The sequence below is a fragment of the Mus musculus genome, chromosome 13, assembly GCF_000001635.26.
Source record: "Mus musculus strain C57BL/6J chromosome 13, GRCm38.p6 C57BL/6J".
NCBI classification, from domain to species: Eukaryota; Metazoa; Chordata; class Mammalia; order Rodentia; family Muridae; genus Mus; species Mus musculus.
In genome coordinates, this window is record NC_000079.6 from 5,908,630 (window position 1) to 6,052,808 (window position 144,179).

Here is a 144,179-nt window from a genome sequence, read left to right on the forward strand (position 1 = left end):
CCCACACACCTATGGTCACTTGATATTCGACAAGGGAGCTAAAACCATCCAGTGGAAGAAAGACAGCATTTTCAACAAATGGTGCTGGCACAACTGGTTGTTATCATGTAGAAGAATGCGAATGGATCCATTCCTATCTCCTTGTACTAAGGTCAAATCTAAGTGGATCAAGGAACTTCACATAAAACCAGAGACACTGAAACTTATAGATGAGAAAGTGGGGAAAAGCCTCGAAGATATGGGAATGGGAAAAATTCCTGAATAGAACAGCAATGGCTTGTGCTGTAAGATCAAGGATTGACAAATGGGACCTCATGAAACTGCAAAGCTTCTGCAAGGCAAATGACACCGTAAATAAGACAAAAAGGCCACCAACAGATTGGGAAAGGATCTTTACCTATCTTAAATCAGATTGGGGACTAATATCCAATATATATAAAGAACTCAAGAGGGTGGACTCCAGAAAATCAAATAACCCACTTAAAAGATGGGGCTCAGAGCTAAACAGAGAATTCTCACCCGAGGAATACTGAATGGCTGAGAAGCACCTGAAGAAATGTTCAACATCCTTAATCATCAGAGAAATGCAAATCAAAACAACCCTGAGATTCCATCTCACACCAGGCAGAAAGGCTTAGATCAAAAATTCAGGTGACAGCAGATGCTGGCAAGGATGTGGAGAAAGAGGGACACTCCTCCATTGTTGGTGGGATTCCAAGCTTGTACAACCACTCTGGATATCAGTCTGGCCGTTCCTCAGAAAATTGGACATAGCACTACCGGAGGATCCTGCAATACCTCTCCTGGGCATATATCCAGAAGATGTCCAACGGGTAAGAAGGACACATGCTCCACTATGTTCATAGCAGCCTTATTTATAAAAGTCAGAAGCTGGAAAGAACCCAGATGCTCCTCAACAGAGGAATGGATACAAAAAATGTGGTATATTTATACAATGGAGTACTACTCAGCTATTAAAAAGAATGAATTTTTGAAAATCCTAGGCAAATGGTTGGACCTGGAGGGCATCATCCTGAGTGAGGTAACACAATCACAAAAGAACTCAAATGATATGTACTCACTGATAAGTGGATATTAGCCCAGAAACTTAGTATAGCGGGATGTAAGGTACAATTTGCAAAACACATGAAACTGAAGAAGAACGAAGACCAAAGTGTGGACACTTTGCCCCTTCTTAGAATTGGAAACAATCACCCATGGAAGGAGTTACAGAGACAAAGTTTGGAGCTGAGAGAAAAGGATGGACCATCTAGAGACTGCCATATCCAGGGAACCATCCCATAATTAGCCTCAAAACCTTGACACCATTGCATACACTAGCAAGCGTTTGTTGCAAGGACCATGATATACCTGTCTCTTGTGAGACTAGGCCGGGGCCTAGCGAACACAGAAGTGGATGCTCACAGTCGACTATTAGATGGATCACAGGGCCCCCCAATGGAGGAGCTAGAGAAAGTATCCAAGGAGCTAAAGAGATCTACAACCTTGTAGGTGCAACATTATGAACTAACCAGTACCCCGGAGCTCTTGTCTCTAGCTGCATATGTATCAAAAGATGGCCTAGTCGGTCATCACTGGAAAGAGAGGCCCATTGGACAGGCAAACTTTATTATGCCCCAGTACAGGGGAACGCCAGGGCCAAAAAATGGGAGTGGGTGGGTAGGGGAGTGGGGGGGGGGTGGGAGACTTTTGGGATAGCCTTGGAAATGTAATTGAGGAAAATACATAATTAAAAAAAAGTTCAATCCTTTTAAAATATCCAATATCTTTTAAAATCCAAAGCCTTTTTACAATTAAAAGTCTCTTAACTGTGGGATCCACTAAAATATTTTCTTCCTTCAAGAGGCAAAAATATCAGGGCACAGTCACAATCAAAAACAAACATTAAACTCCAACTGTCCAATGTCTGGGATTCAACTCACAATCTTCTGGGCTCCTCCAAGGGCTTGGGTCACTTCTCCAGCCATGCCCTTTGTAGCACCCACCTTGTCTTCTAAGCTCCAGCTGCCTGTACTCCTCTGCTGCTGCTGTTCTTGGTGGTCATCTCATGGTACTGGCATCTCCAAAACGCTGCTGTCTTCCACTGTAACTAGGCTTCATCAATAGCCTCTCGTAGGCTCTCTTCATGGTGCCAAGCCTCAAATCCTTTGCATGACCCCTTCAGTCCTGGGCCCTCAATTGCAACTGAGGCTGCACCTTCACCAATGGCTTTCCATGGTCCCTCACAGTACCAAGCTTCAGCTGCTCTGTGTGACCCTTTCATGCCTTCAAAACCAGTGCCACCTGGGTAACTCCTACACATTACCAAGTCCAGCCACAGCACAAGGTACAACCTTGGCTATCTCTGGAACACAGCCTCTGTGATCTCAGAAAACACTTACCAGAAGATTTCACCTCAGTGATGCTGGTCTCTTCTTAATCACTGCTAATTTCTTAGCTCCAGCTAACCAGCATCAATAGTCCCAGTAATGCAAAGTTTTTGCTTTAGTAGTTCTGGTATCTTGTTAATCACAGCTGATTCTCAGCCTCAGCTAATGAGAACCACAGAATTGTCACAATCCAAAATAGCAATGGCCCTGAAAAGAGTCTTTAATTTTTCCTCTGAAATTTCACAAGCCAGGCCTCCATTTTCTGCACTGTTCTCAACGTTATCTTTCAAGCTCCTACACAACATCTCACAGAGTTCTTAACACTGAATAAATCTTCTAGCCCAAAGTTCCAAAGTCCTTCCACAGTCCTCCCCAAAACATGGTCAGGTTGTCACAGGAATACCCCCACTATGCTGGTACCAATTTGTCTTAGTCAGGATTTCTATTCCTGCACAAACATCAGGACCAAGAAGCAAGTTGGGGAGGAAAGGGGTTATTCGGCTTATACTTCCATACTGCTGTTCATCACCAAGGAAGTCAGGACTGGAACTCAAGCAGGTCAGAAAGCAGGAGCTGATGCAGAGGCCGTGGAGGGATGTTCCCCTTGATCACTAATTGAAAAAATACCCCACAGCTGGATCTCATGGATTCACTTCCCCAACTGAAGTTCCTTTCTCTGTGATAACCCCAGCCTGTGTCAAGTTGACACACAGAACCAGCCAATACACCATGTTAGAGAAAATACCTCTGCTTTAATATAATACCCTATTAATTCTTTAACAATTTCATACATGTATTTTACCATATTCACCCCTCCTTAAAACTCTTCTCAGAGAAGAGAGGATATTCTCAGGAAGAACTTGAAGGATCAGGGCTTAAACTGATGGTGTTTAAGCAAGCTGAGAAGGGGAGATTTCTACTGCAATTGAAGTAACGTTTATATTTCTTAAACCACCCCTCTATCTATCTATCTATCTATCTATCTATCTATCTGCCTGTCTATGAATTTATAAATTTATAAATATATGCTTATACTACCATATATATCAAAGCTATATATTATACATATATGTATACAATTTTTATACATGTTTAAATTATAACCTATAAATTATGTGTGTGTGTGTGTGTAGTGTGGTTTCTCTTTTATAAACACTTTCTAAAACACATCAAGGAATGCTAGTTTACCAACTAGCTGGTCATCTATCAACCCAGTCAAAACATGAAATTAGCCATAACTTAGATTTTTGTTAATAATTCAACTAGAAAATATTCTGTTTCAATCAAGGAAAATTGCTTGCATCACAAAACATCCTTCTTCCAGGCATGGTATAACATGCCTATAATTCCAGTTCTTAGAAAACTATGGCAAAAAGTTCATGAGTTTAATGATAGCCTCAACTACACAATGTCACCCTGCCATAATGAATTAATTAAAAAAATACAATGTGCTAGTATGGATATTTTCATGAAGATTTATAGATTATTCAATGGGTTTTAATCTGTTTCTATTAATTTATATTTTTTTCTGTGAACACACACACACACACACACACACAGAGAGAGAGAGAGAGAGAGAGAGAGAAAGTGATAGGGACAGACAAAGACAGAAAGACAGAGACAGAGAGAGAGACAGATACAGAGCATATATGCCCATGTATGTATGTAGAGGACATGGAAGGATATCAAGCATCCTTCCCTATTACTCTCCTTTTTTCTCTTGAGACAATGTCTCCCACTCTATCTGGAGTAAGACTAACAACCAAAACCACAAAACTCCAGAGACCCTTCTGTCTCTGCTTCTTACAACAGTGGCCTATAGGCCAGTCAGCACTCAGCCACAACAAGCATTCAATGGGATTTCTGACTATGAATTCAGAGACTCATTCTGGCACAGGAAGAGCTCTTATCTCCTGAGCCTTCTTCCCAGATCACTGTCAAAACTTTTAGTAACTATAATGACTTTTCCTATGTATTGGTAATAGAATAAGAACTATCTAAATAAAGATTACTGAAGTATGAGCTGGTAAAAGGCAGGGCTTACCAATTTTTAACAGCTTATCTAAAGCACCAGACGGACATCCTTGCTTCAGTCTACATAGTGGCCAACTATCCATAAATAGATGGGTTGACTAGCTTAGTTGAGCTATGACTAAACTATTCTACAGTCTTCATAACTTCCCTCTGAAACAAAAGACGTCCTGTGTTTAGGTTGATAGGGATGAAGGAGCATTAAGGCCTCTCATAGTTAGTCTGAGATTGTCTACTTAATGAGTGATAAACCCAGGATGTGAACCTTACTCTAATGTCTTCTTTTATGACCCATCTGAGACACAGCTGCAGACGTTCACACCTATTGGGCATGAACACCTTGGTCCCTAGTACAAGTCATCATTTCCTGTGGGTTCTTACTGTTGGTATGATTCAGCTTTTATGGACTCCTCTCCATTTGGCCTCTTTTGAAGTGTTACATAATAGATCCTTCTCTTTTACAAAGGTGTGTAATGTCTGTATCATTTCAAATCTTTTAAAAGGAAATACAATTTCAAAAGGACAGTGTATTAGAAGGAAACGAGGTGGAAGTGATTTTGAGAAATGCCATGAGTCAGCTTCCAGTTCAGCTGGGGTCCCTCTATTACCAACTGAGTTGTTATGGGTGGAACAAAAATTTTGCTTTGATACCCCACCTCTGTGGATGGCAAACAAACCCTGATCTTTATTTTATCACAGACATGACTATGCTCATATTTATACAGGGAGTCACCCTTAAAAGAAAATGTTTGTCAAGTATATCACTGGGACAAAATATATTGACCTTCATGCTCCAACAAGACCAGTGATAAATTTAATAACATTTTCTACAGAATGTTCAGGATATAATAAGTGTACTGATTATTCTAGTACCATGGAGCCTCTGATGAAGCATATCAGCCATAAATGTAAACTAGAATTTCTAATTCCTTTCTGTTATTATGTTTACTCATTATAAAATAACAAGGTCCATTGTAATATAGCTGAGAAACATCGAAGGGTACAACAAGAACAACAGCAGCTGCAACAACGACAAAAAGTCAACAAAAAAGTATGACAACTTCCCATCTATCTATGACTTTGATGAATTCTTTCTCTGTGCCCATTACTATTAGACACATTTTAGGTGGTGAGTCTTTTTCCTGTTAACCATGAGATAACAGATATGGAGTAATTTAATTCCATCATTTTTTTTAGAAATCTATGTACTATAGTTATAAAATGTTAGGAACTATGTATGAGTCATTCTCTCTTAAGACTTTATTACTTAATAGAGAAATATTCTTTTTTGTGCCTCAATTCCTTTATGTGATCATCATCATCATCATGACCATAGTCATCATCCCCATTAGCACAATGGCAACAGTAACTCAAAGATTTGTTAAGAAGTTCAGATGAAGTCTTGCATGTTAAAACACCTGACAAATGACTGGCTTGAATTAATACTTAAGAGTAGCTTTCTAAAACACATAAAATAATTTTATCTATTACACATAGCCTACCATATGGGGAATTTTTTTTGTATAGCCATTTTTTTCTTCTTCAACATTTTTTCCCAAATCCACCAGTTCTAGAAGAATAAGAACATCTTGGATTACCCTGGTTATATCTTTAGAATGGGTCAACAGTGATGGAAACATAGAAATACAGTCATCATTTAAAGATATTAATTTCAAAATGACCTTCCAGAAACACTCTAGACAATCATAGTTGCATCAGGATATCTCCTGGTTCACTGCAACCACAAGGTATCAATTAAAATCTGTTTTGATAGAGAGCAATCATCACGCTTACACGGAAATTAGATAGTGAAGATAAGACTCAGAAGAAAATAAATATCTCCCATGATCCTTAATTACACATGAGACATATTATGTTTTGTTTCTGTGATTCTGATGATTTCCATGTACATATGAGCATTTTCTCTTTAAAGTAATCGTTTTATTATGAGTCAACATATCATGAATACTTTTCTATTCCAAATTGTGCTCACTGATTTCTCTTAAAAGTACTTATTTTTTTATTTTATATTATCTAGCTCTGTGTGTGTGTGTGCTTGTGTGTGAGTGTGTGTGTGTTTGTGTTAGAGTTCATGCATGGCACAGTGTCTCTGGAAGTCAGTTGGTTCTCTTTGTCCACTATGTGGCTTCTGGGGTTCAGACTCAAGTAATCAGGCTTGGTACAAGCACCTTTATCAACTGAGGCATCTTTCTGCCTGCTATTTATTTTAATAACAAGGGAATAATAACTACATTTTACACTCAGTAAAATTTTAATAGCCAAAACTACAAAAAAACTAATGAAAACACAGTTAATTTAGGATACACAGGAGGGAAAAATTCAAGTAATATAAAAATTCTACCACAGTGACTTCGGTGTGACCTCTTTGCACACTTTAGGAAAATAAAAGGCATTTCTATAGAAAATGTAGTTTGCTTTTTAAATAAAAATTTAGTTTTAGTCAGCAAAGTACTTTGTCTTTCAAACAGGAGGACCTAAGTTAGATTTCCTTAACCTACAGGTGTTTTGGTTTAGTTTTGTTTTATTTTTTTTACGTCAATAGGCAGGTGTGGTAGGTCACACCTCTAACCCTAGCACTCAGCAATAGAGGGAAACAGATCTTTGAGTTCAAGGTCAGCCTGGATTACATGGGGAGAGTCAGACCAGCCAGGACTACATAATCATCTCAAACCAAAACCCAAAACATCACAAAGGGCCAATGTGATGACACTGTAGTCACGACATTCCCCTCATGTAGTCCCAGAAATGGGAAGCAGATTCATGGTACTGACTTGCCAGCCAGTCTACAGTACTTGGTGAGTTTTGCTCTCAAACTAATACGGTAGGAGACTCCTGAAGAATGACAGCCAAAAGATGCCTCCTAGTAGTCACATACATGTGCACATTCAGATACACAGAGAGGCGGCAGTGGGGGTGGGGGTTGGGGGTTGGGGGGGAATCTAAATGGCAAAGTTAATCTGAAACCCTTTAGATATTTTTTTCCCCTTGATTGTCTAATTGAGTGGATTCTGGTTCTAATAGAATGTGGACTTAGTAGAGCTTCCCAGTTATAGATAATGAATATTTCCCACAATGTAAAATGCTTTCTATTTTAGTGAAAATATCTAGATAGCTTTTAGATATTCACTTTCCTGAAAGGCTCACTCCTTCATTCAGTCTAGGTGCAAAAGGGAAAAGAACCAACGCCCTTTAGTCGTGAAAAGTTAAGATAAATGGAACTCCCTTGCTTTCGAGGGCAGTGTCTTTTGTGCTCTAATTTCTGTTAAGAGGACTCTCTTCAGTCACTTTTCTGTAGTTATTCTCTCCAAAGGAATTTAAGATACACAATATCCCTAGGAGATCCTTGTTCATTTTACTGCTGAATTTTTAGTTTCAAATAAAATTTTACTAGGCAGTTATCTTATCTCATCTAGTAATTATCATGTTTTGTTTATTGATTGTGTTATGATAATGTCTGGTCTGTGAAATTTATAAGACCTTCTGCCATAACGTCTGTTAGATAATGGGACAATCCCGGATGCATGGAATGAATATTCCTTTAGTAATGATTCCAGCATTTGAAAAAAAAAACCTGCATGGAACAATAATATTGCCTCATGATGTAGGAGAGGTACAGAATACAAAACACTCACTTCACACTCCAAGACTGTGTCTATGATTATTTATAACTTAACCAAAGTAAGCAAGCTACATGGAGGATATGCAGATCCAGAGGGCTTTTCCAGCAATCATGAGGTGGGAAACAAATAGCCCTATTAAGAGTAATTATGATAAAGACACAATTGTCTTTGGTATTAGTCGCAAGTGTGATACAATTATACTCAAAATTGAAAGGGAATTCTCCTGAAATATTCATAATTGTTTTTAAAAATATACATTAGAAAGAAATGGGTCAGAGAACCTACATGAATCTTGGAAATAAAGATAGTAATGAAGAGTAATTTAACCCATTAGGGTAGCAGAATGTGCATGTGAATTCAGGGGTGGGGCACACATATGGTGAATGTTTTCTTATAAGACTATTTAAGCAAAAGTAAATGATGAATTCATACAACATTGTAACCTATATTAACATAACACATGGTTCCAGTAAGGCCTGGTCTACGGCCAAATCTAAGTTCTTTGTTCCCTAAAAGTGTTTTTTAAAACTATCGTATCCAAATCTCTGTTTTCTAGAAGTAGGTCTCATATTGATCAAGTCTACTTGGATACTAACATCTGAAAATCCAATTGTACAGTAGGATTTGGCATAAGAGCTCACAGGTTTCTCTTGCTTGAGTAATTAGAACTGTCTAAACATCATCTTTAGAAGCTGAGCTTAGCAATAGAGTGCTTTAAAAACCACCACTAACCTTCCCCATATTACCATGAATCAGTGAGCAGAGTTTGCTCTTTTTGCCAAGTTGATAAATTAGGTAACTAACTTTGTAATAGATAACAAGGCATATTTGTAATCTTCTTGACCTTTAAACTCTGGTTTCCTTAGAATTGTTGGAGTGTACACATACATAGTAATCATGATATGCAGCTATAATAAAATCATTACTCACATGTATCCACTTATTTTGATGTATGAAGTCATTTGCTACATTTTTCCTTTTCCCTCCCTCCCTCCCTCCCTCCCTCCCTCCCTCCCTCCCTCCCTCCCTCCCTCCCTTCCTTCCTTCCTTCCTTCCTTTCTTACCTAACTCTCTAGAGCACAAATCCCGGGAAGGCTGAGCTTGTTTGGAAATATATTTTAATGTCACATTAGGCCATTTCAAGATATTAAAAGAAGATATTAGAAGGTGCAGAGACTAAGGCAGAAATCCACTAATTGGCTACCCTGATGCTCCGAGAGCACATCCCAAAGAGTTTAATGTACTTTTGGAGAGGGATTTGAAAACAGACAATATCTGCTTCATTATCTGTGGCAGCTAGCTCAAGTAATTTGGGAAACCTTTATTTTATTATTCAAAGGGGGTAATGCTTTCTAAATACTACATTAAGAACAGTGTAGATAGGACTTCTAAATCCAGGACAATTTTACAATTAATACACAAACACACACACACAGACATGCATGCATGTACACGCATGGGGAGGGGAAACAGAAAGAATAATAAAGAGTATAATGATAACTCAACTGTATCAACAATTGAAGGTATACTCATTCATTTGTTCAACTGTAACTTCTAAAATTCAACTATATTTGTGTTTTCCTGTATTTATAAATATATTTACTTATAACTATATCTGCTGTAATAGTCTATCTATTATTTATTTCTATATGTATGTGTTCTAAAAGAGCTGAGAATCTAGAGGTAAATAATATTTGCTTTTTCATGGTGCTTACTGCCTAGAAATGAACAAAACAATTACAAAAATTGATAGGCCAGCTAAAGTAGCTGGGAGTGACTAGGTGTGGAGTGACTGAGGAGAAAACTTCCCAAGGAAGATGATGTCAGAGTTGGGAATATGTTGGGCATCAAATTGTTCCTGTGAAGTGGGTGGGAATTCACAGCAGGGCGCTGAGAGTGTAGAACCTACCCTGTGACCTGTGCCTGTCCCATCCTATATTCCCTGTCACTCACTGCCTTTGTTCTACTTGGGCCAACCCCATCCATCTTCTCAATACAGTGTACATGTTCATCTTCTGTAGAGTCTTCCAGTGGCTTTGCTGAAGTAGTATTTTTTTCTGATAAAAATATCAAAGTAGACAGAGGAGCAATAATGTATTGTGTTTCTCTTTACAAATCTAACATCCAGACTAAAATATGCTGTTTTAATGGCCATCATAAAAAATAAATCAAATACCTGCTAGCTAGGGGTTCAACATTCTCTGAAAATGAAGTATAAATAAAAATGGTGTCATAAAAATATAAACAAATTAAAGGAAGTAGTTGCTGCTAAATCTTTACCGTGAGCAATGCTGAACGAAGTAGTACAACCCGAAGAATATCATGGCAGAAAGTATCTTGGATCTGCAGGAATAAACAAAAAGCATCAAAACAAAACAAAAAGTTGGAGAAATTAGGGACAAGTGAAAGGGATTTTCTAAATCACTTGACTATTTAAAATAAATATATACTTGATTTTATGTAACTGGTGGAGGCAACTTTGTGTGTGTGTGTGTGTGTGTGTGTGTGTGTGTGTGTGTGTGTGTGTGTTGAGGGAGGTTGTGCATACATTTTTCTGAGGGTGAATGCATGTGTGGGAGTTAGAGGTAGATGTCATGTGTCTCTCTTAATTGCCCTGCATCTTGAATGATTAATATAGGGGTCTCTCACTATATTGGAAACTTCCTGATGCTGGCAAGCTGATAGACCAAGAGCTTAAGGGATCCATCTGCCTCCATCACCCCAAACACTAAATTTACAGGCAGAAGCTACAATAGCTAGAGGTTAGGTGGGTGCTGATAATAATCTGAACTCAGGTCACTTTTACTGACAGATCCATCCTTCAGCCCTGGAGGTGATTTTTAAATGATTTGTGTTTTTGTCATGTCTTTGGTTGGTTTGTTTTAGGACAGGGTCTCATTTAGACCAGGCTGTTCCTAAGCTTGTTAGGTAGTCAATGATCACCTTTAACTCTGGATCTTCTTCTAGCTCTCAAGTGCTACAATTACAGGCTTGCACAGGTTTGCACTACCAGTCCCAGCCTACAACATAGAAATAAAATATTAGACTGAACCCAAATATATCTACAGTTACATTAAATGTCATGAAAAAAATCAAATCTCTACTTGAAAAGCACAGATATCTGAATGGTAAAAAGCAGGAAACCCAACCATTTAATATTCATAATTGGCAATATACTGTAGGGATATTCAATAGCTTGAGAGTAAAAGAACAGGTGAAAATGTACTATCTAAATGGTCAACATAAAAATGATTGCAGTTCCCATGTTAAAAGCAAATATAGATAAAGCTGTTATCAAAGAATCCACACTGGAGAGTCAATTCGTCAGAAACGTATGATAAAAGATTTTAGGCAGCTAGAAGCAAAGCCTTAAGTTCTATTGGGGAGATGGGAGGTGGTATCGTAAAAAGAGTATAGGACTGGGCAGAGGGCTCAGCGGTTGAGAGCACTTGTTGCTCTTGCAGTGGGTCTGGGGTTAACTCATAGCACTCATATCAGGTGGCTAGCAGCTGCTTATAATTCAAGCTCATTTGAGGGTATCTACATCCACAGCACAATCCTGCTCCATGTACACATAATTAAAAATAAAACAATAAACCTTTTAAAAAGAGAAATACACAGTCCTGTAAACAAGAATGAGGGACATATTTTTTTTCTTTTAGCAACATATAGAAAAACTAGAAAACAACAATTAGTAATGTGTAGAGTATGCAAATAACTCTATTATCTCTCTTGATCCAGAGTTGGCAAGGAATAGGAACTAGAAAGTGGTTCCCTTCGATTGCCGGTTGGGCATGTTCTTGTGTTCTTGATTCAGACAGGTGGTCCTGTGTTACACAAGAAAGCAGGCAGAAGCAGTCCAGAGAACAAGCGAGCAGTGGCTCTGCTTGAGTTTCTTCTTTCAGATTTCTGCTTGAGTTTCTGTTTTGATTTCTCTCAGTGATGGAGTTTGACCTTCAATAAACCCTTTCTCCTCACAGCAATAAAAACATAATTAAGACAGTAGTGATAGGACAGTATGATTCTAAAATACATAATGCATGTTTCCTTGTGATATGTTTATCAAAACAAATTATATATTACATGTAACATTACACAGTATATTTAAAATATTTGAAACCAAGAGTTTCCAACCATAATGGGATTAAAGTAGAATTAATGGTGATAAATCATCTTTAAACCTCTAAAATATTTGGAAAATATCCCACTTCTAAATGATCCTTAAGTTAAAGTGGAAACCACAGAGGAAACTATTTGCCTGAGTGATAAGAAAAATAAAACACAACAGCATTTGTGAAATGTTACGTAGCAGCATTAAAGCATTTTATAGTTTGAAGTTTTTATTAGAATAAATGAAAACCCTGAAATTATTGATGCAGGATCTACCACAAGGTAACAAGAAACCAGAGGTCAGGCATGCTCAGTGACTCAGTCCTCACATTACATGCACAATGTCCCTAGTTCAGTTCCCAGCAAAACACACACACACACACACACACACACACACACACACACACACCAATCATGAAAAAGAATATCACTACTCTGAGGGAAATTGAGACATAATGTTATACCATTCTAACCTTAATAAACCTTTTCCCGGACAACCCAGAGTGTGTACAAATGTATATAGCTACATTACTCGTAATAAAAAAGGGAAAGGCCAAGTGCATTTAACCTACTGGCCTAAATAATCTTTGGCTTACTTAGCTGTTAACTATATAAGTAGTAAAACTGCTTAAAAACAAATGTATCAAGACGGACGAGTCTCAGAAGCATAATATCAAATGAAAAAAAAATGCGTAGAATTCAATATTTACTATTCTCAGTGTAGTCCTGAGTAAAATAACATATTGTTTAGGGATATACAGTATGCATAATAAAACAGTATATATTCGAGTACTGGAATGAGAAACACAGATTTAGTTGTGTATGGATATGAAATATGTGATTCAAAAATATTTGGCACTTCTGGGCATGGTGGACACACACATTTAACCTCAGCATTCAGGAGGTAGAAACAGGCAGATTTCCATGAGTTCAAGGCCAGCCTGCTTTACATAGTGAGCTCCAAGACAGTCAGGACAATATAAAGAAACACTGTCTTAAAAACAAAAACAACAACAACAAACAGAGCAAATAAAGAAAAGGGCACTGTTTTCTTTGAGACTTTGGATGGTGCAGCCCTGCAAATTCTTTTGTACTTAGTATTTAAATCAGACATATATGATGTACGATAGGTGATCTTTTGTTTTAATTTGTGGAAAACCACACATTAGGTGTCATATACCATAGAATAAATGAAATAAAACAGTTGTACTATGTTCAACAATGACAAACTATGAAAATGTATGATACCTGGAAATGAGTGGAGAGATTAACACTTATTTTAATATAGTTATGTATTTAGAATACTCCAGAGAAGCAGAACTCATAAGGTATTTTTGAATTTGAAATTCTATATAGCTGTATCGCTAGTAAAAATTATCCTTATGATAGATCCATTTAGGTAAATTTAATAAAAATTGGTTTACAAATTTGATGGGACACAAATGTTAATCAGTATGCTATTTATTGTTAGTATACTAGGAATATTTACAAATGTTAAAAATTATACTGAGATGCATGAAGACACATTTCATAACATGGAAAAGTTAGAAAAGTACCAACTTTAGGTGAACTGATATTAAATTCAAAGCAACTTTAAAAGACAAGAGAAAACCAATATTCTGGAAGAATGAATTGGAAGACTATAACTGTAGCCTAAAATCTAGAAAACTGCAGTTTATAAAAGTATACACGCACACACACACACACACATACACACACACATACCATATACATAAACATTCAAATCCCTACAGTTTTTCTGTGTGTCTTAATATAATTAATGGAGAAAAGTTCCTGAAGAAGACAAATTCACTGTAAGTACAACTAAATTAGAACTTACTAACAAAGGAAACTTAAAAGCAATTTTTGTCTAAAGAGTAGATTCTATCACACTACCTTAAACAACTTTTGGAAAATCATACTAAAATTTGAAAGACAAGGATCATATTTCATAGTAAAATATCTAACAGGAATAAAGCAAAACGAAATTGGAAAGTTACAAACTGAGCTGTCTTTAAGTACAGAGTATTTCCCAAAGCAAGGAAAGCGAAAAGCATTAGAGTCAAATCAAACGGAAGGAAAGGAAGTAAAAGCAGAAGTCAATACAAGGAAGAGCCCAGTAGCTGCTGTCATAGTAACACCTAGCTGACACTCAAACCAGAATGATGCAAAATTCCCAAAGCCAAGACTCTGGAACCATTAGTAAAAATTTCATTTGCAGTAAGACTGATAAACCACGTGTTGGGAGAGAGGGAGAGAAGCTGGAAAATGGGGAGGATGGAAGGAGGAAGAGGAGGGAGGAGAAGCCTAGAGTAATAAAAATGAAATTATAGTCACAAAAGTTTAGTCTAGAGGCTAGGAAACTTCTCAGTGGGTAAAGTATGTGCCAAGTAAATGTAAGGGCATGAGTTACACTCTTTAGTATCTGTATAAAGACTCATGCACAGTGGTGTTCACCTGTCTCTACTTCCAGAGCTATGGAAGACATAACCTTCAGCCCTCCACCTCCACACTATTATATCCTTGCATCCACAAATACAAGTACACACACACACACACACACACACACACACACACACAAACACTGCAAAGAAATTGAATTTCTTGTCTCACTATATGCTGAAAGCCACCACATCTCCATAGATGAAACTGTACATAAACTCAAAACTTTATAAATACAAAACATCCTTAGAACACTAGTGGAGAATACTCTGAATTCACCCACTTAATGTTTCCAAATTTCTCCTACATCCCAGAAGTCATTATGCTGAAACAGAGCTTTAGATTTAATTCATTTTCTTTTCGTGTCACGCGGATGTTCTCATAGAGAGACATAACCTTCCCAGGGAACACGACTTATCTATTCAAAACAATTTATTTAAGCAGCTTATGAATGGCAAATTACATCACTGTTTTTCCCAACCCAGAAGTTTCCAGCATCTCTACACATTATAATTTCACGTTTTCTGCCATTGTGAGCCTCAGCAAATATTAGCATATGCATTGAATGTTATTTTTCAAGAGTTAAATCAAGACCCAGGTTATCAAGCTATAGCATGAATGCCAGGCCATTGGAAGTGAACGTGTGTTGGTTTTGATTGTCTGTATGGGTGCACGTGTCCACCCTGAAATATCCAAAATCTGCTTTAAGTTTGATCTTTGTCTTCCTTGAGGAAGGACACAGGAGACATTCCCAGATGGTTCTCTATATCTCCTGGATTTATAAGTAGCTCAAATCTAAATGTGTGTGTGCACATGAACATGTGGGCACTCATGGGTGTTCATATGTATGTGTATGTGCATATGTGTGTGTGTATGTGTGTTTTAAGTGCTAAATAAAATCAAGAGGAAGCTAAACAGATGGTCATACCCACCCCCTTCTCATCTGAACTAGTCTGCCTGACTAAAATGGTCATTTTTCCAAAACTTCATGTCTTATACAAATGTATCAAATATTTCTCCAAACCATATGTTCTATATTGTAACTTGAACATGAGTGAATTTATCAAAACTTAATATTGACATTCAACTTAATAATGTACTATTAAAGGTTTCAGATGAATTTTGATGGGGTGTTTTGTTTTGACACATACCAATCACATGTAGAGAATTCGATGCAAACATTTAAATCAGTCGACTACAAAAACAGAAGTAAATCTACTACTTAGAGTAGGTGTCTTAGGGTGACTATTGCTGGGATGAAATACCATGACCAATGCAAGCTGAGGAGAAAAGGGTTTATTCTGCTTAGAGTGTCACGTCATAGTTCATCATCAAAAGCAGTGAGGCAGGGACTCATGAAGTACAGGAAGCAGGAGGCAGGATCTGATACCTAGGCCATGGAGGAATGCTGCTTACTGTCTTGCTTCTCATGATTTGTTTAGTCTGCTTTCTTAGAACCTAGCAATACCAGTCCAGGCTTTCTTAGAACCCAGCAGTACCAGTCCAGGGATGGCAGCACCCGCAATGGGTTTAGCAATCCCACAATGAAAACTAAGTAAGAAAATGACTTTTGCAGGCAAATGGATAGAGCTAAAAAGTACCATTCTGAGAATTGAAGACCAAATGAACCCACACACCTTAATCTTTGACAAAGTAGCTAAAACCATCCAGTGGAAAAAGATAGCATTTTCAACAAATGATGCTGGTTCAATTGGCAGTCAGCATGGAGAAGAATGTGAATTGATCCATTCTTATCTGCTTGTACAAAGCTCAAGTACAAGTCCATCAAGGACATCCACATAAAACCAGATATACTAAAACTAATAGAAGAGAAAGTGGGGAGGAGCCTCAAACACATGGGCACAGGGGAAAAGTTCCTGAACAGAATACCTATGGCTTAAGCTCAAAGATCAAGAGTTGACAAATGGGTCCTCATAAAATTGCCAAGTTTCTGTAAGGCAAAGGACACTGGCAATAGAACAAAATGGCAACCAACAGATTGGGAAAAGATCTTTATCAATCCTACATCCAATAGAGGGCTAATGTCCAATATATACAAAGAAGAACTCAAGAAATTAGACTCCATACAATCAAATAACCCTATTAAAATTATGGTACAGAGCTAAATAAAGAATTCTCAACTGAGGAAACTCAAATGTTTGAGAAGCACCTAAAGAAATGTTCAACATCCTTACTCATCAGAGAAATGCAAATCAAAACAACACTGAGATTCTATCTCACACCAGTCAGAATGGCTAAGATCAAAAACTCAGGTGACAGCAGATGCTGGCGAGGATGTGGAGAAAGAGGTACATTCCTCCATTGTTGGCTGGATTGCAAGCTGGTAAAACCACTCTGGAAATCAGTTTGGTGGGTCTTCAGAAAATTAGACATAATATTACCTGAGGACCCAGCTACACCACTCTTGGGCATATACCCAGAAGATGCTCCAATATGTAATAAGGACACATGCTCTACTATGTTCATAGCAGTCTTATTTATAATAGCCAGAAGCTGGAAAGAACCCAGATGTCCTTCAACAGAGGAATGGATACAGAAAATGTGGTACATTTACACAATGGAGTACTACTTAGCAATTAAAAATGATGAATCCATGAAATTCTTAGGCAAATGGATGGATCTAGAGGATATCATCCTGAGTGAGGTAACCCAATCACAAAAGAACACACATGGTATGCACTCACTAATAAGTGGATATTAGTCCAAAATCACCAAATACCCAAGATAAAATTAACAGACCCCATGAAGCTCAAGAAGAACGGCGACCAAAGTGTGGATGCTTCAGACTTTCTTAGAAGGGGGAACAAATACTCACAGGAGGAAATACGGAGACAAAGTGTGGAGCAGAGACTGAAGGAAAGGCCATCCAGGGACTACCCCACCTGGGAATCCATCCCAAATACAGTCACCAAAGCCAGACACTATTGTGGATGCCAAGAAGTGCTTGCTGACAGGAGCCTGATATAGCTGTCTCCTGAGAGGCTCTGCCAGAACCTGAAATATACAGAGGCGGATGCTTGCAGCCAACCATTAAACTGATGGCTGGGTCTCCAATGGAGGAGTTAGAGCAAGGTCTGAAGAAGCTGAAGGGGTTTGCCACCCCATAGGAAGAACAATATCAACCACAAGAGCTCCCAGGGTCTAAACCACCAACCGAAGAGTACACATGGAGGGACCCATGGCTCCAGCTGCATAAGTAGCAGAGGACAGCCTTTTGGGGGCATCAATGGGAGAAGAGGCCCTGTGAAGCCTCGATGTCCCAGTGTAGGGGAATGCCAGGGCAGGGAGGTGCAGTGGGTGGGTGGGTAGGGGAGGGAGTAGGGGGATGGAATAGGAGGTTTCTGAGGGGAGGGAATTCTGGAAAGGGGATAATATTTGAAATGTAAATTAATAAAATATCCAATAAAAAATACCATTCTGAGTGAGGTTACTCAGACCCCAAAGCACATGCATAGTATCCACTCACTAAGTGGATATTAGTCATAAAGTACAGGATATCCCTGATACACGTCACAGACCCAAAGAAGCTAAACAAGAAGGAAGACACAAGTCTTCTTTCTGGGTGGGAGAGGGAATGGGAATGGGAATGGGAATGGGAATGGGAATGGGAATGGGAATGGGAATGGGAATGGGAATGGGAATGGGAATGGGAATGGGAATGGGAGGGTTAAGGGTCAAATGTACAGAGAGACAGTAAAGGGTTCCAGAGAGCCAGAGTGTTAAGAGAATGGGGGTGGTGTGGGATGGAACGAATCTCTAAGAAGTCCCAGAGACCTGGGATGGAGGAGGCTCCTTGGAATCAATGCCGGTGACCTTAGCGGAGACACCTAAGAGTGTGGACATGGTACCTGAAGAAGCCACCACCTATAGCCAGGTAGGACCCCTAGTGGATGGATAAGGACACCAACCCACAAACAAACCTTTTGACCAAAAATTTGTTCTGTCTAAAAGACATGCAGGGGCAAACATGGAGCAGAGATTTAAGGAACTGCAAACCGATCATGGGCCTAATTTGACACCCATCTCATGAGTAAGCACTAATCCCTGACACTATTAATGATACTCTGTTATGCTTGCAGACAGGAGCCTAGCATAAACTGCCCTCTGAGAGGCTCTACCCAGCAGCTGACTGAAACAGATGCAGATACCCACCACCAAGCATTGGATGGAGGTCAGGACTCATATGGAAGAGCTGGGGCAAGAATTGTACTCCACAGGAAGACCAACAGAGTCAACTAACCTAGACTTCTGGGAGCTCTCAGAGACTGAGTCACCAACAAAAGAGTATATGCAGGCTGGAATGAAGCCCTCTCCCCCCCCCCAGTACATATGTAACTCAGTCTACATCTGGGTCCCCTAATAGCTGGAGTGGGGGCTGTCCCTAAGTTGTAGGCTGACTGTGGAATCTGATTCCCAACACTGTTGCCTTCTCTGGACTCAGTGTGAGAGGATGCATCTAATTTGAAGAGACTTGATCAGTCTTGCAGTAGTATACCCAAGGGGTCCCGATCCAGAGTAGAAGGGGACCTGGGTATGGGACTCTGATGGTTGGGGAAAACAGGATGGGGGACAGCATTTGGCATGTAAATATATAAATAAGAAACTGCCATTAGGTCTGGTCTTATGGAGGTGGTTTCTTAATCTAAGTTCCCTCCTCTTGATGATTCTTGTTTGTGTCAAGTTGACATAAAGTTAGGGAGTACAGTAGGCAATTGTAGAATTGACAAAAATTATATATTTATGCTTCCTATGACAGAATAGTAGCATCATGGTCATAAAATATAAATAATAATAAAAAAGAATTCACAACATAAAAATATTATATTCTTTTCTTTTGTTCAATATGAATTTAATTAAACCCCACTTTTCCCCTGGAAATATTTCAGACCAGAATATTTAGGGTTTTGAGTTGGCAGATTAAATTTTCTGTCTTGATGGCTAGAGTGCTTTAAGTGAATTGAACTGACCAGTTTTACTAGTCTTGTATAGGTAAGATTATCAAGATGTGAGGGCTATTGAAGTTGCTTCTCCCAGATATATTTTCTTATGTGATTAATATGCACATACAATTAAAAGAATACTACCACCAGACTCCTGGTTTAATCAGTTTACTTTACATCATTTAAAATATACAGTGTGGTAATTTGAATGATTATGCCATCATAGGCTCATATATATAAATACCTGGTTCCCAGTAAGTAACTAGTTCGGGGAGATTTAGAAGGTATGGCCTTATTGGAAGAGACCTGTCACTGTGTATAGGCCTTGAGATTTCACTTGAGCCATCTCCAGTGTTCCACTCACTGCCTACAGTTTGTGGATGAATATGTAAGCTCTCAACTTATGCTTCACCATCATAGATTCGAAGCCTCTTAAACCATAATCCCCAAATTAAACGCTTTCTCTGATAACTTGCCTTGGTTTTGGTGTTTTATCACAGCAGTAAAAAAATAATTAAGACAAAGAATGCCAAGAGAACAATGAGAGCTCTGGATGGGGTTGTGTTTAGTGATAGGAACAGAAATTCATTCAGTAGATATGGTTAGAGTTTAAGCTATCTTTGCTAGAAAAAATTCTAATCTTTTCCTGGGTAAATATATCTCTTGGTATGGCATGAAGTTTAAATGAATATATAAATGAATAAGTTATTGTTTGCTCCTTCTATATTATATCAAAGAGAACCTGATTGCTACATCTAAATTGTAGGTAGGCAGTGGACAGTCTTCAGGAATCTGAAACATATCTATCACTTACTTAATTCTGTTTCTTTCTCTTTTTCTAGTTGTCTATATCTACTATCTATCTATTATCTTGCAATTATTTATCTCATGTATCACTATCATCAAGTTCTGTATATATATCTATATCTATATATATCTATATCATCTGTCTCTCTCTTTCTCTCTCATCTATCTATCTATCTATCTATCTATCTATCTATCTATCTATCTATCATCTATCTATCATCTATCTAATTCTATCTATATATTGTTTATTGATCTGTGTGAATGTATCTATCATCTTTATACCTATCTCAACTATTCTTTATCTTTCATCTATATATTCATCTCTAATCTGTATCAGCTATTTTCTATCTCTACCATATCTCATCAATATTATGTATTATGTATTTATCTTTCTATATATCCCCATCATCTATCTACCCAACTCATATATTCATTTTTACTGATCTGGCAACTGATTTTGAAGGGGATCTTGGCAATCGTAGATATTTTACAATCCATAATATATCAGAAAGACAAGTTGTAAGAAAATTCATCCATTTCCTGCTTGGGATACCTGTACATGAATCATGTTTGCTCTCACTAAATTCTCTTGGGACAGTTTCCTTACAGGAAGTCCTAGGAGACTGAAGAACTTCCACCTTGTGGATCATTGTCCTGAGGATAATCAGCCTGAAAAATTACTGGCAGAGGCCAGAAAAGAGTGTCAGAACCTCTGAATCTGGAGCTGCAGATGGCTATGAAAGGCTATGAGGGAGCTGGGAATGCTGGGAACCAAGCCCAGGTTCCAAGAGAAGTCAGTACCTATGAGCTCCCGTTCCAGTCCTCTTGAGTTTACCAGAAGAATTTAGAGTCATCTGTAAAGAGAGTCTCAGTGAGGGACTATCTATACCAGGGTGCTCAATATATGCGTGTGTGTGTGTGTGTGTGTGTGTGTGTGTGTGTGTGTGTGTGTGTGTGTGTGTCCTGGAGTGATATTGTTTTGATTGTGTTAACTGATGTGAAAAGACCCATCCAAGGTGGCTGTCACTGCTCCTTGAATTGTCTACAGCAAGAAGAAACAGCAGAGTGCTGGCATGCATGCATCTTTTCTCTCCTAAACTTGACTGAGGATGTGATCAGCTTTTTCAAGCTTCTGCCACCTTTACTTTCCCACAGAGATGGACTCTAGCCTGGAGCTGAGTGCTAAGCAAATCCTTTCTTTCTTAAAGGTGCTCCCATCTAAATATTTTATCACAGCAGAAGGAAATAAAACTAAGACATGAATTAAATTTTATAATAGACTTTTCTTGGAGGGCTGAACCATCTCACTCAAATTAGACACACATCACCCTGTTGCAGAAGCATATCATAGACTTAGCTTATTGTTTCTTGAGATTTCTTCCAGAGGTGGAATATCTTTGAAACCACAGTGGTCAGATATGTTATCAATTGTCCCCTTACACAGTTCACTATTAATAAAGATGGACAATTTTTTTGCCACTGAAATTGGACTACTATCCAGACATCCATACTCATTAAAGAATAAGCATAAATTTAAAATATTCTCAAACAACGATAAATTGAATATTGAAGGGATGAATTTTTCTGATATACAAATTGCCCATTAGGGATTCCAGAATCTGACTGTCTTGTACATAGTGTCAATGAGCTACCAGAATGAAAGCATTTTACTATAGTGACTTCTTTTTACTCTACAGGAAGATAGAGGTTCTCATTAGGTATGCTCATAATAATTAATCTCATCCTTACTTTGTCTGATTTGTGTCTAATAGAGGCTTATGGTTTTGTTCGCTATTGTCTTTTGTGTGTATGTATGTGTGCATTTACATGAGCCAGAGGCCAACGTTGGGTGCTCATTGAACATGAAGTTTACCAACTAACAAGACTTACCAACTTACCAAGGAGAGAATGAGCCCCAGAAATCCTCCCTTTCTCACTTCCCAGCTGCGTGATATGCACAAAGGCATAAGCACCAGGTTGTGTTTTGTTTTCGTTTTTTGTTTTTTGTTTTTTTTTTTTTTTTGTTTTTCTTTTTCTTTTTAACTTGGATGCTGGGGATTTAAACCCATTTTCTCACACTTGCACCACAGGAATTTTAGCCACAGAGCCACATCCCTAGCCTACTGTTTATTCCTCTTTTTAATAAATTATGGCATCTTTAGTATACAAACGATTGACACACATTTCAGATACCACATAACTTTTCTTTCCCTGCCCCGTGATATGATTTCCTATGAGGTCTGTTATCATTACAGTATGCTCTTGATTCAATCATAGAGTGATCCCAAGTCTTATCATGTGATAAAAGAGCTCCTTCCCTCCCTCCCTCCCTTCCTCCTTCCCTCCCTCCCTCCTTCCCAGCTCAGTCCCAACCCCAAAAATAACTGCTTCCCATAGTTGCCTATCTTGGAGGATTCTAGAAGCCATCATTGAATGGGACACACACAGTATTTGTACTCATGATGGGATTTAAGCCAACCTCTCTAAATCCATAAGGACATCCATATGTCTTTGCGGCTTTCATGTGAACTATTTAGAAAGCCCTGGGTATGAAAGCTGAAAAGGCCAACTATATATTTGGACTGCTCACACTGGCAAGTGTTTGTCTTATGAAACTTTTCCTGCTTCCTGTAATAGAACCCAGTGTGTCTTCCAGAACTCATGCAGAATGACTTACGTAAGTAATAGGCATTTGGAGAGTTGGCCTCTGACATTTTTTAACTTGCCTGTGGTGTGACTGTGTGGTAGTATGATTAAAATATTTTGCAAGCTAGTAATGTCTGATGATAAGTCATATTAACAATGTCTATTAGCATTCTGTATCTTATGACTGAATCAAATACACTCCTTGAGTAAGAAACAATCCCAAGGAAGTTGACTACAATAGCAGATTATTGTGAAATAAACACATAAATAAATGCAGTTTCTAAGGAGATTTAGGTGGGATAGAGATCTGCCATTTCTAACAGTGCTTAGAAAGTAGTCTAAACCCAGTAGATCTCTTTCAAGAGACTCACTTTTTAATTGTGTTCACTATCCTGGACCAGTTAGAAGCTATTATAGTGTTTTTAGTTTTTTATTTCGAAATCACCTTCAGAATAGTAAAATATTTTGGGATGGAAATGAAAGTCACTTTAATCATCATTTGCTTTGAAGTTAAATCTCAATCTACTAATGCCCAGAATCTTGATTTCCAAACTACAATCTCCTATTTCTTCTAATTAGTAATTCTGGTCTGCTATTTACATGTCTTGGAGACTGATCTGGATCAAGTATATGCCCATTTTGAGACAAATCTGACACTATGGATTTGCCTATGAGTCTTGAGACCCCACCAACTCATTTTTACTATCATCTTCCCTTCCCATTGTATCTCTTCCTCTACTATTTCTTGTATCTGTTCATGATTCTCTAGGATGTCCATCTTCCTCCTCTCCTATGACACAATTACCGTGGCAGTAGGTATCCATCTTGACTTCTTACACAGGTACCTAGGCACAAGCACAAGGCATCAACATCATCCCTTTATTAAGCCTAGTGTCCCTATCCTGAAAATAAGAGCTATGAAGCAAACACATGTTGGAGCAAATCTAGATTACCCAGATGCTTATAAGGAAGGATCTGGCAGTCTCTACATGGTCCACTGGAAAGAGAGGCCCATTGGACACGCAAACTTTATATGCCCCAGTACAGGGGAACGCCAGGGCCAAGAAGGGGGAGTGGGTGGGTAGGGGAGTGGGGGTGGGTGGGTATGGGGGGACTTTTGGTATAGCATTGGAAATGTAAATGAGCTAAATACCTAATAAAAGATGGAAAAAAAAAGAAAGTTAAAAAAAAAATAAGGAAGGATCTGTAGAAAATGGTTATAGCTTTATGGTTAGCATGCCAGGATTAGGAACACTTCTTGTTTTTCTTGCATTTCTAGCTGGTCTTTTGCATGCCTACAGACCTTGAAGGACCTGTTCTCTAAGAAGAGAAGAACAATAGTAGTTCAGGTTTCAAACATCCTTATACCCATCCCTAAATGGAGGTTTCTATCTCATCTTTTCCTTGTACAATAGTGACTGTTTTTTTCCTACCAGGTTCTTGTATTGTCATCAATATGACACTGTGAACATTTTGAGGGCTGATTCACATTATCTCTCCTTATGTCCTGGGGGAACTGGACCACTCCAGTCCAGGGGATAACTGGACCCTTTGCTTGATATGATACTATCAAAGAAGTCACTGCTATCTCTACCTTAACTCACTGTATGCCTTCTCCTCCTTCTCCTTCTCCTTCTCCTTCTCCTTCTCCTTCTCCTTCTCCTTCTTCTTCCTCCTCCTCCTCCTCCTCTCCTCCTCCTCTTCCTCCTCCTCTTCCTCCTCCTCCTCCTCTCCCTTCTCCTCTTTCTTCATTTGTTCATTAGGAATCAAAGGAACATAGAAAATGCAAAGGATTTGGAAGACTAAAACTCTCAGATTGATCTCAGTTTGTACTCAACTTGGATAAATTGTGCATCCTCTGCCTCCTCACCTATAAGTTAGGCCTAGAAGTAACCATTTAAAGTCCTGTTGGAAAACACAGAATAAATGTTACAGTTAGATTGTGCAACATACATAAAGGCCTGCAGACATTGTCCAGTGCTCCAAATTTTTCCTCCTTTTTAATCATTTTGCTGACTTGCATCTCAGAGTCTTGTGCCTAAAGAAATTTGGCTCCCTAATTTCTGTTTCATGTGTGGCTTTTTCTATACTTTCCTGCACTTAGTCCTTTGAACATGAGGCTTAGAGTAGCAGAGCTGCCAAGGAGTCGTCACTGTACATGTAAGTAAAGCTATCCATAATGTTGACGTTACCAAGATTTGTAGTTACAGAATGTTAGCCAAGCTTTCTAGGAAGAGGAAAGGAAGGAGATGAACTGGTTGTCAGAAATTAAAGTTCATAGAGAGTGCATTAGAAAGTAAGAGAAAGGTTGCAGAAAACATACAAAATGGACACACCAGCTTTATGACCTATGGAATGTGTTTTGATTGTACATTAGGCTTAATGTCTTCTGATGGATGCAGATGGCAGTTCATTCTTGAATTCCCACTCTATCCTTGTCCCTAAGTATGTCCTCATCTACCCTAAATACTCATTTGGATTATGTGGGTTATAAAAGAAAATATAACTTTAAAATGTATTAGGGGGCAAGCATGAACAGTTGTGGTGACTGTATTTGTTCTGGGTTCAGAGTTCCCCTCAGAGAGGCTTAAACATCAATTCTGCAATCAGATACATGGCTGGGCCTCCTAGGAACATGTTGACATCACTTTACCCATCTAAAGTCATATCTAACCTATTGAATAACATAATTTTATGTCTCTGAGATATCATTTGAGACCTACATAGCATGATGCCTCTGGCAGCTGAGAAAACAGACCAAGCTTGATGATGCTTCCCTTGAAGGACATGTTCATGAGTACTGAGTGAATTTGGAAACAGTTAGACTGTCTTTGCCAATCCAAGGTCTGGGGTTTACTGTAAATCAAGGAGATAGGCTCAGCTGACCAGGAAGAAATGCATGAGGCAGTCTACCTGTGTGCTGCTATTGTTTCTGCAGGCCTCTAAGAAGTCCTAAGAGCTTGCCTGTGGATCTGGGTTTCCTACTTCACCTTTCCTACGTCCTGCCTTTCTGGTAAGGTAGGAACCCTTTTTAAAGCTGAACCCTCATACTCTCCAGCCACCATTTAAGTTCGGCTTCCTAGTAACATAGACCAGCTATCTTTATTTTCCTCTGTTTTCAAGTTCTCTCTCTTAAGAATTTGCCCTTCCATCAATATTTAAGCCTGTATAAAAAAGCTGTTTTACGGAAGAACACATGAATTATCCCTCCTCATCTCTCCTCTACTAGTCCCTTCCCCACCCATTAGGAGGCCAGGAGTATTCATTGAAAGGTACTCTATCCCATTTCTCACTCTTCACTCACTGTTCCTCTATTAATACAACCTGTGTTATTTCCAATGAAATTCCATGTTGTCGAAATTCAATCTATTGAGTCACTTCTTGCTTTAGAGACCCCTCCTTTGCTTCAATCCCATTGCCCTTTCCTGATGCCACCATGCAGCCTGGTCTGTACCATTCTCTTATACTGCTTTACAGTTCTTTGCTTCATTTTTCAGCGGGAGAAAACCCTTTTCCTCGGGTGATCACATCTAACCTGGCACCTCAAAGATCAATTGAACACTTGCAGCTTATAGGGTTAAATGTCAATGTCTCATTACAGAGCTTACAGTAGTATGCTGGCCATTCCATGGGAAGGTAGGATGGGCACTTCAACCTCAGCACGGCAAGAACAAAAGTTGACTTCATCCTCTGAAGTTGCAAAATGGTACCCGCATAACTATAGAAGCCAAAAAGCTGGAGGGCATCCAAATTACTCAACACTCCTCTCTCTCCATCCTGTTTAAAAGGCTCTGAGGGCATTTTTTAACAATTTCATGCGTGTATGTAATATACTACAAACATATCCATCTTTCATTACCCTGTTATCCCTTTCCAACACTCATAGACCTCCTCCTTCCCAACTACTTTCCTATCTACTTCCATGTCTAATGTTTTTGTGCAGGTCATGGGAGGCAGCCATAATGCTGATGTTCTTGATTACATCTGCTGTATCTTACCCAGAAGTCATAGTCCTGCCCATTCTCCAGTTCTTAAAGTCTTTCTACTCTCTTTTTCATGAGGTTCCTGGCATTAGAGGGATTACTAAAGTTGCTGTACTTAGGGATGAACACTCAACCATCCTTCATTCTCAGCATCTTGACTGGTTACGCATTTCTTTTCTAACCATCACACCCTGGAAAAGGAAACTTCCTCTGGTCCAGGTGGATAGCACCACTTAGTTCAGCTGCTGAGTTCCTGGGAGTTCAAGTGGTCACCACAGGGAATTCAGGGAGTCTAGTTTTGCACACCCAGGCACCAGGCCCTTGAGAGTTTGTAGAGGTCCTGTTCATAAACCTTTAATGGAGGGCAATATCCTTATTGTGACTGATACTGTCCCCTAACACCACAGCCCTCAACTGCTGTCACCTCTCCTCTCTTCTTGGGTTGCTTCTCACCTCCCTCTGAGCCTTAGAGAATTTCTTCCACTCAGAGTCCTTTGCCTTCTTCAGACCTAAGACACTAGAAGAGTGATAATTCCTTTTGCACATTTTTGAGTAAATGTTATTGCTTTTCAGCTTTTATCAGCCCAGGACTCATAGGGCAGCAAGGGACTAGAGTGGTTAAGGGCACTGGTTACTCTTGCAGAGGATCTGAGTTCAATTCTCAGGACACACATGGCAGCTCACAACTGTCTGTAATTTCAGTTTCAGGGGATCCAACATCCCCACACAGACATATGTTCAGGAAAAACACCACTGCATTCTGTGTTCCCCATGGTAAATAAGTTTTCACAACTTATAATTTTCACCAGGCCATAGTATCTATTCTACTCGCCATTATTGACTATGTGAACATGTTAATAAGCAAATAAATTAAGAAAAGTGAAGGCAAACACATACTAAGTCATATGTTAAGTAACAGATCATAACTTTATTTATAAGAAATGTTCATTGAATATGAATTTAATGTTATACATGTTTGTTTTGTTTTTCTTATTAATATTTTTATTAGATATTTTCTTTATTTACATTTCAAATGTTATCCCCTTTCTTAGTTTCCTCTTCAAAAATCCCCTATCCCCTCCCCACTGCTTTGCTTTTTATTAAGTAATTTACCAAGTAGCCCAGGGTTGGCCTCAGACCTGTGATTCCCTCAGCTCAGCCTTCTTAGTGCTGTGGTAAGGTAATTTCATAGATATTTCATTTCCAGAATACACTTCTCTTCCAGCTGGTCATGATAGTATATACATATAGTCTCAGCTAATCAAGGGGCTGGGGTTAGTGGATTATTGGAACACAGGAGTTCAAGGCAAGCTTGGGCAATACAATTGAGACCCCATTTAAAAACAAACAAGCAAAGCAAGTAAACAAAACCACTTAGGTTTAAATCCTCAAACCCTAACATCTTGGTGACTGATTTTTTCTTTGAGGGTTGCTGACATAGATTCATATATTTGTCTTGAAGTAGCCCAGCTGCCCTTAAACTCTGTACACTTCTGCTGGAGTCAGATCTGTACTCTACTCAGGGAAGGAGAAAGGTGATGGAGATGGAGCTTCATCTGAAAGATGTGGATGACAGGAAAGAGACACTTCTGCTTGGCAGCATGTCCCTGGGCATGATGTTGATATTCTACAAGGCTCAGCTTTGGGGCAGAGGTATATGTTGGGGTTCTGTGCATCCATGCAGTGGAAAGGCATCTTTCTTCCTTTATCTTTGTCTCCCTTGCATTTCTGAACACCATAAACTGGCCCTAAATTCTTCTCTGAGGTGAATTTGAGTGCAAAGGAGGAATTGTAAGCCAGGACAGATTGTTCCGAGAGATGGCTGTGTGAAGGAGTTTGATATAGGTTTGTAAGATTATCTCTGGAGAAGTGGAATGGCTCAGGTCCAGGGTCTGCTAGCTGGCTTTCTACAGAGTCAAAATCTGTCCAGGCACAGCTTAACAAGAAGAGATTTGTAATTTTCTCACCAGTTTGTCAGTCCCTAGAGGGAAGAACAATGCTTCTTGTTTCACACACTGCTCCTCTAAGAGGACTGAAACTAACAGTTGCTTGTGTTTGACTCATAGATGACATTGTCCAAGAAGTATCCCTCAGGCAGCTCCAGTCTGCCTCAAATTAGTGTTAACCAGATGTAGGGAATTAGCAACACAGATATACACTTATGAAGAAGTGAACACACACGCAAACATACATAGTGACACATATACAAGCACAAACACACACATGTACATACATACAAACAAACATATAGAACACACATACACTCACACATGCTCACACATACAAACATACATAAATGCATGCACACCCCAATATATCAATACACAGAGGCACACACACATACAGGCTCATTTATAAATACACATACATACGTAAAATACAATGACATGCATATGCATACAGACATACTGTGGTGGTTTGAATGAGTATTTGAACACTTGGTCCCCAGTTGGTGGTGCAGTTTGGGGAAGTTAAGGAACCTTTAGGAGGTGAAGGCGTGCTGGAGGAAGTATGACATGGGGAGTGGGCCTTGAAAGATTATAACCTCATTCCCTCTTCCAGTTTACTCTGCTTCATGATTACCGCTGAAGATGTGATTTCTCAACTTCCTGCTCCAGCAATCTGCTGCCATCTCTCTCTCTCTCTACAACTACAAGACCAAATAAACCATCGCTTCTATAAGTTGTCTTGGTAATGATGCTGAATGACAGCAACAGAGAAGTAGTACACACTCATACACACAAATTATACAGGTTTGCTGTCGTGAAGCAAATATGGACACTCATACACAAATTTACAAAAACATGTCCACACAATATACAGATGCCAGCATCATATATACCTACATATGCATGTATACAAACATGAACATGGACAATTGAAGGAAGAGGAGCAAGAGAAGGAGGAGGAGGAGGAGAGTGATGAATAAAAAGAAAATGTGGACACGAATAAAGATGTGGAGATGGAGGGAAACTTGAGTAGCTCTGACACGCAGAGTTCATTCCTCATGTTCTTAAAAGTAGGAAACTGAATGCTGGTCTAAGTCACTCAAATTCCTTTCCTCACGTTTGGTTTAGATTTATTCTGTTTAGGTTTAATTATCCCCTTACCTGTTGGTGAGTAAAAATGCCTATCCCAAGAACATTCTAAATTGATACATGAAAAAAAATGTCTGCCAGAATATGTACACTATGAGAAGTTCTTTTCTTGTAATGAGAAGTAATGGACATGTGTTTTCTCATATTCCCCTTAGACATCTATGAATGGGCGTGTTTGATCTCTGCCTCCTAGACAGACTCTTCTATGTATGACTGGAGCAAAAGGAGGATACAGAGTTTATGTTCTTGTTTGCTTGGTGTGTTGTTTTGTTTTGTTTTGTTCTGTTCTGTTTTTGTAGCAACTAGTTGCAGGCAAAACCCAACAAAGTAGACATTGTCACTTAGAGGCACAGGCCTTGTGGAAGACAGGGTCTGTCATCGATCCAGGTGAAATCCATCCTTTTTTATCACCCTATTTTTTTTTCCATTCAGTGGTGAGTTTAACCTTCAGATGCTCTTAGTTAGGGATGACATTTGGTCTTCTATTATTATAGAAAATTTTAAAACAACTTTTTGTGAGGAATAGTGTCTCTCCTGAGATAACTTTATGGAACAAAAGACGTTGAGAAAACCTGGATGCTGCAATTAACAGCAAATTACAGGGGTGTTGTTCCGAGTTTTCATTCTCTAGAATTTACACCTAGTTGTCTTCTTGTTATTAGATGAATGGATTTGTTTTTTATTTATATGGGTGCCAGAGAAGTGAAGCAATAATATGTTTTAGAAACAGCAGGCAGGATGAACTTTTAAAGTCTGTCGTCACTTACTGCTGCATCCTGGAAACCTTCAACTGATAGAGCCTCTCACTTCCCTTTCCAGTCTGAAGCTTCTCTGTGAGCTACAGAAGAGGGGAAGATTAGTGGCGGTTACGTTGTGACTATGTCTTCCTCTTTACTCATTTTATGAATCCAGTATTCATCTACTTAGTCACTCAAGAATATGCATTCTTTAGATTTTTGAACATGTGTCATTTTTAAATTTGGATATATAAATATTAAAATACCCATTTACTATAGTGTTCATAATATATATGATAGTACTGATAAACAGCATACATTGTTTCAATATCTGATTAAAATATATGTGCTAAATATTATGACAAAAAAGGAGAGTTCACCCTTCTATATATTTATTTTTGTTTATTTTACATCTTAAAATGAAGCTATCCATTCAGTACATTGATCTCTATTATGTTACACCTTATATTTCCTTCCTTTCAAATATTGTAAATTTCTATTACATGAGCGTGGTAAGACTCTAGCATGGTGGGTAAACACGATAATCTACTGCTGTGAACAACACATCACGGCTTTATTAGCATGAAAACTGACAGCAACCGTTTTCGAGATTATTGAGGCTTGTGGAACTGATGATGTGTTGTTGACTGAGAAGTGTTGACTTTGATTTTTGAAACACTACTTTAAATCATGGTACTTACATGCTTTAACCTCCCTTAAGCTAGCCCACCACCCACCAGAAGTAGTGGGAAAGAAAGGTAATTAAGATGCTGAGGGTCCCTGTTCCCAATTCGGTTTTGATTGGTTAATAAAGTTACTAACAGCCAATGGCCGGGCAGGGAGACAGAGGCAGGACTTTTAGTTTTCCCAGACAAGGGACTAAGGGAAGAAGGAGTGGAATCACCATGATGGGGAAGCAGAGAAATCAGACTTAAGAGTTGCAGGAGAAAAATCATCCAGCCATGTAAGAGTTGGGGGGAGTGGCCACTGGGTCTGGGGGGGAGCAGAGATGAAATAAAGATTTAAGTATTAACTCAAGAATATTGGAGGGGGTGTGTTAGGCACACGGAGGCTCAAGACTGGCACAGCCATTCTAGCCACTAAGCTAGTTAAGACATAAAAAAAAAAAAGAAAGAAAGAAAGAAAGAAAGAAAGAAAGAAAGAAAGAAAGAAAGAAAGAAAGAAAGAAAGAAAGATAGATATTGGGGAAGTGGACCTATTTAGAAATTATTCTTTGGAGCAAATCCAATCTGTGTTGTCAGGAAATCAGCAGTTTAGTTCACAGGAATCAGCAGCGGCAGCTCAATGCACTCGCAAATACTTCACGAATACAACAGCAGCCCGGTTCAGGAGCGTCAAGATAGGAAACAGCAATCAGCAGCAGAGGCACGACTCAACAGAAACAGCCAGGTCTCTGCGGAACCAGCATTTGTCAGTGGGAGTGACAGGGACCAGCAGGGACACCAGAAGATCTCTGCTGTACTTCTCTCAATGAAGCACAGATCAGTGAAAACCAAGATGTGATACCAAAAAGCATTGTAAAGCCAGCTAGGCAAGCTTCTCTCACAGTCTGTTGAGTTCTAGCTATACGCCCTCCAAACATCATGTGTCCTTCCGTGGGTCTTGCCTCAGTACGTGAGTTATGAGTCTATATCCGCTGACATCACTCCGTCAATCTGCTCAAGTCTGTGGAAGAGACAAAAGGCCACCAGAATACCACGAGAAATTGTTTTAGAGTGTTTCTCTCTATGAAGGCACAGAGCCCTTCATCACCTGTTCTTTCACGTGCTTCCTTTAGAAAAACATCTTTATAGTTTTATCTGCTTCAGCAAAACGTACCTTCACCTGTATCTGCTTCAGCAAAAGATTATCTGACGTAACTGACTTTCCTAACAAACCAGAATTTTCCACCTCAGGTATGGATCTATACCTCTAAACATGACACTCTTTCATAAGATACACACCCAGGCAGCCACTATCCCTGCATTTGGCACAGAAGAATCTTAGAGTATGAATCTTGTGGTTCCATATCTCTGTGATTTTTGAGAACATGTGTCATGCAAAGCTGGTATCTGCTTCTGAGAAAGACTGCTAAATAATGTTGGCTGGTGTGTCTGAAGTCAGTGAAAAAAATCTTCTCTAGAAGCACAGATTCATTCTCTCTCTCTCTCTCTTTCTTTCTCTCTCTCTCTCTCTCTCTCTCTCTCTCTCTCTCTCTCTCTCTCATAAAACATCCACAAAGGATTCATACTGCAGAAACATCAAGACTACAGTAACATCATTTATCATTTTGCATAAAATATGAAAGATGTTTGAAAATGGACATTCCAAAGTAGATAAAACTTTCAAACAATTTAAGTTCTAAAATTGCCTCTGACTCTTACATGCATCAGTTTCCCTACCCTATGCTAAGAGGGAAAATTTTTAAAAGTAGGTTTATTCTTTGTCATTGCCTCAAGTATACAAAAAATTGGACAGTAAACCCCAAGTCAATTTCTGCTACTACATTATTCCCAACACTAGTATTTTTCCCAAACCATAAATAAAGGTTCTGCTATTTTCAATGTAGCTAAGAAAAAGTTGAGAGATAATTTAACAAGACTCATGTTATATCAGTTCTATCTTTTCCATTTTTTTTTTCATTTCTTGTAAGGTAACAGCCAAACCTGTCACCTTGTAAAAGGACTCATACCAGAGCTAAGATGAGAAACTTAAACAAAGGTAGGGTTTCTGTTGAAGACTCATAAGCATATAGGAGCCCAAGGCAGCTACAATGAGCAATGCTAATTATAGCAGGAGCAAGGAAGAATTCCTGAGATCATTAGGGGTTGGGAAAAAGGTCTCTTCATAGGAAGCAAATTAGACAATTATGGCTATGGAATGGGATTCGGGAGAGTTTCATTTCTGCCTTTCAGAATAGACAAAGCGTGTGCTAGTGTCTGAGACACACCTTAGCTGTGGTCAAAAGCGCCCACTGATGACCTGCTCTGCCACAGACAAAAAGCAATTTCACAAAGATTCAGACGAACTCCGGCAACCTGACTGCATGCTGGAACAACGGCCAACAAACTCTAGAGAATGGAAGGTTCACAATGCCTAGCTTCTAATCAAAACTCACTAGGCAGAGAAAGCTTAAGGGAAACACAAAATGTTATCTGGAGAGAATGAGCTGATACAGCAGAAATACCGTAGAGTGATAGATAGGAGAGAAAAACTCAAAACAGCCCTATCAATCCTTAAACATGCTAAGAACTGAAAAGGAAAACACACACAGGAGGAGTAGGAGGCACAGAAAGAGCAAGGTGAATCTTCTAAGTATGGAACACATTATCTGGAGGCAGTTTGCAGTCTCTGGCGGATGACAGGATTTATTCGTTAAAATAGTTTTGAAAATTGGGAATAGCTTATTTCTATCCAATGCACTGTGAATACATACACCTCCATGGCAGACTCACCTACCTCTCAAACAGCACAATCAGTACTGGGGCCATTTATGAACTTTGACCATCACCTACTACCAAAAGAGACTTCTCTGATAGAGGTTGAAAACTGCTGCTGTCAACACATGGAAACTCGTATCTTTGGAAGGCAGTTTACTGGATGATCATTGGGAAAAAAACATCAGTGGCCGTCAAAGGGTTTGGGATTCCTTCCTCACAGACCTCACAACCATTCTGGTTATATCCAGAAAATTATGCCACTACTGTATTAATGATATTGGAAGATAATACCTCTCCAACGTTGTAGTTTTAAGGCTAGAGATTCTAATATAACAACAACAACAACAAACGGAACTCACTCAAATTGCTGCTAACATTGCTGCCTAATAAGGCATAACCTTTCCATTTTCCAAATGCTTGTCTTCTTTTTCCCTAGAAAACCCTAGATCTCTAGGACTGTTCTCTTAAGGTAGGAGGACGAAGCCTCATGGGCATTATTGTTGTAAATATTTAATGTCAGAGTTTTAGGAATAGTGCAAGCATAAATCACAACAGACAAAACAGTTCCTCTCGTTTCCCATCCTTGAAATTCAGTAATAACTAATTTGGTGACATTTTATCCTCAATCATCTTATATATATATCCTCAATATATATATATATATATAAAATCTGGACTATCATAAACCCACATCTAATCCCTCATGGTGTGCACATGTATCTACATCCATGTCATGTGTGCTCACAAGTATTTTGCATGTATGTTGTGTGAAAATATGTTCTGTGTTAGGCCTGAGACATGAAAGCTGAAAATATATGCCCATGGTATGCCCATGCAAATTGTGTGTGTTCATATGAATGCTGAACTACACTTACATGCTGCACTGTGCTTGTCTGTTCATGCGCATGTACATTACTGTGTTTGTGTGTATGTATGGTGCAGGCTTGTGTGTGTAGGTATATTTTTTGTCGTGCTTATATTTGTCTGTGCATGTATTTGCATGCATGTCTATCTGTGTGCTGCACATTGAACATGCATGTATTGGGTATATGTACACACACAGATGTCCTTTTGCATGCATGTGGAATGCATACACATTAAATTCTCTCTCTTGCCCCTGAAGCCTGCTCTGCAAATCACACTTTCATCTTTATCTTCTTGCTACATCCAAGATGCAGGGCTTTTGTGGGAGTCAAACTAGTATCATTCCTTGATTCCCTCTGCAGAACTGGCCGTCTTTCATCATTTATCCTTGTTTACTGTTTGTGGGGCATGTGAAAGATGAACTGACATTTGTTTTGCCCATAGTCATAAAGGACAGTAAAAAATAATTAGATTTTGAATACAGAACAACTAACCTTGAGCAAACATCTAGCAACATTCACTCCTATGCTTATAGCCAAGTACAGTAAAAAGGACAGAATATAGCCTTTCCAGTTTAAGCAGGGAAAAAAAATGTTCCATAGCACTGAATGCAAAACAATGCAGGTAGTTTATGTTTTGTTTACTTTTGTTTTAAAAACTGAATCTAATTCCTCTCAGTGCCAGTTGTGATTCAAATGATATTTTCTGATAAATGATATTTTCTGATAAATACTAGATTTCCTCATCGACCCAGATGGAGGCTTTATGTTCCTTTAGTTTGGTTTACTTTAAAAATATACCATTCAATCAATGTGTTAGACCATGTATTTTTAAGTCAGCTTATTAGTTTCTTTCTTGGCAAACCATTAATGTGACTCAAACACTTAAGTGGTGAGTTTTTGCTTAAACTGCTATTGCCAGGTTTACATCATTGATATTCTCACAAAGTCTTTTACACAGGTAGTTCCTGGAAGGAACCTTTTGCTGGAGGCTCAGAGCAAGCTGTCATTCCCAAAGGAAAACACCAGAAAAAAATCATTTATCACTTCATCCCTTTCCTTATCAAGGGTTTCTTCTCAAAGAATGAGGCTTATCCCTGAGGCTGTTTGGAAATTGACAATTCAAGAAGAATCAATGGAGAGCTGCATTTTTGATGGATGAACCATTAGAAAATTCTATGGCATTCTTCCCATGACCTTTTCTGGAGACAGATGAATAGCCTTCCAAAGGTTGCATTTTATTTTATGTTCAAAAAAAAAAAAAAAAAAAAAAAAAAGGGAAAAAGGACAAACCAACCACAGTGTATTAGAAACAACAGAAGGAAAGAGGTAATGAGAGTTAGAGGAAAAGGGAAAATGATTTTCAGACAGAGCTGACCTTGATACAGGGTTCTGAAATCAAGGAAGTACTCTGTCTCCTGGAAGAGAACATTTAAAGCAACACCCCCACACAGTTAATATATTCACAAGCAGTGAGTTTAATTTACATAGTTCCTTTTCTAAGTGCTACTAACACTTTAGGTACAGTTGTGATTTTTATGACCCATGCAAAATTAGCACACATACAAAATTAAACACAGTAAGGTATAAACATATCAATAAAATGATGCATGGTATCTAGAAATATTGATTATCTAAGTCCTGATGGAGTTTGAGGGATGTCTGTGACATGAGTCAAGAATCTATAGTGTTTCTCATGGGATTTGAATGTAAAAGTAGAACAAAACCTTGGAAGAATTTGATTAATAGAGGCAAGTGATGTAGCTCAGTGGCAGAATACTTACCTAACCTTTGCATGGTCCTGGATTCCATCACCAGCACTGCAAGATGGATGGATGGAAGGACTGATGGATGGATAGATAGATGGATGGATAGATAGACATAAAAAAGACAAACTGAACCTGGTGTGGAGGTACACTTTTGTATTCCCAGCACTCAGGTGGATGAAGAAGGATTATGGGTAATGCAAGTCATCCTGAGCTACTTTATTAGTCCTTTTGTATTGCTGTGATAGATATCATGATCAACTTATAAAAGAAAGAGTTTCATCAGGTTTATGCCTCCATTGAGTTCGAGTTTATGATTGTGGAGAAAAGATATGGTAATAGGTGCCTGAAATAGCATCTGGGAGCTCACATCTTGATCCACAAGCAGATGGCAGGAAGCAGCACATGGCAATGATATGAGTCTTTTGAATCCTTAAAGCCTTCCCTGACTGATACCTCTCTTCCCAGAATGCTATACCACCTAATCCTTCCCAAACAGTTCTACTAACAGCTAATATTCATATGTTCATATTCAGACATATGAATTTATGGAGGTCATTTTATTCAAGCCACCATAACTACCCAGCAACTTTGGCTATCCTGGGCTACATTGTTAAATCTTATCTCACTAAAACAAAACAGGAAAAACAGAATCAAAGAGTGTTGGTAGTAATAGACCAAGGACCTGGGGAAGAAAAGTGGTGACAGAGCTATCTCACAATAATGGAGAAAGGAGGATGGCAAGGAACATTTTTCTACTTGGGACATTAACAACTCCATTGTAATTAACGTGCCATAAGATATTCAAATTATTTTTCATAACGTATTCAAATCATTTTATTTTTGTCTTATGATATATAGAACTTAGCTGAAAAGCAAAACAATTTTATGACTTCTAGTTCAACACTAATATTTTGTGCATAACTTCAACCAAACTCCATTCTTAAGTCCTGTTTCTCAAGTTATTACTACACTATTAACCGCTAATGAGGTCATAGTCTTACAGGTCAACTGACTTAGGATGAATGAACTATTCTGCCTGATTTGTAATCTTAAACAGTGACAATCACAAGAATAATGAAAAGAATGTCAGAAAATGATTTAGGAGATAATTGTCTTCCTTCCTGTGTTGGGAGGTGTTATTGATGTTTCTGCATCACTTTGGGTTGCTTTGATAAACTCACCTCCAACAAATCATGTGTTACGTGAAAGGAAGAAGGTAATGCCGTGGTATTAAAAGCATAGGCTGGTGTTAACAAGAGCTTCCTCATGAAATAAATCTGCAAAGTCACAGGGACTATAACAAAACCCAGGCACCTTTACACTGAAGATCTTGACAGATTTTAAGAAATTTTAAAGTGCTCAGTTGGAAGTCAAAACAATGAGAATGTTTGATAATGAAGTACCCCTCCCCCAATCCATTAAAAATGGCAAATAAACATTTCTATGTCTTACAAAGATCTTCACTGCAATAACAAATGAGTTGGCAAATAATAAAAATTGGGGGAATTTTCCACTGTAAATATTAATTTTTTATGATGTTTTCTTCAACTCAAGAAACCAATTTCTTAGTACTTCAGAGTGCATGTTGTAAATGTTCAATCATTTTATCCACTTCTAGCCTCTTGAAATTCTCTATGAATAGTAGCTCTAAGTCAGGCACCATGGAGGAAAAAGACTATCCAAAGGCAAGGGGAGATGGCTCAGTGGGTTCTTAAACACCAAAACCTGAGTTCAAACCCCAACCCACATAAAAAGCTGGGCATGGCTAATGTGTGCTCCCACGGGGATGGAGAAGTTATTACTGGTGCTTGCTGCAAGAGGTGGTCTCAAGGGATAAGACTGAAAGTGATAGACAAAGATACCTGTTACCTATACATGTGCTTCCATCCCAATATGTACACCACATACAGTCACAAGGAGAGAGAGAGAGAGAGAGAGAGAGAGAGAGAGAGAGAGAGAGAGAGAGAGAATAAATCTCTTAAGATATTCTTACAAGAAGAGAAGCAGAAGCTGTTAAAGAGTCAAACCTAATTTGACCTTAAACACACAGAACAATTAGACCATGTTTGTGGATAACTGATAAGTCATTTAGATTAGCTTTATTATGGATTCAGTAAGTTACAGTTTAGAAAATGCTGAATTAGGCTATGATGTTAGTGCAGAGTGTATTGGTGATGCATGATCAACTAAGACTCAATTACTTAAAACATTCAAATAGTGGCAAAATCTCAGGAGGCATAAAGAAAAGTTTATACAGAGTAAGGCTTGTAGCCCGCTACTCTGGAGGTTCAGGCAAAAGGACCATCTGTACTGTGGTCTAGTGAGTGGTTTCAAAGCCAGTTTGAGCAATGTAGTAAGATCTTGTCTAGAACGGGCAAACACAATAGGCACACTGCAAAGACACTTGCACAGAGATGCCTGTTACAGCACCTTCACAATGACTGAGTGACGGAAGCAACCTAGGCATCTGTCAATAGATGAATGGATAAAGAAAATATGGTACATGTCACAACAGAACTTCATCTAGTCATAAACAGGAATGAATTTAGGCCACTTGAAGGAAAATTGACACAATGGGAGAGAATCTCGTTTAGCAATATAACTATGATTTAAAAGATAAAGATGACATTTTCTCTTTTATAGTACCAAAAACTTATATTATATAGATATAAAATCACACACACACACACACACACACACACACACACATATATACACACACACACATATGTATATATACATATGTGTGTATACACACATACATACATATGGCCTAAAAATAGAAATGAAACTCTTTAGAGAGACATAGAGTTCTAATGATATGGGGGAGGGAAGAATAGAAAGGGGGAGGAATGGTGTATAGAGGGACATAATTAAAGGATATTAGATACTATCTAAAATGTCCTATGAAATACAGTTCCATGTATAATAAATATATTCCAATAAAATATTTTATAAATTGATAAAAGGGACTGGAAATGTAGCTCAGTGGCATGTGTGAGGCCTATATTTAATTCTCAATAAGAGAGAGAGAGAAACAGAGACAGAGAGAGAGAGAGAAACAGAGAGGCAGAGAGACAGAGAGAGACAGAGATGAAGAGACAGAGTGACAGAGAAAGATATAGTCAGAGAGACAAAGACACAGACAGACAGGCAGACAGACAGACAGACAGAGATGGGGAGACAGAGTGACAGAGAAAGAGAGTCAGAGAGGCAAAGACAGAGATAGACAGAGACAGAGATAGAAATAGAAAAGAGGAGACAGACAAAGACATACAGAGACACAGAGAGAGTGTTTTATGAAACAGCCTTAATCTGTTATGGGACAATAAGAGTGGGATCTCCTGGGACAGAAGCTAAGCCTGCTGACAGGCCTTGGTCTCTACAGAAGAGATCTAGAGTCAGTTACAATTCATCCATTCCTACTTCATATAATGTGAGTGACAGCTTGTCTCCTTTGAGTAACATATTTAGGGAAGATGATGTAAATTGAGGTAACTTCAAATCAGAGAGAAGAGTGCTTCTCCTTGAAGTTTCAGAAGGCCTCTACACATTTTAAACTTCAGGTGCTATTTCATGAAGGATGACTAATCTATGTGTGTCACCAGGGAACAAAATATAGTTTTATCCCTCTTGTGGTCTCATTTGCTTTGGAATTACAGGACACACTAAGAGATTTCAGGGTGGACTTAAGAGTCAAGGGAACCCATTAGCTCTCTGAGAACATGGGATAGGCATCCTATAATTCACTTAAGCACTACCCAGAAGTCATGTAATTATCCTGTGAAGTAACTCTTCCAGTGGAATTGGAACATTAGAATATTTGTGTGTGTGTGTGCTTTAAAGGTGAATATTTACCACACACTAATCTGTGTGCACAGTGGCATAATATCTTGCTTAACTACAGAACCTCTGAGACCAAATAGAGTTACAAATCTTTACACCATCTTTCAGCCATCTCCTAGCAAGGCTTACCGATCCCTTTGCCACATGCTCTTAGGTACACCCTTCCATTTCTTTCTTACAATGGCTCCACGGAGAGGCTCCTTTCCAATCTTGTAAGAAGAAATGTGCTCTGTGCTCCTGCTTATAGGCTACCGATATAATGTTATTGGTGTTCTGCATGCATTATCTCCCAAACGAAATCTTACAATATGCTAAAATTTAGAAATTGCTAATTTGTTTACTGTCCATATGTAATGTTATTAAGAGAACACAGCTTAAAGCATTTGAAAAATGACTCAAACTTAGGCAAAAGAATGAAGAAGATTGTTGTATCATGAGCACATGCAGAAAGTAGAGGTTTTTTTCTTTAAACAATTTAGAAAATAATTTGTGCTTTAAATTGTGAAAGAGATTAAGGAAGTATTTAATAGACTGATAGAAAAGAAGACAGTATAGTGCAAACGAAGTAAAAAACAGTTATTTCTATTTCCTCACTATTTCCTTAAAAACACTCAAAAATCTCCATTGCCTCTGAAAATTGCAATGTAATATGCAGAGTAGCTCATATTTAAGCAACAGTATGTATCTCTGTTCGTTTGTATTTAATTTCTAATCTGGAGTTGCCAAGGTAATGAAGTGGAATCCCTTGTGTTAGCTTTTAACATTTTAGTTTTATCATTTCCTGGAATTTTTTTGTCATGAAATTCCATTAAATATTTCCATTAAATAATTGCAGATGAAAATTTTCCATTGGCTTAAAGGCAACAATAGTGGCTAAGAGCTGAGTGATGGTCTCTATATCAGTTATCAATCTTTTTTTTTTCTACTGCCAAGAGGTTGAACTCAGGACACTGCAAATATTAGGCAAACACTCTACCACAACGCTAAATCCCTAGACAACTGTCTATACATGGGTGAAAGCTTCACAATCCTCAAGGTCAGAGAGGGGAAGCAGACTGCACAAGCAACTACCCCATAGTTACATAGTTTGTATAATTGCAAAAACTTCTCAAAATACAAGCATGCCAGTGTGTCATGGCCGACTCAGAGCTTGTTCCCCAGAGCTGAGTAACATCTCATAATTTCAGGCGTTGGTTAGACTAGGAGGTTTGCTGTAGTTGGATTCCCTTTTCATAAATTATTTGTACTACTGTTCAAATTGAATGAAATGCATGGATGTTAAGATAGTATTTTTTTTACAGAATTGTGCTTATGTAGTGCATTTAAAAACTATTAAAATAAAATTAAAAATATTCACACAGGCAACTACTACTAAGTCATCCTCCTTGTCTATGCCCTCCTCTGGGTGGGGATAGCTAGTGACACTTTATTACTTGTCACCTTTTCTCCTTTCTACCCAAGTAGCAGCTCCTTTGCTGTGTGAAATAATTGTATTTCTCTTAGTGCTATTGTCTCTGTGTCTTGCTTTGTTTGGTTTTCTTAGTCTGACACCTCCATGTTCACCTTGAGAAAGAAATTCAGGCAGTTGGCCAAGTTACATATTGTTTGTGTAAATATTTATGTTGCTGTTTCCCTGAGTCTACTCATCCTTTAGAATTAATTATTATGTTCTTCAAGAAGAATTTGAATTAGAAAATATCGTGTTTATACAAAGCTGGGAAGACTTTTAAGGTCAGAAAACACTATAAAAATGTTTTTGCAAATATCAACAGTGCTAGTTTAAAGAAGAAAATATACCCGTAGACTTGGGCTGCTCCCATCTCTGGCCAGATATGACTAATTTTTGAGTGGACAGAAAAAAAAACAGTGGAGAAATGTATAAATGGTTGCAATGCTAAGAATATGAGACCCAGAGCTCATTCATAAACAGGGCATCTATGTAGCAACTCACCTGCTTCATTGAGGCTAGGGAAAACCTTGGACAGGGAGGTAGAAAAAAGGAAGAGTTCCAGGATGAGGAAGAATGCTGTCTTCTAACATCACATGACTACAGGAATCATAAACTTGCAGTAGCTTGGGTTACTGAATGAGATGAGGACAAGATCAAACCACCAAAGACTATTGCATAGGTGAAATAGATTCTCTCTATCCTGCCCCTTTCTGATGAGCTACTGATAGTGGAAGCAGGAGGTACAATCAGGCTTTTCTGAGCATGTGGCCACTGGTAGGTTTCCTGACCCTCAAGGATATATGTACAGTCCTAAGTATATTGAGGGGGTTATTATAATACCTGGAGTTGGGAAGTGAACAGGTTGAAGGAAGAGGCTAAGGGTGAGTTGTAATGGTCTCACATTCAGTTCCTCTGTGTAATATTCTTAGTCAGCCAGTTCCTGAAGATGCTACCCATCGAGGTCAAGGGTTTCCAGAGAGTCTGTGATATTTCAATCCCCTGACAGACAAGCAATCCTTTCCTAAAGCTGCTATCCATTGTGCAGCACTGGGATAATGAGAATCATCATCTTCCCTGAGGCCAAACACCTGACCAAAATAACTTAAAGGTAGAAGACTTTGCTTTGACTTATAGGTTAGGGGATGCAGCCTACCATGGAGGTAGCTGGTCACATGGCATCTGTCCTCAAGAAGTGGAAAGTAATTCATCCTGGTGCTCAGGTAAATATCCCCTTTATCTGTAGTCCGGGGTTCCTGCCCATAGCATACGTGCTGTTCACGTTTAGGGTGGATCTTCGACATGAATTTTTCTAATTAAAAAAAAAATTACAGATACACTGAGGGGTGTTGATATGGTGATTCAAATTCCAATGAAGTTGAGACTAAGGATTAACCATCATAGGATGGAAGACTCACCTTAATCATAGTTGGGGATCATTCTGTGGGCTTGGGACCCAGACTGAATAGAATCGGTATAAAAGGAGAAAGTGAGTTTAGCATCACCATTCACCTCACATTGCCATTTGATTTCCGATCAGCTTGCCTCCTTTTCCTGCATAGCTCAAGTCACTTTCAGCATCGTGCCTTGCATGCCATGATAGACTGTACTCCTCCTCAAATTCTGGGCACAAACATGCCCTTCCACAAGTGGCTTCCTGTCAGGTATTTTGTCACCCCAACTAGAAAAGAAACTAGCACATGGCTGAATCCATGGAAATGAATCTCTTTATCATATTCACTTGGAAGCATCATGTAGCCAATAAATTTAATGTAATCTTGGTACTGTCAGTCAATATCAAGTTTTCTTGGCATTGGTGTTTTAGATTTAACATGCCCAAAGAACTATGGACAGTTCAAGTTTTCTCTAGTACATAACCAAATCTTCCCTGCTCCAGACATTAATGTACTTTACAAGCAAATACAACATCCCTACATACACATTGATCTTTCTGCTGCTGTTTTTGCAAGTTTGTCCTAGTTTGTCATTTTGGAATACTTGTAATCCCAAAGGCACTGAATATATTGATTCCATGCCTAAATGTAATTCAACTATGAACAACCATGTAAAAAGCCAACAGGTTTTCAGATATGTGGTTGCACAAATGAAGAGGAGAAAAGAGAAAAATACGGATGAATATTTCAGAAATAAAATATGTGCTGAGGAAAGCTACCATTGCAAAATATGCAAATGTCTGAATTTCTGGCCCTGGTTAGTGTGAAGAATTAAAAGCTGTGATGTGTAGTGTGAAAAATTCTAGGCTGATTTGGTGTTTTTGTGATAGATGATGCACAGTTAATGACAAAGCATCCTTGTTAGCATGCTAAGGACCTCACAACTGCCGCCCTGCTCTTTCTATTTTATCATTACAGGAACACTCAAGAAAATAAATCACTTAGGAAGCTTAACTCTTCTCTGTATCTCTTGGGGTTGGGTTGACTGTGTTGAAGAGTAACTTCTGTGGAAGAAAGCTAAGCAAAAGGACTGTAGGTGGCAAGGCAGTACCAAACCACTACCAACATAAATGTCATATTAGTGTGATAATGAATGAATCAAAGTGAAACACAGATAAAATAAGCCCAAAATATTGTTTGGCTTTTGAAGGGGGAAATTACTTTAGTATACGCGTGGTTTGTTACACTCAGAAAGCACTAAGTCTGGCTTTTGTCCTCAAATGCCCCATGCAAATAGATTTTTGCATAGGTTGTCTCAATGTCACCAAATAAAAGGGGACAATTTTTAGTCTTTATTTTTCACTTGCATGTCCAGCAATGCAATTTCCTGCTTCCTAAACATATTCTCCAACCAGCATCTCTATGCTATCCATGCTTTCTCCTTTTAAAAAATTATTTTTATTTCCGGTGAAATGTGTTAATGCTTGCTTATATATATTCATACCATATGCAGAGGCCAGAAAAGGATGTTGGCTCTTGTTGATCTGAAGTTACAGGCACTACTGAGCAGCCCAATATGGATCCTAGTAATTTAACCCAGGTCCCATGAAAGAGTACTAAATAGTATGTCCTCATGAGGCATCTCTCCTTTCCCTACATCCCAATTTTTTAAATTTCATGGATCACCCTGAATAGTCTTCTCTGACTTGTTCCACTCTGTTCTTATCCAGGTTGAAGGAATCAACTATCTTTTTAACTGACAATGCCCTTTTGTTTGGGTTTGTGACATAGACTTATATACAAGTGTTAATTATATATTTTCTCTGAGTATCTCAGAAACTCTTAAATGCAAGCAGTCACAGGGAGAATGTTGGATTTCCTTGTTTCTACTACATTGCACCCAGAACTAGCCTTCCTTTAAAGTTTCATAGCTCAGGAAAAAAGATTGTCAATTAGCAGTCTTCAAGGATTTTCATAGACATTTGAGTCTCCAATCAGTGACAAGCTTCAACATGGATGCTTCTTCCAAACTTCCTGGAAGCAATAAACATCTTATTAACACAACATCTGTGCATTGAAGGATAGACAAAATCCTCCTTTTCCAGGAGTCTCGGGTCTCATACATTAGATACAAAATATTATTATAGTTTGCTACCTAAAGAGATCATAAAGTAGAGGTAAAAATTAGACTTATGGCATATAATTAGGTTTTTCCACCTATAGGGGAGCTCGTGTCTCTAGCTGCATATGTATTAGAAGATGGCCTAGGCTGGGGCCAAGAAGTGGGAGTGGGTGGGTAGGGAAGTGGGGGGGGGAGGGTCTGGGGGGACACTTGGGATAGCATTTGAAATGTAAATAAAGAAAATACCTAATTAAAAAAATAAAAAAATAATTAGTTTTTGATACAGGGTCCCATGTAGCATAAAATGGTCTCATGCTGACTGCTTACTGGAGAAAAATCATGACTTGAAGGACTATGATTCTCCTGCTTCTTTCCCAAATACTGAGATAAATATGTGCTACTTTGTCTCGTTTATGAGATATGGAGAATTGTACCCAGGGTCTCATACATGCTAGGCAGGTGCTGTACCAACAGGGTTACATTCCCAACCCACAGTACGAACATTTTTTTTCACACTGGCTCCAAAGAGGTTGTGGTCTCTTGCAACTATTTCTAAAGTGTTAGAGGCTGTGCATACATTTAACAATCAGTTAACAACAGTCCTTTGGTGATGAGTTTTCATGTCCTGGGAACAAACCCAGGTAGAAAGGACGCAAATTGAAACTTCTGCAGATTTCTTTACCCTCACATCATAAGTGAAAGTGGCTGGAGGTTGCAGGGTTGAGTTGCAGGGTTGAAGACCTCTATTGAGACTTCAAGGTGCAGATGTGGAGATTCCTGTCCCATGCACCTCCATCCTGTCCCATGCACCTCCATCCTGTCCCATGCACCTCCATCCTGTCCCATGCACCTCCATCCTGTCCCATGCACCTCCATCCTGTCCCATGCACCTCCATCCTGTCCCATGCACCTCCATCCTGTCCCATGCACCCCCATCCTGTCCCATGCACCTCCATCCTGTCCCATGCACCTCCATCCAGTCACATGCACCTCCATCTAACTTGCTTCTTCCCTGATAAAGAATCCAGATGGATTTTACAGACAGACTTAGATTAGCACAAACTTAATCAGCAGTGATAACAATCACAGCTGTTATACCAGATGTGGTTTCTTCCTTGGAATAAATCAACATTGCCTCTGGCTGCTGATATGCACCATGCACCCACTGATTGAGTAAACGCTGTCTTTGTGATGCTCATCAATAAAGAAAAGCAGACAGAGCTTACCTTCTTCTAGGGAAACAGTCAACCCCACTACCTTATCACAGGATTACACTGTGCCTCTGGCTCATAAAACAATAGAGTCTGCAGAAGATTTGACTGCTTAGATATCCTACAGAATACCATGCTAGACTATTGCCCTAAAAATCTCATATTATACAGACCTGAGATTATTATGAGCACCTTAATAGCCAAGGTGAAGGGAGCACTGAGAAGTTTATTGTTTTGGAAAAGCTCCCAAAGATGATGGTGTCTGGGAATACTAGGGAAGAGTCCTTCAAAGTAAGAGGCCACTGAGATGGGCTTACTTCTCAATAATCCCAAGATTATAGTATAACTCTAGATCTTGCTAGTCTGGCATACTCTCCAGATACCTTCCCAGTTATTAGCTTTGAGAGAATTGTAGAGCAAGAGAAGGCTTACTTAAGAGCAAGCTATGGTAGAGCTTCCTTTCTACTTGGTCTGTGTTCCCCAAGTTGACTCATTGTTACTGAGCTGCAGATGAGCTTTCCAAACTGGGGAAAGCTTCAAGTGAAGAAAAAGGAAATATCCTAAAGATTTTAAGAAAGAGTAGATAGTTTCCATTGTGTTTGTATGAGCAAGGTAGCTGATATAAGTGACTTAAGGAACAAAGGAAGGAAGTATTTTTCTTGGCTCACAATTTCTGACTGTCCTGAGCACAGTTTCTTGAAAGTATATACTTCAGCATAGCACTGTGGCATTGGGAGGCAGCTTTTCACATTATAGCCCACAGGAAGTGGTAGTTGAAAGGGACCATGGGTAGTGTACCCAAGAGACCTCACTCTTGTGGTCTATTTATTCAGTAGGCTGTATGAATGAAGCTTCCAGAACTTCTGAAAATAGACACAACAACTGGAAACTGCATCTAAAACATGTCTGTGAGGAACGTTTTAGATTCAAAAGATAACAGTGGGACAGCAGCTAATGACAGCATTTTACACCAGAAAAGTCATTCTTGTTTGGATCTCAGGCTCAGAGGCAGACTGAATGTCTGACTATGGGATGATAGTAATTATGTGATACAACTTTATAAACTAGGATTTATCTGACCTACTTAACCATAAATTTTCCCTGAATATGCAGAGCATATTTCATTATGAAATGGAAATTGTATAAGTGAGAGAGAACCCCTGTCTGAATAGGTATGTAGCTCACAAGTAAGTTATCTAAAGATTGACTTTTTCTATGACAGAGCTCAGCTTGCCATGAAGCCTACTACTGTATCTTTGCTTCTTATCTCCCAACACCTCTTAAAAAACAAAATGTCTCCAGAGGAGGGAAAATTTGAGTCTGGCTTAGAGATGGACCTTTATAGAATGTCTCCACAAGCACAAAGAAATGGCTTTGAGGAATACTGTATCACAGCCTACCTCTAGAATGGCCTAGAGGTTAGTGGCTTTCCATGTCATGCTATGGAAGATGTCTTGATGCTCAGATATGATTTTCTTTTCTGCGTACATAAATCTTCTTTCCTATTGAAATGTCCATCAATGAATGGCCATTGTGGTAGAGAGGAAATCAAGACAACAGAAGTAGCCGAGAACAGTATAGCTCTTAGGCCTAATTTCAAAGACTTATTTCTTCCATGTAGGCTCTACTTTATAAATTTTTCAGAATCTCCAAAAATAGAACTATATACTAGAGATCAGACATCTAAAATATGAGCCTGTTGGTGCTCTTCAGACCGGAAGCACCATATCAGACCAACTACTAATGGCAGATGTATTGGCAAAGCACACATCTGACCAAAGGACGTAAGGACTCATGCTTGCTTTCCATGCTTCCCTGTCCTCTTTCAATTCTTGCTATAGTGCTGAAAATAACATTTTCATTGACCTAGGCAGTGAGTTCTCCTTCGGTGTCGTCAGCACTTTGTTTCCTGCCAGGACATAGACAGACATATTTCATAAATTGTTGGAAAGTCTACCTGCTCTAAGTTTTTATTAGTAATAACACTGCCCAATATTAGTATCAACTGTCCTCTGACTACCACTTCTAAAAGTTTTCTACTCTGGTCATTTTCTACTTGCAAGAAGGTTTGTAGATGATTATTCCTTCCATGTATCACTTCTTTTGAAATAAGATCAAACACATCTGATACAGCTCTCCTTGCTGTAGAGAGTACATGTATGTATTTTCTAGTAAATTAACTTAGCATTTGTCTTTACGCCTTGTCCAAGCCAATGGAAGTATAAGTATGGGAGATAATGATTGAAGACACTATAAATATAATTTTAGGATATAATCTGCACACTTGGACTTCTATATTCACATAAGAAGACTATATGGTTGTAGAATCAATGATATGTGTTGTCATCCTGAAACTTCCCTATAGCCTAAGGGATAAATTCAGTTCATGGTAACAGAGAGCACCAGACATATTTTCATTTGTCTTCCTCCAACTCTTGCTACATCTACCCACAACTATTCCTTTCTTTCTTTCTTTCTTTCTTTCTTTCTTTCTTTCTTTCTTTCTTTCTTTCTTTCTTTCTTTCTTTCTTTCTTTTTTTCACTTTTTTTAAAAAATTAGGTATTTTCCTCATTTACATTTGCAATGCTATCCCAAAAGTCCCCCATACCCTCCCCCCTCACTCCCCTACCCACCCACTCCCACTTCTTGGCCCTAGTGTTCCCCTGTACCGAGGCATATAAAGTTTGCATGACCAATGGGCCTCTCTTTTCACTTATGGCTGACTAGGCCATCTGTTGATACATATGCAGCTAGAGACACGAGCTCCGGGGTACTGGTTAGTTCATATTGTTGTTCCACCTATAGGGTTTCAGAACCCTTTAGCTCCTTGGGTACTTTCTCTAGCTCCTCCATTGGGGGCCCTGTGATCCATCCAATAGCTGACTGTGAGCATCCACTTATGTGTTTGCTAGGCCCAATATAGTCTCACAAGAGACAAATATATCAGGGTCCTTTCAGAAAATCTTGTTAGTATATGCAACGGTGTAAGCATTTGTAGGCTAATTATGGGATGGATCCCTGGATATGGCAGTCTCTAGATGGTCCATCCTTTTGTCTCAGCTCCAAACTTTGTCTCTGTAACTCCTTCCATGGGTGTTTTGTTCCCAATTCTAAGAAGGGGCAAAGTGTCCACACTTTGATCTTCATTCTTCTTGAGTTTCATGTGTTTTGCAAATTGTATCTTATATCTTGGGTATTCTAAATTTCTGGGCTAATATCCACTTATCAGTGAGTACATATCATTTGAGTTCTTTTGTGATTGGGTTACCTCACTCAGGATGATGCCCTCCAAGTCCATCCATTTGCCTAGGAATTTCATAAATTCATTCTTTTTAATAGTTGAGTAGTACTCCGTTGTGTAAATGTACCACATTTTTTGTATCCATTCCTCTGTTGAGGGGCATCTGGGTTCTTTATAGCTTCTGGCTATTATAAATAAGGCTGCTATGAGCATAGTGGAGCATGTGTCTTTCTTACCAGTTGGAACATCTTTTGGATATATGCCCAGAGAGGTATTGCGGGATCCTCCGGTAGGACTATGTCCAATTTTCTGAGGAACGGCCAGACTGATTTCCAGAGTGGTTGTACAAACTTGGAATCCCACCAACAATGGAGGAGTGTCCCTCTTTCTCCTCATCCTCGCCAGCATCTGCTGTCACCTGAATTTTTGATCTTAGCCATTCTGACTGGTGTGAGATGGAATCTCAGGGTTGTTTTGATTTGCATTTCTCTGATGATTAAGGATGCTGAACATTTTTTCAGGTGCTTCTCAGCCATTGGGTATTGCTCAGGTGAGAATTCTTTGTTTAGCTCTGAGCCCCATTTTTTAATGGGGTTATTTGGTTTTCTGGAGTCCAGCTTCTTGAGTTCTTTATATATATTGGATATTAGTCCTCTATCTGATTTAGGATAGGTAAAGATCCGTTCCCAATCTGTTGGTGGCCTTTTTGTCTTATTGAAGGTGTCTTTTGCCTTACAGAAGCTTTGCAGTTTGATGAGGTACCATTTGTCAATTCTCGATCTTACAGCACAAGCCATTGCTGTTCTATTCAGGGATTTTCCCCCTGTGCTCATATTTCTAGGCTTCTCCCCATGTTCTCCTCTATAAGTTTCAGTGTCTCTGGTTTTATGTGGAGTTCCTTGATCCACTTAGATTTGACCTTAGTACAAGGAGATAGGAATGAATCAATTTGCATTCTTCTACATGATAACCACAAGTTTTGCCAGCACGATTTGTTGAAAATGATGTCTTTTTTCCACTGGATGGTTTTAGCTCCCTTGTCAAAGATCAAGTGACCATAGGTGTGTGGGTTCATTTCTGGGTCTTCAATTCTGTTCCATTGGTCTACTTGTCTGTCGCTAGACTAGTATCATGCAGTTTTTATCACAATTGCTCTGTAGTACAGCTTTAGGTCAGGCATGGTGATTCTACCACAGGTTCTTTTATCTTTGAGAAGAGTTTTTGCTATCCTAGGTTTTTTGTTATTCCAGATGAATTTGCAGATTGCTCTTTCTAATTTGTTGAAGAATTGAGTTGGAATTTTGATGGTGATTGCATTGAATCTGTAGATTGCTTTTGGCAAGGTTGCATTTTTACTATATTGATCCTGCCAATCCATGAGCATGGGAGATCTTTCCATCTTCTGAGATCTTCTTTAATTTCTTTCTTCAGAGACTTGAAGTTCTTATCATACAGATGTTTCACTTACTTAGTTAGAGTAACGCCAAGGTATTTTATATTATCTGTGACTTTTGAGAAGGGTGTTGTATTCCTAATCTTTCTCTGCCTGTTTATCGGTTGTGTAGAGAAAGGCCATTGACTGGTTTGAGTTAATTTTATATCCAGCCACTTCACCAAAGCTGTTTATCAGGTTTAGGAGTTCTCTGGTCGAATTTTTAGGGTCACTTATATATGCTATCATCTGCAAAAAGTGATATTTTAACTTCTTTCCTTCCAATTTGTATCCCCTTGTTCTCCTACTCCAGCTTGTTTCTTTAGACCATTTGCTTGGAAAATTATTTTCCAGCCTTTCACTCTGAGGTAGTCTGTCTTTTTCCCTGAGATGGGTTTCCTGTAAGCAGCAAAATGTTGGATCTTGTTTGTGTAGCCAGTCTGTTAGTCTATGTCTTTTTATTGGGGAATTGAGTCTATTGATATTAAGAGATATTAAGGAAAAGTAATTGTTGCTTCCTATTATTTTTGTTGTTAGAGTTGGCATTCTGTTCTTGTGGCTGTCTTCTTTTTGGTTTGTTGAAGGATTACTTTCTTGCTTTTTCTAGGGCGTGGCTTCCATCCTTCTATTGGTATTTTTCTGTTATTATCCTTTGAAGGGCTGGATTTGTAGAAAGATAATGTGTGAATTTGGTTTTGTCGTGGAATACTTTGGTTTCTCCATCTATGGTAATTGAGAGTTTCGCTGCATATAGTAGCCTGGGCTGGCATTTGTGTTCTTAGTGTCTGTATAACATCTGTCTAGGATCTTCTGGCTTTCATAGTCTCTGGTGAAAAGTCCGGTGTAATTCTGATAGGCCTGCCTTTATATGTTACTTGACCTTTTTCCCTTACTGCTTTTAATATTCTATCTTTATTTAGTGCATTTTTTGTTCTGATTATTGTGTGTTGGGAGGAATTTCTTTTCTGGTCAAGTCTATTTGGAGTTCTGTAGGCTTCTTATATGTTCATGGGCATTTCTTTCTTTAGGTTTGGGAATTTTTTCTATTATTTTGTTGAAAAATATTTGCTGGCCCTTTAAGTTGGAAATCTTCATTCTCATCTACTCCTATTATCAGTGGGTTTGGTCTTCTCATTGTGTCCTGGATTTCCTGGATGTTTTGAGTTAGCATCTTTTTGCATTTTGCATTTTCTTTGATTGTTGTGCTGATGTTCTCTATGGAATCTGCTGCACCTGAGATTCTCTCTTCCATCTCTTGTATTCTGTTGCTGATGCTCGCATCTATGGTTCCAGATTTCTTTCTTAGGTTTTCTATCTCCAGCATTGCCTCATTTTGGGTTTTCTTTATTGGGTCTACTTCCCTTTGTAGGTCTAGTATGGTTTTGTTCATTTCCATCACCTGTTTGGATGTGCTTTCCTGTTTTTCTTTAAGGACTTCTACTTGTTTGTTTGTGTTTTCATGTTTTTCTTTAAGGACTTGTAACTCTTTAGCAGTGTTCTCCTGTATTTCTTTAAGTGAGTTATTAAAGTTCTTCTTGATGTCCTCTACCATCATCATAAGATATGCTTTTAAATCCAGGTCTAGTTTTTCGGGAGTGTTCGGGTGCCCAGGACTGGGTGGGGTGGGAGTGCTGCGTTCTGATGATGGTGAGTGGTTTTGGTTTCTGTTAGTAAGATTTTTTCTTTTGCCTTTCGCCATCTGGTAATCTCTGGAGTTAGTTGTTATAGTTGTCTCTGGTTAGAGCTTGTTCCTCAGGTGATTCTGTTAGCCTCTATCAGCAGACCTCAGAGACTAGCTCTTTCCTGAGTTTCAGTGGTCAGAGTACTCTCTGCAGGCAAGGTCTCCTCTTGCAGGGAAGGTGCCCAGATATCTGGCGTTCAAACCTGCCTCCTGGCAGAAGTTGTGGTCCACTCACCAGAGGTCTTAAAGTCCCGTGGAGAGTCCTCTGGGGACCTTGGGGTGTCCACAGACTCTACGCCTAAGGTGCTCAGGTGTCGGCGCGGACCAGAAGGGACTTGTGACCCTGGTCAGGCAGGGTTTTCTGCTTCCCTAATTAATGCTGTCTCAGGTCCTGCAAGATTGGATTGGAGCAGAAGTTGTGTTCCATTTGCCAGAGGTCCTACGATCCTGTGGAGAGTCCTCTGGGGACCTTGGCGGTGTTCGCAGACTCTGTCCCCAAGGTGCCTCGCAACTATTCCCTTCTATTCTGTAGTTTAGTTTGATCTTATATAATTCTTGTGTAGACAATCACATTGCTATAACTTCATGAGTGCAGAATACTGTTGTGGCTAGAAGATAGTGATTTCTTTTGTTTTTTACAATTTCTAGATCTTAAATATATCCATCCCCTCTTCTGTGATAATCCCTGAGCACTGCAAATAAAGGAATGTCATATACATGTCCCAATTTGTAGCAGAATACTCCTCAGACATTTCATCTACACATAATGACAAGTTTTGGCATTAGCTACCATCCACTGCAACCAAACCAAACCAAACCAAACCCAAACCAAAATCTTCTCTAATGAATGCTGAGAACTACAAAGAGTTACATTTTTTAAAACACAAATATTTCATAGATTTTTGTGTTTGAGACAAATGAGTATAACAAAAAGAACAAGCATTTGAATTTACACAGGGCTTGTTCTTGAACATTGCCTCATACAAATGTTAGTTGAATGACCTTAGAGATTTCTGTACTCTGAGTTTCAACTCCCTTATCTGTCTTTACATATTCATTTTACTTATTTCTAAGACTACTGAGTATAATTATGAGAAAATTTGTGTTAAAAATATCTGTTATTAGTTGTTCTCCAGTTTCTTCTTATGTTCCTAGCATCTCGTGAATACATACTTTAGGGCCTGGGCAAAAATGCTTGCCATGCAATCACAAGGACCTGACATACAAGATACTCATGTAGAAGAGCTAGGTGTGCCCTTGAAGTATCAGTACTAGGAGAGTAAACACAGGTAGAAACCTGAGACTCAGGGACCAGTCTGCTAGCTTGCTTGGTGAGTAGGTGAAGAATTGGTTTCTACAAAATTAAAGTGTACAGCATCTTTTATTTTTATTGGATATTTTCTTTATTTACATTTCAAATGTTATCCCCTTGCCCAGTCACCCTCTGTAAATCCCCTATCTCACCCCCCTCCCTTTGCTTCTATGAGGGTGTTCCCCCACCCACCCTCCCTCCCACTCCCACCTCCCCACCTTGGCATTTTCCTAAACTGGGGCATCGAGCCTTCACAGGAACAAGGGCCTCTCCTTCCATTGGTGACCAACAAGGCCATCCTTTGCTACATATATGGCTGGAGCCATGTGTATTCTTTGGTTGGTGGTTTAATCTCTGGGAGGTTTGATCTGGGAGCTTTTGGTCTGGTTGATATTATTCTTCCTATGGGTTACAAACCCCTTCAGCTCCCTCAATCCTTTTTCTAACTCCTACATTGAAGACCATGTTCTCAGTCCAATGATTGTCTGTAAGCACAGCATTTTAAGAATCATGCCTGACTTTAAACAATAGCATCCGTATATATATGCATAAACATGCACACAACCATATATATGTTATTGTGTGTATATGTGTGTGTGTGTGTGCTTTCACATGCAGTCCACTCATTTACATACACTGAAATACATATATCTTAAAAGAATATAAACAATAGGGCCTGGATCATCAATCAATCAGTAGTTAAGAGCTCTTGCTTCTCTCTCAGAGTACATGTGTTCAATTCCTGGTAGCTACATAGTGGCTCACAACCATCTATGATACTACTTCCAGGGCATCTGATGCACTATTCTGACTCTGCAGGCATGTGCTTTGTGCACATATATACATGCAATAAAGCAATCATATATAAGATATAAACGCATCTACATAAAAGAAAAACAATAAAAACTATGAGGAAAGGAGAGGAAAAAATAAAATACTTCCATCGCCTTAAACCTCCAGGAAGACTTTTCTGAGGGAATGGTCTAATTCTTTTCTAGCAATGTTAAAAGTGAAGATGGTTCATCGTGTTGATGCATCACATCCACTCATTATTTTTTATAAAGTTTTGTAGGTACTACTTTAAGAAACTACTTTAAGCATCACTCACCCAAATTTCATAAGAACTGTAGTATCCTCATAGGATATCCTAGGGCAAATCCTTCTGGGAAGTGATTTGAATGTTGATATGGCTACCATGTTCAGACCTAGTTGAGTTTCTGATTAACTTCTACGAAACTGACCAATTTGTGTGTATGTGTGTGTATGGTGGGCGGAGACATATGAAAACAAAGACAAGAAAGCAAAGGAGTAAATCAGCAATGCCTTCAAAAGGCAACAGCACAAGTCTGTCCTGTTCCAAAAGCACAACCAACCAAAGGGTGAGTATGGGTTCTTTTATTGGCAACTGCCTTGTGTCTTTTATTTTCTGTACTCTGTGCTCAGAAAGAGAAACTGTCACGGCTCTAAGAAACCTATTCACATGACATTTTATGATTGAGTTTTCTGATGCAGAAAGCTTCAGTGGTCACTGGGCAAAATATTAAATGAATTCTGGGCAAAGATCTCTGACCCAAAGCCAAGGTATCCACAACTAGCCATCAATCTGCCAAGGTCTACCCTGAGTTTGAGGCATAGTGTGCTGATTTCATGGACCAGAGAGTCTGTTCATCTGGGAGTCCTGCTAGCATCATTTCTGTTAAATGGGGAAAGAAATCAGTGGCCATAGCTTGTCATGACTGTACTTGGAAGGACTGCATTTGACAAGCATTGAAAATGAAGAAGACTGGACAGTAGGAAACAGCTTTGGCACCTGTGGATGAGCAGTGCTGTGCAGACAAATGAAAGCACAGCCCTAATGTATACAGTAGATGTAACCATCAATTGTCCAGTAAAAAAAAATGTTGTGTAGTTTCTACAGCAAAGAGATAAATCCCCCAATGAGCCACAGATAAGCCTCATAAGCCACAGCTGTTTGAGATGTTAGGTCTTTTGTGTAGTACCTTCAGTCGCTCACTGTATGGAATTGTCACAACATCTAAAAGGAGACACTTGCAGAATGTTAAAACGAGATAATTAAATCGGAGAATGTGTGGGAGCTCTTATGCTTCATATTTAATAGGCTTTCCATAAATCTATTATGTTGAAACTGTTATTAAAGGGAAAGCTTTGACTCCTAACCCATGCAGCTAGAGTCGCACAAGTATCTCTAGGCACTATGCTTTAATAATAAAATGAATATTTGGGAAATGTGATTTGTTTTTGAAGTATGTTTACTAGGTCACACAGTCAATCAGATTTGGAGCTATTCAAACTTCCCATGGAAATGGATCAACTGATTGTAGTAGATTATTTTAAGAAGTAAAATTCTCAAAAAATACACCCAACATTCCCAATAATGTCCCCTTGAGAACTGTTCATCTATTTATAGAGTTCTTGTTCACATTCTTCTGGTTCTATCGATTTTGGATAACTTAGAGTTTTCTAATCCATCTGAGCCTCTTTGGAGCCAAACTTTCTATTTTACAGGAAGTTGACTTTTAAATGAGTCTCAAAGTTCCTTTTATTCATTTTTTGAGAGAATTATTAGTGCCCCTGGCTTAGTTTGTAACTCCCTTAAAGACAAAGGTTGCTGTGACATTTATTATCACCCTTGCCTCTTGTGAATATTTATTTTCAGTTTAAAGAAAACATTGAAACCTCTCTCTTGAGAGAGTCTGACCCTGTGATGGCTTGCAAAGTAGGTTTTAATCTTTTTGCAGCCACTCTGACTAAATGAATGAGTTGGTCACATTTCCTTCACTCATCCCTCATCTGTTCTCTATCTCCCCATCACTGAAAAAAAACTTCTGTGTAAAGCATTATTTCAGCATGTAATTTTGAGTCTCCAAATCAGAGTTTCAGGAAGAAGAAAGTAGGCCTAAACAGAAAACTTATTCAATCATCCATTAGGCTGGGTTAGCACAGGGAAACTTGGCATCAAAGCAGTTATTTGGATGTTTGAAGACTGAGTACTGAAAAGCTTTGAGACTACTCCTTTGATTGTCTTGACAAATTCTCTTGAGAATCACTTAGCTGTTTTTATTACAAATAAAATCTTTTAGTTTACAGGAAAATGAATGTACGTCTAATAAATTCTGAAGTTGTACATCTTCAACCCTGGTGACCAGAACAGTAAGTAAGGCACCAGGTTGACCTAAATAATATGTGCCCATTTCTCACTCTCCCTCCCCCTCCCCCTCTCCATCCCCCCCCTCTCCGTCTCTCTCTCCCTCTCTGTCTCTGTCTCTGTCTCTGTCTGACTCTCTCTGTCTCTGTCTCTCTCTGACTCTCTGTCTCTGTATCCCTCTCTCTCTCTCTCTCTGTATTTTTAATGCATGTATGTGTATGTGCAAGCCCAGGTGCAGTTGCAGGTGTAGATATAGGTATATGTATAAGTATAGAGCATGTGTATTTGTATCTGCACTATGTGCAGAAACCAGAGGAGGTCTTCAAATGCATTACTCTCTACCTTAACCAACTGAGACAGTATCTTATTGAACCCTGAGAGGCCAGTTTTCCAGGTAGGTTGGTTGTCCAGAAAACCAGTATTCATCTTGTTTCAGACATCTCTACCTTTCTTCCCAAATCTGGCTTTTCAAGGACCTGTGCCTATGTCTGGGTTTTACATGGATGCCTCAAACCTGGACTCTGGTTTTTACGCTTGTACAGAAATCATGCTTACCCACTCCCTCCAAGCTATCTCCTACCCTCTATCTATCCCTTCCTTTCTTTCAAGACAAAAGATGTCACCTGTCTCAGCAGAAAGCAAAAATATCCACTTTCATTCTCTAAAGGATGAGAATTGCTTGTCCTTAGCATTTTCAGTATTTGGTCCAGTGTGGAAACATATTTTTCTACCAAAGAGACACTACAGCTCCAAAAATCTTGAGTTCTGTGTTCTAAGAAAATGTATATCACAGCTAGCTGATTGATGGATGATTCTGGAAAACTCAGAAAAGTTTCAATCTTGATAGAAGAAGACAGTAAGAATGTTCATGTCTCTCTTATGGTTTGTCCCATCCCACTGGTGCTGTTTCGATCTTAATGAAATGATAACACCTAAATAGCACTTGACTTGAATTCAGCACATCACAGACACATACATTGTAGATTCCCATGGTGAAACTGATGTCAACTGCAAGGTAAGAAATTCAACGAGTAAACATTTATCAAGGGCTTTTGTAGGATACCGGAAGACTTGTGGATACTATATTCAATGTCCTGTGTGTTGTCTATTCATCCAAATGGTCATGTTCTGATAAAGAAAACCTTGTGGTGAGTGCAGACAACAGTCTTACCTTGTTTCACATAATAGTCTAGGAAGACAAGAGATGTTTATGCAAAAGATGATGCAAATAGGTGAGAATGCCCTGTTTCCCATCCCATAATAGATCTCCCTTGATTCTTCTAAAATGATGTCCACCTAAGAGGCCTTGGATTTCTTGAGAATTCATTTGAATCAAGTACACTAACCAAGGCAAATTATATGGCATACTAATGTTTATTGTATGCCATAGGTTGTATGGTCCATGCTGCTGTTGTATGCAGGCAGATAATGTTGAAATGTTTCAAGTAGAAGCACCTTCCTCAATTCAAGGGAATTACTCATTTCACATTAAAGTCAGGAGAAATTGTAGATGATGAAAAAAAAGCATTATTGGCCAATGTGAGTTTTGTCTTTATGCGATAGTACAGAGTTTTAGTTCTTATTTCCACCAATAGCTTTGATTAAATAATTTTAAACATTTTCTCAATTAGGTAGTTACTTTATTACCATTAACAATGCAATATTAATTTCTGATTACTTTGAAATCATGATGCATTTTTTGCACTTAAGTTTTAGTTTTAAGAATTTAATATGCTTGTAACCCAAGGATAATTGATATGTATTTATTTATTGGTCTAGTTACAAACACATGACTTTGTCTTTATACATATGTAGTAGTTTTGTTGGTATGTATGTGCACATGGTGTGTTTGTGTGTGTTCACATGCTCATACATGTAATATATGTGTGTGGATGTGTGCTTGTAAACTTTCCCCTGTATATATGTAAATATGTCAGGAAGATGTTAACTGTTCTACTCTCACTTTCTCCCTTAGTCCATTGATACTAGGTTCCTCACTGAACCTTCAACTAGACTGGCAGCTGATACTCCTTTCACTATTATTTCTTCTGCTTTCCCTTAAGGTGCTGGAGTCACAGGCATGTCCAAGATCATTCTTAGATTTTTTTTTTTTAAATATGGGTTCAGAGAATTTGAACACAGGTCATCATGCTTACATAGCAATTGCTTCTATTAACTAAGCCAAATCTTCAGCCCCAGAAAAGGCAATTTTGTAGTTTACCTTACAATTCTTTTACATCACTAAGAGCAATAATGCACAGAGGAAATGAAAATGCACTAGGACCTGAAGATTGGATTTTAGCTCTAATTCTATCTGTAAACTTCTTTAAGCACAAGCTCATTTATTGCCAGAATTAAATGAGAAAAAAAACATCATCTGACTGAACACCTCAAAAATTTATGAGAATCCAAAGGATAAGTGCGACTGTCCTGAAAACCCTAAAGAACTGCTCAGCTATGAATAATCACCATAGGAAGTAAAATTGAGTTGCAGGGGACAGATTGATTCGTTGCTTATCTCATGAGTTCAGATTTCAGTTTTTAAAACCAACATTTGAGATGTAATTATTACCCTTTCTGGTTTGAAGCATCACTGTTGACTACATTAGTTGTTTTCCTTATTGCTGTGACAAAAAACTTGTCTCACAGTTTGAAGGCACACCCCATCATGGTGGGGAAACATGGTGGCAAGAGTGAAGTGGTTGATCCTACTACATCTACAATTGGGAAAACAAAGATGAATACTGATATCCAACTTACTCTTCCTTTTCTCCCTTTTGTTAAGTCCAGAACTCCAGCAATGGTGGTACCACAGGCACTCAGGATGCCTCTTCTTGCCTCAGCTAACCCTCTCTGGAAATCCCCTCACAAACCCACACACAGATGTTTATACAAGGTGATAATAAATTATGACAATGAAGATTAACCATTGACCATCATACAAACGTTCTCTCTCTCTTTCTCTCTCTCTCTCTTTCTCTCTGTCTGTTTCTGTTTCTGTTTCTCTGTCTCTGTCTCTCTGTCTCTGTCTCTCTCTGTCTCTCTATCTCTCTCTGTCTGTCTTTCTCTGTGTGTGTGTGTGTTTTGTGTGTGTGTGTGTGTGCATCCATGGAAGTATGAGCATGTTTTTGTCTGTGTCTTTGAGTGTGAATGTTTGCTTGCATGTGTGTATGTGTTTTATAGGAGTTGAACTAAGATTTGAAATGATTTGTGCAACAAATGAATTTAGAAAAGTAATATAAAGGGGGACAAAACTATGTTTAGAACATCCAGGAAACTAATCCTGTTTTGTCAGTATATAAATTTTTACCAGAGTCCTGTTTGCTCAGTACTATCCTAACCACATGGCAAAATGAGGTGCTCAACAAGCCACTTCAGGTCCTCCAATACAGTCACCATCCATTCCCCACTTAGTATTAACAGAAAGATGTCAAAAAAATTGAATTCCAATTGGCTTTCCTCAAGTTACTGCCTGCAAGGAATTCCTCACTGCCCATAGTGTCTCAGTGTGCATTTCTCCCATAAATACTGGCTTTAAACTGTGAGTGTAAATTTAAGAGCTAGACATCCTAAGGTAACAGATGCAGCCTTTGCCCTCTTAAATCCCTCTCTAAGTGATGATGAATACATGTAAACAAAATACAGTCACAGGGTGCAGAGGGAATTATGGTCCTGATGCTGTAAAAGGAGTGGAGGGAGACAGCATTAAAAGGGCAGTTGATGTTCTCTGAGAATTAAGAAAGATTTATTGAGGAAAATGTTGCATTTATTCAGAAAGAGGGGAGATCACAATATTGTACATCAAGGGGAAACATTTAATTTTCCTAAAACTCCTTTATAAAACAGCATATTTTCTAATATCAATATCTAGTCATATATTGTTGGAAATATTAATCTATACAGCTTCATTTGTTTTAAAAATAGTGTTTGATGTTTGTGGATCTGTTAAAAATCCTAGTTACTTGCCAATTAAGTAGCCAATACTAGGAGCTAGAACAACAAAAAATTATTTTGCTGCCATAATTCTTACTTGTTATGGAAATAACTCTAGATGTCTTACCACCCACTTAAATAATAAACTCATTATATATTCATAACTAAAATATTTTGAAATTATTTTAATGCAACTGATAAATCTCTTAGCCAACATTTTTTGGAATTCACTGTGAGCTGGTATCCAAAAAAAAAAAAAAAAAAAAAAAAAAGAACTTCATTTGCGGTACTTTTAGACAACATGAATAAAAGCATGGAATTGTTTGGATTTGAAACGTCCCTACATTGTATGCTAGGTCTTTAATGTAATAACACTCAGAGGTGGCCTTTTTGGGAAGATAATTAGATTCTGAGAGCTTTGACATTACCAGTGGTTTAATTTGTTGATGGAATAAACATCTGATGGTATTCTTTGCAGGTGGTGGAAAAACTAGATGTGTCCTTGCTGGAGGAATGCTACTGGGTCATTCCCTGGAAGTAGCATTACTTTTTGCCTTCCATTCCCCCATCACTATTTATTCTCTGGCTTTCACTTCCACTTCTGTCCTCTCCCCTTCCCCTTTCTCTTTCTCTCCCTTCCTCTCCTTCCTCTCCAACTCCTCCTTTCCTCCTGCTTTGATCTTCTGCTTTCCTCTTCGACATTATATTAGCTGATTCACATTATCAAATACTCCATTCGATAAATTTCTGCCTCAACACAGGCCCAGAAGCAACGTTGTCAGGTAACCACGGACAGAAAACCAAAAGGAACATTTCCTCCTTCAATTTGTTTATCCCTGGTACTTCCCTACAGTAATGAACAGATGACTGACACATGTTATCACAAACATAAACTGTCCAGTGAGTCCCACAATTACAGCACCTCTTTCTTCTTAGTTACTTTCCTTTTTGAGACATTTCCAATGGCATGATTGTGACTTCAGGAAGTCATAACTTGAAAAACAGGTCTGTGGCTTGCCTTAAGGATTAAGTCACATAGAAATTTAGTTTGTGTGTAGATGACTTCTGATGTATGCTAAACCGATGACAGCATTCCAGAAAATGCTTCATAATCTGACCTTTGCTCAATTTGCCCTTTTGTTCTCTCCCCCCTCCCATTTACCACTCTATAGAGTGAGTTTGAGTTTTCCTGCAATGTCAATCTAATTGACAAGATGGTGAGTTATGCTAAATGCTTGAAGAATCGAAAAAAAAATTCCCAGCTCAAATGATTGAGCCATAATGTTTAAGTTTAACATCAGAGAATCTGACTCCATAGTAGCATATGGCCATTAAAACAGCAGTACTTCTTGATAAAGAATTGCCTTGTCCTTAAGCCCTCCTGAATCCCAATAGGCGTTCCTGTATGCCTCAGGATCCCCAGCACAAAATGCCTATACTCTTTGTCCATGTCTGTGTGCATCCTCATGCATGTGTGGTGCGTATGCTGGTGTACACATGTTCAGGGGGAGAGCAGAAGACAACCTAGGGTATCGTTCTTTGGGTGTTAACAAACATTAGAAAAAGAAATTAAGCCGGGTGGTGGTGGCACATGCCTTTAATCCCAACACTTGGGAGGCAGAGACAGGTGGATTTCTGAGTTTGAGGCCAGAATGGTCTACAAAGTGAGTTCCAGGACAGCCAGGGCTATGAAGAGAAACCCTGACTTGGAAAACAAAAGAAAAAGAAAAAGAAAAAGAAAAAGAAAAAGAAAAAGAAAAAGAAAAAGAAAAAGGAAAAGGAAAAGAAAAAGAAAAAGAAATTAGAATTGATCACATTTAAAGAACACCGAGCAAGAGTGTGGAAGAACCAGTTCTCATTGTCAAAGGGAGTTGAAACTAAAACAGCCGAGCAGCAAAGACCCTAGAACCCATCCCTACAACTTTGGGGCAAATGTTGATTCTTAGTGAGTGGCCTTCCCCTTACAAGTATTATGGAAAAACTATTTTGATTATGGTATATGTCATTCTTGGTATTATTTTCAATTAATGTGGCCATAAAGATGTGTAGAAACATCCCAGTATCTACATCTGTTAGCAAGGGAAAAGCCCAAGAACATCGAATTCAAGACACACAAAGAACAATGGTGACTGTGTAGCACACATGCACTACTGGGCTGCCTGCCGTATCCCAGAGCATGCAAGAGCCAATTACAGTAGCAAAGGCTGAAGCAATTGGCATTGAAAATACAACAATACAACAAAAAATCTTACTACATAAAGCTTTAAAACATACTCATGCAATCGCTTATAGTTGTTTGTAACAATAATTTTAGAAAGAGCAGGAATTTGAGAGAGTGTGAGGAAGAGGACATGGGAGGGGTTTGAGGGAGGAGTGGTCAGGAGGATGAAGTAATTATGTTTTAATTAAAGTCAAAATTTTAAAAGTATGTGGGCAAGTAAATATTTCATGTATGTATATATGTATGTATGTATGTATATATTTTTCTTCCCTAGTGCACAATACCATTGCAATGGATACGTTTGGTCACTAAGTTGATACACCTGAGACTAGAGAACCCTAGTTGAGGAATTGTGTCCATCTTATTGCCCTGCCATGTCAATGAACAATTTTCTTGATTGCTAGTTCATGAAGGACTCAGCGCCCATGTGTGCAGTAACATCCCTGGGCAGGTGGGCGTGGCCTATGAAGGAAAGTTAGCTGACTACAAGCCTGAGAGAGAGCCATAAGCAGCATTTCTCCACGGTTCCTACTTACTGGACCTGCTTATAAGGTTTAGGTTCCTGTTTTGAGCTCTAGTCTTAGCTCCCCTCAGTGATGGACTGTAACTTGTGAGTTGAAACTTAACCTTTCCTGCTTCTGAGCTGATTTTGTGTTTTATTTGTGCAGCAGAAAGCAATCTAGGACAACCATAATTCACCTGTTTAGACAGAGTTTCAAGTTTTGTATAGAAATAGGATGTGTCTTCTCTCAAGACATTAACCTCCCCCATTACTATATATCAGAACCCATGTCTGGTTCATCTTCCGTGGTATACACAGTCCAAGCGTTTATTCTATGGACATACGTTTTTTACTGATGTGTCTACTATAGGCATACTATTCAGAACACAATCACTCAGATTCATAAAGTAAGTTGAAAAGTCTTGTAAGATGGCAATGAATTTGCTTGACAAGTTCCGTGATAAGAAATATTAAGTGACTTGACACTAGTGCCCAAATTCATAAACAGGTATAAAAAGAAACATTTATATTGAGACATTTTGAAACTTTCCTTCCTTCCTTTTTAAAATCACTTTTAAAAAAGTAACTTTCTGTCTTACTCTTTGTTTTCTATCTTCAATCTATTCAAATATTTCTTTTTAATGGATTTTAACCACAGTAGTAAGAGCTCAAGTGGATAGAATATTTTTACTTGTGTGGAATTATATTCAACGCACTGTTTTAAATGTCAGTTTAATTTAATGTTAAAGTGTAGTTATGAGAAAGTGTGTGTGTGCATCATTAATTTTTCTTCTGTGGCTCAAAGATTTTCAGCCCAGAGTAGATTCTTTCAGATCATGGGTATTTCTTAGGAGGGTGATTAACTTCTGCAGTGTGTATCAGAAGACAGCAAAAAATGAATCTCATTTAAATAACTTAGCATTCAACCCTCAAATAAACTTGGTTTGGCCTTTTTCCATGCTTGTCTTTGATAGTGTGATCAGTTTAATGGAATATGTAGATAAAATACACCAGCTTGTTAAAAACCTTTCCTAAAATAATCTTAAAATGGAACTAAATGCTAGAATACTCCCTCAATGAGAGACCTATTGTAAGACTGAATAATGGCTTAAGGCCAAAAAATTTCTGATGTTTCCTATTTATCACTAAAACTCTTTTTCAAAAGAAGCTGTAAAGCACACTCTGTAGACACACACAGGGAGCATCCTGCTTAGGGCAGGAGCGGAGTCATGCGTCCTAGTTCTTCCTAAGGTCTCCACCCTTGCCTTTTAACAAACCCTGCAGGTGCTCGGGCTTCCGCAGCTCACCACAATGGACAGCTGAGAGATCAGAACCAAGATGGTGAATGACTGCCTGAATGTTGGATAGTGTCTTAGTTTTCTCATCACTGCGACAAAACACCTCTCCTCCAAACACAACTGAAGGTAGGATGGATTTCTTTTGGCTCGTAGTTGGAGGTATAGATAATTACCATAGGAAGTCAAGTCTTTTCAGCTACTTCTAATTCCCATCAGCGCTCAGAGTAGAGAAGAGTGAAGGCCTGTGCTCAAGTCTTATTTTTACGTAGTCCAGCATCCTTCCCCAGGAAATGCTGCCACCTACAATGGGTGGGTCTTCTCATCTCAGTGAACCTATCAAGGTAATCTCTCATAGGCATGTGCAAAGGACATCCTATGTGATTCTAGGTTTTACAAAGGTGACAATTGAAATTAACCATCAAAGGTAGATTGAGACGAAATATAACAAAATTAAAAATACACTCCCTAAATGTTGAAGTTTGCCCCTACCTCAGTCAGTACACTTATACAGATTCTTAAATGCATGTGCCACTCATTCACTCTGACACCCACAGCCACAGGAAGCTTTCTGTGCTCAGTGCAAATTACGGTCCTATGCACAGAAACCCCAATTTATGACCTAACTCCTAACAATTATGCTTGTTGTTTTAAAACAAGTTTTAGATTTCTTGAGACAAATTCTCCCTTTGTATCCATGGCTGGCCTTGAACTCAGGGCCCCTCCTTCCTCTACCTCCTGAGTGCCGGGATTAACATCAGGAGCCCCACACCTGGCAATGTGCTTTGCTCCACCTTAGTCCTATCACCTGGAACAAGCACTCAAATTGATAATAGTCAGGTATTACTGAAGTTTTATCTTTTAAAAAATGTCCTTTAATTTTTTTAAATTAATCTTTCCTAATGATGTTTTTTTTTTTTTTTTTTTTTTCCTAAAAGCTGTTTATTTTCTGGTAATTCTTTTTTATACTTGTCTGTGAGGATGCATGTGTTTGTGTGATTGTGTGTGTGTATATGTGTGTGTGTGTGTGTGTGTGTGTGTGTGTGTGTGTGTGTGTGTGTGTGTGTGTACATGTGTATGAAGCCAGACAACAAGCCTGGGATTTATCCTCACAAAGCCTACCCACCTACTTTGAGACAGTGTCTCTTATGGGCCTGAAATTCACCACATAGACTAGACTGACTGTCTGGTGAGCCCAAGTAATATGCCCGTGTCTGCTTCCCCTGCTTTGGGATCACAGATATGGGCTCCCATACTTAGCTTCTTTTGCACTGGTTACTTTTGTTGACTTGACACAAACCAGAGTCACTTGGGGAAATGGAATTTCAACTGCCAAATTGACTCCATGAGATTAGCCTGTGCTGTGTCTGTGGAACACTTTCTTGAGAAGTGATCGATATGGGAGAGGGAGTGTCATTCTGGCCATGATGGCCGAGTCTGTGTAAGAGACCAAGCTGATAAAAACTATGGAAAAAGGCCAATAAGCAGTGTTCCTCCATGTTCCCTGCTTTGATTCCTCCCTCTAGGCTCACGCTCTGAGTTTCTGCTCTGACTTCCCTTGGTGGTGGAGTGTGGCCTGGGAATTGTAAGATGAAATAACCGCTAGCCTCCTCCAACTTGCTTATGGTCCTGACGTTTACGACAGCAACAAAATGTCCCATTTGCATACTCAGTGTGTCATCATTTGAGCCATATCCTTGCCTACCCTGACTTCCACATTACTCCTACGTACAGTCACGCAGAGACACCAACAAATAAGCCATAGTTCAGGTGGGATGAGGGGTTTCACTAAGACTGAACTCAGCACGCTTCACAGAAGTGAGCTGGTAACTACACAGGGAGTCGCAAGGCAGGGCTGCGGCTGTATTTAAGAATGTCAAGGCTTAGGAAAGGGGATAACATTTGAAATGTAAATAAAGAAAATATCGAATAAAAAAAGAGAGAGAATACATGAATTTTTCCATGCATCCCAGTACATATGTAGCAGGGGACTGCATTATCTGTCAATTAGAGGGGAGGTGCTTGGTCCAGTGGAGGCTTGTTGCAAAGGGGGATGCTAGAGAAGTGAGACAGGAGTGGGTGAGTGGGTGAGTGGGTGGAGGAACTTCCTTTTAGAGGCAAAGGGAGAGGTGTGGAAGGGAGACCAGGAAGAGGAACAACATTCGAAATGTAAATAAATAAAATAACAAAAACAAAATAAAACAACAGCCAAAAAAAAAAAAAAAAAAAAGGGTCAAGGTTGCTCAGAAGGTATCCATTTTCATTCCCTCCCACGATTCAGCCTCTGTCCTTCGTCCTGACCTCCAATCTCCCGTTCCCCCTCACAATCCCTTCTTCACTTTGTGCCTCTATGCTGCATTCAATCTCCATGTTCAGTGCACAGGGATGGAGGCTTAGCCACAGGTCACTGGAGTCATTTGTTTTGTTCCTGCAGCATCTTACCCGGACTAGTGTCTCTGGCTCGTTTTTGTCCTGCCCTCCTCTGAAGCTCCAACTTCTGTTGACTCATCTATCATTCTGCTCTGTCCATACCTATGATAGTCTGGAATTCATGTGTAACCCAGGCTAGCCTTGAGCTCACAGCAATTCTCCAGCCTTATCCCTCCTCCCTCCATGCTTTTAACCTTCACCCCATGGTCTTTTCTCTCAGATTTATCTAGAATAATTTGTGGCCTAAGCATCAGAGCCTTGCTCTGACATTATCCCTAATTAGTCATTTCTTGGAGGAATGGTATGGTTTAAAGCAATAGATTAGATTGAATTTTCATGAGTTTGCCTCGAGAAACTTGTTTTTATTTCCAATTTACAAATATGAAATGCTAAGCCTCCTGTTGTCAGAAGAAAATCTGGTTAAGTCTGACCTTCTTGTCAGACAATCTCCTGCTAAGAATATTTTAAGTTTCTAAGGAAAAAGTCATTGCTCCCAAATGCATATTTAACTACAGCACTCAGACTGTAAACAAGCCAGTTGATGTTTATAGTGGAGTGATTTGTGTCTATAAGGGAAACATTTGGTACATGGATTAATGAGTTATTTTGAATTGTTGAAGTTCTGTTGAACCTTATAATTAGCTGCCAGCCCTGTCAATTACATTCAATAGTTAAAAGTTATTGAATAGAAACCTATTTTTTTTTCAGAATGTATGCTACATGTATATATAGGAGAAAATCTCTTCTATAAATTAAAGGAAGCTACTTACATTTTATTTCTATTATTGGAATATTTCAAAATATAATCCAGATATCAAATTAAAATAACAACCTACTTTTCCCGAAAAGAAAATGCAAACTATTTCTTCTTTTATTTGCTAGTGGAACAGAATATCCAGTTTAACCAGTAGATAACACTCTATAATTGTGGGCTTTGAATATAAAGCATTTCATTCTAGTGGGAAAAGTGGAACCAATTATCAGTTAAATGTCCCCTAAAATCCTTGGTCAGTAATATTGGACCCAGTGTAGAGTTCTTTATCTTACCGAGACACTAAGAATTGCTTTCAGGGGTTCGTGGACTAAACTCCTGCTGTCCAGTCTGGGGGCATCATCTCTGAGGCTGCATGTTAATATGCAGACCATAACCACCAGTCAGAGACAGACTGCAGAGGATCAATAAGTCTCGGCATGCCAGCCCTGCAGGCTTTCAGGAAGTCGGCAGCCCCCACCTTCGGTGAGACCCTGTAGACCTTCTTGATTTCCTATTCTGGTTGTCAGTGTTTTATGCTTGCTCCGAGGTTTGCTTCTCATTCTGCATTCTCCATGTTCCTTTTCCAAATGGGAGCACAAGCAGGAAGCATCATCAGCTTCGTTGCTGTGACTCTGCTGTGACTCTTCTCTCCAAGGACAGTGTGAGACAAACCTCAGCCCAGGTGAGTGGGGCTACTTCTGCCTGCCAGATGACTATAGATATCACTGTGAGATATGGCACTCAGTTCCAAATGACAACACACAGAAAAGAGGAAGGAAAAGGAAAGAGGCACAGCGTTAAGTGGGAAGAAGTCACAGTGTCTTCACCTGTTCCTTTCTTACCTTCATCATTGTTATTCCTCTTAATGTGATTATCTGCTTTACGCTTTGTTTATATACAACAGCCACCATGGTTTGGATAAGGGGAAAATTGTGCTTGCAAAACACAACAGTCTCGGCTGACACCCCAATCTCCTAATTACAGAGCAAGTCTTTAAAACACAAAAGCCTGTTTCAGTGTAGAACCAACATGCTTGACATGTTGGTTACCACTGTCGGGACTCTTTCTCCCTTTCTTTGCAAGGCAATGCCTCCCTAATTACAGTTTTCCTAAAAAATTTTCCACACATTTAGATCCTTTCTCTATAAAGGATGCAAATGGAAACCACCTTGTGATTTTCCTGCTCATTGTCATTCTGACATTCTAAAGTGGAGAAGGCATAAAAATCAGAGGACAGCAATTAACAGAAGCCTGCAGCTTGCAGCCTCTCTCTCATCCTTAATGGCATTTCCCCAGAAAGGGGGCGGGTCAGTGGCCTGTGGTTTCATCAAGAGTCCAGGGAATAGCATAAACACTTTAGCCTGCTCATGCTAAAATCTGCAGAATCAGTTGTGTTTATCATAGAAAAGTTTTGTGATGTATTTTACCATTAAAAAAGTAAACAGTAAAAATGAGTGTAGCTTTGTGCAGTGTCCCCCCTCAGTCTTTATATTATGCTGATGGGGAAGGATAGTCAAGCTGTTCTCTGGGAATATAGGGCCTTCAGGACTATGCATAGAAAGTTAAAGTTTATCTAGGGGTTGTCAATATAGCTCAGTTGGTAGAGTGCTTGCCTACCATGCATGAAGTCCTGAGTCTGATGGCCAAGCCACATAAAATTAGACACAGTTATACAGTTGTATATATATGGGATCCCAGTATTTAGGAGGTAGAAGCAGAGGGTTCAGAAATTCAAGGTAATTGAGGCAAGTCCAGGTTACATGAGACCCTGCCTCAAACACACACACACACACACACACACACACACACACACACAAAGGTGAGAGAGACAGAGACAGAGACAGAGACACAGAGAGAGATTCACACAAATTAGAGTTCCAATTCAGGATATCAAGCCAGGAAGCAGGCAGGTTGAAAAACAGTTGTATCCTTGACCATTATCATGGCTTTAACATGTTAACACAGGATGCATCATGGTACAGCAAAGGTACAATTGATGATGGTAGTGGGATAGACTTAAGAATTAACTCAAAATTCTAGACAATCAAATTGAAAACTGTGGTCATCACCTAGGAGGTGTGATTACTTCAAAGGAGCTGTTGAATGATTTCTAAACTCTATTGCTAAGGTCCCCAGCGTTTCCAGAATTGAGTCGTTGCACTACTAATACTTCCTGCCCATGTCAAATCACTACTCTAGCACTGCAGGCTGGAGAAGAAAAGTGGAGATGTCGCTTAATCATAGAAGTCTGATGACCCAGATTATGTGGAAAAAAAGTTTCAGTATTTCCTTAATATTGTCCTAAATGCACAGATGGGGTTGCGATTATAAAATCTTTTATACTTTCACATTGTCCCCACTATAATTAAGATGAGTTTATATGATGAGACATGGAATGGTTATGGCCATGGTTCTGAGTCCATGGGGCATTCACTGATATTTCCAGGTGCTATCTCCCATGACAACGAAGTACATCAGGGGTACATGTAGATAGCAATAGAAGTAAAGACAGCTCATTAAGAAACAGAAGACACTGTGAGGATGGGGGTGGGCTAGTGAGCTAGAAAGCCTATGCTCAAAAGCACTGGGCCAGGAGTCTCAGGGCTCTGTGAAGTCATTTACAGAACACTAGCCTTCTTTGACATTTCTATACATGGCCTTTTCTCCCACATCCTCTTATTTCTTGTAGGCAGGTGGGGACCAGTTTCCAGCCCTCTGCTGAATGGGTTCTTTCATATGTTAATCCTGCTGATGCTCTCTCCCATGACAGAATGGCTAATCATAGATTATTACTGATGTGTAGCTATTGCCTCAGAGTTTGACCATGCCACCATGCCAGGCAGTTACTCACGGCTCAATATGTTCTAAAGAGAAGGGAAACTTCCCATCCACTAGGAAGTTTCTTAAGGTCAGGAAGCCTCAGAAACCAACCATACACACTAGGGACCTCCCTCTCCAACCGTATCTAACCAGTAAGGACTCCCGAGAGTTTCTTCTATACTAGCTTAGCTGTATACATGAGGCTCAGATCAACTTGGCAAAGAAACTGACTGTAACTTCTTCAAGTGCTGCAGTAAGTTCATGCTTTTGACATTTCTTGAGTTGTCACCCATGCTGGGGTAAGCTTTTGCTGACACAGCTGCCCTTGAATATTTTCCACTCCTATAAGGAACTCCTTACCCACATTCCCTGTAAATAACCCCAGTAAAACTCATTGGTTCATCATCATTGGTTTTAGTGGGATCTTTACTTTGGTGTTTTGTTGGTTAGCAGATTTTTATATACATCTCTTAGACACAATTTTACCCAATACTGTACTTATTTATTTATAAATTCACTAAAAAATAGAATTTGACATAGGGCCAATATGTTGTCCTGGTTCTGTGAAACTTACTTTTTGAAATAAAGTATTTGGACTCCCACACATGGTACACACTATGTGTGAGATCCAGTTCATGTGCCATGTACCTACCTGGGTATGCAGCTTAATAATTTGAAATCTGTGACAGGAAAGGTCCTGGTGAGATCCATCACAAAGCATGATAGTTCCATACCACATACAGTTTTGACACCAGAGGCAAGGCCTTGAGAAGTTATATTTTTGGTATGCCTGTTCTTTTGTGCACAGCAACATAATCTCTCCACTTGTAGAGGAAGCTACCTGCCGACTGTGCACACCCATGTCAATATTGTGCTAATGCATTTTTGTGGCATTAAATCTGCAAAGCATGATTGAACAAATCAGACTTGTCTAAAAGCATTTATATAACTTAAATTTCTAATATTGAGAATGAAGCAAAGAAAAACTATATAGTATAGAAAATTACAAAAATTAATGCTAACAGCTTTTAACAGTAGAACAAAAACCTACAAAAAAGGTCAAAAGACAGAAGACCAAAGTGTGGACACTTCAATCCTTCTTAGAAGGGGGAATAAACTACCCATGGGATGAGTTACAAAGACAAAATGTGGAGCTGAGACTGAAGGAAGACTGCCCCACCTGGGATCCATCCCATAAACAACAACCAAATTCAGACACTATGGCAGATGCCAACAAGAGCTTGGTGACAGAAGCCTGATATAGCTGTCTCCTGTGAGGCTCTGCCAGTGCCTGGCAAATACAGAAGTCAATGCTCACAGTCATCTATTGGATGGAACACAGGATCCCCAATATAGGAGCTAGAAAAAGTACCCAAGGAGCTGAAGAGGTCTGCAGCCCTATAGGAGGAACAACAATATGAAATAACCAGTACCCCCAGAGCTCCCTGGGAATAAACCACCAATCAAAGAAAACACATGGTGGGACTCATGTCTCTAGCTGCATATGTAACAGAAGATGGCCTAGTTGGCCATCAATGGGAGGAGAGGCCCTTGGTCTTGCAAAGATTCTATGCCCCAGTATAGGGGAATGTCAGGGCCAGGAAGTGGGGAATGGGTGGGTTGGGGGACAGGGAGAGGAAGGGTATAGGGGATTTTCAGAGAGGAAACTACGAAAGGAGATAGCATTTGAAATATAAATGAAGAAAATATCTAATAAAAATATGAAAAAAAAAAGAGGCCATAGGGCCTACAGGATGGCCCAGTTAGTTAAGGCATTTTCTATCAAGACTGACAACCTGGGTTCAATACCTGGAACAGTAGAAGAAGAATTTGGAAAATTGTTCTCTGACCTCTACATAGGTGTTGCAGCACGTGCATACCCATTGTTACCTCAACCCACCCTCAAAAAACTAAGTCAATGTCATTTTTTTTGAAGAGAGAATGAAGGTTTTTTTAAAAGTTTGTTATATGAGATAATGTTTATATTGATAAGGTGTGGTTAACTGCACAGATCATAGCTATTTGATTGTTATAAATACCAACTGTATTTTACAGCCCTGGATTCTTATGAATAGTTGATTATTTTAGGGGTGGATCTACTATCTTCATAATCATGTGACACTCATTTTTTGGAATTTCTCCATGATTTGGTATATTCCAACAGAAATATTTGCTATTAAATTTTTCTACAATTTTTATCACACTACTGTGCTGTTTTGCTGTGTAGAAAGGCATCCCCACACACAATAATGACAGAATACAAATTTGGTAGAAATGATAAAGAAACTGAACAACACACTATTATATAAAAGGCTTGTCTCGCCAGACACATATTGGTTTTGAAATCACTCAGTAATTCAATTGGGTTCTTGAAGTAAATCATGTTTTGTGCCATTAAAATCTTCTGAAATTTCATCAGTTGGAAGAAACACCATAAATTTAAAAACTGAAGTTCCCACTATTGCCTTATTGAGTAGCCAATTATGAGCATCCAAATTTTTATTAAATATATTGGTATGGATAGGAATAATAATGTCATCATTTCTTAATGCTGACATCTAAAGGTCTAGATTATATCTAAAGTCCACAGTTCTTATTATGATACAAGAATTCAATTCAAATCTATTTTCTTCTGTAAAAAGCAACTAAATTTTTAGTTAATGTTGATAAAAATGTCTCAGTAGGCTTCTAGGTATTCATTCCAGTGAGCATGATGCAGCCATCTTAGAGACATCAAGAAACACACGTGCAAATTCAGCTTTATATAACTGAATCCATTTTGAATTGTAACTGCTAAGAGTGTTCTTGAGTCCCACAGGTCAGGTTTCCTAATATAGTTTCCACAAATGCTATAAATAAACCATTGGAATGACATGCAGAGATTTATAACTAGATTCTGATACCACTAGCTCCTGAAATGTGGCTGAATTCTTTGATATTCGCTTGATATCATCCAGAAGCATCCCGATTTATAGCGTTACTTCACTCTGATCACGGTATAAGTCCATTTTTCTGGTCCATGCAACAGAGATCAATTGGTTCTGCTGCTTTCTAGGGCTGCACTTCAGTTAACAAATCCCCGATATAATCCAGTTCTTGCGATCCTGAATTTGTCTGTGCCTCAGAGCTGGCCCCCAAACACTGGGGTTGACTTGTTCTGAAACAGCATCGTTATCCTTTTCTTAGAATTGAGCTTTTTACTCATCTGTAGCTTTTTCCTCTCAGTGGGAATTGTGGTTCTGAAGATTTGGACTTTTGAAAGTTCAGCCTTTGGGTGTTTGATCTTTGGGGAATTTTGAGAAGAGATTGTGACTTTCAGAATCCTAGAGTTGAGAAGTATTTAACCTTCTAGGAGTTTTCTTTTAAAAATTGAATATAGAAGGAAATTGAGGATTGTATGTTTCAGGATTGTGACCCGCACTGGGACATTGGAAGGCGGTTGATGCGTAAGAACCGAGTCCCATAAGTGGGAATAATATCCTTGAAAGGGAACACAGACTGTGCTTGGTTTGCTCTGCCATATGATGGTTCAAGAAGACAATTGTCACCTGCAAACCATGAGTGACCTCAGCAGATATCCCATGTTGCTTTCTAGAACTGTGAGAAATGAATTTATTTTCTTTATACATCATGCAGGCTAAGATATTTTGTTATAACAGCCTGGATGGACTAAGGCAGAGCTCGGGAGTTTTCAAACATGATGAAATCTTAGCACTTATTTTATGTTATGGGGCATTCTGCAGGACTTATGATAGCTGAGAGATATGCTTAAAGTGTTACTGTAGTAAGTTCTGATAGTGATGACAATTAGGTTGTGGAGAAGGATCAAGGGATGTGAAATCATAAAGAACTCAGGTAGATATTCTGAAGGAAGAGGATAGAAGATTATGGCTAGCATCCAGTACATGCAATGTGGATGAATAACTAAGAGATAACAGCAATCAATTTTTAGTAGGTAAGCTAAATACTTAAGAGGTGAGACAAACATGTTTTATTTTACACTCTATACACTTTTCTCTCCTTGCCAGTCTCTCCCGAGTTCCCTGCACAAGTGTGATTGTGTGTCTGTGCGGGTGCTTGCATGCTGTAGCACACGTGTGGAGTTAGAGGATGACCTTGGGTATTGGTTTTTGCTTCTGCTTTGTTTCAGACAGTCACTTTTTTCTGTTTGCTACTGCATGCAGTGGGCTCCCTGGCACACGAACTAGGCATTCTCTTACCTTGGCTTACAATCTCAGAGTACGGGCTTTAGAGGATTCCAAAGTCAAGCTACCATGTCAAGCTTCGCTTGAGTATTGGGGATATGAACAGGGGTCCTCATGCTTTGACAGCAGGTGCGCTAGCCACTGAGCTATCACCTCAGCTCATCAACAGGTGTGAGATCTGGAGGAAGGATGTAAAAGATGTAAAAAATAGTAAGGATGGTAGTGAAGGTATAGTTGAAAATAGGAAACACTTTCCAGTAATTGTTCATACAACCTAACTGCTCATAATTTTTTTGTTTTGTCCTTGTCCAATTAATTGTACCATAATCTGATCTAAAAGGCCTACAGAGTAAACAATTTTAGCAAACATAAAGGTGGCCAGAAGTGGTTCAGAGCTTAAGGGGCTACATTCCTTTCACTTTGTACAGCTGTGACTCCAGACGGTCCTAGAAGTTTAAGTTCAAGTCTTTCCTCAGAACCCAGGGTCAACCAAATTGGAACCCTGCATACCTGGAACCACAGTTTTGAGTTAGTCATACGGTAGTTTGAATGAGATATTCCCCATGGTTTTGGGCATTTGAATCCTTAGTCCCCAATCGGTAGCTCTTTTTGGAGAGGCTTGAGAAGTGTGACCTAGCTGAAGAAAGTGCACCATTGGCACTGAGTTTGGAGGTTTCAAAAGTCACATTTTATTGATTCCCAGTCTGCTCTCTGCCTCTTGCTTCACGTTCAAGATGTTAGCTCTCAGCTTGCTCTTCCACCCATCACACCTGCCACTGACACTCAATCATCATTGATTACAATCCTTTGGATTTATTTAATTTTAACAATTTAATTTAATTTAATTTAATTCAAAAAATATTTTGCCAAAGCAAATCAAGGAAGGAACAATTTGTTTGAACTCATAAAATCCACTGTGGCAGGAAAAGCGGGGCCACAGGGTATCGTTTGTAATCCTAAAGAAATCCTTTCCTCTATTAGTTATTGCTTATAGCATTTTAACACAGCAATAGAAGCATAACTAACACATGGCTCCCTCCTTCTATGTAGTTACTACATATCCAAATGGTGCTAGCATCTCTAGACCTCACCATCACTACAGTGGAAAATGTCATTGATTACCTTTCCCAGGATTACTATCACAGATGCATAGGGTTTTTTTTTTTTTTTTTTTTTTTTTTTTTTTTTTTTTTGCCTCCATTCCCACTCTTTTCCAGGCCACTTTCTATTGACGTGTTACTTCTTTCATTGTTGTAATAAAATATCGGGCCAAAGGAACTCAAGGAAGGGAAGATGTTCATACAGCTGTTCATCGCGGTAGGGAAAGCATGGCACAGTACAGTACGTGGAGCAAGGAGTAGTGAGGTGAGCAGTGGTAAGGGGTGAGGCTTTCTGATGACCCTGAGTGGGCACCACACTGGGACATTTGGCAGGGAGCTATAACATGGTGACCAGATGTATGATTAATCTCCATGACCAACTTGCATGAATTTAGAGTGACCCAGGAGACACAGTTGTGGGCATGTCTATAAGAGGTTGGATAGGCAAGGAGGTTTAACTGAGAGAGAAGATCCACCTTGAGTGGCCCCTTCCTTTAGGCTGGACTCCTGGACTGGGTAGAAAGAAGAAAGTGAGTGGCTGTCCAGCATTCATGGCTCTTTGCTCCCTGACTATAGACACCATGCAACATGCAGTCTCATCCTGTGCTGTGCAATGCTGACGACTCACATGATACTCAGGTGTGGAAGCTCATCGTCTGTGCCAGCACATCAGCTGCTCTCTGGTGTGATTTCAGCCCCATCCTTTCGCCTGGATGACTATTATTCACACCAGAAGATGCATCGAAGCATCATTTCCTTTCCAGATGCTTCAAAACCCAGAAGACTTCTCTGCAGGCTCACATTCTTGGAAACACCCTTTAGATACACACAGTCTGTAATAAAGTTTTCTCCCACCCAGTAGGGTAGGCAAGCAACTTAGGCCTATAAACGGTCCCAATAAAAGCCAAGAATGAGTGACAAGAAATATGACTGACTTGAAAGCATATACTTAAAAAAAAAATCCCCACAAACTAAAGTTGAAAAGCAAACAACACAGCTAAAGGAGATGACTCTACCGAGCAGAGAAACTATCAGCAAGTGGTCTTCATCCAATCTTTGCAACTTGTGATTAGAAAATTAGACAGGATCTTCCTGGAGGCCATGGTCACAGGAAGCACGTGTTCCCCAGTGAACGAAGAGATAAGTGTTTAACGTGGTAAGAAGGCATTATTCCATTTTTAAGAAGATGTGGGCGATAGTGCAGAGAAAGGAGCATTTGTGTGCTGCCGCTTTATAGTTACCAAGATAAGGAGGTTTTCTAGGGAAAACGTGGAAAATAAAATAATAAATGCTGAAGAGGCTTCAAACAGGAGGAAGTTTAAAGAGAAAATAAGCCAACTGTTTTTTATACAGAAGGGAAGAGTCTCTCTCTCTCTCTCTCTCTCTCTCTCTCTCTCTCTGTGTGTGTGTGTGTGTGTGTGTGTGTGTGTGTGTGTGTGTTGAATTTTGCTAATACAAACACCAGCACCTTTGTGTTCTAGAAAACTGAAACTAACAGGAGATGGACAATGAATTTCAACCTGGCTTTTGTTCTATTTCTATGGAACTTTAGAGTGGGTTGAAAACAAGATTCGAGCTGAAGCAGAATAAGAGATGCTCAGATAGGGGCAGAAAGAGGTTCAGAAAAGCAAAGGGTGGCCATTGTAAGGGCAGAAAGACGTTGTGAGTGAGTGAGTGAGCGAGCGAGCGAGCGAGCGAGTGAGTGAGTGAGTGAGTGAGTCCAGACATTGGCTGTGGACAGAAGTGGATATGAGAGAGCTGAGCCTATCAGAAATGAACTCATCACAGGGGAAGAAAAGCTCCGGCAGGAGAGATGGGGCTTGAAGAACAATCTGTGAAATAAGGATCAAGGAACTCAGGGAAGTATTTTGTACTGTGAATGTAATTCCTGCAAAAATGGTCATTCGATACTAAAACTGTGGGTGAAAGGGTAACTGTAAAACAATATATGTGACAGATACCAACTACCAACACCCTTCTTGTTAGTTACAGAGCAAACAGAGAGGTGGAGGAATGGGTAGTCACACCTCACCCATTAGCTATCTGAAACTTAATATTGCCACTAGGGCACACCTTAGTGTAAGGGTATCCACCTTCAGGGCAGGAGAGTTGAAATGAAAATATAACTAGCAATGGTAACCTATCTAATCATGTGGAGACAGTGTTCTGGCTTTGAGACATTCTATAAAATAAGAAGTTTGCATCGTTCAAAAATAATGTTATTATGTAGGACAAAACAAAAATGAGTAAGGTGTCTAAAATGCTGAAACCAGTGTGGTGTGCAGTCTTTGATTAGATGCTGAATGGAGGTGACATGGCTGTCAAGGCCATTGTTGGAGCAAGCAGGGAGAGTGAACATGAGCTGGAATTATGTGTGCGTGGCACTGGTGGTATGTGGGGGAGGAAGACCCTTTTTAGGACATGCATCTCGGAATCGGTCATCTTAGCAGAAAGCCAGTGTTTAAAAAACAGGGTTTTCTGTACAGAGGAAAAAAAGTAGGAAAAGACATGTAATGACGAATGTAAGTGAATAGGCTCTCATTCACCAACCCTCTAGTTAGTTGTGCGCGCACGCGCACGCGCCCGCACACACGCACACGCACACACACACATGTTCATGCATACCTTTCCCTGTGTGTATCTGCAGAAACATGAACACATTAAAAGAAAAGAAAAGAGAAGAGAAGAGAAGAGAAGAGAAGAGAAGAAAAGAAAAGAAAAGAAAAGAAAAGAAAAGAAAAGAAAAGAAAAGAAAAGAAAAGAAAAGAAAACAAGACATTTGAGGCAATGGTACCAGAAGTGAAGGAAGGCAACCCTTTCTCTGAGGGAAGGAGAGGATGAGCCCGGGAGACTGCCGCCCACCTTCCGCTGAGGAGTGTACTTGGCCATTGCAAATCATCATGAGGCCCAAGGATGGTTTTGAGGGCTCAACTTTTACTCTCAGTTTCCATAAGAGGAAACGGAAGCTGAAGAGAAGTCACGTGCTGCAGCCGAGTCAGCATGAAAGAGAAAATTCAGTTCTGCCTGCTTGCAAAGCCCACTCCCTCCTTTAACATGATTAGGACAGGCTTCATGTCCTTTGAGGGCTCTATAGAGGGACAGAAGGCGCAGCTACTAAGCAGAGGTGTCAGCTGTGACCTATAGGATTGCTGGAGGTAAGAAAGGAGGACCCAGCTTCCAAGAATGATCTCTAGAACATCAAGCAAAGCTGCCTTCCCGGGACTGTAGCAAGAGGCTCAGGGACCCTAAATCAGATCCCCAGATCTTAACTGAAGGCCACGCTAGGTAGCAATCATGCGCTTGCCTGACACCTAGCAAGCTGTCAGTTGAGCTGATTATGTGTTTCAGAGAAAACTCGCCTCATTGTCAGCTTGACCTCAGACCCCAGGCAGGATCTCCCCTGCCAGGGACCAGCTTTGGCATGGAGAGGGGTTCTGAGAGGAGGGGTGTCTGGGAGCTTCAAAAAGAACAACTGGAGTCAAACCATGGATCCAAGCTCATGAGTTCTATTTTGCTTGATCCAGCTTTTCCAGCCTGCTTCTCCCTATGTTCTGCTTTCTCTCTACAGATTCCTCTTATCTTCTGCTTGCTTGGTATTCTAAGAGATCTCTCTGTCCATGTCCTGCTAGTGTGTGTGTGTGTGTGTGTGTGTGTGTGTCTGTCTGTGTCTGTGTGTCTGTGTGTCTGTCTGTCCATCTGTCTCTGTCTCTCTGTTCTCCAAGTAGGTCTCTCTTTTTATCCTAAACAAAACAAAACAAAACAAACAAAACAAACAAAACAAAACAATACAAAACAAAACAAAACAAAACAAAACAAAACAAAACAAAACAAACAAAAGCTCTGGATAGCTCAACTCCTGCAGAACCCAGGTCCAGTCTTTTATTTTACATATGAATCCAGTCATTTACTCCTTTAGATTATCCCATGAATCAGCATCCCTTGACCTCAGACTTTGATTTTTTAAGGGACAGCAAGCATATTTTTTTTCTTAATATTGTAAAAGAATTTGGAGCTTTGTCTGCCTTTGTTAAGAATAGGTCATAAGATAGTCGGTTGGGACCCTGCTCTGAAATTACCATTTCTGCCACGCCTGGTCCCAACCTTGCTATATCCCAGGCTGACCTTGAACTCAGGGATCTGCCTGTCTTTGTATCTTTCTGAGCAAACTGGCTCATAGTTTAGCTGCCTTTGTTCCTTTATGTTCACGAAACCCCTCATATAATTCATCCTTATTTTTTGTATAGTTGAGAAATTATTTTAAAACTCATGATTTTTAGAGCTCTTTCACATAATCTTAAGAGCGGTCCTGAAGATCCCAGCATCAACCATTTTGCTGAGACATTGGCTACACTTTCAGCTCCTGGACTCATGCTATCTTAGATTATCATAGAGTCACTCACATTAGAAGAGCGAATGTGAAAATATGTATATTATTATACAAACAAGGGTTATGCCCACAGCAGCTGTCCATACTGGAGGCTCACAGCAAGGCCCTGTAGCAGGGAGAGGAACCTTGTCCCGCTGTTTCCACCAGGGCCACACAGAGCTCGGCACTCCCCTGTAGCTCACCTCTTCTCATAGCAACACTTGTCTCATTTTATACCTTTAAGTAAGGCTGTATGCACACCTTTTTGGCTTCCAAGTTATCAGCAGTCAGGGGTGGGAGTAAATATCTGTGGCAATGGTTTGCACTGGTCAAGGTGGTATTTGCTAAAAGTTACAAGGGGAAAAAAGAAAGAAACTAGTGGGGAGAAATATGTGTGTGGGATTTATGATTTTACCAGGGATGATACAGTGGATATTCAAGCAAAGAAATGGGGACAATAGGAGATAAAACGTAAGTGAATATTCACACAGTAGCTGCTCACTTTATACATAGTTGGCTTTGGTCTACTGTAATGGGAAGTGGTGAGATATGTGTATAAGGCTGATATCTCACAGGTATTGCTAGTTCCTAGAAGAAAGGTTGAGAGAACATGTACTTCACAGATTAGGGGGTCTGGATTAGATCCTAGAAACAGACCCATAAAATCAAATAAACTAAATAGAAAAAGTAAAAGTTTAAAAGGAGGAGGACAGAGTTCACATGGGTGAGAAAAAGAAGAGATGAAGAGAAAGCAGAAAAGAATGCGAAGGGCTTGCTGTACTGAAACCTCAGTCACATTTGTCGTCTCTGTATGGTACTGATGTGTCCTACCTACAGAGGCTGGGCTCCATTGTGGTGGTTCTGAACATTCCCCTAGCTCAGAAATGGCACTTGAAGGAAGGCCTAGGGCAGGAGTGTCTGACTAGCTGTCACACCATTCCATCCACTTTAGCCAGTGACAATCTTTGAGAACTACGTGCTGCGTTTGGCATCTCTCAATTAATTCTAGATGTCAAGTCACACCTCACTTCGCTGCTGTAGCACACCCTCAGCAGACACACAGGAGATGTATCATGCTCCTGAGCTAGTGGCTGCATTAGAAAGCCACCAGGATGGCTTGGGGGATAGTTCAGCCTGTAATGTTCTTGTCTTGCATACACAAGACCTAAGTTTGATGCCTTAGAACTGACATTTCCAAAACACAGGCATGGAGGCCTGTACTTGTAGTCTTAACACTAGGGAGCTAGGGCAGGAGGATCTCTGGAGCTTTCTCATCACTAATCTATCTTACTTAGAAGACTATTAATGATTTCTGGGTGAATGAGAATATCTCATAGGAAAAAAAAGGTCAGTGGGACCTAAGGAATGCCATACAAAGTATCTTCCTTGAAGAGTGAGGTTCCCAGCCTGCTCCACACCCTCTCTTTAATATGAGGAGTTAAGAATCTTTACACTATTTTATTATCTTTAGAAAAAAAACTGTTGAGGTTTAAAGCTTCCTTTTTTTTTTTTTTTTTTTTTACTCCTGCAGAATGGCGTAAAAAGGAATAGGGGTGTGTGAAACCTGTATAGCGGTGTGTTGCTAGTTAACCTAGGCAATGTTAAAAAGACATTATCTAAATGACTTCTCATTGCTTCATCTGATCATATGATCTAATATGACCATCTGCCTCATCTGTCTAAGTTAATACTTTTGAAAGAGACTATACCTTATTCTCATGCAGTGAAGTAGGTTGAACATATTATCAGTGCAAGCATCGCTAAAAGGGTCCCACCAGCCAGCGGGAAGTGAGGTGAGTGGATTGGTAAGTTGACATCCCAAGAAAGGCATGTATTGTATGGGAGGGAAATGGCTGCCAGATAGGAAGGGAGGTCCCACCCTGAAACCACTGTCTGGTAATACATTTCTCAGAGATGGTTGAAAATATAAACACCATTTCTTAACATTCTCTTGGTATCTTCTATGTCTAACATAAAGAAGGATTTGTAACAAGTATATGCTTCCCTTTAGCATGGAATGGTTATTAACCCTTTGAATGGTACGGTAGAGGTGGTATGAAGTCTAGCAACAGAGACCAGTTTCACAGACCATAGGGACCAGAGATAGTTCTCCCTTGCAAACTTCCTGCATGACTAGGGGTCCTTGTCAAAGAAAGTCTAGCTACAAAGGATGTAAACTGCTCTCTACTTGTGTATTTATAAGCCTGCCTAGTTGACTTTCGAAGGAGACACCAATGGTGTAGAACTAGGACTATATTGGTCTGACAGTTCCAGCAGAACAGACATTTAGCATGACAGCTGAATAAAAACTCCATGAAGAACACTGACAGTCATAGTTAAAGATCAAGAATCAGCCATTGAAGGAGAGTTAGGGGGACTTAGGTAGACTAGGATCATGAATGAGAGCTTCCTATGATGGTTGCTTCTTGTTTTCAGTAAACACTGAGAAGAAAAAATGGCAGGAAGAATTGGGGGCAGGTATCTAAGCAAGCTCAATGGGAGGAAGGCAGAGGACCCAGGGACCCAATAAAATACTCAAGTCAACTTCTGTTTAGGGGACCTCAATCCTTAGACTTCCTCTATAGATGTACAAAGACCTTACTTTCTATTTCTTGCTGTCTTGGTCTTCTGTCCTTCCTGGACATCCAATTCTTTGTTCCTGCCAGGCAATAAGATGGACAATCCTGTAGACAACTGCGATCATCCCTGTTACAGAGTTGGATCTGCATCTGTTTAAAAATGGCTGTTACTCAACTTGTCTCTCCTCTGCTCATTAGGATAACTAGACACTCAGTGTAAAAGATGCAAAGAAAACATGGAAAGAGCAGGTTACAAAAAGCAGGACCTTGCATTGGGGTACGTGGGGAACTTCTAGTTCTCAGAATTATACACTGCTTCTCTAAGAAACTAGACAATGTAAGTTTAAACTGAAACATTTGATAATTCCACTAATATTTCAATGTTTAATTTAATATTTAAATGAGGTTTGGGGTCCATCAGTCTACACTACATGGGACATGGTCAGTACAAAAAGCTCTTGGCCACAGTCAACTGTTCATGGCAAGACACTAAAAAAGACTTTTAAGGCAAGATTTTTGAGGTAGTGGACAATTTCAGTACACCAGGAAGTAAAATAAATAATGGAGGTGGGACTTTTCTATAACTCACCTGATACCAGCACATCAGTGGTATGAAAAAAGACGGGTCAAATAAGGAAGTGGGATTAATTTAAATTAAAAGAAACTAAAAGTGAAATCAACTAAGTATTGTGCACATTATGTTTAAAACATGGTTAAGAAAATATGAAGAATATATTTGAGTCATCACTGAAATCAAATAGGGATTCAATGTTAGAATTTTACTAAAGAAGTGATAAGAAAATATGAAGAATATATTTGAATCATCACTGAAATCAAATAGGGATTCAATGTTAGAATTTTACTAAAGAAGTGATAAGAAAATATGAAGAATATATTTGAGTCATCACTGAAATCAAATAGGGATTTAATGTTAGAATTTTACTAAAGAAGTGATAAGTTTGTTGGGTATAAAAAATAGCATGATTAAAGAGCTGCTTTCCAAAACATCTAGGGGGAAATCATCATGCTTGTGATCATCTTTGAAGTGTATCTTCAAAGAAAAGAGAAAGGAAAAATAGACTATACAAAGAGTCAGAGCACTTCTTTAAAGATGAAGGTTTATGTCATTTTATGTGTATGTCAGTTTGCCTGAATGTATGTATGTGTATCAAATATGTGCCTGGTGCCCATGAAGGTCAGAAGAAGGAGTGGTATCACCAGAAACTGGACTGACAAGTGGTTGTGAGTCATCATGAGGGGTCTGGGGACAGAACCCGTGTCCTTTGTAAGAGCAGTAGGTGTTTTTAACTGCTAGCGTTCTCTTCAGCCCCGCTTTAATAAGAATTGACAGTCTCTCAAATCTTGTACTTGAATTCTAGATAGATTGTTACAGTTATGCTCCTTACCGGGACAATTTCAATAAAGTGATTCACTTTTCAGAATTGTCTTCCACATTCATCAGTTCATCTTTGCCACTTGACACTAAACAACCAACAGCAGGATTCAAGCAGTATCTAGGTATGTCTGAAAAACATTTTGCAAGTGGAAGCATAAGGTCGAGAAGGCAAGGCTATCCTGGGCTACATGATACCCTGTCTCAAATGAATGAGTGCATATAATGCACATTCCTGTTTACATGTACAAATGTATGCAAAATTACTCTTACAGAAATCTGGGGGTGGGACGTAATACCTGGCAGGTTAATTTCTTACTAGGTTACCCATCCATGATTCTTCAGATTTCATTCATACCCTGTTCTGGGGAATTCCGAAAATAGAATCAAGCAAATTATTAATTCTTCATTCTGTTGTGTCCTGACTCAGCCACCTGGAAAAGACTATGATCTAAGTGAACCACAATTCATTCTTCTGGAGATGTAAACAATGACATCTACCTTTGGTTATGTTGTGAAAATCAGTGGTTTAACATACATAAGAATACGAGTGCACCTGCTATGAGACTGAGTATTAGCAGTTGCCCCCAACAATTCTTGGTCCTGTCTCAGACATTTAAAAATAACTATATCTGTGTATGATCCAGGAATAGTGAAATCTGTTTGTGTTAGGTATATGCTTCTTCAGTCACTATAAAGAACTCCCATCATTCCTTCAGCTACCCTGGGCTCTCTCCTGTTGCGATCGATCTCTAGGGGTTTGTTACTTTTTCATCTTACTTTGATAAGTACCATTCCAACATACGCCTGTCAGAAGTTGTTCATGCACCCATGAGCTAATGGTTATGTGAGATGTTGGAAGTTTGAGGATTTCGCATTTCAGTAAGCAGATGACTAAGTCAGTGTTTAGCTTTTTAGAATCTGCCAAACTTTCCAAAGTGGCTCTGTATGATGCTCCGTACCCTCACTTGCACTTAGATCATACAAACATCCTTCCTTTTCCTCTCTCCTGTTTTCCTTTCTCTTTTCTTCCTTTCTTCCCCTCCCTCCATTCTCTTCCTTTTCTTTCCTTCCTTCTATCTTCCTTGCATTCTATATTTTTTATGCTGTTAATATAGCTGGGCTAATGCATGAACAGTGGAGTCCCACTGTGGTTTTGATTTGCATCTGTGTCATGACTAACAGTGCAGAACATATTGCTTATCCTTAGGATTTTTAGGGATAGTTACTTGTTTTTGTTTTTGTGGTTTTCTAAAAATCAGCTAAATGTATGATAAATACTTCTCCACATCTGTCATCGCGCTCTCATTTTCCTTTTCAAATTAATTAATTAAAATTGTTGTACTTACTCATCCTACATCTCATTCTCTGTCCTCCTCTTGGGTCATTCCCTTCCACAATCCTTTGCCCAGCCCCGCCCCCCTTCTCCTCTGAGCCAGTGAGGACCCCCTGGGTATTATATAACATAAAAGCATTATATTTTGAAAATGTTCAATTTACCAGGTTTTTTTTTTTTGTATTTTATGGTTTCTTTGCTTATATCCTATCCATAAAATGTTTCCTTATGATTCAATTAGGCTGATTCTTCTCATACTCCCTCCTATCTGTGGTATTAAAATTTACAAATTTTAGATTGAATACTTAGGTATATAGGTCATTTTTCATTAGATTTGATTCTTCAATTGTTTGAGCACAGGCTTTGTTAAAAATAATAAGTTTTCCTCATTAAATAAATTTAGTCTTTCCTTCAAAGATCAATCAGCTACATAGGTATATCCATTTGCAATTATCCTATATTGGTTTATTAATGAGATCTGTCTTTACAGTATTGACCCACAGTCTCAATTATAGCTTTATAATAAGTCTTATAGTTGGGTAGAATGAAGAAACTCTCGTCCTCAGTTTTGTTTGTTTTTAAAGAATAACAAATCCTTTGTTCCCTTGTGAAGTTCAAGTTATGTTTACACATTTCTACAAAGAGGCACTACTCTTATGTGGTTTTGTCCTGGGTTGATAATCTTCTGGGTAGGATGCTATTCATAGAGCCCTGAGTTTTCCAGTCCACAAATCTAGTGTAATCTTTCATTTAGTAAACTCACCTTTAGTTTCCTCAAGTAATTTATTACAGTTGTCAGTCTGTGGGTCTTGCAGGTTTTTGTTGAGTGTATCTTTGAAATTTTAATTCTTCAGGATTTTATTGTTGATAGCACTAAGAAATGTGATTCAATTATTTGTTACCGGTATACATAAGTTCTCCTAACTGTTAAGTATTAATTTGTCTTGTGGCCTTGTAAAATTGTTTGAGGACACTTTTAAGAGTTAGAATTGCCAAACTGTCTGCTATATTATCTGACTGAATGCAGTCACAAGTCCTTTCACACATGTTCATCCTTTACTGCTTCTTAGCTTCTCTCTTCACACAGGCTAAGATCTCCATTGAACACTGAGTTTTAGGATGGAAAAGAGTTTTCCTTTGATGTGTGCTGGATCATATGAGGAAGGAATCTAATACTAGAAAGTAAATAAAATATTAGCTGTAGGTTTTACTTGGCTATTTCTTACCATATTGAAGATACTCTATTCTCAACCTGTTTCTTATACTAATCATAAATATTAAATGCTATCAGATCCCTTTTTGCATCTATTAAGCTAACCATGGGATGCTTGACTTTCATTCTGTCAATAGTGAGAATCACGTTGATTGATGTTTTGATTGATCGACAAAATTGTATTGTCCTTTGGACATATTGACTCATATTGTCCCCTGGGCAGATTAATGCATTTGTTTCACAAATATTTGATGAAGAGATTTTTACTTATGTTAAGCAGAATGTTGGTCTCTGGTTTTCCTGCTTTTATATTCTCTTTCTTCTGTGTTTATCTGTTCATTATATTAAAAGAATTCTAGACTCATTAAGTGAGTGAATATTCTGTTATAAGAATTTATTCATATTTTAAAACTAATTTCTAAATTGTAAATTGATATTATATCTTTTTAATTATTTCTCACCAAGAAATTCATCTGGTCCTAGACTCTTCACTGTGGAATAGTTTTTTTTTTTTTTTAAGATTTATTTATTTATTATATGTACACTGTAGCTGTCTTCAGACACTCCAGAAGAGGGCGTCAGATCTTGTTACAGATGGTTGTGAGCCACTATGTGGTTGCTGGGATTTGAACTCCGGACCTTCGGAGGAGCAGTCGGGTGCTCTTACCCACTGAGCCATCTCACCAGCCCCAGTTTTTTTTTTTTAATTCAACATAATATTATTGATTCTTTGGGAATTTCATACCATATGCCCCATCCCACTCAAATCCAAGTCTATCTATGCTTGCCCTGTCCCAGCCTCTGTGACCCTCTCAAAAAAACAGCAGCAGCAGCAGCAACAAAAACAAAACCTAAATGAAACCAAGACAATAACAATGAAACCAAGTCCAGTTTGTGTTAAATGTATATGTATGTATGTATGTATGTATGTATATATGTGTATGTGTATATGTATATACATATGTCTATACACACACAAACATGCACACACACACACACACACATACACACACACACACACACATACATACACTAATCGTAGCATGTTCAGTTTCTGCCCCTTAAATAGAACTGAGTCCTTTCTGTCTTGAACCCTACACTGGAAGATATCAGTTGTGGAGAGCTACAGTTTAGCATTCTTCTAATAGGTTTTTTTTAAGGCCTCAGTGGGAGAAAAAGCATCTAGCCTCAAGGAGACTTGAAGTGTCAGGTTGAGGGATACCCAGGGGCTCCCCATTTGCTCAGAGCAGAAGAGGAGAGGAAGAGTATAAGGATTGCAGGAGGAAGTGACCAAGGGTGTGTGTGCAATGAGTGGGATGTAAGGTAAATAAGTAAAAAAAAAATGAAATTAATAAAAAAAGAGTTCTCTTTGATGGCTTCCTACTTAGGCTGTTACTTTTTGGGAAGGTTGGCAGTAGGTAGGGTTCCATGTCTGTTTTTCTCAACAGTGCAACTACAGTAATCAATATTACTACCAATGAAGCTTTCTTGCTCTTTATAGTCAGTGGGAGCAGGAATCCTGGGCTTCCACTTGGTTTCTGGTGATAGCACAGACCATGAACATATCCCCCAGTTGCTGTAGGACCACAATCCAAGACAAGGCTCTCAGAGACAGCCCTGACTCCAGAGATCAAACTGGTCTCAGGTGGTACTGCAGGCCACTCATGTCAACGGCTCCAACAGCAGCATGGTCTTTGAACATCAACATGGCCTCACGCTGTAGATAGGCCACAGACATTCAGAAATGGCCTTCTCGGCAGTGCCTCAGGTGGCTGGGCAGGCTACTCAGGCCAGTATGGCCCCAAGTGCCAGTAAGGCCTATAAGAAATCAACAAGGCCTCATGAAAGTATTTAAATCATAGAGTCAGCTTTCATAGAGAGGCTATCCTACTTCTTATGCCTTTAAATAACTTGATAGATAGATAGATAGATAGATGATAGATAGATGATTGATAGATAGATAGATAGATAGATAGATAGATATAGAGAGAGGAGAGTTGAGTTTTATCCAATTCATTAAGTTAACTGGCATTATCCTTTTCCTCTGTATATTTTCAATGTCATATGTTAAGCAACTGTATTATTTTAGTTAGGAACAGATCAGTAACTCCTTGATCAAGAGAAAAGGCGAAGAAAGGTTTACATTAAAGATTACATTGAAGTTTTAAAAGAATTTACCAGTTAAATGAGATTTGAAATTTTCATTTTCTCCAAATTTTAGCCAACAAAGGTCTACATTGATATTCTAAATTATTCTGGTAGTCTCCTGAAGTGTGCTCTCTGGCCATTCAAAGGGAGCTTCTCGTGCCTAAGACTGGGGGGCTTTCTTGGTCTATTGTTGTGGGGAATATTGTCCCTACGTGGCTTTCTATATGTATTTAATATTTTAGGTCTACTTAAAGTAATAGGATTCTTTGAGGCTTTATCCAGCAACCTTAGTGTGATTTGCATTCTCTTGTATTTATATTGTTCTCAGTAGAAGGTGCTTCCAATTTTTCTCTTTCCCACCTCCTATCACCTGTATCTTGTTCTCACACATACCAACCATGACATATGTACATTGGATAAATTATGGCAGCAGTGAGAAAAGATGCAAGAATATAGAGAAATTATGAAGAGAATCACAAGGTGGCACTTCAGTAGCTTGGCCACACTCTCTTCCTGTGACTCCATTAATTAAAGAGTGAGAGAAACAGCTAATATTTATATAACAGTTGTCATATATTGGAGACTGTTATAATTTTCATTATTTACAGTACTTCTTTCCTCCATTCTGATTGTTAGTCACCACTGTGGCCATTTTATGGTGCAGGACAGAAAAGAACAGAGCAGGAAGGGAACATACTCAAAACACAGAGACCATGAATTCACACCTAAGTAGTGATGTCCTCTGTAGCTTGGGAGCCTGAGACACACATGAAGGTAGAAAAGGATGACAAGATCCAACTACCAAGTTTTCCTTTAATCACTATGTGTGCACCATGATAGGTGCAGACACACACACACACACAGAGTTAGCTGATACTATGGAACAATATGAAAATCAGATTAAAGCCTAAGAATGTGAGAAAGCAGTATAGATGATTACATTACGTGGATACTTGGAAAGTACTTTCTAGACAAACAAATTTATTGCAAAATGCAGCATTGTAGAAGCAGAGGAGGAAATGAGACTTGCAGGAGGAAACCTTGCAAAGTCAAAATGATATAGCCCATAGGGCCATAGGGAATCTGGAGACTAGTCTTGGACTGAGTGAGCTGAGGAGTCCGTGGGGCTGTGGGGTGGGACTCTGGCATCTCAACCTGCCTTTCTCCCTCACCATGGCTCTTATGAGACAGATTAGAAAGACTAGGCAAAGGTCATCATAGTGTACCAGGTCACTTCATTTCAGGTTGGCAACAGTACATTCCTCATCATAGGACATTGGGCCTCTGTAAAATATAGATCAAATTAAATCTGAAGATGAATTGAACATCCACAGTGGAAAGATTGAAGGTAATAAGAACATGCCTGATCACATACCTTCCATACAAGAGGTGGTAAACTTAAGATTTAAAGTAAACTCCTGTGGTATTAGGATGACACCTGAGGCCTGTGCATGCTGGGTAAGTGACCTACCACTGAGCCACATCTCCAGCTTTCTCTTTTCTTCATACTTTTCAAAAGGTTCATGAAAAGATCTCATTAAGTTGCCCAGACTGGCTTTGAACTCTCTTTCCACCAGGGCCTTGAAATTGGCATCCTCCTGTCTCTGCTGCCCAGTGGATGAGATGACAGGCTAGCACCATGAGTCCTGGTTGGCAACTATTCTTCGTGTCCTCATCCATTAAATAAAGATGAGAGCGGCAGCAGGTGCAAAGCACAGCTGCAGCAGGTGTACAGCACACCTGCTTGCCAGGTGTGTGACTCTTAGCCTCACAAATTTTTGATCCTCACTTTGATTTTGTAAAATACTTCTTGTCATTTCAACCTAAGAGATGGAAGCAGAAAATCTAAGCATAGAAGTTTAAATAATTTGTCTAAGGTCAGATCATTAAATGATATGAAAGGCAAGATGGGACCTGGATAGAGTTCTGACTGGGAACTTTATGGTGACTGCTAATAACGACCTCAAAAGACTTCAGGTCTGACACTGTGCTCTTCACAAATATGTGCTCTGCAAAAACATTGTAATACAGCAATGGCAGGTGTTTCTTCTGACAGCAGTAAAGGCAGGAAGTGGGGGCAGGGAAGACTCCATGCACATTTGATATGTTGTATTTCCATCTTTGGGGTTATTATAACCGTGTGACTATCTATTTAATTCTACAGTGACATAACTCTTTTTTTTTTGACTCAGAAAATCAATATACTATTTTTCAAGGCTTCAGTTTGACAATGACCTGTGGCCTGAGAATCGGATTACTTAAAATCAATCCTGGCTTCCCACCACTGCTGTGCAGCCTGCGGCATGGTACCTGCAATTGTACAACACGTCTCAGGCACTGGCTGCTCTGCCTTCCACAGTGTCAGTATTGGCCCCATTTTCTGATTATAGGATATGCTTAGAGGTACAGGTTTCCAGAGTACCCTGCCCTCTGTACCGTGTTATCTAAATGCAAAGCAGTTTATTTTACTGTGAGCTGTGTGATTTACAGGCAGACCCGATGTTCCCCAGCCCCCACGTATACAAATAAGAATTTCCTAACGTAAAACTGTTCCTATTCTGCATCTCTTCTAGAGTTTCTCCTAGAGGACACAGAAGGGGCACTCTTTATAACAGCATCGTTTGTCTTTCTGAAACAAAGTCTGCTCAAGAAGGAGGACTAGCTTGCACAGTATTCTCTCAGTGCCAGCCTCTGATGATGACTGCGATATGCCACCATGTGCCCAATCCTCTACTTAACACACATTCCAGACAAACAACTTAAGATCTAATTTACTTGATTATTTGGTAGAAACTCCTGTAAGGGAGGTGGCAGTGAAAATGAAACTGATATATAATTTGATAAGGCAAAAAAATATAGATGTGATAAGACACACCTATAATCACAGCATTGGGAGATTGAGGAAAGAAAAATCTAGACTCTAAGGCTAGCCTGGGTTATATGGCAAGATTGGGCTCTGAATACACCTCCCACCAGTGCTCTCTGTCTCTGTCTCTGTCTCTGTCTGTCTCTCTCTCTCTCTCTCTCTCTCTCTCACACACACACACACACACACACACACACACACACGTTACAAAGAGAAAGACTTACATGAAAGCCTCTATTTTCTTCCCATTGTTCAGAATTAATCTCTCTGATGTTTAACAACACAGTCTGCCATGGTCAGATACAAATGATACTATTTACTCTTGTGCCCATTGACTCTTTCCCCTCCTCACCCAAGAACTTCTATAAAATATTTGCCACATGCCATGAGATGGAAAAGTGGCTGGATTCCATGGTGACTTAGGGAAATTCTTATTTCATGTTTGAATCTTTTAGTCATTCTTTTGCAGTGAGACCCAAAAGATATCCTTTAATCCCCCATGGCATGCATGCCAAAAATGAGTCCTTAGTATGGACAAATTAGGGACATTCGGAGGGACAGAAAAGTCAAGTTTTCCTCTATCATGATTTATTGCACAGCCCAGCCACTGCCTCAACTGCTCCTTTGAGGGGGTCAGGAGAGGGCAAGGCTAACAGAAATCTTCTGTTGTTGGGTTCTGTCCAAGTCCTAAGTGGGAACTACTTCTGTATTACTGCTAGAACCCAAGGCAATCAAACCTTGAGTTCCCAAGTGTGGCAAAGACAACAAAAGCTTTTATCTGTGGGATAAATTATTAATCATCAAGATGTGTCTCCCTTGACATCAATAACACCAGAAAAATCAATTTGTTCTGGTCCAATGTGTGCTCGTGACTGACTTGCCCCATAATGTAGGTCAAACTTAGATTCGATGCTCTGATAACCAGAGGTTTAGGATGGATTGGGGAGTTCTTCAGTGTCTGTGCAATGCAGGTCCCAGGTAGGAAGTGCTGGGAGGTAGAGCCTGGGGATAGGCGATCCACTCAGGGAAGGGAGAGTCACAATTGCAACTAGAGAGAAAAAAAGAAGTCCTCTCAGGAGCCATTAAAGCCAGGACAGCTGTCACATGACTACTGTTCCTCTTACTGCTGAAGGACTGGAGGGGAAAGCACAGCAAAGTCTAATGTTCCTGCCCCTGCTCCACTTTTGTTATAGCAGTTGATGAAAAATAAGATGTGTTTCTTTGCCCAAGAGGGAGTACAAGAATGAAAACCGTGTGTCTTCCTGTCCAGATTCTCTTTGAAAGAAGAAAGGGGATTCAGGCTTTAATCTCTCTCTCTCTCTCTCTCTCTCTCTCTCTCTCTCTCTCTCTCTCTGTCTCTCTCTCTCCCTCCCTCCCTCCCTCCCTCCCTCCCTCTCTCTCTCTCTCTCTCTCTCCCTCCCTCCCTCCCTCCCCTCTCTCTCTCTCTCTCTCTCTCTCCCAGAAAAGACCTAGCAACTAGAAGGCAAACCCAGTTAAAATAACCCTGAGCAGGGTTTTTCTGCTTATTCTCTGGTAGAATGCAAACCTGCAGTGAGGCCCTATGGACCTGGTGTCATCTGTCTCTGAAGGATAGCCCAGGTTGATAGGCACCTGGAGGGAACTCAGCTTATGGGACAACAGGGAGCTCTCTGCAGCTTTGTGGAATGAGTCCTTCCTATACATATTCACATATGTGTCCCTGAGAAGTCTTCATTTCAGGCCTTGAAGACTGTACCAGATGTACAGCTAGGAATAGCTCCAAGTGTGAAGCTGTCTGAAGTCATTTTGGCTCCCAGGCCTTGCTCCCATGGCCATCCCTGTGGCTGAGAAAGTACTGCTGCCGTGTGCCATGCCTCCTTGGAAAGACCCTAGATCACAAGTGTACTAGGTATCATCTGAGTTGTGTAGACATGCAGGCCGGGGCATGTGACAGTGACAGCAGTCTTAATGTGGGCAGGGGGGATCATTGGTCGACTTTCTATGCATCAGATAGACTGACTTTGCATTAGGAAAGACTTGAAAGTTACATACTGGGTACAAATCTGTATCACCACTTAGCTACTATGTGCCTTTGGGTAGTTGTTTTAATGCCTCAACTTCTTCACCTTGAGGTGTGCACATTATACAGTGAAGAACTGAATGAGAACATGAGGACTCGTCACCCCTGTTCTTATCAGAGGTGTTCTTGCAATTGATACTGTCAAAGAACAAGCTATCCTGTCAACCGGAGCTCAGTGCTATGAACACCCTTGTAGATCTTGCAGGTCAGCAGCTCACACAGGTAGAGCATGACAATTTGTCTCTGTTCTTGGTGTCTAGCTCCGGTTGTGGTGGTCCCATAGCTAGAAGTCATTTGAAGGCATTTGGCCTATTAGTTCATGGGCTGCAACTTGTGCTGGTTTTTAACTGTTACCTCAACCAGACTGTCCTTGGCTAACCTGAGTCATCTCAAATCTGTATTTTGAAGACCTGCTTTCCAGTAACTGAGGATATAACCATAGTATTGACAGAACCTTAAAGAGGTGATTGGTCTATAATATGATAATCAGGGTGGGCTCAGAGCTAGTCACTAATTTCCTTGTAAGAAAAAGGCTTGGGTATACACAGAGGGATCACCCAGGAAGACTGGAACAATGCAAAGATCTACATCCCAAGGAGAGGCACCTCAGATCCCTTAATCATGGATTACTGGTCTCCAGAGTGCTGACACAATTTCTGTTGTTTAATATGCCCCACCTATGGTATTTTGTTTTGGATACGTAGAGAACTCCATAGTGGCCTTAGTCTTTTCTCACGTGGCTCCCAAGGCTGTAGGTGGGTCAGGGCTCTCTGTTATGTGTGCTGTTCTGGTTAGAATGCTCAGCTATCCTTCTTCTCAGCCTTAAAGTAACATCCCTAGGAACCAGTTGGTGGTTTAGTGAGCTCTTCTATAAAAAAGAGGAAGACTAGAAGCCATTCTTTGATCAAAACTTGAAGAAATTTCAGAAGGCTGTGCATAGTTGGGAGGCAGGAGATTATTGTAGCTACTGTCAGAAAACTCTGACTGGCATTTGCCATTTGTATAATAAAAATCACTCACTGAGCAAACCACATTGCTTTTTCTTTCTTGCTTTAGTTTATATGTTAATGAATAACATATGGTTACTTAATCTGACTCTCTGATCCTAGAAAAGAAGATCTTTACACCTGATTACAACAAAGGTTTTCATTTCATTTTGGACCTGCTCTATCCTGACAGCAGGAAATTGAAAGAAACACCCATGGGTGGGAAGATGTCTTCATATCTCCGCTTCCAAAGAGCAAGACCTGCCAATCTTGTTACCAGCTCCTGTGCTCAATGGAATGATTTTTTAAACTCTCCTTTTTTTTTTTTTTTCAGGATGATCCTGGATGCATCCACCAAGAGATTTGCAAACTCAGGATTAAGCTTAAAAACACTCACAAAAGGTAGCATGCCCATGACCCTTCGAGGAGATGGATCTCCTCTTAAAGGTCTTCTTGACTGTGACATTTTACTCACTTACTTATTCAATCAGCGAGTATTTATTGAATATCTGCAATATGTCACATTGTATACGTGTCACTGGAATAAGCAAGCAAAATGCCATTCTTTCCCCAAAGCTTACAAGCTAATGAGACAGCAGTCACATGAAATAAGTAGGTGAGTAAAATTGTATTGTTTACTGTGACTTTTGTGTGTGTATAAGATATGAATGGATACATATGTGTGCAGGTGCACATGCATATCTGTGCTCTGAATTTTTATTTTTAACTTTAACTGTTTTTTTATTTAGCTCTCTTTTTTTTTTAATTAGGTATTTTCTTCATTTACATTTCAAATGCTATCCCAAAAGTCCCCCATACCCTTAAGCTCAATATCAACATCAAGGACCTCCCTTGATCAGATCAGTCTGCACTTTACTGAGTCAGGATCTTTCTACTGAACCATAGCCTACCAATCAGCTAGCCTATCTACCTTGGGAATCCCTTGTCTCTGCATTCCTATTTCAGGGATTATAGGATACCTACATAGCTTTTATGTGGGGTTTTGGAGACTCAAACTCTGGTCTTCGTACTTGCATGAAAAGTGCTATATCCACTGAGATCTCTGTACACTCTAACTTCATCCATACCTTTCTACTATCACATATCGCACACATATCCATATATATTATATATGATATATATATATGGTATCTTTCTGTACCTTTTAAAAAATTTCTCCTTACAATATTTCCTCTAATTCGTTTATGTTGTCATGAATAACAACATTTTCTTCCTTTTAATAGTGACCATGTGTGTGTATGTGTGTGTGTGTGTGTGTGTGTGTGTGTGTGTGTGTGTGCGCGCGCGCATGTGTATAGTGATTTATTTATCATGTATCAGTTGATAAACACTTTACTTTCGTAATTCAGCTAATCTGATTTGTGCTGTGATGAACATGGACATTCAGCTCTCTCTCCAGATTGGCTGGGTGTGTAGTTTTACCTATGGTGTGACTAGGGAAAGGCACACTGCCAAGCTCTGCTGGTACTTGGCAACACTCAGTGATTTCCAGATGGCTAGATGGAGGGTCTTGATTTCTTGGTATCTATAGCTAGTAGCTTCTTTCAAGTGCTTGCCATGTAGCAGACAAAGCATAGCAGCTTCCTTCATCAAAGCCCACGAGAGTAAGACTTTTCTAACAGGACAAGCTCCAGTCTTTAAAAGTACAATTCTAGACCTGGAAGCATCCATTCCTTTTTAGCTTTTTTCCATATTCTGAGGGTTATAAAGGCTTACCTATAGGTGCTTGGGAGGAGAAAGGAAAATTACACAAGGATTAAGCAACCATGGGCTGTCCTAGCAAGTTTGTCCTTTCCTTCATTTTCTGACTCATGGGATAGAAATAAATCTTCCCCAGCTACTCAGAACGAATTCCAAGACATTCTCATCTATATCTCATATAACTTTTAACAAATTTAGCCAACACTACCTTTGAAGGTGTCTAACCTCTGGCCACTCTCCCTCATTCACCCAAGCTCCACCATTTAGCATCTATCTGGACTCCCCATCCGACCACCTTCCAATTCTGCCCTTACCCTTTGGAGTACCATCAAAACAGCAGGCAGAATAATCATATATAAATGATTATTTATATAATCTGGTGACAAGCCAGAAATGATGGCTCACATCTGTGTTCCTGGCATCTGGGAGTCTGAGGCAGGAAGTTTGCCATGAGTTCAATGCTAGTCTAGCTACATACTAAGTTCAAAGCCATCTAGACTACAGAATAAGAGCCTGTCCTAAAAATATAAACCACAGGAGATGTCTCGGTGGGTAAGAGAATTTGCTACACGGCAAGAAGACCCGAATTCAAACCACCACCAAGCATATGAAAGCTGCATCTGTACTTGTAATTGTCACATCACAAGAGGCAAGCAGGAGGTTCTCTGGCTACTAGCTCAAATCCTAGTTCAGTGCTATGCTCTCTTTTAAGGGGATGAGGCAGAGAGGGATAGAGTTATCTTCTGCCTTTGGCATGTTCAAGGCTATATATACCTGCATACATACACTATACACACAACACATAAAAATAAAGTCGATTACATAATGGTCCATGCTGTATAAATCCTTCTATGGCTTCCATTCAGAGTCCCTACATACCTATGAGATATGGATCCCCCATGAACCTCTAGCTCTGCTTCCCTCTCCTGTACTCACTAAATTCCCATCTTCTCTTATCATTTCAGTGGCTCTTTCTCCTGTCAAAGTTTTGTTTATATGTTCTCTCTGCATGGAATCTTCTACCCATTTATCCCAGCTCTTGACTCTGAGTCTTCCAGCTGTATGTGGACTTGCCTGATCATCCTATTTATGATCTGATACCCTATCCCTCTTCTCTTCTGTTTCCCAACAGTTCCATCAATTTCCAGTGCAAGTGATGTTTTGACTCTTTCTTCTTTTCCTCAAGATACAGGCAGTACAACAGAACTCATCTGTTCACAGTCCTGGCATAACCTAGCATCGAGTAGGTGCCAAACAGCTATTTATTCATTAAACTATGTGAAATGCATCAGTTTTGTGAATTGCAGGTTGGGCTTTGTGTGTGTGTGTGTGAAAATAATATCTTTACCTGATAGCCATGCAATCAATTTGTAGCAATTTCCTTCAATATTAAAACATTCCATCCTTCAGAAAAGCTCCTTAATCCAGAAAGTAAACAACTCGAAACTGCTTCAGGAAGTTCCTGAAACTGACCAGATTCAGTAGTCTACTCCTTCTCTAGAGTAAACAATGAAAACTTCTGATAGTCATTATCCAACAATGCAAGTTGGAAAGAATCATCAAAGACCAGAACAGCTTTCTAGAAGAATCAGAAACTAGCAGAGCTGTATGGAAAATGGTTAGACCAACTTAGTCACTTGGAAAAGACACTTTCCAACATTTGGAGCTGCCTGATGGCTGTGCAATGTGTTCCAGGTGCTCAGGTTTTGCCAACTCTCATTCATCCTAGGGTGGACTCTGATGATGCAGCAGTTTTGAGTCTGCTACTATAAGTAACCCCTAGCCCATATTTCTGTAAGTAACCCCAATAAAACTCATTAATTCACCAAGTTTGACTTGAGTGATAGCCATAATTTGGTCTTTTGTGGCTTCCTATCTGAGGCAAGTATACATGTACATTGAGTCTCTCCAGGAAAAGTACATTACATAACACTTAGACTTTTGAAATGGCAAATTGTCTCACAGTGCACATAATTCTTAGACAAAATGTCTCACAGTGGAAGTTAGTCTCTATTATGAGGAATGTGGTTGATCATCACACACATCATCATATATCACTGAAATATTTTAAAACTTATTTCAGTATCATGGAGCATTACACCTCTACAGCCTCATATATTCCAATACTGCCCTCATTTAATAAAATCTTTCTTTTAAAATAAATTTTAATTAATTTCTTATAATATTACTTTCTCCTTTCCCTTCTCCTTCCTCCCTCCCAAACCATTCTATGTCCTCTCCCTTCAATGCCTCTCATATACACCACTCCCTCTCAAATTGACAGCCTCTTTTACTTTGATTATTATTGCTACATATATATGTTTACACACACACACACACACACACACACACATATATATACATATATATGTGCAGCATTCTATAAATGTAACCCATTGAGTCCATTTGGTGTTGCTTGTATGAATATGGTTTTAGGGGTGACCACTTTGTATTAGAAAACCAATTAGGATGCTCATTCCTGGGAGAGGCTAATTCTCCTCCACCCAGAGGTCATCAGCTGCCTATAGTTCTCTGGCTAGGAAAACATTTAAGGCCCATGGTACTCTCAGAAGAGAGAATAGAAAGATGAAGGGCCAAAGAACCTGGAAGTTGGCTATGAGATTATGTTTCCTAGAAAGAAAAGAGAAATTACTGCCAGGATACCTGAACACTATGACTTCCCAAACAAGATTTGAATGATACCCATGCCAAAAGACAAGCTAATGTGGAAAAAGGAACCCTCTTTTCAGTGTTCTTCTTTTATTTTTGAAATTATAATAAAATTACATCATTTCTTTTCATTTAAAACAAATATTTGGAAATATAGTCCTGCTAAATAGCGTAATCTAGCCTTGAACTTTCCTGCTGACACTCTTTGAGAGTCATTCTCCAGAATGTCTTAAATTTCAGGCCTATGCTTCCAGACTTGCCTCAGATGTAATTTCTCTCTCTGCTACACACTTAGCTTAGTTTATTATTTTTCTTTTGTGATAGCAGTAGCTGAATACTTGCTGACAGTAGTCTTCTCTCCATTCCACACACCTTTATTATATCAACTAAAATGAGCATTTGATAAAGGAGTTTGAGTTTTCTGTATCCTTCATGAGCCCATCAACATGGTCAGTGGATTCACAAACCCCTACATCTGACTTTGTAATAACCCCAGTTAGTTACTCATTTAGCACATTCTGCCTTATAATTCAAGACCCACTCAGGTGTGATCTATGCCAGTTTTTCAGGCCAGATTTTACTTTCCTAAAGATGTTTTTCTGGCTCTCTGTTTTTATAAGCCGTGTGCTCTATCACCATGGGAGTTCAACAGGGAGTGTAATTAAATGAGTCACACTTTGTAATGTGTCTGCAAGTGATAAGCACTATTGAAATTGTTTAAAAATCAAATTAAAAGGACTACACATTCCCAATCTATGTAGTGTATCCTCGGGTCCTAGCCTAAAGTGGCAATCAATGAACAAGACTAAATGAATGGGGGAAACTGACAAGATGCAGATTAGCTGCAACAAGGAGGAGAAATCATTGCATGAGTCATAGCAACCTGACTAATGAAACAGATCTGGGTCCCCACCCTTCAGGCCATATCCAGAAATAGATGCCAGGGTGCCTGCTGGCACCAGAGAAGGAACTTGTATTTGTTACAATTGCTGTGACAAAGAACTGGACAGAAGCAACCCAACAGAGGAGGGGCTCCTTTGGCCCATAATTGCAGAGGCTTCAGACCAACAAGCTGGGCAGACATGGAGGTGAGAATGAGCTGGTTCTTGGTAGCAGAAATGTATAGCTGCAGTTTCTTACATGGGCTGGTCAGGAAGCAGAGCCTGGACCAGAAGCAGAATTTGACTACCATCAAGATTTTCCATCCCCCGTGACCGATGTTCCCCCAGCTAAGACTATGTCCAAATATTTCTAGTGCCTTCAATAGAGCACTATCATCTGAGCACTGAATGGTCATACCATAAGCCCTCTGGGGACATTTCACCTACAATTCCTAACAAACGTCTTAATTTAAAAAAAAAAATGACACCCTGAAATATTCTGCACTTACTCTGTGGAGAAGCGAACCTGGAGATCAGAGTTAGATGGTAGAAGAGGCCATGCTAAGGGGTTATAGAGCAAGTGAAGCAATCCTGCCAAAGGAGGTGTTCTGAGTACTGGTCTCCAAGTTTTCCAAACAAGCTTGCTCTATGGTGGTAGAGAAGTGTAGAAGGCACTGGTCCAGTTGGAGAACCTGGTGCAGTTCCTCAGTGCAGTTGTAAAAGGAAGCTTCTAAGAAGCTCTGATAATTGACCTTAGCAGGCTAAGTTATACACCTGCCATCCCCCTCGACTCAATTCATTTGCCTATCTCATTATTTGTGCTTTCCCCGGCCTTATTGAAATCACAATTATTTGTGAATTAGTTGGATCCGAGGTAATAAGGTTTTCTCCGGTATCTTTAATTATATGTAAAAGTGGCAAGATAATTCCTTCATTTAGCATAAGACAAAGGGGATTAATTAAACATGAAAAAGAGAGAGAGGGAGACACAGAAGTCAGATATGGGAAGGGTTTCTTGTATTCAGCATTAGGAATCTCAAGAGCATGAGGAGGAGGGAATTACCATCTGTGAGTCTTTGAAAGGTTTCTGTTTGTACTTAGCTGGCCTTGTCCATCTTTCCATCCTGTGGGCACAGGCTGTGGAAAAACCATTTAAGGACTCCATACTGGCCAACTTTTCCAGTTATAGGATGCTCAAAACTCAAAACTATGTCTGTGAGTTGACTTCATAGCACTTTCTAAGACTCCAGAGCCACAGGATGAAAAAGAGAATGAATTTTTGCAAACTACCCTCAATAGGCATGCTGTGGCATGTTTGCACCTGTTTACACACAAATAAAATAAAGAAATGTAAAAAACTGTTATTTTCTCAGCTGAATATGTTTTCCAATGGGGCTTCAAATTTTCAACAATCTTCTAATGGACTTTTTATGAGAGTAATGGTCAGAAAAACCTAGTGCCAGAAAAAACACATCAATTTTCACAAAGCATTCTGTCTTTATTTTTATTGATTAAGTTAGTGGTATAGACTTATGGGACATCACATAATATTATGGTACAGGTGTAATGACCAAACCGAGGCTACCAGCACATTTATCACATTTATCATTTGACATCTCCCATGATGAGAACATGTAAAAAATACAACATTGAAGCACAAAGTATACAACACTTGCTGCATTTATTACACACTGTGTGACAGAACTCAAAAGCTCTAATATTCGCAGGATGGATAATAAATTATAGGTGCTTTGTTGCAAGTAGAATTCAGAGCTAAATAAGCATAGTAAAGGAAGTCTTAACACAGTTTTGCTATGGTCTAGAAAACATGCATTTCTACTACCATCTCTCTTCCTAGAGAGCTAATCAGCCAGCCACATAGAGATAGAAAATAAATAGATGAATACAGAGAAATGGATACTTCTATATACAAATAAGTATATGTAAAGAGACAGGTATACACAGATAACTGTATGTAAACAATTTTTTCTAAAGGTGAGAGGCATGAAGGAATCAATATATGTGTTTATAAATAGGTATGTACATATGCATACGCACACATGTGTGGCTATTGCACACGTGTGTATGCATATTATTCAATAACTATCTTTGCTAGATTGGAGTATTTGGTATGTTAAGATCCATTGTTTTAGTTATATATGAATTTATGGAAGAGGAATTATCAGAGTCTATTAAATATCATTGGATAAAAGGGAAGAGGGGTTATAGGGGAATCAAACAAAAAAAGAGAGAGAGAGTATTTGCTTTTTCCAAAAGCAAATACTGAAGGTTGATGCTTGGTTCCTGCCTCATTTCATCTCCCATTTCTATCTGAAAGATTTACAGAATCCCTGAGATTTCAAAGTCGTGTTCTGCACTTGCAGTCTTTAAAGGAGAGAAAGAATTCTCACTAGGAAATAAAATGGCTAACAGTGATAAATAGGGAAGAAATGTTCTTGGATTTTAGTATTGTCAAAAGTTTTCAAAAGGAGCCTGAATTCTTGGAATAAGAATGTATAATCAGAACACCCATCCCGTGACTCAGGATTGTCAGAGCAAAAGCAAATACAGTCACAATGTCCTCTCAGGTTGCCAAAACACATAGACAATCATCAAGAAGTTGGCACTATCAACAGTGAAGGGAAATACTCCAAACATATGCACTTTAAAACAAAATCAAGGAGAGATCTTTTAAGTAGAGTATTTTAATGTAATAATGTTAACAGGAAAAAATTAAAAATAATAATGTGTAGCAAAGGCATCTACAGTTATGGGGTTGGGAAGGTGCCCTGTGTGTTAAAATGTTTGCTATGCAGGTATGAGGACCTGAGTTCAAATCTATACACATGTGTAAATATATGAACACAACAATGTAGGTCTGTAATCAGCATCCCAGCATAAGGTAAGTGACAGGAAAGTCCTGGGGTTTCTCTGGTCAGCCAGTTTATGCTGGATTGGTAAATCGCAGATTTAGTGGTAGACCCTATCTCAAAAAATAAGGTAGAGAACAACTACGTCAGATGCCCAATTTCTCATCCCCCCAACAACAACAACAACACACATACACAGAGAGAGAAAGAGAGAGAGAGAGAGAAAGAGAGAGAGAGAGAGAGAGAAGGAAGAAAAAGCAACAGCATTTCATTGTATTCCGGAATGCACACAGAAGAACCATGTGCACAGTAATACTTTTCTCCTACAACAGAGAAGCACAAGATAAATAAAAAATAATAACAGGTGCAATAGGTAAAAGGAGAATTATACGTCACATCCTCAAATATCACTTATAATTCCACGGTTTCATGCTCTGCAAGGCATTCTGCTTAGTAAAACCTCATTTGAAAACACCCAGCTCAGAGTTGGACATAGATTTTGGTTGGAATTGAAAGGTAAGCAGGGTTTTACAAGTCTTTCCTGAAAACACTGCTGAAGTCAGGAGGAAAATGTAGCTTATTCGGCCACCCTGCTCCTGTAGACAGAGACTGGGAGGGACTTAGAAGCTGAATCATTTTATTGTCCAACAACATCTGGAGTCCCGTTCATCACAGCAACTTTTGTGGTCGCCTTCCTCTTGGCATTATTTGTTCTTTTATTTTGAATGTATTGCTTTTTAGAGCATTTTAGTTTATTTATATACAGCCTCAAGGATTGGATAAAATATGGAGAAAAGGTTTTAAACTGTTGATTTTAATTATATGTTTTTTCTTACTTTGGGGAAGATAAACCCCAGCAAAGCAGCAGGCTAAGGAAAACCTTAACTAAGAAGACCTACGTGACAACTACCTGCTTGACTTGTCCTTGTATCTCATTATATTTGGCAGGTTGGAAAATGTATAATCTTAGAATATCTGGAGGTTCCGAATGTATCCTGAGCTGAAAGCACAACTTCAGGCTCAAGAATGACAATTTCAGAAATGCACACAACTGGACAGTGAGCATGCTCCGAAGTGCACACAACTGGACAGTGGGCATGCTCAGAAGTGCACACAACTGGACAGTGAGCAAGCACAGCTCACCTTTATTCCATTTTTTTTCTGAGTCTATGTGAAGGATCCCTAAATCAGGGCTCTGTGTTGTTTCTCTACCTCGTGTACCATGTCTCTGACTCTGATGATTTTGTGTCAGCTATCGTCACATTTCTTTTATGTGTCTTGCATTTATTGACCCACTTCAGTTTTAAATGAAAGCTTCTTGATCATTTTGACAAAGTGTTTGTCCTTTGTTCTTCCACTTCTCCAGCGTGCTTGCTTATGAGTGGCTTCTACATAAGCGTCTGGGTCTTCATGATATGCCAATTGGTCATGAGTTTGTTAGGGAAATCTTAGCAAGACTGGGTATTTTTGTACAATTTATAATTCAGACGATGCTACAGACAATCAGAAAAAGTAGGGTGGCAATGTGCTGAGGGCATACTATTCTGTAACATGGCATCTTAGAATCTGAATAATAGTGTAAACAGGAAGGCCACTCTCTTGAGATCTCTCATCTTTTTTTCCGTATAGCTAATCATGAAGTCATAATGCATTGAGTTCCATTTTTATTCACAAAGAATTAGAACTTTCTTACTTCTACAGAAGCAGAGACACAAAGAGGAGTATGAGTAACTAAATATCACTTCTCCCTCTAAATTATGGTCCGATCATTCACATGAGGAGTCACTTGGATGAGCCTAGGAAAACAGCATACATACATACATACATACATACATACATAAATACATACATACATATTGGGGCTGGAGAGATGGCTTAAGGTACAAAAAGCTGTAACACTGTGAGGATCACAGTTGTAATCCCTACATGTAACAGCCAGGTGAACATGGAGGCCCTTCTGTAATTCCACCATGCAGATGAGACAGCATATTTCCAGAGCAAGCTGACCAGCTTGACAAGGCAGATGGTTGAGCTCCAGGCGCCACAGGATGCCTTGATGCATTAAAGCGGATAATGAATAAGGATGACAACCTTTGACCTCTACATGACCACGTTCATATGTGCATCCATACCTGCACATATATGTGCTTCTACACATGCAAACAGTCTTAATTAAATGGTTATACACATTTCTACCTGCTTCTTTGGGTCTTCATTTCCTTACCAAGGCTACCATGTCACATAAAATATATTAATTTACTTTGTGGTCTCTTCTCTTGTTAATCTCCCTTTGCCATGAGGACTTCCATCATTATAGTAAGATAGAAAACAATGACACCTGCTTTCCCTGAAGCAGGCATCAGCAATTGAGAAGATAATGCTTCACTCTGTGTGATCGGGTCCTTCTCCCATGGCGAGTGGGAACATATGAGTCACTCACATTTAATATAAAACTTAAATATTTGTTCTAATGTTTCAGTGAAGGAGCTTTATGGTTTCTGCCTCCCCACTCCAATTTACATGTTAACATATAGATGATTTTGAGGCCCGACTTCACTTATAAGAATCTCTTCAAAGGCTATCATTCAGAACTCTCCACTAATGTATGGGCATACATCTCTATAATGAATATAATTAAATGTTAAAGATGGTTAAATCTGTTGATAAAGGTAACTATATAGTCACTACTATCAACTTTCATTTAATTTCATTAATTTGCACAAAAAAATCATAATATTTTTAGAGGATAGTCAGCATAATTGTAAATATGCTATTGATAATAGCACTTGCTCCTTCTATAATCTTAAAGTTCACACAAAAGATCTCAATAAGGTCATACAGTGAGGTTAATTCTCAGTCTATTTCAATGCCCTATTTTGTAAATGTGGGATAGGCTAAAAAAAAAGGAAGAAGAAGAGAAGGGAGGAGGTGGAGTAGAGGAAGAGGAGAAGAAGAGGAATAGGCCAGGAAGATTAAGAAGACCTCCACATTTGGGGGGCCATTGTAGAAAGACCTTCAAGAATTGGGCTAGAAAAGCCACTGAGTTTTCAGAGTTTAATGAGTTGTGGGGAGTTGCAGGTAAATGCTCAGAGCAGGGCAGATGATGGAGCCTGGCTTGTGAAATTTCAGGGGGATGATTTCAAAGTCCTAAATAATCTCCAGCTGTTCAATATTTTGAACTAGGAATCTGTGGTCCTGGTCAGCTGTGGCCAATAGCATCATCTGTGAATGACAAGAGGCCAGGATCATTGAGGCAAAATATTTAGGGAAAGTATTTCCTCAGAGTCAGTGCACAGAAACTGTGGAAATAAGAAGCCAAAGCTGCACCTTGTGCTGGCAGCTGAACTTGGTAATATATAGGAGTCTCTCCATGTTGTCCTGGTTTTGAAGACATGAAGGGGTCATGTAAAGTAGCTCAGCTTCAGGAAAGGCTTAGTAAAGGTGTGGCTTCAGTTGCCATGGAAGCTCAAGTATGAAGGGATCATAGAGAGAAATAAAAATTTAGCACCGTGTGACAGGGTTGAAGTTGCTAAAGAGATGCAAGGAGATGAAGTTAGTGAAGCTGTAGTAAAGGACCTGAGACCCCAGCATTTTGTAGATGATGGTACCATGAGATGACTACCAAGAACAACATGTATGAAGTACAGACAACTGGTACGGTCCTAACAAGCTGAGTGGACAGTAGATTGAAGAGTCAAAGACAGGCAACTGGCCAAGATCTTGGATCCCAGAAGATCACGAGTGAATTGCAAATATTAGACAATGAATTATTCTCATTGTGTTGTTGTTTTTGTTGTTTTGTTGTTACGCATTTTGTGTCTGTGCCCTTGTTTTTCCTCTTGGGAATAAAAAAAAAATTTACCTTGACTTTTTATTTTACAGGAACCGATAGTTGCAAGATTTTGGATATTTTAGAAAAACTTTTGAAATTAAGATTTTGCAGAGATTATGGAAGTTTAGGGACTTGAATATTTCATAGAGACTTTGAAAACTTTAGAGAGATGAGACATTTTAGAAAAACTGAACTTTGAAAGAGACTGGGTGTTTAAAAGATGCTAAATTTTTAAGTGTTTGAACTTGAAAAATCTGTGGAATTTTTAAAGGTTGGGATGCATTTTATACTGAGACATTGATATGAATATGAAATCTTGGGGAATAAATAAGAAAGGAAAGGTTAAAGTTGAATAATGATGTGAAATCTTCCTCATACAATATTGGCCTGTAGGCAAACCTGTGGGCATTTTCCTGACTGATGATTGACGGAACAAGGTCCACCTCACTCCTGGGCTGTTAGTCTTGGGTATTATAAGATAAGTAGCTAAGAAAGCCACAGGGAACAAGTCAGCAAGTAGCATTCCTCTAAGATCTGTTCTTCAGTTCCTACTTTGGGTTCCTGCTTGAGTTCCTGCCCTGACTTCTTCAGATGATAGGCTACAAGCTGTAAGATAAAAAATACCTTCCTGACATCTGTTCAAAAAAAAAAAATCAATACTTCTTTATTAACTAATGTTTCATAACAACCTTTTCCCAAGATATGTATACTTTCTTGAATTAAAACAGCATATAACACATATGCATCAAACATATAGGAAGTTCCTATAAGCTTCATGAGGCTTTTCCTTTTGATTTACTATAAATTATTGAAAGAAAGAAATTTGTGTAGACTTATTTAACTTTACAGATGAGTTGTTGTTTTCCTTAGCAGTTTAGAGATGTAAGCCACGGTCTCCCACATGATACTAATAGATTAAACACTCCGACACAAGCTACATCCACAACCCCAATTTGTACATTTCAGGCATCTAAACTCTGAGACTTAGCTTTAGTCCTTTGAAAAAATTCTAAGCAAGGAATTGTAACATGCCTAAACAAGGAATGGCTACTAAATATCAGCTGTAGATATATAAATAGGCTAAAAATAATAGGTTAAGGAAGTAGATAATTGGTAACTAGATGAAGAAAATCTTGGACATCATATTTGATTACATCATTATTCAAAAACTAATATGATTTAAAAGTTATTTTCTAAAGGAGACATGAGATCAGCAGAACTTTGTCCATAATGTAAGATGGGAATCAGTGTTGGGAATGTAGCTCAGCAGAAGAGCAATTGACTACCATGCACAAAGTCCTGATTTCATCCCTTACACCGCAGGGTAAAGGATGGAAAGAGATGGTAGAAGATATAAAATGGGCATGGTCCTTAATTTGGAAGAGAATAAGCTGTCTCTCTATATATTGCTATCTCAGCCTCTGTCTTTCTGTCTCTCTCTATCTTTGTCTCTCTGATTCTCTCTCTCATGTGTGTGTGTTTTGACATCATTTAGACATGACATATTTACATAAAATACAAAATTCAGAAAGGCTATTTTACAATTGGAAAGAATCCTATTCTTCCACAAACTGCCTTCTAAAATTTTAACCTAAGATGTTAGAAGCAATGGCCTTGGAACCCATAATTAAAAGAATATGTGGTATCTAATAAAACTGTACATTTGTAAATAAATAATAATTTGTATGTTAAAACACATACAGATCACTATACAAAGAGAGGAGTATACCTAAGGGGCAGAAGTTTAATTGATGATGAACATCATCTCATTCTAGACATATGCTTGGGCATTCAGTGTTGATCTTGTAGCCAATGCAGCTGATCTAGCTTGTTCTGGGATCAAGGATACAGTGGATCACAATTCCAATCCTGACAGTTGGCAGTAGCCCTCTTTCTAGACTTGGGCGTTAAGCATATTTTCTCAGTGAATGCTTGATGTGTGCAAGTTTACAAGTTGGCACATAGTAGAAGTAGGCATAGGATGAGACACAAATGAATGAGTGTGTGTGTTCTATGTTTGTGCACGGTATGTGTTTTATGTATGCATGTTCATTATTATGTGTGCATACACGTGATGTATATATATATATATATATATATATATATATATATATATATCTGTGAGTGTTATGTCTACATAGAAGTGAGGTAAGAGGCAAAGTCAGGTTTTTATCACAAAGGCCAACTTCTTTCAATTATAGAAGAAACCATTAGCAGAATGGCTATGTGTATCAGTACAAACAATTCCATTAATATAGAAGACATTGGATTATTCCACAAGGATAATCATATCTCTAGTAACTATTGCTTTGTATTCAGAAGGTTTTTCTGCTCTCAATAGAACCACAGTTTGTAATTGTTGTTCTGAGACATAGTGTCTCTATGTCGTCCTGGCTGACCTGGAATTTACAATGTAAATCAGGCTAGCCTTGAATTCACAGGCATGCACTTATTGCCTCTCCCTCTTGAGTGCTGGAATTAAAGGTGTATATCTGCTACCATCCTTCCCTAGACTTGTGGTTAGTGGGAGGATAACATGCCCCTCAGAGGTTCATCCACTGATAAGTTACCCATGCTCCAATAACTTCCCATCTGTGCTCACACTAGTAACAATTTTCCTCCTTCTCCTCCTTTTCCTCCTCCTCCTTCTTCCTCTTCCTCTCCCTCTCCCCCTCCTCCTCCTCCCTTCCCCCTCCTCCTTCTTCGTTTTTCCTCTTCCTCTCTCTCTCCCTCTCCCTCCTCCTTTCTTCTACAAAAATTAATCCTGAATTTTGCCTGTTACGTGATGAGGGAGAGGACCATTTCTGTTGAGGTCCATCCATCTGAAGAAAAAGTAGACAAGTATTCAGCATTTAGACACCGGGACCATTCTTGCAAGAGTATCAATAACTGATATGATTGTATGCAATCTTAAATGTTGTCCACATGATGTACACACACACACACACACACGGGGGGGGGAGTTAAAAATGTATATTTCTACAGAGCTTTTTAGGAAAACAGCAATTATCCAATGTTGCCTTTATTTTACAAAGCAAGCAATTTGGGTTTGTACTTGTTTGTTTATACATGTTGATTTTGTATATCCTCTACTTTTCTAACTAAAAAAAATGGTTATCTAGCAGTTTTTTCTAACACAATTTTCACATATAGAAAACAAAACAAAACACCCTATAGACTCAAGAAATCCTGGCAATTTGCTTTCCTGTAGCCAGATATCTCCCAACATTCCTCTTTGCCTTCCAGCACACTCTGGTGTCATTATCTCTGTACTTCTTGCTTTGGTGATTGCAGCACTGTTGACATGTGGGACAGATGGTCTAAACTACAACTTTTCTTTTACTATCCATTTTATTAGCCCTACTCTTTTATGGTTCCTTCTTTGGATTGTTTGACTATACAATTCTCACAAAATAATACGAGGTCTCACTTGTCTCAGCGTCTCTGGCTTCAATGGGTATGAAGCATCTCATCAGCTGTGTCATTTGGAAGAAACCTATAGGAGACCTGCCACCTGCCCTAGTGAGCCAGCGTTGCACCTGGCTAGAGTCACCTACTGCATCACTAATTCTAGTACTCTCTGACTTTCTGTGGCACTGAATTCTTGACTCTTGATCTATGCATCTTTCTCTCTTCCTATAATCTTTTGGACTTCTTGAGAATGGATTATTGATAGAATTCAAATATTGAGAACTTCCACGTCTAAATATATATTTATTTTAAATTCATTTTGTTAGTTGAGCTAGGCATACAATTCCATCGAGGTATTTTATTTTCCTTTATAATTGTCAATGTACTTTTCTGTCAGCTAGTTTCCATTATTTTAGATTGGAATTTTGACATTTTTCCCTTATTTATTGCTTTATATTAAATTGCTTATTTTCACTATGAAAATCAGGTGATATTTCTCTGTTTCTAGTGAGATCATTATGTTAATAATATGAAAAGACTTCCTCATTAGGAAAACATAGAGATGTATGAATGGTTTCTGCTCCGTGTGAAACACTCAGGGCCCTCATGAAACAAAAGATATCCAGGTAGCACAGTCTACTCAGTATCAAGCGAAACAGTTTTCTTTATCTTCATGTGTGTTAGACAAATGCCCCCAGAGGAAAAACTAGAAATCAACAGCAACCTCTGGCTCCTCTATCTGCATTCTTTGAATTTTAAAAGGCTATTCTCTGTATACAAACCTTGATTTTTTTATTTTAAAGCCAACACTTGCAACAAGGAAATGCAGATCAACTAGGTCAACCATGAAGCAAGCCCCAGCAAGTACATTTTAACAAGAGCTGCTTAATATTGAGCAGAGATGAGACACCAGCAAAGGCTTCGGCTGATATTACAACAGAGAACTGATATTAATGAAGTCAGAACGGACATGTAGATTTCACTTCTAGAAGGTTACTTGATACTCCTCATCAACGACTTACTAGCACTGTAGGATAAAATTTCCAATAAAAGCCAGGAGGGGCTTCTTTGTAATCACTCCATCCTTAGAACAGCAGCTGCTGATACCAACAGCAGAGCCAAACGAACCTGAGAGTCCGGAGTCTATCTTAGTATCCACCGCCAAAGCTTCCAGACACATAAACAAATCCAACAAGGGGAGAAATCTGACTGAATTGTAATTCAACAGCTTATGCACATGCAATTATTTTTTGAAAACTTAACAATTGGAAGATGTTGGGAAAATATGAGGTATGAAGCAAGGAGAGTGGGCTACAAAAACCACCTTGTCTAAGATTTACCTGAAGCATTTCACCAGGGTATGGACAGTGACCAGAAAAAAATGTCCCCTGAAAACACCTCCAGGTCAGGAAGATATCTCAGTGGATAAAACACTTTCTGGGAAACTGTGACAACCAGGATTCATCTCCCAAGATCATCATGAGTGCCAGGCACTACAGTGTGCCCCTGTAGCTCGGTAGTGTTCCTGCAGAGGGCCATCAGAGGCAGAGATAGGAGAATCCCCAGCTTTCAGGCCAGCTGGCCTGACACAGAGCATTAACAGCAAAGAGACTCTAATCAAAACGGTAGAAGGTGTGGACTGGGACTGATGATATCCTAAGTTGTTATGTGACAACACATGCGTTTACACACACAGACAAACACACACATACATACACACACCTATATTCACAGATATGAACACTACACTTATACACTCTTGCATGCATGTACAAAGTACTTTCTCTCACATACATGTGCCTGCGTGCACACACACATGAGTCACACAGAGAGAGGGAGGGAAGGGAAGGGAAGGGAAGGGAAGGGAAGGAAAGGGAAGGGAAGGGAAGGGAAGGGAAGGGAAGGGAAGGGAAGGGAAGGGAAGGGAAGGGAAGGGAAGGGAAGGGAAGGGAAGGGGAGAGCAGCTGGCATGGATGTAGTCATGCAGTAGCTCCAGTTAGTGCGGGATGCCTACACCTGAACTCTTGAAAGGACTTCTTTGGAAAGACAAATGCCTGGGCCCTATTCCAGGCATTCTTTATCAGAAATCTGCATTTTAATTGGCTTGCCCAGATGGCTAAGGTGTATACAAAAGTCTGAAAAGTTGATCTTGACTTTGAAGTAAGATGGAACTGAGATTCAAGTCCATCCTGCTCTGAGGGAACTAGCGGTAGGAGGTAGTTTCCACAGGATATTTATGGCTCTCATTCAAGAAAAGGTGTAAACAGCATCTGCTCCCTTTCCCCTGCTTCTCTCTGTCTGTTCATGGACTTTGGGCTTCAAATCAGAATTGCTTCCTAACTTAAGGCTGCCTTTGAAATTCATTGTCATGATAGTGGCGTCATGATGATGGTGGTAGATGTGCACACATGTGTGTGCATGAATACATGTGCTAATGAACATATACAGTAAGGCAAACAACTCCTTAGAGTCTAGCAACTAAGAAAGGACTTTGAATTATAGAAAACTATAGTTATCAAATCTGTTTTATGATAATAGAAGCTCATGTAACAGTGTCATTCATATTTTTTGTGAGTTTCAGAGTCCAACTTCAGGGATATCTAAGTTTGGATCTATTTTTAAAAATTATTTTTAACTATGAGAAAATATTTTCCTCTCTCAAAACACAATTTCAGATATGTAGTATGATAGGGATGATGACATGAATTCAAGTTACAATTACACAAAACTAAATTAAATACATCAAAGAGAGGAATGGCACAAAAACTGCGTAGTAAATATGGTGATGGTTAACTCTAAGCTGTGGAGGGAAGGATGTTCAGGATGCTGCAAGGCACACAGAAGGCCAGCTCATGCTGCTAAGGACACAAAGAGAATGAGGAAAGCTGCCGGGAGGTAGCTGGACTCATGTGGATTCTAGAATGGAAATCCTGTCTTCTCTGTAGGTATAAAGAGAGATTTCCAATCAGAGTCACCTTAGCACTTGGAAAGTCAGTGAATATACCCACTACACATAGTACTGAAAACACCATAACTATATAAAAGGTAAAACTAAAGAAAATCTAGTTGACATACCTCAAGGGAGCAAGAGACACGTGGTGTGAGGGTGAACAGGCAGTCGTGGCCACCAAGAGGTGGCAAGCCTGCTTGATGTTTAGGAGTTGGACTTCATTCCATGTGATTCTTACACAAGTTATGAGCATGAACATACAATACAATGTATGATTCTTTGAAAGAGAATGTCCTTATCTAGCACATTAAATTTTTTTGTGTTTGTATATTTTGTCTGTTTTGTTCAAAGGCTTGGACTTTTGTGTGTCTATTTTTCTCAATAAGTTTGACCTCCTTTTCTTTTCATCTTAGAAGACTGTGGAGATAGCACCTGGTGGGGAAGGGATTTACTCTGCTCCATGGAGATAGAAAATTTGCAGGAGGAGAATTTTTACCTGTAATGACCAGAGGCTCTGTTCCTAGATATAACTTAGGGCTTATGTCATTGGCTGAATCATTGTCTAAATATCTCATACTGCTTGGAAACTTCGGAGCCCAATATGTTTAGAGCCCTCCTAGTCACTAACATACTATGTGATCTGGAAGTGTTGTGGTTTGGATATGGAGTGAACCCCACAAAAACCTCATCTGCTGAAGCCTTTTACTCTTGCTGCGCTATCCAGTCATTGAGAATGGATTGGATCATACAGTCTCTGGCCTTCATCAGTATAACTCATTATGGATACATAATTTGATAGCCTTATGGGGAGGTGGTAGATACTAGGATGTATGGAATTCATTGTGGGAAATGAGTCACTGGGAGTATGGCTTTGGATATACATACATATGGTACAATATTCTCTGTCATTGCAGTCTGACATTCTGCTTGCTGGCTGGCATCAGTGAGCACCACTCCTCTGCTGCACACCTCTACCACTTTCTCCTCCACCGTGATGTTTCTGCTTTGCTCCAGGTTGAAAAGCAATGGAACCAGTTGTTGGTGGTGTGCACTTAGTTGCTCTCGGGTATTTCTAGTGATGAGTGGCACAGAGATGTCATTAAACCCCCCTGGCCTATTTTCCATTTATCAGAACTGTGCCATCATGCTTACCTTAAAATGTCACTGTTAAATGGAATTACATTAATTTCTTCATATGTTGGGATACATAAGATCTCAGAACTGTTGCCCAATTTTAAAGGATACATTATTAGAGAAGAGATTTATTTATTGGGCACTGTTTCCAACAGTGGTTGTCCTGATAGAAAGAAAATATTATTCTGATAAACCACATCAGGATATCCCACCATAGAAAACCTTACTTATGGAACATCTAGCATTGACTAGAGAGCTCAGCACATAGATGATTGTGACCAAGCCTGATAATAACATTGAGTTCAATCACAAGGATCTACATACGGAAGAAGAGATTCGATTTCTGTAAGTTTTCATCTGACTCTCACATGCATGCATGCACACTAAACACAAAAATAGTTTTAAAGAGTCTAAGTACCTGCTACATTGTATAATAGGGAGATGAGTTTTCAGGTAGTACAATCAGGGCAAGTAACATCAGATGGTGAAGAGGCTAGACTGAATAGGACTTCTGTAGTAGGTGGGACAACAGACTATGAAGAAAAAATGGGATGCTAAGGGAAGGTTTGAAAAGCATGAAGGAGACAAAATAAGGCTGTTTTGAGTCAGAGGTTCAGGTGTTATGAAAGACAAACTTTCTACATCAAGCAGCATCAGAGAGTAGCTGGGGTCCTCTTCAAGCTGGGTCTATGAGATATTCTCACTGCAGGAAGGTATCTCTCTACTGAGGACTCAGCTGATCCATGCAGTGTCTGTGCAATCTAGGGATGAAAAAGATAGAGAGCAAAGTGTGTGCACACCCAAAGCCTTTCATCCACGTAGTCTGTCAGCATTTATCTGTACTGTCCTAATTCCCATCCATTTCTTGAAGGAAGAATCAGGCCATCATTCCTAACAGCCTATTTCATACTGATGATAATCTCATGTTCTTACAGTGTGAAATGGGAGAGAAAACTGATGAGTGCTGAGGGATGTTACAGTCCTGACATAACTGTGTAACGGAGTAACGTAGGATATTATATAGTTAGGTATGCAACACCTAACTTTATAATCACACCACTACCCACACCACCTCTGTCTATCTTTCAGAAAAGAGGAAAGTCATTAAATAGCATAGGCATTGGGTTGGGGAGATAACTCAGACATTACGGTGCTTGCCTTGCAAACATCTAAGTTTGATGATTCTCAGACCTGTGAGGCGGGGTGGGGGGTGGGGCTTGAAGATGGTGCTTTCTTGTAACCCCAGTGCTATGAAGGAAGAGACTTGCAGATCTGTGAAGTTCATTTTCCAATCAACTTATCCTATTTGATAAATTTTATATGTCAGTGAGAGAATGTGTCTCTTACACATATAAGAAAGGTGGATGCACACTCAAGCATGCAGATGCATGCATGTGCACACACACACACACACACACACACACACACACACACATATGTCCACACACACAAGAGAGCAGCAGAATGGGAGTGAAATAGGAGGGGATTTCAGGCTTATTATTTTCTGCAGTGTACCTCTTGAATGCTTCATAGAGTTTGTCTACTTTCATCCAAGGAATTCTGCTTCTTTTATTGTCATCATAGTGTCCAAAGTGGCATCAAAGAGTGGCCGAAAATTAATCCATAAAAACAAGTGGATGTCTGTGAAAATCCTGCATCAAAAAGCAGAGTAAGCTGTGGTTAGGCAGATCCCAGTCATGTCTTCAGCCAAGCTTGAGTGATCTCAAGTGACTCTTTTGCTAGCACTATTTTTAACCCCGGGCATATTTTGACATGACCTAAAAAGATATCATTAAGCCTTCAGCTATTTTTGTTCCAAATAATGTACTCAACATACACTCTTTCTTTTCCCCAGTGCACCAGCCCTTCTTAAAACTTCTTGGTTCCTGTGGAAGGAATATTGCAAGAGAAAATAATCACACCACTACCCAGCGTTGGGCAGGACCGGAGCTTCTGGAGAAAGTATCTATACCTGGAATTCCATGCCCTGATGCACCTAGCTATAGAAGAGGTCCTTCTGAGAGGACGATGACCACCTTACATGGGAGGTTGCCACATGATTGAGGTATGAGGCAAACCAGACTGTGGCCACTTCTCAGAGGGTGTCAGGCTCACCAAGGCAATGATGTGGCCATCACTGACTGTCCGGCAAAACCTTCTGGCTGCAGGAAGAGAATAGGAAAATCTGAAATGGAGAATAAAAAAAATTCAGTTAAAAAAATCACACCATAAATACTAAGTCAAACTTACTATGCTACAACTGCATTTGGCTGTTTTGGGCACAGACAGATCTTGATGAGATACATGCAAAAGCCAGGAAGAAGAGACAGAAAAGTCTACCAATGGCACCTTCATACTATTTTTATTAGCCACCAAGTGAAACAAATATCATTAAATGTGAGCAACTGTATCAGGGCACTTTCAGTTTCCTTGCCTGTTTGTGGTCCAGAACAGGCTGGAGAGAGATGTGCAAGCCTAGAACTGGTCCTGTCCACCATCTTCATGATGCTAGTTGCTCATGTCCTAAAGTATTTCAGTCTTTTATTTCGACCTTTCAAACATGTGCTCCATGACCTTGACCTACAGATGTCCCCAAGGACATGACTGTTCTAGTTATCTTTTGCCTTGAACCGAAGCCTTAAAATGAACATAGTTGGGAATGTGTCTTTCCCTGAAGTTCTTTCCTGCTTGAATACCTATAGATGCCCCAGCAAGATTCCCCATACTTCCCATTTGAGGAGGGCAGTGCCTTGAAAGTAATTCAAATCATTCCTGTTCTCTCCTCACCTTCTACAGGTAATATACTATTCTCCACTTTCGCTTCTTCCCTGTACCTGTTTTGATTTTTTTTTTAACTACCAAGTTGCAAATGCATTCTCCTCAGGTGCATTTTCGAACCTCAAACTCAATTGACTCTGCCTTGTCATTTAAACAGGTATAGTATAGTATAGTATAGTATAGTATAGTATAGTATAGTATAGTAGGAAAAAGACTTATTTTCAATTAAATAAATAGTGATAAAAGTATTCCATGAGAAAGTGATTGGCTTCTGAATAACATGGGTGTTTGATTTCTTCTCTTCCTATTACTACTTCTTTATGATTTCACAGACTAATTCTGTGCCAGATCCTCTGTGTTTTGATTCTTTTTAATGAATCATAACAGTTTTGTCATAGGCTTACTGTAAGAGTGAATGGAAGCCATGCTATTAATTCCCAAGGATAATGCCCCACCCATGATTGATGAGGACATCCATGGAACACATTGTAAGGTGTACTTGAGAGTTTCAGTCAAATCCACTAAGCTAACAGCACACCCTCAGTATGTTCACATTGAGCCCGGTAATGGGAGGTAGACGCTAGATCTGAACTGATCTGTTTCATTTGTTCCAGTTACCACACCACTTCTTGGCAAAAAGTAAATACTGAGAACCTCCCACATTAAATGACTCGACACTGAAATAGCAGAGACGAAGATCAGAGATGGGCTGAGGCTGCCAAATGCAACTAGTTAATACACAATGCATATCTAACTGAAACTGGGTAAGAGAGAACTAGTTAATAAATGGCACATGATAATCCTAAAACAAAAATATTATCCAGCTGAAATCAAACACGGAGCATTTGAACTTTAGGCTGGCAGTCCACCATTGGATGGGAATCTTCTGACTCAGAGCCCAGTGCAAGATCACTGTGCTCTCGTGGATAAGAGACATGAGAAAGACGGAAGCTAGGCAGAGTTGAGGGATTTGGGCAGAGGGAAAGCAGGTGTGGATGGATGTGGATGAATGTGGTCAAGCATCCTGTGTTGGGGCTCAGAATTGCTGAGTTGTTTGCAGAAAGGAGATGGAAATAAGACATCCACTCACCAGGTGGAAAAAGATGTGCCTGGGTGGGAAGCAGCATTTGACACACTTCAAAGAATATACGACTGATTGCTAACTCCTTGTCTAGTTGGCAGCTTGCCTGCCATTCTTGCTGGAGTCACAAAGCACAGAGCTCTCAAAGGAGCCTGAATCGTCCATCATCTTGGCTTTTGGTGCATTCCTGAGCCTATCTTATAAAAAGTACATGATTCTCCATATGTCTGCATTGTCCATCACATGATTATTCTAAATTATTTATGGGTATTTTGGGTTGTGCATGGGGTTTTAATTTTTTTAATGAGTCATAACAGTTTTGTCACAGGATTAGTCTAAGAGTGAATGGAACCCATGCTATTAATTTCCAAGGGTAATGACATATCCATGATTGATGAGAACATACAAAGAACACGTTGTAAGGTACGCCTGAGAGTTTCAGTCAAATTATTATCTAAGATTGTTTTTCCTTCCCTGTTTAAGTCTCTTTGCTTCATGGGGAGTATCAAGTAGAGACATTTCCAGAGATGGGGAAAGGCTTCAGCTGGAAATGTGCCTGTCACATCACACAGATATGAGGGCATTCGTACAGATACCCCAGCACCCATATGAAAGATTGGGCATGGTGCCATGTTTCAGTAATGACGGTGTTAGAGTGCAGCAGACACAGGACAATTGCTGGAGCTAGCTGACCACTCAGTCCAGCTGAGGCAGTGAGATTCAGGGTCAGTTAGAGACCTCAAGGCAAAGAACACTCGGGGAATATATCTACTGCCAACCTTTGGCTCTACACTTAATGCTCACACCCTTGCAAACACACACACACACACACACACACACACACACACACACACACACACAGTAGAAGTGGTGAGAGAGAGAAGAGAGCAGGAAAGGGGAGGGAGAAAATGTTTGTACTTAGAGTAGCTTCAGAGTTTGTGCCTTGCCTTATCCCAATGAGGATCAATGATGAGCCACATCAAAAATCCCTTTGTTCCTCTTCAATGGCAGGCTATTTGTATTAAATCCAAGCAAGAGCAATAGCACGCCCAGCACAACCCCTTTGCATAATCTTATATAGGATTAACAGGGTTAAACCTAGAACACCAGGGATGACTTTGCCCTTGAGACACACCTGTGAGTGAAACTGCCAAGCTGCCAGGGCAATCATTGTAAAACAGGGTTACACTTGAGCTATAGAGTTAACTGACAAGTTGGTGCAGAAGCAGTCGAAACTTCGCTCTTGCCAGGAAAGAGATCTGCAGAAACTATGAATAGAAGAGAAAAAAAAAAAAAGTTCAAGGTAAATGGAGCTGTTCGGCCTGAAGAAAGGCTGATTGTTTTTGCAAAAAAAAATTTCCCCACAGACTTGGCAGCAATTAACAGAGAAGTGATAACCAAGGTAAGAGAATGGAGATTTCAGATGAATATGTAAAAGACTAAAGTCATGTTTAATGCAAAGAAGTAAGCAAACAGTAGAAATAATTAAAAGCTGTTAAGGCATATGTCTGTTGGCTGACACATATGTTATTAGACTACAAGACTATATGGCCAGTTGCTTCTAAGAATTTGTCTTTGCCACAAACCATTCCAATGAGTAATAATGTACAATAACATTTGGTATCCATGAGGCACTGTCCATCCAGTCCGTCAGAGTTTCCATCCTCGGTGTTGCTCTTCAGCAGCCGGCTAGGTTATGACATCAACTGTGGAAGCAATTCGCCTCTGCCTTTTCCAAAGCAGCTGCCTTTGGTTACCTGTTTCAGCCAGCTATTAATTGTCTGCAGATGGAGGTTGTGACACAGGGGTGGCCCCTTTCTGCCAGTCATCGAGCTCAACATCTGGATCGCACCCCACCAACTCTTCTTTAATATTGGCCATTAAGGGATAAAGAGAGAAATGGCTGCTGGCTTTGTTTATTTATTTTAATCTCCGATTCAGTTCCTTCCACTTCTCTCCTTCCTCCTTCCTCATTCTCTTTCTCTTCCTCTTTCTGTTTCCTACTTACTCTGCTGATCCTCTTCCTCCTTCTTTTCTCCTTTCCACCCTTTCCTCCTTTGTCCCCTCCTCCTCTTCTTTCTCATTCTCTCTTTCTTTTCTTTTCCCTCCGATATTTTTCCCTCCTGTCTTCCTTCTCCCTAGACAATCACAGGCTGTGTTATCAGATTAACTTCCAACTACCTGGAATGCCAAAGTAGAAAATAGAAAACCTCAGAGTAACAGCCAACCATAAAGTAAGGTCTGGTTGATCACTGCAAGATTGGTATGAGTGTCTGTTACAGTCCTGCAGTTCTCTGGACTCCTGACATGTGGTTTCCATAAGGTCAAGGAGATTCCATGAGCCTCTGTCATCACTCCTATTCCACCATTTGGGAGGAGGGAGGGCAAGGAGAGGGTGTCTCTTCCATTTAAGGAAGTTTTTTGGAAGCTGTAATTTTACTCCTACCCACCCAGTAGGTGGGACTTAGTCATCTGTGTAAACCTGGCTATAGGGAACTGGTGAATGTGCTCTTTATCGGGGTAGCTATGCAGCTTCTTACAAACCAGAGGCTTCCTTACTGCGAAGCAGAAAGACAAATATTGCAGAACTTCTGGTTACACCTACAATGTGGCCTTCAAAGGTCCCAAAATAAATATAGTATGGATGTTTGTTAACTTAGACAATTGACTAGCTCGAACTTACAATAATTCCTATTGTAAAGTGGTCCCTGAGTTCCCACCAGAAAGGACAGACAAACACCAATTTTAGATAATTTATTCATGATATGCTGTAATCCTTCACAAATGCACTTTGTTTCAAGAAGCTCTTGATGTACTTTGTTAGTACTAAGAAGTTATATGAATTTAATCACTAATTTACATTTTCAAAGTACCTGTCCCATAAGATCATTTAATTCAATATATTATTTTATAATATATTTTATGAAATAATTATTGATTTCTAATAGTTATCAATAGCACCATTGTTCACAGATATGCTGATATCAACCAGTTCTGCAATTGTCAATTGTTTCCTAAGGTCACTCAACAACCACTATAAAGGTTGCAATAAACTAAAATGAGGCTTTGCATGGTTCAAGTAATGAGCTGATAAATTTTACCTCCCCACCTGAACTGAGAGTTTACAGAGACTAGAAAATGAGTTTGTTACATAGAAGTCAAGTGCCATAACTACTCTGAAAAATCCAACAGGACGGGAGTGGTGTCACTGTGTTCCATGATACAGTGAAGATGGCCACCTTGAGAGACTATGGAGTAGAACATAGTGATGCATCAGATAGTAGCTCTTGTAGTTATCTGTGAAGAACATGAGCCCAGAAGAAGTTGAAACCTCTACTATCATATTAGATTTAAGTGTGTGTGTGTGTGTGTGTGTGTGTGTGTGTGTAGAACTACAGTTCTTTGGGCTATGTATCATGCTCTCTTGAGAAAATTTGTTTCTAAGAACAATAGAGAATCTCAAGAACAGGAACCAGGAATGCCATTTTTTCAAAGGATCCAGGAAGACTCTGAGACTTGACATCACTCCTTGGATGAAAATTTGGGAAAAGTTGGACAAAACATTTGAAAATATCCCCTCACTATTTTGAGGATGTATTCCAAATCAACTTATTCACAGACCTTCATCAACACTGGGTAGAAGACTGGAGAAAATGTCATTATAAGAATTATGACCAAATGGTTTTTGCACTCTCTTTTACAGCTTTACCCTATTTTCTTTATAACTCGTATGTTGAAATGTATGTCTCTAGCTTAAAGTTTCCTAATATATCTACACCTCTCTCTTCTCTTGTGCCCACTTCAATAAGCAAGCTCCTAGATCCAGCATACCATGCTGCCTCCTGCCACTTTTACAAATGTACAGTTGATCCCCTGAATCAGGATTTAAGACTAAAATTTGGCAGGGAACTCAGCAGCCCATTTATTAAGTGCACAGGTTATCAAGGGTATCAGTTACTTTATATATCAAAATCTGAAAAGGTACTCCCACTGACACCCACCCATGCCTTACTAACTTTAATCATATATCGTGTTCAAAGATGAGAATCCTAGCCTAGATGAATGGGAAATTTATGTAAGGTGATCTTACTCTATTTCTGAAATTAGAATTTACTTACAGTACTGTCTAGCAAGCTGTGCGTTGACATATTTACTGTCAATGGGTTTCAGAATTCGCCACTTCATCTTATCTGGATATGAAGGATCCATTTAGATGATTTGCATCTGAAGGATCTCAATGCCAGGGAAGGGGTGAAGCTGAGTGTCGAATGAAATAAAAAGGATGAGTGGGTAACTAGTGAACCACACATCTGCATAGCTTCACTTGGAATTGCTCCTCTTTACAGGAAAGAGCCAAGCATGATTCTCTGCATTAAATCACGTATCCCTTTTTCCCTCACCTGCTTCCTTTTCATACAGAATAGCATCTCCAGCATTTCTATATCATCTTCTGTTTGTTGAAGACTAGTTCTTCTTGTCTAAACTTCCTTCTGCTGACTCAGGAAAGCCTGTCTCCTGTCCTTAACTACCAAGACTTTCACGCTATATGACTTTCCCTGGGAGATTTCAACAAATATCTATGAACCCTAGATAGAGTACCAAAGGCAGACCAAAGAAATAATTCTACCAATGTTCAACTTGGTAAAACAATGAACTAATTAACTGGTGCTACTTACAAGAATCAAGATGAGGGTTTGCTTAGAGAAAAGTGGATAAAGTCACTGTATCACCAAATAGCCCTCCCTGGGGTAGATGTTGATTCATAAAACCTGCAGCCACGAAGTTCACTGCAAGACTTGCCAGCAGCTTGATATTTCGAGCATCTCTTCACCCAAGAATGTTTATTTTTATTGCTTATATTATAATCTTGGGGAAGAAGTAACTGATGAATCTTATAAGTTTTGGGAATTTTCTGGACGCTATAGTTGTTTACTTAACGAAGTTTAGCAGCCTCCCTCTAGAATGGGGTGTTTCAATTTGAAAGATATTGCTACACAAGACAAATTTCAAAAGGACGCTCTCTACTGCCTAACCTGTTCTGTTACTTGGAAACCTTGGTCGACTTCCCTATTATTTTTGTTTTGTTTATTGTCTATATGATCTTATAAATTAAGGGATACTCCCTTGGCTTTCTTCATCTGCTCCATTTTGATTCCTCTTTTGATATTATGAAATTATATATGTATTACATAATATATAATATATGTATATAGATATACACATATGCATATATGTCATAATGTGCAATGTACAGTAGTTTATGACTATGTTTGACTATTTTTCTTCTTCATTACTCCCTTCCTAGGCAGTCATAGAATCATTCAGTTATCCATGAATTTCTGAATTACATTTGACCATAAAGAAATCCCCATATCTGTCTATCCATAGTCAATGGTAAATAATATGACCCTCATTTCAGAGGAGTTTTCCTGACAGGAAAAATATTGCTCAGGGAAACACAGAACTTGAACAGACTTCCTGGAATTTTCCACCCAGTCCATTATCAGTAGCTACGCAGCAAGGTCCTCTGAAACACATGAAACAGAGTTTAAAGACAGTAAGCATAGTGAATCTCTTGGAAGGTCCTGGAAGGGGCCAGAGACAGCTGAACATGGAAGTGGAAGCCTCTTCTCATACCCCCTATCCTCGGGGTCTGTAACTTCGCCCTTGACCATCCCTTTCATATTAACTAACATTTATTGATAGGAATGCCCCTGAATTTTATGAACACCTTGAGCAAGTTAATCAAACCTGACATGAGAGGTTTGGGATACTCCAATGTATAGTGGTCAGTGAGAACAAGAGAAAACTAGTACGGAGCTTGTGGCTGCTGTGCACAGGGACACTAACTTCAGCTTGTGAAATGTAATGCAATCCCAGGAAGTCAGTGTCAATTGGGTTGGTCCAGAGGATGTCCTCAATGGCTTGCTTACAGAGAGATTCTCACACCTCCCGACATCACAGGCGAGGGGTGTTTGAGGCGTGAGAATAGAGAGCAAACACAGCTTTTCCAGAACACGCAGTCACTTGGTTGTTTCAGAATGGGTTGTCTAATGCTGTTGTCCCTAGTTTCTTATTACTAGTTTGTGTCTCATTTTAGTACATTATGCTTCGCTTCTGCAGTGCTCACTAGCTGCGCATGCCCACTCCAGAACAGCCAACCACACTCTCACTCCTTCTGTCTTCCCGATCCACTTCTGCTGTCTTCTCCACAGCAGGGACTGACCTCCAAGCCTTTCCAGGCAGAGCGCTCCACATCTGTTGTAGAGCGGAACCCACTTCTGAGTACTACCACACTTTCCTTTGAGTAGTTTCATCTTTTTCTGTGGCTTTGCCTCCTCTTTATGTCTCTGTGATCTCTACATCCCCATCTCCACCTCAAATGCCACTAATTCTCTTTTGTGTGTGGTGGTGGTGGTGGTGGTGGTGGTGGTGGTGGTGGTGGTGGTAGTGGTGGTGGGTGGTGGTGGTGTGTGTGTGTTGTCTGTAGTTCCCTTGTCTCACATGACTCTTGATTTTAACAAGTTGAGAAAACTTAGCCAGCACCCATGGATGAAATGTGTGCATGACAGGCATGTTCCTGACGGTGATTTCTTCAGCCCCATGTTCACAGTTTCCTATGTGAAATCTAAAAACGATGTTCACAAGAGGCTTCTTAATCTTGCTATTTCCATCTATCTTATCTAGATTCCATCTATCTTCCCATCTCTGCTATCTGAGATAAAACAAAACAACCTCTAAAGTATCCTTTCTGGATGTATAGGAGTGGTTAAGAGAGCTTAATGCTCTTGCAGATGGCCCAAGTTCCTAGCATTCGTAGCATTCATACCAGATGGTTCACAAATTCATTCAACTCCAGCTCCAGCCAGTCTGACACTGCTGACCATTGTAGACACCTCTGTTCAAAATGCACAACATCACACAAACACATACACATAAATCAAAAGGAAAATAGGTCTTAAAATTTAAAAAAAGTTAGTCTCACTCTTTTATCAAGTTTCAGCCCAGCACTCCTATATCTTTCCAGGGGAAAAATAAATTATAAGACAAAGGAGAATTGATGAAAAAATATATCAAATTGAAGTAGAATCATATAAAAATTAAGAAAGCTATAATACAGGATGAATTAATAAAAAAGTGATATTGCTGGCGATTTGCATAAAAACAAATGTAATGTAGCCCATAGGTCAAAGCAGTAAAATGGTCATTTGTTAGCGGTGAGCATTTATGGGAAGCAACTGGCCCATAAGCTTCATTTGAGGTTTTGAGTTTAATTTTCTTTAAAGTAAAAGAACCTTGAGCTGAAATTTGAATTGTGTTAACATGTTCAAATCACCAGAGAGCCCTGAACTTTCGAATACTGTATAATTAAGTTCCTTTTTGAAGGTTTGATGATGCCTTTGGGTTAATGCTTTTCCCTAAGACTCAGGCTTCAAATGTCTTTTCCTTTCTCACTGTAAATGCAGGATGAGGTAACAATTATAGCTGACTTTTAGATCACTATAAAATGGGGCTGGAGAGATGGCTCCTCAATGAAGAGTGCTAACCTCTTTTGCAGAGGACCTGGATTTGGTTCCCAGTAAACACACTGGATTGGTCACAAACAGGGATCTTCGGTTCCAGGGTATCTTAAGGTCTCCTGAGGTACCTCCATATGTGAACTTATTCGGGCACATGGAAGAATGATTAAAGAAAAAGTGTCTTTACATCACCCCAAATTATATTCAAAGATGATAAGGTAGTTGGAGAAAAGTTGAGAAGGGAAGGGTTGATATCATGTTTCATTTCACACTGAAGAGGTAACGTGCATTTCTGTGAAACCCAAATATCAGGCAGCCTTAAGAAATGTTTGGATGTGGCTGATGAGATGCTTCTGAGGATACAGGGAAAAAAATGAACAACTTCTGCAGGATGTTTTCAGGCTTCTGCATGGATAGCATTCATGTGAACATGACATGCAGGCTTCCACAATTACAGTCCTCACAAAACAAGGAAGTAAATGTAATTTGTAAAGTATGTTTCTGTGAAGGAAGAGAGCATTGAGTTAAAAACCGAGACCACATTCTTCAAATGGGGTAAAACAACCAGCATACAAGGTTATATAGCCCCCAATTCAACCAAGTATATGCTTGTATTCGAAAATCATATAGTCCTTGGCAAGAAAGAAAGAAAAAGAATCTCATGCTTTATATTATGAGGTTTTTATATGTCCATCACAGACAAACATGAAGTCATACCTCATGCCTTATTTCAGAAGAAATGAAGATTTAATTGCAAGATAGAGAGAAAAGTGTAGGAGGGAGCCATAACAGGATTAGGTTATAGGTATGGGTCAGAGTCCAGAGGGCATCAGTGGAGACTGCCACTCAGGAAAAGGGAATCTTAGATCAGGGAGATGTGTATAAGGATAAAAGGAGAGATGATTTATCCAGGGACTCCAAAGACATGGGGCAGAAGCATCCTTCATATGTTATTTGTGAAGCTCCTTCTTTTCCGGGGTTATGGTTGTTCAGTTCTCCTCCGTCTTCTCCTTTTCTTAAAAAAGGCTTGTTTTTGTTTTTATCTATGTGTTTGTCTGTGTACATTTATGCATGTGACTGTATGTGGAAATGTTTGTGACTGTACCTATAGACGTCCCCACCCCCCTCTATCTATCTATCTATCTATCTATCTATCTATCTATCTATCTATCTATCTATCCTTACACATTGGTATTTTTTTAGGTGTTTATTTCATTTATATTTCCAATGCTCTCCTAAAAGTCTCCCCCACACTACCCCACCCACTCACCCACCCAACCACTCCCACTTCTTGGCCCTGGCGTTCTCCTGTACTGAGGAATATAAAGTTTGCACGACCAATGGACCTCTCTTTCCACTGATGGCCGACTAGGCCATCTTCTGATACATATGCAGCTAGAGACACGATTGTTTTATAACATGTAGCTCCATACCAGAATAGTTCCTGTTTTGTTTCTGCTGACTACCTTCTTTCTTTAAAAAACAATTACATTTGTGTGTGTGTGTGTGTGTGTGTGACATATGTATGGTGGTCAGAGGACAACCTGAAGGAGTTTGTTCTGTCCTTCTAAGATGTTTGTCTGGGAGACTGAGCTCAAGTCTTCATCCTTGGCAACAAGAACCTTTATTTACTGGGCCATCTTGCCGGGCCTAACTTCTTCCATACATTAATCTTGATGTCTCTTGCTCTATGTCTTACTCTCCTGTCACAATATTTTAAAAATAATTCGGAATGTGGAAGAATTGTCTAATATAGTCTAACACCTAAAGCTACACTAAGATTATTGATTTGTGCTAAATAAAACGAAAGTAATTAATCATATCTGCAATAATCAAAATAAAAATGAAAACTTAGGAGAAATAAACAATAAAGACTTCTTTTCCATGGAGTTTTTCTCATTAATATAAAGAGTTCCTACAAATCAATTATAAAATGCCAACCACTCAATAAACAAAAGGCAAACTTAAGATTCAATAATTTAATGATGGAATACAAGTAGATCTTAAATAAGTGCAGACATCCTCAAGATCTCTTATAAAAATAGATTTGCACATTAAAACCTTATGGTGTTATTGTGTGGGAGCAACATTACTAAAAACAGAGTTTAATAAACATTCTTTTCGCAGAGATATTAACTCTCCTCCATCAGGGAATAAGTATGCATAGATATAGCATAGCAAATGTAATTTAGCAATGGCATAAATATTACAAATGTTTTGTCCTGCATACCTTCTTTTAATATTTCTTTACTAGATGTACACATATACATATGAAGAACTCCATAATTATTTGTTAGATAGTGACTATTGATGACAGCAAAAGGCTAAAATTAACTTGAAAATGTATATCCAGGTCAGTGGTTAAATAATGTATGAAAATACTGTGGAGCTAATGACAAGGAGCTGGTCACGGTGGCTCAGCCCTGCAATCCCAGCCATCGGGAGGCTGAGCCTGGCAGACTGGAAGTTCAAGGTTACTTGGGCTGTAGAGTGAGTTAGTTCCAAGGCCAGTCTGAGAAACTTAGTGAGGGTGCCTCTAAATGAGTTATTAAAAGCAAAGACCTGGGGGGGGGGGTAGCTAAGTGGTGGAGAGCTTGTCTAGAACATGCAGGGACTTGGCTTCTATGTCAAATACCACAAAGAAAAAGAAAGAGTAAAGTCATTCCCCATAGACAAAGATATTGTTGCTCACTGTTAAATTAAAAGTATGTTGAGAGAAAGCAAATATTTCACCATTGGGCAACAAACAAACAAACAAACAAAACAAAACAGAGCAAAACTGCATGTGTTCTTTTATCTCAATAGCTGGCTCTATAATGTTCAGACAAAATCCGATCATATCAATTGCTTGTGGAGCCCAGAATGGGTGGAATATCAGTGTTTTTCTGAGATTATAGGAGTGTGTGTGTGTGTGTGTGTGTGTGTGTGTGTGTTTGCCCGTGTATGTGCATAGGTTCATGTGCCTAAAAATAAAAAAATTCTAGTATAGATTTTTCAAAGGTTTCTATGACAATGGTATCTCCAGGCCCATATTCTAGGTTTGATCAAAATATTCACAAGGAGGAATGGTTTTCTGCGTATTGGGATACTTAAGGCTTTGATGGAGCCTTATGTCCTCATAGCTGGAGCTTCAGACTGAGAGATGATCTGATCTTTTTAGGTGGGAGTCAATGAGAGGAGGAAGAACTCTGAACTCTTTGCAGAATAAGTAAGACAAATCTCTAGAGAACAAAGCCATGGTGAGCAAAGCAAGCCCAGCAGCCTGGCTGGTAGGCAGAAGCCATGGTGAGCAAAGCAAGCCCAGCAGCCTGGCTGGTAGGCAGAAGCCATGGTGAGCAAAGCAAGCCCAGCAGCCTGGCTGGTAGGCAGAAGCAGAAGCAGAAAGCGCAGCTCACACCGAGTTAAGGTGTGGTGGAGAGGAATGGAAAGGTGCTGAAGGGGACCTGGAATGTTTTAAAAAGTTTGAGTGTGTATCTAGAGCGAGCAGAGACCACAGAATGCTTTTAGCTCACGACTAGTGTGAACAAATGTGGGCTTGAATTTGAAAACACTGGTCTGATAAAAATGGGTGAAATTGATGGATGCCAAGACGAGAGTGAGGTATGACGACCAAAGCGAACATAGGCAGCACCTCCTATCTTCTGACAATGTCATACAGCTCATCACAGCCCTCATTCCCACACCTTCACTAAAGGGGCTATGATTGTAGCCCTTCTTCCGGGGTGAGCATTTGATTTTTTGCCCCCGAATTCCACGAATGTTTTTTTCAATCTCAGCATCTTAGTTGGTGAGCTATACTTTTTTCGACTTATCAAGGGTCGAAATGAAGGGAATAGAAGTCCCATCTGTCAGAATTTCCTCAGGTTCTTGTGGCTGAGAAATGTTAGGCACACAGAAATGTTGGAGAACTACTTGTGCGCGCATGCACGGAGGAGGGGTGAATCCTACGCGTATTAGTGCCAAGGCTTCTGCAACCTTCCCCCAGCAAAACACTGATCCCCAGTCTTTCCTTAAGCTTCTTTGCTCAGTGATTCGGAAGTCCCAATGCAGTGTCTGTATTTATACTTGTGAAATCCGGATGACTTCGTGTGCTGCCTTAGTCACTTCCATTGTTTCAAATAAGATACGTAGATTCCGACCTGCATGGACGTGTACGTACAACGCGGACATAATACTACACAGTTATATATGTTGTACTCAGTGCATGCCATTTCACATTGTTTTGAGCTAAAAGGTAGTTGGGGTTTTGCTGTGACTGTATTCTTATATAGGACAGAATTTTCTTGTTAACTTTTTATCAATTCTTTGTGAATTTCACATCATGCACGCCAATCCCACTCATTGCCCATTCCTTGCATATCTGCCCCTCTGCCCTTGCAGCCTACCCCCAAAAGAAAACAAAGAGCAAAAATTAAAAAAAAATAAACTAAACAAACAAACAAAAAACAGCAACGGGTCTCCGGAACATGCGGCGTGTATTCTTTTTCTCTCCAGTGCCTGACTTCAGAACTCATACTATTATTTGCTGGAAATTAACTGAGGGCTCCTCTTTATGGCAACATGAGCACCTATCCTCCATTGTCATGCAGCCGTGCGGCCGACTCTGCTCTGACACAATCCAGTCTTCTCCAAGAATGGGGAACATACATTACCTTCTTGTGCTTCAGGAAAATTCTCTGGTTACGCCTTTAAGAGTGTCAACAGATTTGCTCCTAAATGTCATAGTTGTTGCAATTGTTCAGTTCTCAGATACGTTTTATTTGAAATAAATGCACCCATTAACTGCCCGCGAAGCTGTCTCCTTTGTTCTAACAAGTAGCAAGCTGGACCCCCAGGCCTGTTTGCAAAGGTCATTTGGAGGTGGAACTGTGCCTCCATGTTAATCTGTACATGGGTTTTACACACCGAGGGGTGATGGCTTGGACCGCCTGGGCTGTTTCATTGTTCTAAAGAAATAATGGGCTGTGGAAACTTTACTGCTAAGAAAATACAATGATCAGTAGCTTAATTGAGCTGAACATAAACGGCCCTATTTAAATCTCTTAAAATCTGCAGAGGAAACAAATCTCTCCCTTGTTGGATGTTAAATAAAAATAAATTGTTAGCAAATTTCTTTATGTTCATTGAGCCTCTTCCCCCATGCCACTAAGATCAGGGGAACACAGGAGCCTTCGATTCATTATTATTTTAAAAGCCTCTTTGAGCAAGGTGCATTGTATAAAAGTCAGAGGAGCTTTTCTGGGAAATAAAGTATAAATTTCAGTTCTAAGAAAACTGGAAAAGTCCTGAAATACTGACGAATTCAGATTGCTCAGCAGAAATTACCTAATGTAACTGGATGTGGTTTTTACAGTTACACTTTATTCATCTAGCATTTCACAAGCACAGATTTCTGTGTTACCTTCCCCCAACAGCACATTTCAAGCTGCCAAAGTCTAATTAGATAAACCAGTATTTTCGATTAATCCATCTCTTTATCCTACCCTGAGTGAGGATCTCCATTTGTTCCCATAATATTCTTTTCACAAACCTATTTTATAATCTAGCCTTTTAATTTATTTTTAATTATATCTATAAATGGGGGGGGGTATGCATATGTGAATGCTGTGACCAAATGACACAGATGACGGCATCAGATTGGACTAGAGCTGGGGTTACAGAAAGGCAGAAGATCTGAAACCACCTCTCATGGATGCTGGGGAGCAAACTAAGATCCTCTTCGAAAACATTATTCAGTCTTAACTGAAATCTCTAAATAGTCTTTCCAGGCCCAGGGTCTTCTCTCCCCACGTCCCTCCCTCCCTCCCTCCCTCCCTCCCTCCTCCCTCCCTACCTCCCTCCCTCCCTCCCTCCCTCCCTCCCTCCCTTTCCCTCCCTCCCTTTCCCTCCCTCCCTCCCTCCCTCCCTCCCTCCCTCCCTCCCTCCCTCCCTCCCTCCCTCTGTTCTTCCCTTTCTTTCTTTTCTTTTGAGGTAGAGTTCCACTGTGTAGCCCAGGCTGACCATGAACTTTGCCAATGTCTGTAGAATTGAGATCACCACATCGGACTCTTAGTATTACTAAACCAAGAGTTTTCAATGTGACTTCCTTTTTGCCAGTGAGCTTAAAACAATGAAAAGAAACTTCCTGATGAGCCAAGTATCAGGTAATGCTGTTCCACTCGGAGAAGTGTCAAGTTTGACTTTGAGAAAATATAACTTCTCTGATCCTTACATGCAGTGTTTACCTGTTTGGATCCTTCCATGATTCATTTAAATGGCTTCTCCCTGGATGGCCAGAAACCCAGTTTGAGAATTGGTCTCTCAGTGCTTTGCCCGAAGGGACCTCCTCTCAAGCTGACCTCTTGCAGGATTTCGAGAATCTGAGCAGCTCTTGCACTGTCTCCTTTAGGCAGATGAACTTACACAACTTTACTTCTGTAGGAGCTTGGCCAAGGGACTTGTTTCTTTGGAGAATCAGACATGTACATCTTACAGACCTGGAGACTGGGAAACCCACAGTCAATAAGCTTCCATGTGTTGATTCTCCTCACTGTGTCCCATGGCATGAGGTGGATGAGCAGAGCCTCCTGTGTGGTGTGTGAGTGAGAGAGCATGGCAGTCCTTCCATTCCATCCTGCCTCCCTGTGTCAGTGAGCAATTGAAGCTGACAATTCTGTGATCTTTCACACAATGCCATCATCTACACTTGGAAGCCTTCCTTGTCCCAAACCCATCTCCCCATTCCTCAGAAACACGTCATTTGTACCCTTGGCCCCTACAGGGAGTTGTTATTAGGAATTTCCCTAGAACTCGTGGACTAAAAAGGAGCAACAGAGTGACTTAAGATAGATCATTTATTGAAGCTTCCCTCATCTTCACTTTATCAAACAAAATAACAAGTCACAATTAATTCTTCTCTTCAGAGGAAATGTTATTGCCTTAATTAGGTAGTGCCATGTTATTACTGTAGAGTCAATGTTTTAGCTCTCTATGCATATAGAACCCATACAAAATGTAATATTGCTGGGAAATATCATCTTCCTATGGAACACAGGATATGAAGCATGCTTTCAATGTATTCTTTATGGATCCTCCCCGAAGCAAATTTCCTGCTTAAGAGAGTTACATGATTTCTTGTAACCTTTTCCCTGATTGTTCTATTTATAGTCTACAAATTTTGCCCAGCTTGGGTCAAGAACTATGCCGAACATTCAAACAGTGTCACAGTGCTGAATTCCTGAACACGGCCCATCTCTTGGGCTTTGCTTTCATAACCGTCCTGTCCTCATGAACTGGAGGTTTGTGCTTCTATTTTGAACCAATCTGTTAGACTCATTAGCATTCCTGTTTGCTTGTCCTACATAGCAGGAGCCCTTTCCCTCTTTAGGTGTGAAAGCGGAAAATATTCAAATTATATTGGTGACCTTGTTAACAAGGAACTTGTGAGCCCGTTTACCTCTGTTGGGTCTATAATTTATAAGAAAAATATAGTTTGGCCACAGTGCTATTATTTTTATTATGCAGATCATTTTGTCTCATTCCAATTACGGTAATAAGGAAGTGGTATTTTACTATCTCATTATGAACTATAGAATCCAAGCAATAACTTAAAAACAGTTCATGGTGGCAATGGCAGTAATTTTTTTTTTTCTGGAGAAAACAAGGAGACAAAGGTGGCTCCTTTCTCCCTGTCATGGTCCAGTGTGCCCTCTCCTTAGTGACCCTACCACTTCTGTGCTCCTCTCTCTGAACCGCAGTCATGAGCTCTCTGATTTATGTGGATAACTTGGAGTATATTAACATGTATTGTTTAGAGGTAATTGAACTTGTCCCATTCTGGTTCAAAATTTTCCATCAGTTTCTTTCTTTTTTATATATCTCCATTTACCATGTGCAAGGCACAACATCAGACTTTGCCGTTTAAAACAACTATTTACATACATTCTATCAAGAGCATGCAGTGTGCAGGCAGAGAGTAAAAGGTAACAACTTCCTTTGGGGATTTTTGCTACTCAACTAACTCCAGGTTCCTCCCCTGCAAAGCACTGTAAACGTTACGCATTACTCACAAGGCTCAGTGCAAACCAACTGTATCCTAGGAGAGATTGGTTAATACAATCTGCATCCCACCTTTCTCTTCCTTACCTCTATCAGTTCTATTTTGCCTTCCAAAAATGAGGCTGGTGGAGATACCTGCAGTCATCCCACAGGCTGCACTTTTTAGCAATGTGGTCTCACTTGAGTCACTTATGCTCCTATAAGGAACCCCAATGTCTGAGTTACTTTTCTGGTTTCTGGAACAAAGCAGCTCAAGAAAGGATGAGTTCATAATGACTCAGAGTGTAAGGATACAGCTTAGCTTGGTGGAGAAGGCAAGAGGGCTGCAGCAGGACGCAACTGGACACATAGTGGTGTTGGTCAACAAGCAGAGCAAGAGGAGTGCTGGTGTCTGCCTGGTTTTCTTCTTTTTACTCAGTCCAGGATCAGTCCATGATCCCAGGCAATAGAATGGTGTCATCTATACGTCTTTCAACTTCAAATAATCTAATTCAGAGACTCTTTCCCACTGGCACACCCAGGGACTTGTATAGTAATTGTAGACCCTATCAAGTTGACAATCAGTATTAATGATTGTATCCAATAGACTCATTGGCCCACCAGGCTAAATATCAATGAAATTCTTTTTTCGTTTGCTACTAGTGTCTTGTTTAGAGTGGATGAATATCTGTTCACATCTTATTATCCTACACATGCACACACACAAACATACATGCAGTAGCAACAACAACAACATCAATAAAATGTACAAAACGAACCAACATGAAAGCGCCAGTACTATTAGTCTCCAACTGTGAGAAATATAAGTCTAAAGAATGCAGAATGAAAAATGCTTTGAATGGATGTGTAAAGTCCAAATCCAGAATTTTCCCTCCCCCTTACATTATGAAGTTTCATGTTATATTATTTGTTCTCTAGATAACTATATTCTAATGTGAATTTACACCCAAGAATTTGTTAAGCCTTTTCTCCCCAATCATGAAAGGTCAAAGTTTAGGTCAAAGTTCCCTCAGAGTACACTCTCAATCACAAAGAAAAGTCTTTAAACTATAACTCCCCTTGTGTGTATGTATGTGGTTATCACAAGCTAATGGCTCCATGCGCCTTATGACTCTTTCAATCTATAATTTTATGGAGGATTAAAAGCGAGATACACAAATTTGCAATAAAACCGACACAATTTATAGGAGCGTTTCCTATAAGAATCGTTAAGGGGTGGCCATAAATCAAGGGTGTTTCTCTTCTTTTTGCAGCTCCTGCAACTCAATAGCAGCTACCAGCTCCGCTCCAGCTGAGCAGAGAAGAGTATCCATTGTCATTCAAGGCCACCCTTACCTGATCTTAATAACACCTTGTAGCAAAATTAATTTACTTTAAAACTTCCTGTTGCCATAACAACTTGGTGCAGCTGTTCATGGGACTTAATGAAATTCCAGGAGAAAAAAAAAATGTTTTAGAGAGAAGACAGACTGAATGGAGATGAACTGCCTTTAAATAATTTTATTTAAATGTGACTGGGTGATTGAAAACAAGGCAAGGCATTGGCCTTTGGTGTATACCTTTAATTCTAAGACAACTGAATTTTTGCTACTTCAGTTCATTCTCTCTTTTGTCCCCTTTTCAAGCTTCCTGTAGGTAGCTGTGTATTCTAAGTGTGGGTGAAAACAAACAAATAAAATAGAGATTCTTTTGATCACCATAAAGAGAAACTGTTTTATATTTAAATATTTCTGTTTTTCTCTTTTATGTAGTTTGGTAATAAAATCCTGCTTTATTTGGTCTAGAATATGCATCTTTAGTGACTGTCAAACAATTTATCCTTATATTAATAAGATTTGAAGATATTACACTGTTCTTAAATATTACTTGCTTGCAGTTTCTTAGCCCATTATCATCATGGCATGAAGCATGGCAGCCGACATGGTGCTGGGGAAATAGTTGAAAGTCCTAATCCACATGCAGAGAAAAAGAAGTCTTTGAAAGGATGAAAGGAGAAAGAGGAGAGAAGGAAAGCGAGAGAAAAAGGCAGACACAGAGACAGAGACAGACAGACAGACAGACATGGAGAAAGAGACAGACAGACAGACAGACAGACATGGAGAAAGAGACAGACAGACAGACAGACATGGAGAAAGAGACAGACAGACACGGAGAAAGAGACATATACCTCACACACACACACACAGAGAGAGAGAGAGAGAGAGAGAGAGAGAGAGAGAGAGAGAGAGGGAGAGTCAGTCTTGCTCAGGCAGGAAGGAACTTTTGAAAGCTGAGAGCCCATACCCAGTGACACACTTTCTACAGCACAGTTACACCTATCCCAAGAAGCCACACTTCCTAACCTTTGCAAACAGTCCTACTCCCTGGTAACTAATCATTCAGCTATATGAGCCTCTTGGGGCTATTCGCATTCAAACCACCACAGTCACATCCTTATTATGCATTGAAGATGACCTTGCACCCTTGGTCCTCCTTACTCTCCTTGACAAATGCTGGGATTATAAGCATGCACCACCATGTCCAGTTTGCTTTATAATGTTCTGCTAGTTGGAATAAAGCACATTAATTGCAAACATTTTAGATAATGCAAGAAAAAAGATATTGAAAGGCAAACCTATGTCATCCCCTGAAGAGAATCACACTCTGCATGGTAGGATTAAATCATAGCATGACAGTGTTGTCTCACTTAGCAGGGAGTATTTTCTTGTTTTACAACCTGTCTAGTGGCCCAGTGTTTTTTGACTTCTGAATGTTTAATATATTCCAGAACAAGATACTCTTCATGAGTATGAATTCATGTACTCACATCCATACATGCATATGGCGAGAGTAGAGAAAGAGCAGAGGAATATAAAAGAGAAGAAAAAAGACAACAGGTGAGATGCAGAAAACAAGACATTGTTCAATAGTTATTTTAATTGCATTTCCTTATTAAACATTTTTGTTCCATTTTTGGTTTGCTTTTGTAAATTATTTTGTATAAAATACCCATGTCCACAGACTTTTTAATTTTACTTTTATTCTTTATTTACTTATTTGTAAATCACTAGTTAGTTTCCAAGGGATAGAATTCATGAATTAAGATACATGGTCTAGTTCATTACAGGAAGACCTTTCCAGCTATATTGTCACCAGCCACGATCTTTCCTTCCTGTTCCTTAGTCACACCTATACACAATGTTGTTGCCCTTATACTGTTCTTCCCAATTTACAAGTAAAAACTAGAATTCCCATCGCATCGATTTTCTGGTTATAGTTCTAAGCAAGTATTGCCAACATAGCAACACCGGAGGGACTTGCACTTGGCCAGCCAATAGCAACATTGTGTGGAAAATTTTCCACCAGGTTCATTCACAGAGCTCTCTGTAGCCTTCTAGACACAAAATGCAGTGCATTTTTATTTGATAATATCTAGCTCGCACTCTAGACACTCTTAATTAATTTTTTCACCTCTATGCCAAATGTGGCTCCCTCATCTTTCTCTCTTTCTTTCTCCACCCTCATACCCCTCTCCCACCTACTTACACATACACATGTATACCTATTGACCAGTGTACACAGATAAGTAGGATTGTTTTTATATGGTTGTGTAAGAGTCAGGGACAAAAGTTACGTGCTGTAGTATAAACCAGCTAAAAGAATATCTAACTTAAAACATTTCAGACACTGCTTTGTTTGTCATGGCCACCATCTTCTTTTAAATGTCTCTGCTTCTCTTGTTTAATTTGTTTTTATATAATTATGAAAGATGAGTGATATTTATCTATTCTCTTTTCCCAGCTCAGGTCCTGGTGACGTTGCTACATAAATTCAATAATCCCTTTATGCACTTGACTTTGTGTAGTGCAGCACCCACTCTGGCTCTGGACAGGGAGGAACAGACAGAGTGGACATTCTTCTCTCTTTCAAGGGATGCTTTCTTAGTAAGTAGAAGGAGCTACAGTCTAAAATAATCATCTTATTTTTCAGGTCACTGATCCATGGCATGCTGTCAAGAATATTAAGTAAGAATAAGGACAGGTCAGTTTCTTAGAGCTATACCTGGATAGTGCTGACTTACAGAGTCAAAGGCATTGGTTGACATAGTCCTCTAGCCCAATAGTCACCCTGCAAAGATATGGCTTGGATATGAAGATATGGTTGATATAAAATCCAAGTGCTTAATGTTAACTTGGAAATGTTACAATTTACAACACTGAAGCTAGAGGCTACCATTCATTTGGGTGAAAGACTTCCATGTGAAATTATGTATCGGGGCTGTTTGTTCGTAAGGGTTTTCTTGAGTATACTGGCCTCTTTAGTCTTTCCAAGGTTGACTCTATCAGGAAATGTACATTTAGAAGGCATTCAGAACACTATTGTGGTAGAATGAATACCTACTTATAACACAACATAATTATATTTGGTTTCTTTTATTCACGGCTGCTATCCTTCAGGCTGTGTGATTTGACCTGAATTATGATTTGGTCAATTCAGTAATGATCCATGTTGCAGTAGTAATCTATCCTCATTATTTTGGTCATGATTTACTATTTTCTATTAACAGCCACTCACTCTGCAGGTTAAAATGGCTCACACATCCTGTATGCACAATCCATATTCTGTAGTCTGATTGTACACTCATTATACTTAAAGTTGTTTAATGCTTGTTATGGTTTGAATGGGACATGTAACCCCCAACACATGTATTCAAGCACATGTTTCCCATATGTGGCTCTGTTTTCTGAAATTGTGTAAACTTCAGCAGGTGGGGCCTAGCTGGAATAAGAAGGTTGCTGCCAACCCCTTCCTGTGGATATGTGTGTGTGTGTGTTGTCTTGTTCCACCAAGATGTGAAGAATACTAGCTACCATGAGCTCTGCTGTGTCTTGTGTCATGATGGACTCTAGGGTCTCAAAAAGCCAAAACTAAACTTTTCCCCCTTTAACTTGTCTGTGGTTTTGTCACAGGGAGAAGCAAAAGAATAATATAGTGCAGAAAGAAATTAGATAATTCTTACAATAATTGTCTCACCTCCTTCTGGTCTCATCTTATGCCAAAGCATTTCCTATCATTCAGTATGTGTCAAGAGAATGAAAACAGATTATGTTCTAATATTTTCTTCCCCAGAGTACTTTATCTGTTTTATGTTCATTTCTCTACCTAACATATTAAAGTTCAAATGAGTTGTCTGTTTTCATGTAGGATGTACATCCTGAAACTTGAAACAATATTATATTTGGGGTCAGGGCTGCTTTCTTCCATCTTGAAATCAGAACTGTAAATATTAATTGAATTTAATTACAGAACAAAGTAAACGTTTCTCTTGTCTATGGGTTTTCCATCCAGATCCTTCACTTGCTAGGCTTGGGATTCCCTTGACATTTCTCAGATATTCTGTGCGGTGAATCTTTCTCCTTGGCTAACCAAAAAGCTGAATAGAATGGGAATGGATCTCCAGACAATGGCCATGACTATGGCAGAGAGGAATGGTGTCTCTGGTCAGGTGAGTAGGCTGCAGTGAATTGAGCTTAAACAAGGCTGCAGAAGACTTCTGAGAGATTCGAAGGATGGACTAAAGGCGACAGAATGAAGACATTACATCTTTCATAGTTTGTATTCAAGATTCATCTTCCTTCTTGCGTTTTCTTGAAAGAGAATTTCCTAGAGATGTTAGAGAGGCTAAAGTTCACCCAGAGGAAGAGTCCAAGGGTCATCAGCGTCAATGTTCCTCACTGTGGAGAGCGTGGAGAATGGAGAGCAGAGTCCTCGTACACAACCTGAAAGAAGTAGCAATCCCTTTTGTTTGTGATAATCAGACAATCTAAACTCTAAGATAAAAATCACCCACAGAAAGAACATGGCAGTAGAGAAATTGGCTAAGATTGGCCTGGGTGCACTAAGAACGACTAAGAGAGATTCGCAGACACCCTCAGGACCTGCATCAGAGATGCTTGCCACTTTCCCTGATATCTTGTTCCAGGCCTAGCCCTTAGGGAAGCCACTGCAACGACCAAGGGTTTAGCAGGAATTGGCAAGTCAGGCTATAACCACTATATTTCTAATACTGAGTTCAGGGGAAGATACTTAAGAATGAGCACCTTGTAGTCTAGAATTCAAATGGAAGGCTAAAGGAAGCATTAGTTCCTGTGAACAAAGCCTCTTGGACGTACAATCTTGGTCCAAACATAGGGTGGAGTCACTCTTGAAATTTGCATCATTTGTCAGACCTTGGTATTCATGAAGGAGTTACCATCTTGTACCTTTATGCTATTTTTCACATCAATATTGCTGTTTTGGAGAGCAGAGCATATGGACAGAAATCTCTTCAATTCTCAAAGTTTGGAAACTTCAATGAAGCATGGGTTTAAGTGAGGCAGCCCAGCCACTGGTTGAGGAGCAAGGTAGCTCTTCTTCTTCTTCTTCTTCTTCTTCTTCTTCTTCTTCTTCTTCTTCTTCTTCTTCTTCTTCTTCTTCTTCTTCTTCTTCTTCTTCTTTTTAAATTAGGTATTTTCTTCATTTACATTTCCAATGCTATCCCAAAAGTCTCCCATGCCCTCCCAGCCCCCCACTCCCCCCCCCCCTACTCCCACTTCTTGGCCCTGGCTTTCCCCTGTACTGAGGCATATAAAGTTTGCAAGACCAATGGGTTTCTCTTTCTTATATTGCAGCTGGGCATTCAGTGATCTCCAGCCTTGGGGAAGCAAGACTTTAGCTTTTGACTTTAAGAAATCAAGACCAGATAGGAGAGATGGCTCAGTGAGTAAAGTGCCTGCAGTGTAAGCTTGAGAATCTGAGCACTTATTCCTATAGCTAATGCTTATTATCCTAGAACAGCATGATAGGAGGCAAACATAAGAATCTCCAGAAGATTGCTAGTAGCCTAGCTTCATTCAAGAAGCAGCAAACAACATAGACCCTCTGAAAAAAGCAAGACAAAGACAGACACCAGTGTTAATTTATGACCTGCACAAAGGCACGATAACATCTATGTTCCTGCTCTAGCGTATATGAACACACACACACACACTGCACAGCATATGGTGTGAGGGGAGAGCAGCAGAGAGGAGAGGTAGAGAAAAGAGCAAAAATAGCTATTTTTATTTGAATGTGTAGGTTTCTGAAGTCAAATATCTGATCTGTCTCCTAGTACCGCATCCTCACCTGTTTTGGGATTAGATATGTACAGGGAAAAGCACTAGAGAGCCAAGACTGTAAATTTCAACCCAGGGAAGTCTAAGGAACATTCAGCATCTTGTGCGCTCCAACAGGAACAAGCACGTATTTGCTCAAGTAAGACTTTTCCACTGTGACAATGAGGACTATAGTCTGTGTTCCTAAATGGCTGGAGAGGCAATAGAACAGCAGCATTTTATGGACTGTGGCCAGGGACTTTTCCAAGGACCAGATTACATTCTTCTCACCATGAACTTGGCATTAGAAAGCTTCCTAAAGATGGGCATAAATCCAGTGTGCATGAGATGAAATTTACCCCCAAAGTGGCCAAGATTAAGCTTCTAACACTTGAAAACAGACCTGGGTAGAAGACACTAAAGCACTTCAAACACAAGAGTGGAGTGGTAAAGAGGAGTTTCACAAGTGTTAATTCACAGTGCTTGGAATTCAATGTTTGTTGGGGGTCTTCCACCGTGGGAGCTCATGTGGATACTGTTTCTAAAGCCTGATAGTGGACCTCTGTACTTCTAGTTAAGTGGTAGGCTGGGTGTTTTATAGCAGGATTATGGAATGGAGCAAATCTGGGTCAAAAAGACCAAGAGAAAGCAAGGTACCTGAAAAGTTTTTGTGGACTTTACAACTGTCTGTGAGAAAGTGAGAACTATTAAAAGCAGAAACAGAAAGGGACATTGACCTTGTAGGTGCCCCTGTACACAACGCACACTCTAGGTGAGGGGCCCACCAGGTGCTATTGCTTTCTTTTGCCTGCCTATCTGTTGTTCCACACCCTCTTGTCACATGAGGACAGAAACACAAAGAGAATTTGCTTGCTTGTTGACTACCACCTCCGGATAAAGCAATGGCTAGCCCTAAAGTGCCTTTTCTCTCTTCCAGATCCTTTCTTACGGAAAAGAAGTAGATGGAAATATGAAACGATTAGAATGAAAGAATACGTTAGATCAAGGCAGAAGAAAGTATGACTACTATACTAGAGCAATACATTTAAAAAGGAAAACTCTGCATACCAGCGATGCCAGAATGTTTACGATTTCCGTCCACAGAGTTAGAAATGCTTATATAGCCAGTTAGCAGTCTTTCAACACTGGGTGATATTTTGATTGATTACTATAGAGTGGAAGTTTGGAAAAAATAATGTATTATGTTTTACAAATTGCAATTTAAAAATATTCAAATTTGAAAGCTATTCTCCCCCCCCCCCCCACACACACCTCTTTCTGGTTTCTTAAGGCAGGATTTCTCTGTGTAGTGATGTCTCGCTGTCTTTCTTGGAATTTGCTCTGTACACCAATCTGGCCTGTAACTCAATGAAATTCACCTGTCTCTGCCTCCCAAGTGTTGGGATTAAATCTATGCTTCAAGACTTCCTAGTGTCTATCCTAAACAGGTTAAATATCTGATTCCATTTGCTGTTACTGTGACTAATAATTTCCGGGGTCTTATTTTACAAAAGGTAACTTTTAAATGTATTCATTTCTTTTTTTTTTTGATATGTTTAGTAATAAAATAAAACAAAAATTAACACACTGCAGTTGAATAAGAAAAACAAACAGAAGGAAAAGACTCTGACAGAGGCTCAAGAATTACTGTGTATTATGTGAATACCACAGAGCATAAGAAAAATAGAAAAATGGATGGTCCATCCTTTCATCTTAGCTCCAAACTTTGTCTCTGTAACTCCTTACCTGGGTATTTTGTTCCCTATTCTAAGGAATGGTGTATCCACCCATTGGTCTTCCTTCTTCTTGATTTTCTTGTGCTTTGCAAATTGTATCTTGGGTGTTTTATGTTTCTGGGCTAATATCCACTTATCATTGAGTGCATATCTAATGACTTCTTTTGTGATTGGGTTTCCTCACTAAGGATGATATCCTCCAGGTACCTCCATTTGTTCAAGAATTTAACAAATCCATTGTTTTTAATTGCTGAGTAGTACTCCATTGTGTAAATGTACCACATTTTCTGTATCTATTCTGTTGAGGGACATCTGTATCCTTTCCAGCTTCTGGCTATTATAAATAAGGCTGCTATGAACATAGTGGAGCAGGTGTTCTTATTACCAGTTGGAACTTCTTCTGGGTATATGCCCAGGAGAGGTATTGCTGGATCTTCTGGTAGTATTATGTCCAATTTTCTGAGGAAC

General features: G+C 39.4%; 1 long non-coding RNA gene across 2 annotated transcripts; it reads left to right on the forward strand.

Moving 5' to 3' along the window:
- The first annotated feature begins 7,076 nt into the window (after positions 1 to 7,076).
- On the forward strand, positions 7,077 to 105,334 carry Gm46401. Of its 2 annotated transcripts, XR_001780857.1 has the most exons (6): positions 7,077 to 7,237; positions 65,712 to 65,851; positions 69,454 to 69,588; positions 96,312 to 96,379; positions 98,832 to 98,942; positions 105,069 to 105,334. It is a non-coding gene; the product is annotated as a predicted gene, 46401 (long non-coding RNA). The 2 variants fall into 2 exon arrangements; XR_001780856.1 differs by lacking the exon at positions 98,832 to 98,942.
- The last annotated feature ends 38,845 nt before the right edge of the window (positions 105,335 to 144,179 follow it).